General features: G+C 42.8%; 4 protein-coding genes and 3 non-coding genes across 20 annotated transcripts; 1 reads left to right on the top strand and 6 right to left on the bottom strand.

The window, feature by feature from the left end:
- Positions 1-5,757: 5,757 nt before the first annotated feature.
- KANSL2 (KAT8 regulatory NSL complex subunit 2) lies at positions 5,758-24,615 on the bottom strand. Of its 5 annotated transcripts, none has more exons than XM_081796149.1 (10): positions 24,534-24,615; positions 23,724-23,982; positions 22,752-22,930; positions 22,089-22,203; positions 17,565-17,728; positions 17,173-17,339; positions 15,989-16,085; positions 12,173-12,426; positions 7,197-7,316; positions 5,758-6,525 (listed from the first exon to the last, which is right to left on the bottom strand). In XM_081796149.1, exons 2-10 carry the CDS (start codon positions 23,972-23,974, stop codon positions 6,394-6,396), a joined length of 1,479 nt encoding a protein of 492 aa, XP_081652275.1. In that variant the 5' UTR covers positions 23,975-23,982; positions 24,534-24,615; the 3' UTR covers positions 5,758-6,393. The 5 variants fall into 5 exon arrangements, with proteins under 5 accessions (XP_081652275.1, XP_060513773.1, XP_060513770.1 ...); XM_060657790.3 differs by having other exon boundaries at positions 12,275-12,426; positions 17,173-17,335; positions 17,561-17,728; XM_060657787.3 differs by having other exon boundaries at positions 17,173-17,335; positions 17,561-17,728.
- On the bottom strand, positions 6,728-6,862 carry LOC132660488 (small nucleolar RNA SNORA2/SNORA34 family). Its single transcript, XR_009601828.1, has one exon. It is a non-coding gene; the product is annotated as a small nucleolar RNA SNORA2/SNORA34 family (small nucleolar RNA).
- Positions 8,264-8,396, bottom strand: LOC132660487 (small nucleolar RNA SNORA2/SNORA34 family). Its single transcript, XR_009601827.1, has one exon. It is a non-coding gene; the product is annotated as a small nucleolar RNA SNORA2/SNORA34 family (small nucleolar RNA).
- LOC132660486 (small nucleolar RNA SNORA2/SNORA34 family) lies at positions 15,761-15,897 on the bottom strand. The gene has a single exon (XR_009601826.1). It is a non-coding gene; the product is annotated as a small nucleolar RNA SNORA2/SNORA34 family (small nucleolar RNA).
- A 7,597-nt stretch (positions 24,616-32,212) lies between the features above and the next one.
- CCNT1 (cyclin T1) lies at positions 32,213-62,158 on the bottom strand. 2 transcript variants are annotated; one of them, XM_060657786.3, is made up of 9 exons: positions 61,695-62,158; positions 59,831-59,912; positions 53,175-53,303; positions 49,946-50,006; positions 47,428-47,490; positions 45,442-45,487; positions 44,093-44,256; positions 43,864-43,934; positions 32,213-35,058 (listed from the first exon to the last, which is right to left on the bottom strand). In XM_060657786.3, the coding sequence occupies exons 1-9, from the start codon at positions 61,853-61,855 to the stop codon at positions 33,655-33,657; spliced, it is 2,181 nt and encodes a 726-aa protein (XP_060513769.1). In that variant the 5' UTR covers positions 61,856-62,158; the 3' UTR covers positions 32,213-33,654. The 2 variants fall into 2 exon arrangements, 1 of the variants encoding a protein (XP_060513769.1); XR_013556772.2 differs by lacking the exon at positions 44,093-44,256 and having other exon boundaries at positions 34,946-35,058.
- A 7,134-nt stretch (positions 62,159-69,292) lies between these two features.
- SPMIP11 (sperm microtubule inner protein 11) lies at positions 69,293-97,006 on the top strand. Of its 2 annotated transcripts, XM_060657792.3 has the most exons (5): positions 69,293-69,431; positions 86,128-86,205; positions 94,456-94,578; positions 96,238-96,382; positions 96,824-97,006. In XM_060657792.3, exons 1-5 carry the CDS (start codon positions 69,353-69,355, stop codon positions 96,870-96,872), a joined length of 474 nt encoding a protein of 157 aa, XP_060513775.2. In that variant the 5' UTR covers positions 69,293-69,352; the 3' UTR covers positions 96,873-97,006. The 2 variants fall into 2 exon arrangements, with proteins under 2 accessions (XP_060513775.2, XP_060513776.2); XM_060657793.3 differs by lacking the exon at positions 86,128-86,205 and having other exon boundaries at positions 69,300-69,431.
- On the bottom strand, positions 76,806-117,790 carry ADCY6 (adenylate cyclase 6). 8 transcript variants are annotated; one of them, XM_078449899.2, is made up of 22 exons: positions 113,050-113,965; positions 112,079-112,934; positions 108,335-108,484; positions 107,830-107,951; positions 107,624-107,735; positions 107,343-107,470; positions 106,697-106,855; positions 106,478-106,619; positions 106,232-106,360; positions 105,935-105,960; positions 105,556-105,703; positions 105,217-105,314; positions 104,952-105,039; positions 104,659-104,775; positions 104,219-104,377; positions 103,735-103,913; positions 102,815-102,850; positions 102,602-102,731; positions 102,031-102,294; positions 101,024-101,228; positions 100,074-100,198; positions 76,806-76,984 (listed from the first exon to the last, which is right to left on the bottom strand). In XM_078449899.2, the coding sequence occupies exons 1-22, from the start codon at positions 113,355-113,357 to the stop codon at positions 76,970-76,972; spliced, it is 3,696 nt and encodes a 1,231-aa protein (XP_078306025.1). In that variant the 5' UTR covers positions 113,358-113,965; the 3' UTR covers positions 76,806-76,969. The 8 variants fall into 8 exon arrangements, with proteins under 8 accessions (XP_078306025.1, XP_060513763.1, XP_060513762.1 ...); XM_060657780.3 differs by lacking the exons at positions 76,806-76,984; positions 113,050-113,965 and adding exons at positions 97,374-99,873; positions 117,250-117,790 and having other exon boundaries at positions 112,079-112,931; XM_060657779.3 differs by lacking the exons at positions 76,806-76,984; positions 113,050-113,965 and adding exons at positions 97,374-99,873; positions 117,250-117,790.
- Between the last annotated feature and the right edge of the window lie 19,141 nt (positions 117,791-136,931).

Here is a 136,931-nt window from a genome sequence, read left to right on the forward strand (position 1 = left end):
AGAAAGTAGGGTTAGAAGGATCATACCTGGAGATCATAAATGCTATATATGAACGACCCACTGCTAATATCCTCCCCAATGGGGAAAAACAGAACTTTCTCCCTAAGGTCAAGAACAAGACACGAATGTCCACTCTCACCACTGTTATTCAACATAGTATTGGAAGTCTTAGCCTCAGTAATCAGACAGCAAAAAGAAATAAAAGGCATCCAAGTTGGCGAGGAGGAGATCAAATTTTCCCTCTTTGTAGATGACAAGACACTCTGTATAGAAAACCCAAAAGATTCCACCAAAAAACTGCTAGAACTGATCCATGAATTCAGCAAAGTCGCAGGATATAAAATCAATGCACAGAAATTGATTGCATTCTTATATACCAATAATGAAGCAACAGAAAAAGAAATCAAGGAATTGATCCCATTTACAATTGTACCAAAAAACATAAAATACCTAGGAGTAAATCTAACCAAAGAGGTGAAAAATCTATACACTGAAAACTATAGAAAGCTTATGAAAGAAATTGAAGACACAAAAAATGGAAAACTATTCTATGCTCCTGGATAGGAAGAACAAATATTATAAACATGTCAATACTGGGGCGCCTGGGTGGCTCAGTCGGTTGAGCGGCCGACTTCAGCTCAGGTCATGATCTTGCGGTCCGTGAGTTTGAGCCTCACATTGGGCTCTGTGCTGACAGCTCAGAGCCTGGAGCCTGTTTCAGATTCTGTGTCTCCCTCTCTTTGACCCTCCCCTGTTCATGCTCTGTCTCTCCCTGTCTCAAAAATAAATAAAAACGTTAAAAAAAAATTTTTTTTTAAAAATGTCAATGCTACCCAAAGTAATCTACATACTCAATGCAATACCTATCAAAATAACACCAACATTCTTCACAGAGCTAGAACAAACAATCCTAAAATTTATATGGAACCAGAAAAGACCCCGAATAGTCAAAGCAAATCTTGTAAAAGAAAACCCAAGCAGGAGGCATCACAATCCCGGACTTTAAGCTGTATTCCAAAGCTGTAATCATCAAGACTGCATGACACTGGCACAAAAACAGACACTCAGTTCAATGGAACAGAATAGAGAACCCAGAAAAGGACCCACAAATGTATGGCCAACTAATTTTTGACAAAGCAGGAAAGAATATACAATGGAATAAAGATAGTCTCTTCAGCAAATAGTGGTGTTAGGAAAACTGTGGACAGTGACATGCAGAAAAATGAACCTGGACCACTTTCTTACACGTACACAAAAATAAACTCAAAATGGATGAAAGACCTAAATGTAAGACAGGAAGCCATCAAAATCCTTGAGGAGAAAGCAGGCAAAAACCTCTTTGACCTTGGCCACAGCAACTTCTTACTCAACACGTCTCTGGAGGCAAGGGAAACAAAAGCAAAAATGAACAATGGGGACCTCATCAAAATAAAAAGCTTCTGCACAGCAAAGAAAACAATCAGCAAAACTAAAAGGCAACCGACAGAATGGGAGAAGATATTTGCAAACGACATATCAGATAAAGGGTTAGTATCCAAAATCTATAGAGAACTTACCAAACTCAACACCCAAAAAACAAATAATCCAGTGAAGAAATGGGCAAAAGACATGAATAGACACTTCTCCAAAGAAGACATCCAGATGGCCAACCGACACATGAAAACATTCTCAACATCACTCATCATCAGGGAAATACAAATCAAAACCACAATGAGATACCACCTCAAACCTGTCAGAATGACTAACATTAACAACTCAGGCAACAACAGATGTTGACGAGGATGTGGAGAAAGAGGATCTCTTTTGCACAGCTGGTGGGAACGCAGACTGGTGCGGCCACTCTGGAAAACAGTATAGAGGCTCTTCAAAAAATTAAAAATAGAACTACCCTACGACCAAGCAATTGCACTACTAGGTATTTATCCAAGGGATACAGGTGTGCTGTTTCGAAGGGGCACACACACCCCAATGTTTATAGTAGCACTATCAACAATAGCCAAAGTACGGCAAGAGCCCAAAAGTCCATCAATGGATGAATGGATATTACTCGGCAATCAAAAAGAATGAAATGTTGCTATTTGCAACTACATAACTAGATGGAACTAGAGGGTATAATGCTAAGCGAAATTAGTCAAAGACAAATTATCATATGACTTCACTCACATGAGGACTTTAAGATAAAAAACAGGTGAACATAACGGAAGGAAAGCAAAAATAATATAAAAACAGGGAGGGGTACAAAACAGAAGAGACTTAAATATAGAGAACGGAGGATTGCCGGAGGGATTGTGGGAGGGGAGATGGGCTAAATGGGTAAGGGGCTTAAGGAATCTACTCCTGAAATCATTGTTGCACCATGCACTAACTTGGATGTAAAAAATAAGTAAATGATAGAAAAAAAATAAAAAAGAAAAAAAGAAAAAAATTAAAAGGGTAAGATTTCAAGCTGGGAGAGGAGTAGGGGGCTATTGTCTTTCTCAAGAGAGAATGAGGGGTTGCAAATTCCAATGTCTGTAGGAGCCTGACATTAAGTGAATGAAGCAGACAGGGTCTAAGACAAGAGAGAGGTGAGATCTGTGGAAAATGAAAAGCACGTATCCCTAAAAAAACACTATTCGGCTCCAGTCAATTGTTTCATTCAAGAATATTGCTCAGTGGCAGCTTTTTCTACCCACGGGTCCTGTCCTCATGCTTTAATAAAATCACCTTTTTGTACCAAAACAAAACAAAAAAAGAATATTGCTCAGTATCGCTAGAGCTTCCAAATTATCAAGACATTTTTAATGTAACTTTTTTATTTTCACAATTGTGCAAAAAAGTCCTCACATATAGGCCAAACCTGGTAATGAAGGTCATCAGTTTGCAACCTGTGGCCCAAAATAAGGTAATGTCGGTAGAGATGAAGAAAGGAAACAAACTCAAGGGACATTATGAAGGAGGAATTGTGATAGCAATCAATCAGGTGTGGGCAGAAGAGAGAACAATGGAATACTTCTAGATTTCCAGTTTGGTCACTGGGTGGATGGTATGCCATTCACTAAGCCATGAAACACAGGTAGAAGAGGTAAAAGGAACATTTGGGTAGCTGTAACTAATCAGCTGAAGGAATGACTGGGGTTGGAGCTGAAGTCATTTTCCAGCTATATCCGTTCTCTAGGCACCACCACTCCCATCCCTACATCTTTGGTTCAGCTCCATCAGTGATACCTAGTCAACTGATGAAACATGGGACATCAAAGTGACACCTGGTACTAAGCAGACTAAGTTTGAGAAAAGCTGGGTAGATACATCCATCAAATGGAACCATCCATGGAGGCTAGCAGTGAAGCCAGGTGGTATTGTCTAATGTTACGATGGTGACAGTCCTGGTGACCTAAGGTTACAACCAAAGTGGCCAATCATTGCAGGTTGAGAGATCTGGGGAGCTGAGCCAGTTGGGGACCTCAAAGTGTTAGGAAAATGAAACAGGGAACCCAGAAAATATCCTCTCCTCTTAAAGGAAACTTAATTTCAAACATTGAGACTATGATCACCTGCCCATTACACCAACCCTGGTTGCTGGAATCTGAAGGCATTAACCTATCTTTATTTATCCCAGCCACACACTGGTCAAAAGGCTTCCTGAGAGAAAGGAAATCCTGCCATTTGGGACAACATGGATGGACCTTGAAGGCATTATGCTAAGTAAAATAAGCCAGAGAAAGACAAATAGTGTATAATCTCACCTACACATGGAGTCTTAAAAAAAACCAATTCACAGAAACAGGGAACAGACTGGTGGTTGCCAGAGACAGGGGTGGGGATAAGGGAAATTGGTGACCGTGGACAGAGGTACAAACTTCCCATTACACAATGAATACATTCTGGAGAAGTAATTACAGATTGAAAAAAAAAATAAATGGGAAGTAGGAGAGCCAAAGGGGTTTCTTAAAAGGAGGCCTCTTTCACCTGTAGCACAAAAGCACCCAGAACTGAGTAACGGGCTGAGATTTAAGAGGTAAATTCTAAAAAAAAAGCTCCAAAGCTCAACCACAGTACTTATGCTAAGGTCAGGAGCCTGATTGGAAAAACCTGAGATCTTATAGTATTAACACATCTGGGTAGAAGCCCCCAAGAATACTGGCTCTGCAGACTTCCCTGAACTGTATTTGCAGAGGTGGCCCATCACTCCCTAGCAATAGCTAGCACTTCCCTCATGCAGGCGGGCTCTCTTAAAGCCTTCCTCACACAAAGCTGCCTCAACCTCATCTCTCTTCTGCCAGGCTAGTAACCAGGGTTAAATCCCAGCATAATCCAGCTGGAAATGCAGTGGGTCAAATAAAGATACTGTACCACAAACGAACTAAGAACTAGCTAGCATATACTGGTAGGAGGCAGGGGAATACCAAGGGTATGCCTAATCAAGGGCACCAGAACATAAAACTGGGTAAGTCATGGACTTGGGAGCATGTCCTCAGTACTCAGGATTTAACATCTTGGCCAGGAGCCCAGGGAATGGGGTAAACTAGCTTCCAGGGAGCCTTTCAGAAACCTGGGGAAAAAATGATAGCAAGCACTCAGCGAAATGAAAATGCCAGAACTGCCCTGGCAGAAGGCAAAGCAATCAAAAGGTGCAGAGAGGAGGATATGCCAAATTGGGTCCATTTTGAGAGGCCCAGAGGACATCCTCATTCACCAAAGCCATCAGGTAAGCAGGGCACCAATATTACTAAGTTCAGTGCACCTTCTCTGGAGGCCAGGACCGAGCTTGGTAATACCTGTGAAGATCATGGGGCTACTAAATAATGTAAGTCAGGTGGGCAGCACTTTAACTGACAAAAATCAAGGGACAATTACAGGTATACCTCATTTTATTGTGCTTCACTTTATTGCACTTCGCAGATAATTGCGTTTTCTCACAAAATGAAGGTTTGTGGCAACCCTGCATTGAGCAAATGTACTGGCACCATTTTTCCAACACCATTTGCTCACTTTATGTCTCTAGGTCACATGTTTAATTCTTGCAATATTTCAGACTTTTTCATTATTATATATGATCAGTGATTAGACTTGCTGAAAGCTCAGATGATGGTTAGCATTTTTTTAGCAATAAAGTATCTTTTAACTAGGTATGCTCTTTTTTTTGACATAATGCTACTGCATACTTAATAGACTATAGTATAAACATTTTTATATGCATTGGGAAACCCGAAAATTCACCTGGCTCTTTATCTAGATACTTGTTTTACTACAGTGGTCTGGAACCTAACCCACAATACCTCTGAGTTAGGCCTATAATAGATAACTTCTAGCATAGGTAACTCAAACCTAAATGTACTTCTATTTTAACCCTATCTTTAGATTCATCATCAAAATGATCTTGACAACTTATGTCTCTCTCAGTGATCTAGCATCAGGCCTGACTTCAATGGAAGTTTTACATATATATATATTCCAAGCTCTGGAGAATTCTATGATAACCAGACATTAACTGGGAGAAAGAAAGGCAAGTGGAAGTAGGGGACACAGAGAGCAGGATGAAAATAAGGAAGATACTTGGAACTAGTAGGCTTTAATAAGGAAATTCCACCCCTTTCTACCTACTTCTTACAGGTTTTTATGTTATCCTCCAAACCAAACCAATTTACCGAAAATGTATCTACTTCTTGGAAAGGAAGTTTATCTGTCCTGTTTTCCCTTTCCCATCAGAGACAACTCCCTAAGGACTCCAAAATATATATATGTTCACAAATATAAACAAAACATGCATTCAAGTGATTGTTTTACATTTTCATAACATTTTAACATTTAATAGAAACTATATACAATAATTTTTTATTGTATCTTACATAAGATAGCCACTACAGAAATTTACATAGGTTAGAAGCAAGATGGATGGTTAAGGAGGGCCCAGTCCTGTGGGCTATTCTCAGAGGTTATAGGTCAGAGTTCACTGGAGGATTGAGGGGGGGTTCAGATTATCCAATCAGGTGAGAGGTGAAGAAAGGCTAAAACACAAGCCATTAGATAGAGAAAATCAAACACTGGGTTTCATCAATATCCGAAGGGCACACATCTCCTGCCTAAACACCTATGTGGATTTATTCCAAGACTTGGGAATTCCCATTACAAAGATGTCTCTCCCCTCAGGCATGGTCCCAAATACTCTCTCAATCCCAGCAGCTCTGACATGAATCACCGATCTCTCTTCCTTGCACAAAGTGAGAAGGCATCCACAACTTGTAGATACTACTGGTCCCTTCCCCCCAAATTTGGTTTGACTACAGCACTCAATAACCCAGAGGAAAAACAACGTAATCGGAGTTGTCCTTCAGTGAGAGAGAGTCATAAATATTTGTTTAAAGAATGGAAAATTCAAATCCTCCAAAGTCAAATGGTTCCCAAAACAAACTATCAACTGATAGAAGAAGGTTCTGGCTTCCCATTTGCAGTAGCCACTCCACTTTGAGGCAGTGGTGCAGAGACTTTCTCAGAATTTCGAGACCCCTGTGATCTGCACCCATCTCCAGCCATCTGTATCTGGCCCTGTTAAAAGAAAATCACTTTGGTTACAAATCCATTCATTAGGGTCTGAAACATGAATCTGAATTATCAAGATCAAGACAGCAGACATAAAACAACTCTGAGCAGATGCTCTTCCCCATACGTAACAATCTCTGACCCTTGGGAGTAAGCAGTCATTAGCTATAGCATTCCTGAGGCTCTCCCAATGGGAAGGAGAACTGTGGGTTGTTTCTTCCAATGAAACAGCCATTCTTTGCTGAGACTCCAGAACAGCCAGCAAATCACAGGAAGATAGTTCTTTGGGCCTCTGCTTGAAACCAACAGCATAATACAACTGCTAGTCTTCAGTCAGGGCCACTGGTACCCCACCCAAGAATCAAGGAAAGAAGCCATATCCCATTACTTGTCCATACTCTATGAGAAAAACAATTCCAGTGCTGAACCCTCCCTTTAAAAAGAACCATTTATGTAGACTCCTTGTCTTAACCTCTTCTAGTTAACTACATAAACAGTTTCCTGCTGAGATTCTGGGACTAGTGTCCATCAGGTGTTCTCTCTAAGGGCCCATCTGGAGAACTGCCATCTGGGGCACCTTATAGTCCTCTTGTGATAACAACCCCACTCACTGGGAGTACATGCTAGCCATAGCCAGCAGGGAGACCTGTGTCTGGATGGGGTTGTTCTTCACTTGCCAGAATATCCACTGAGCCTTCAGCAATTTCTTTGACTGAATGATCTTCAAGGGTTAGTGAAGGATCAAAAAGCAAGGGTGAAGGAGGGCACTGCATACCATCACCCACAACATCCAAGTCCTAGGAAAAGAAAGAGAAAAGCCTATCAGGAACACCAAGGGAACCAATAAGCTTAAGTTGGCATATTTTTCAACAAACCTCAAAGCAATTCTCCCATAGTTCCCTCACCTCCTTGCCTACTTTTAATCAAAAAAAGATTTTCCCCAAATGTCTAACAAATGGGGTAAGATCCAAAAAGCACTAAAAACTTTTCCTTGCTGCTGAGTATAAAGCACAGACCACTACAGTAACTTAAACCCATATTTTCAAATTGAAAAATTCAGAGACAGAAAGAATAGTAACTGGAGGGAGAGAGGAAGCAGGAGTTCTAGTTCAATGGGCACAGAGTCTCTTGGCTGATGGGAAAGTTCTGGAGATGGTGATGGTTGTGCAATACTGTGAACGTACTTAACACCACTGAATTATACACTTAAAAATGGTTGAAACAGTCAATTTCATGTTACAAATATTTTACAAAGAAACTCTATTAAAAAGAAAGCATATTCCCTCTAAGACTAACTGTAATCAAGATCTACATTCACCGATGTTGAATATAATACAGACAATCAGCATAATCACAAACTAAAATATTGCTTTAACAGATTGGACAATATGAGGGGTGCCTGGCTGGCACAGTCGATGTAACATGCGACTCTTGATCTCAGTGTCATGAGTAGCCCATGCTGGACACAGAGTTTACTACAAAAAAAAAAAAAAAAAAAAAAAAAAAAATTGGACAATAGAAGATTGCTTGATTACAATGCCCTAACAGCCATAGTGAACTACAAAATTCTACTCTGATTAAGTCCCTATCCCCAAACAGCAAATCCCTGATTTTTACACATACTCCAGTTGCTGAGAAAGGAAAAAAGCAAAAAAGGAAAAGGAAAAGGAAAAGGAAAAGGAAAAGGAAAAGGAAAAGGAAAAGGGGAAGGGGAAGGGAGAAAAAGTATGAACAATTCTATAAACTATGTTCTTCCAATTGAACTAGCCATTCCCATTGGGGTGCTGAATGGCTAACAGACCACAGAAACACATTACTCTTGGCTCCTGTTTGAAACCAACAGCTACAGCAAACCACTGGTCTTGATTCAGGGCCTAAGCATTGCAAAGCCATAGACAATGTGTCAAACTGACTTTCATGCCACCAAGAGTCTACTGCTAACCTCCCCTTCACAAGAGTGAATATTACCCAAGGGTTTCTACTCCCCTACACCCAATCCACTTAGCCCCACAAAGCCCCAATAGAGGCTCAAAGTTTCCAGTAATCTAGCTTCACAAGAAGCTTAGTTCTATGCTTTTAAATTAAGTCTAAGAATATGAAACCCTTTCCCTTTCTTTGGTGTGCTAATCACACTTCACAATTAAGGTAAAGAATATAATTAAAGAATGTACTAGACTTAAAGCTGATTAAAGCAGAAATTTGGAAAAGGGTACGGCCGGCTAACATCTATTTCAGATGTGTAAGAAACTTCTGTACTATTCACAGAAACCAGTGTTTGCACATGGTTAAGCCTGTGAACTATTTTCTCCAATTCTTTTAATATGCACATTATACAAATAATTAACATGGAATTTAAAAGAACCCGTTTAGGTGGTACACCACAAAGTTTCCAAATCTCAGGACGACAATGGTAAGGAAATGTCTTCAAAACAAAATAGATACTGAAAAGGCTTTTCTCACATAGTTATGTTGTCTGTTACAAGAATTAAAATTGGGGGAAAGAACCTAAAACAAGAGAGGAAGAAGGGATCAGCAGAAATGCCTATCACAACAGCAATATTCAGAGATATAAATCCATCAGGACACAAAGAATATATATTTTGTTCTGATCTCAAAAATCACACACAAAAAGAGAGGAACCTCAAAGTAATAGAATTAAGGTATTAGGTACTTGCCAAACATCCTTGGATCAAAGCACAGGAAACAGGCAAATATAACACCCAGATGAAAGACTGAATTTTAACCTAGATTAATACCTAATACCAGGTCTTCCCATAGGTAAAGTTCTTAACTTCTGGTAAAGTTACCAGAAATTATTAACAAGTTATAGAAATGGTGTATAAGGCAGAATATAGGTTACAAGCTAAGAATGCTTGGTGAAATTCATACAGTTAAGAAATCATTTTTTTCCCAGCAAATTTTTTATGCTAATAAATATATCCAGAATTATAGGACAAAATTTCTTTTCTAAAACTGGATTTTGTTTCAACATTTTCTGGAGAATTTTTACCTCCAAAGATTAAGAATAAAACTAACTTTTAATGACCAATATGGTTTATCAAAAGTACATTAATATGAACATAATAGATGTTCAAGTACAAAATGGAATGTTTATCATTTTTAAATCTCTAATGTCAAAGGTCCATCTTAAAAACTCACTGGGTTCCCAAAAATAAGGGGTTACTTCTCATACATTCTTTTTAAGTTTATTTATTTTGAGAGCGAGCAAGCACGTGCATGAGCACACTCACAAGTCAGGGAGGGGCAGAGAGGAGACAGAATCCCAATCATGGTCTGCACCATCGGTGCAGAGCCCAGTGCTGGGCTCGAACTCTCGAACTCATGAGATCGTGACGTGAGCAGAGATCAAGAGTCAGATTTTTAACCAACTGCACCACCCAGGCGCCGCTCCCATACGTTCTTTTTAAAAAATCCAAACAACAAATAAGAATTAACAGATTTGATGGTATATTTTAAAATATTTTTTAAGATTCCTTAAATGTCAAGCTTCACCTATGATCACATCTTATAATCTCTAATGTTTTGTGAAAAATTCTCCAAAAAGCAATACTGAGATGACAAAAACAGGTGAAAAGGGAAAAGCAAAAAGGTCAAACAGAAATGGTTCTAAGAAATTAAAATCAGATGATATAGAATTTACTAACCTAATACATCTATATAAAATACATTTGCTACTTTCTACATATGTACATTAGTACCTGAAAGGAATCTGGTGATGTGCTTATTAGGTTAATTTTTAGATCCTATAAAGCTGCTCATGTTACTAAAAGTTAGGAAGAAAAGAAAAGAAAAGAAAAGAAAAGAAAAGAAAAGAAAAGAAAAGAAAAGAAAAAAGAAAAGAAAAAAGAAAAGGGCACCTCTGCATTTTCTTCACATTTAAAATGAAGGAAAGCGGACAAACTCTGTCCTTATCAATCTAGGACTATGTATTCATTTACCCTCTTCAACATAATCTCTTTGGAAAAATTTGGAAAGCACTTAAGTATATAATAAGGTCCCTTTCTAGTTTTCATATTCTATGAAATGTGTGAAAAATTTTTAATAAGAATTAAGATTATAATAAAAATTGTAATTTTATTATAAATGAAGTAATGAAAATCAAAGTCTAATAAGCATGTAAACCATACATAATCAAAACAGGGGGGTTATGGAAAAAAATTAGAATCAGTTTATTCTTTTGTTTTTTAAGTTTTTATTTATTTTGAGAGAGAGAGAGAGAGAGATATCTCGGGGTTGTGGGTTTGAGTCCCACATTTGGTGTAGAGATTACTTTAAAAAAATAAAATTTTAGGGGCGCCTGGGTGGCTCAGTCGGTTAAGCGGCCGACTTTGGCTCAGGTCATGATCTCGCGGTCCGTGAGTCCGAGCCCCGCGTCAGGCTCTGTGCTGACAGCTCAGAGCCTGGAGCCTGTTTCATATTCTGTGTCTCCCTCTCTCTGACCCTCCCCCGTTCATGCTCTGTCTCTCTCTGTCTCAAAAATAAATAAACGTTAAAAAAAGATTAAAAAAATAAAAAAATAAAATAAATAAAATTTTAAAAAACAAGCACACCTGGCTGGCTTAGTTGGGAGAAGCACGCAACTTTTTTGTTTAAGTTTTTTTATTTTGGGGAGGGGCAGAAAGAGAGGGAGACAGAGAATCCTGCCCAAGCAGTCTATGCACTGTCAGAGATCATGACCTAAGCCAAAGTCAGACGCTTAACCGACTCAGCCACCCAGGTGCCCCAGGATCTTTTTCAGATATTACCCTGTCCTGGTATATCCCCTTTTTTAGCAAGCAATACCCTTGAGGCCACTCAAACTTTGCTTCTACCCTTTGCAAAAATCTTAAAACCTATATTCAATCTTCCATTTAGATTTGTCACATTAAATGTGACATGGTTATATATAATACACCTTTTATTATGAAATTCAGAAGAATTATCTTCAGAATAAATAATGAAGACCTTTATCCAGAGGGCTAAATATTAAGCAAAGTGCTAAGCTAGAGATGGTGTGTCAACTGATGCCTGAAGTCAGACAGTAGGGTAGTGCTAATTAGGGAAACGAAATCAGAGATGGGTTTATGGGCTGGGACCAATTGAGGAACAAGCTTCAAAAAGTAGTGTACATACTTAGAAGGCTATAAAAATAAATAAAGAGATCACTGCTGTTCTAGTCCATTCACAATAGAATCTATGATAACGTATCAAAAATAAAGCCAGTAGCCAGAGCTAAGTTTACAGTCATTTTCTGGAGGGCACATTAACCTGAAAATGAAACCTTTACTACAACAGAACAAAAACACAAGCTTACAACTGTCAAGAGTAGATCTCAGAATCCATTTGTATTACTAAGATTCTAGTGAATCACTCACCTTGTGGGTACCAAATTTCCTGGCTACACCAAATCCATCCATAATCTTAACTTTCCAACTTCCCATAGGTTACAGTTTATTTTCCTTATCATTCTTGCAGCAAAACTTGCCAATTTAACTGTCTCTAAATCAATATGCTAACATACAAATACAACCATACATATATCATTTCAAAAACTTTATCAACTCTCCTGGCCACAAAAGACTAACCTAGTCTCACCATTAACAAATAAGGCCTTGCCTCAAGGGCCAACCAGAGCAGAGCTTCTCTAACTTACATCACTGAACTCCAGAGGTAAACTCTCAGTGGGCTGAAGCTCGGCAGCACTCAAGTACAGATCCATGGGGCCGGCTTCCAGATCGTGTGGCACAGACAGTACCTGCTCGGGCTTATACATCTGAGGAGGCAACTGGAAATGCAGTGGGCAGCAGGGATCCTCAGAGAGGCTTACAGGAACTGGTTTGTTGCAGGGTACCTCTTCAGACCCCTGGCAGCATTTGAAGAGAACCTGATTCGTGTCCTGACAAATATCTGTAGAAAAACGGTCAAGGGAAATAAAATGGATCTATCGGAGGCACAAAATAGGAAAGAGTTGTCTGCCATGTAAAATTCAAGGTGTGGACTACGGAGACAACTGGTTACATTTGAAACAGAACCAAACCCAGTTAGCAATTTTTAAAGTTCTTCTCAAAATAAGTGTCATTCACTAGCATCTAATTCTAGCTCAAACAGCAATTTAAATCTAGTCCCCAATCTACACTTCAGGATCCCAGTCATTTAAACCAGAGACATTAATCTTGTTCTCACTGAGGAGAGTCAAACGCAAAACATTTGAAAACAGTGCTAAGCAAATAGCAATAACAATTCTAGGTCTCTACACCTATTCAGAAGAAACATGTTATGGCAAAAGCAGGTGGATAGCTTGCAGAGGCGGTACCACCTCCTTCCAAGAATCAAGACACAAATGTTTCTGCTCTGTTAAGCAGACTGGCAAAAGATTACAAAAACTTTTTGAATTTTATTTCCAAACTGTTCACAGGTTTTATACTTAAAGCAGCAGAGAACTGGGGAAAATAGAACCTCTAGTAACTAGGGATCTTATCTTGACAATAAAAATAAACTTATTTTATTTCCATGCCCCCTTCCCTTTTGAGGGGGTGGGGGTACTAATGCAGAGGAGTTGCATGCTCCCCCAGAAAGAAAGGAAATAGAATTTCCCATGGAAAGGAACTACTCCAGGAACATTTCAGGAGTACTAACAATTACTTCTATTAAGAGTAAAACAGAAAAGGGCCAGTTTCCAAGTTGGCAAAGAAGCTCTGTAAAATGAATCAAAATTAAAATCATGGTTAGGTAAAACAACAAAATTTAGTTCCAGTTACTCTATGAAATAGTTTTTTACTCAAATGATACCACTTCTTGAAATCTTAACTACATGTTTTTTCCCTAGATTAACAGACAACTGTTATTTCAAATGTGGGTTTATTTTTAAACCAGAAAGCTCCATTTCCTATAAACTACATGTACCCAGGATTATAGAATTATGAGTAAACTTTTCTCCCACATTTTGTGATAATTCCTAAAAATTAAAAAAAATCTAACATACAATTTATTTTTAAACCAAGTAAAACTTCTTGAATAAGCCATTTCTCACAATCACTTCTTGGAAATCTAAGGCAGGGTTTCACAACCCTGGCACTATTGACGTTACTGGCTGCCCAGTGCACTGCCAGGTGCTTAGCAACACTCTGGCCTCTACCCACTAGATGTCAGTAGCATCTCACTGTCACTCCTGAATTAGAACAAGCAAAATTGTCTCCACACATTGCCAAATGAGGATAAAATGGCACCCAGTTGAGAACCACTCCTCTAAAAGAACAGTAAATAGTACAAAGTAAACAGTATTTATTGAATGAAAACGAACAATCAAATGAACAAGCACATGAATCTAATAGGAACAATCAGATTTGCATTGCTTAAGAAAATCTAAACAGTCTCCAATGTGCTTAAAAAGCCCAATCTTATTAAATTATTAATACTTAAGATCAATCCATTAAATTAAATGTTTTAATCAGAACTTTTTTCATGGAATTCAAAGAACTTTCGTAAGTCTCTTATTTAATACAATATATATATCTTGGAAAAACCCTCCCCCCCATCCTCCTCCACCCCCTTTCCTTTCAGATGGGGACAAGAGAGACAAAGAGAAGGGAATGGTTGACCTACAACTAGAGTCTGGGTCCTTCACTTTCAGTCCAGTGCTGTCTCCATTAGACCAGAGTAAAGAGTTAACAGGTCCCCAATGGCAGTCGCATCTTTCTCTGGGAGAAGGACTTAAGGAAGGGTAAGTGACTTAAGCAACTATGGAGCGGAAAGGAAAAAAGCATAAAACAAAAAAAATCATACTTCCCTTCTCTTTTCAAATACATTTCATTTTCAACTCTGCTTTTTAAAATATTAATATTCTAATAAGCTATTTGAGAATAATACTGTAAATCTAAAATACTCCTTAATATCTGTAAATTGAGTTTTTTTGACTTATAAATTCAAGCTCACTGAAGAAAACCTGCAAGTACAAGGCAGAGGAATAAAGGGCATTCACAACCCCACCATCCAAAAATAGTCAATTTTTACTTCCCCTCCCAGGATTTGATTATATGGAATTCCATACCCTATTTTTGTCACTATCAAACATTTTTCTATGTCACTCATTAATTTTATTAAATAAAATGTTTAACCCCTGACCTATTCCATATTATATAATAATTTTCTTCTTTGTTCCCCATCTCTGAGAATTTCAAGGCTGTCTCTAGTTGAAAAAGTTTTATGTAAAAATATTGGTCTTTGCATTTGATTATCTCCTTAAAATAAATTCCCAGAGGTGACATTATCATATCAAAGAATATGAATACTGTCAAGCTGCTTTCTAAAAAGTTTGTGCCACTTGATCTTCCCACTGACAGTATTTAGAAGGATCCATTTCACCATAACCTCAACCTGAAATTCACTGAATAAACATCATATATATACAAACATCAAATTCATAGATTAAAATTTTCATTTCCTATTTCACTTATGTACAGTGAAAACACTTTTCCACTATTAGCCATTTCTACTTTTAAATCTGTCCACCTTTGCCCAATTATGTTTTGAGCATTTATCTATAGTTTTTAATTACCTTGCACAAGTATTTTGTGTATTAAGGACAGTAATCCTTCATCAGACATTTATTGCAATAATTAATAAACTAGTAAAACATTCAATAAATAGAATAGAAAAAAGTCTTCTTTTCAAAGACCAAGAAAAGGTTCTCCTTTTTCTATTAAAAAGATATTTTATTTTCCATATACTTTATATCTCCTTCCAGGCAAATGAAATCCATCAAGATTTATGCCTTTAGATAATAGTATTTAACAAGTGCTTTACTGTGAAAGCAACTTACTCGATATCCATAATAAAGATGCACTTTCACAATCGAATAAACAAGTCAAAAAGTCTTGTAACCTGATAGTAAACGTGACCTCGTAGCCGAATCAAGAAATGCTATGATGGTTCAAAGGCAAACTAATTGGGAGGGTAGGGGTGGGAGCATTCCATTTTTGGAAACAGATAAGCTTCCAATTTGAATAAAGTCTAAAATACACAAATTGGCCATACAAAAGATTAATTCTCAAAGGAAGGTCACAGTTCAGAACCTATTGTTTTTTTGGTGGAAAACCCACAGTAAATTTTTTTTTTTTTGATAACTGGACTTAACAGTATTATAATTCCAATGAACAAGTTCTATCAGGGATCTCTATAGTTTGGAATCCCAGTATTAATCAACAACAAATAAATATTAGCCCACACCTATCTCTAATGACTCAGATGTTTCTTTCTAATGAACTGACCATTACATTTCCAAAGTTCTGAAATGGCCAACAGACCATAGAAAGACATTTCTTTAGGCTCCTGCTTGAAACCAACAGCTTCGACAAACTGCTGGCCTTGATTCAGGGCCAAAGGAAAACAAAGACCTTCAATTAAGCAAACTATAAGATATTCCCACCAGCCTTTAGCCTAGCTAGCAAACTGAAAGGAATAAAAAAGATACGGGTAAGGCAGTGTCTGGTCATTGGAAGAGACTGATTGGAACATCGAACATCATCCACAAAGGCCAAGCACCTCTGACTGGAACGAGTCGTATGAGCCTAAAACGGAGAAAATAAATAAACGTTCAAAAGAAAATACAACCAGTTATCTATGACAATACTAACTTATAACATGTAAGGTACACCCTTAAAGGCTAAAGAAAAAAAAAACCCTCAATATTTGACAAATTTACTCACAAGACTATATGAAAGAAAAAAAAAGTTAAAACCTCATGTTCAAATAATGAGTCAACCCTAATCCAAAATACTTCTCCAGATTATAAGAATGTGATCAGCCTAATGGTTTTCAAACTATTTTGTCTTTTAGAAACCCTTCCCCCCTTTTTACGGCTTGAACTCATAACCTCAAGATCAAGAGTGGCATGCTCCAAAGACTGAGCCAGCCAGGCACCCTAGCAAACCACTTTTTAAAACTGTAATTTTATAGGCGCCTGGGTGGCTCAGTCAATTAAGTGTCTGATTTCGGCTCAGGTCATGCTCTTGCAGTCCATGAGTCTGAGCCCCACATTGAGCTGTGCTGACATCTCAGATCCTGGAGCCTGCTTCAGATTCTGTGTCTCCCTCTCTCTGCCCTTCCCCTGCATACACTCACTCTCTCTCTCTCTCTCTCTCTCCCTCACACAAATAAATATTTAAAAAAATTTTTTTTAATTGTAGTTTTATGTGGAGCCTCAACAAATAAAACAGATAAAAATGGAATTATCATTGAGGCAGAGACCAAGGGCTTAAAAAACAAATTAAGAATGATCACTTGGGGCGCCTGGGTGGCTCAGTCGGTTGAGCGTCCGACTTCGGCTCAGGTCATGATCTCACAGTCCGTGAGTTCGAGCCCCGCGTCGGGCTCTGTGCTGACAGCTCAGAGCCTGGAGCCTGCTTCACATTCTGTGTCTCCTTCTCTCTCTGCCCCTTCCCTGCTCATGCTCTGTCTCTGTCTCAAAAATAAATAAACATAAAAAAAAAAAAAAAAAAAAAAGAATGATCACTTAACTGTGCTCTTTTCAATTTACCCCACATCCAATTAAAAATTAAGTCAGATTTCAGAGCCAAGACTATACAATATTTTGACTATTTGTGACTTTGTAAACAACGCAAATATATGCCCCTTAGAGGTATAAACACAAATTACCTGTTGGGCAGCACCATCTGTGGCCAGCATTCTGCGTTCCTTCAGCTGCCTATGTAATAAGGCTTCCACTCCATAGCGCTGACGATACCGCCGAAGACATTTTAGACGCTTTAAGTTCTCTCGTTCTTTGGCCAAAAGTCCCTCTGGGCCAGTCAGGAGACTACTACCTGGTGAGTCACAACAGTCAAGACGCTATGTGCCAAGTAACCAATGAAGGATGGCTTCCCCAAATTAAGAAGAAATAAACTGGGAAATCTTTAGCCGTAAGACAGCCATCTTCAAAAGCAAATTTTTCACTCCAGGTACCAAGACAGAAATACATCTAAGTACTACCAAATGCACATGTTGAACCCACAATACAACAGCTTATTGGAACTTAGCATAAAACTTGCCTAGAGCTTCATGTTCCACTTTGCGATTATGTAAATAACGTCGCTTCTTCTCTTTGAGCAGGTGCTGAAGTCGTTTAAACTGATCGATGTACAAAGACTGCAACCGAATTAGTTTCTCACGCATAATCAGGGCAACTTCTTCTGCTGTATAAACACCAGCATGTCTACAATGAAACAGAATTCAGCAAAGCATAAGAAAACACAATAAACCCCAAGCTTAAAAGGACACAAGGTTAGAGGTGAGACTTAACCTTGTTACTTAACAAGAAGTCACCCAACTGCCCATCAACAGATGAAGGTAATGATGTGGCATATATATAAATAGAATATTTACTCAGCCATCAAAAAGAATGAAATCATGCCACTTGCAACGTGGATGGAGCTAGAGTGTATTATGATGCTACACAAAATAAGTCGGTCAAAGAAAGACAAATACCATATGATTTCACTTATGTGGGATTTAAGAAACAAAACAGATGAACATATGGGATGGCGGGATGGCTGGACGGCTGGATAGATAGATAGATAGATAGATAGATAGATAGATAGATAGATAGCTGGCTGGATAGATAGATAGACAGACAGACAGACAGACAGACAAAAAAGAGGGAAAGAAACCATAAAAGACTCTTTAACTACAGAGAACTGAGGTTGCTGGAGGGGAGGTGGGTGAGGGATGGGCTGGAAGGGTGATATGTATTAATGCGTGCACTTGTGATAAGCACTGGGTGTTATGGACTCTTTTTTTTTTTAAGTTTACTTATTTATTTTTGAGAGAGAAAAAGAGAAAGCACATGCGCACAGAAGGGGGAGAGCCAGAGAGAAAAAAATCCCAAGCAGGCTCCACACCATCAGCACAGAGCCCGATGCAGGGACTGAACTCACGAACTGTAAAATCATGACCTGAGCAGAAGTTAGTCATTTAACCAACTGAGCCATTTAGGCGCCCCAAGCATTGGGTGTTGTATGTAAATGATGAATCACTGAATTCTATTCCTGAAGCCAATATTACACTGTTTGTTAACTAACTAGAATTTAAATAAAAATTAGAAAATAAAAAAGAACTCACCACTGAGACAATCACCTTATTAAATATGAACATTGTCATGCAACATGCAAGTTGTTATTAAAAAACAAAACAACAGGGGCACCTGTGTGGCTCAGTCAGTTAAGTGCCCTACTCTTGATTTTGGCTCTGGTCACATGCTCACCGTTGAGCCCCATGTCAGGCTCTATGCTGACAGAGCAGAGCCTGTTGGAGATTCTCTCTCCCTCTCTCTCAGCCCCTCCCCTGCTCACAATCTCTCTAAATAAACAAATAAATAAATATGGCTGTTCCAGACATTCATGGCTAATTATTAAAATCATGTTATTAAAACCAGGACACACGGGTGGCTCAGTCAGCTAAGCATCTGACTCTTGATTTTGGCTCAGGTCATGATCTCACAGCTGTTGAGATCAAGCCCTACATCAGAATCTATGCCAACAGGGGGGCCTGGGCGGCTCAGTCGGTTCAGCGTCTGACTTCGGCTCAGGTCATGATCTCACCATTCATGAGTCTGAGCCCCATATCAGGCTCTCTGCTGACAGCTCAGAGCCTGGAGCCTGCTGCGGATTCTGTGTCTCCCTCTCTCTTTGCCCCTCCCCCACTCGTACTCTGTGTCTGTCTCAAAAATAAATAAAACATTTAAAAAAGTTAAAAAAAAAAAAAACAAAAAAACAAAACCATGCTGACAGCCAGAGCCTGCTTGGAATATTCTCTCTCAAAATAAACAAACATTAAAAAAAAAATTTTTTTAATAAAAGCATGCACCAACTTCCCTTACTCTGATACTCATAAATTTAAGTCAGAGATTTATTATCTGACTGCATCTTCTTTTTTTTTTTAATTTTTTTTTTTTAACATTTACTTTTGAGACAGAGAGAGACAGAGCATGAATGGGGGAGGGGCAGAGAGAGAGGGAGACACAGAATCGGAAGCAGGCTCCAGGCTCTGGGCCATCAGCCCAGAGCCTGACGCGGGGCTCGAACTCACGGACTGCAAGATCGTGACCTGAGCTGAAGTCAGACGCTCAACCGACTGAGCCACCCAGGCGCCCCTCTGACTGCATCTTCAACAAAGAGGGAATCATCTTACATTCCTTGTATATTAGTGTCTCTTATCTAAGGGCATTCCTCCAAATTTATTTTAATAACAATGAAGACTCAATAACTTGAAATGACCTTTACCAAAACTAACTCTGAATGCCTGTAGAAGTCATATAATAAAAATTACTTTCTAAAAAGGGAACGATTGAACAATTACTCTTTTTTTTTTTTTTTTTTAACTTTTCTTGGCTGGCTATTTCTGTTGTTGTTGTTTATTTTAGAGACAGAGAGGGGGAGAGGGGCAGAGAGAAAGAATCTTAAGCAGGCTCCACACCCAATCTTACCATTGTTGAGATCAGGACCTCAGCTGAAATCAAGAGTCAGATGTTTAACCGACTGAGCCACCCTGGCGCCCCTAACAGTTACTCATAGGCTAAAACTTCACCAGTGCTGGATGTTGTTATAAATGGACTTTTCAGATTCCTTTTTTTTATTTTTTATTTTTTAGCATTTATTTATTTTTTGAGAGGCAGAGAGAGACAGTACGAGCATGGAAAGCACAGAAAGAGGGAGACACAGAATCCGAAGTAGGTTCCAGGCTCTGAGCTGTCAGCACAGGGCCTGATGCAGGACTCGAACTCACCAACAGTGAGATCATGACCTGAGCCACCCAGGTGCCCCTCAGATTACTTTTTACAAAGCAATTAAGTAAATGGTTACTTTGAGGGAAATCACATACACATACCTATAAGGGGGAAAAGAAACTATGCCAATATTAATCCTAGTTAGGATAAAATCTCTAATGACATCATAAACAATACAAAAAGCACCCTCCTGGAACAAGCAAATGAAGACGATATATGCTGTCAATTGCTAACGATTCAAAAAGTGGTCCTAGTGACAATAAGACACTGGCACCAGAGATGAAATTCAAAGAATTTCATTAAATACTTTTATCAAATTTAACAAGACAGTAATATGCAACCACATTAACAAATTTAATACTCTAAGACATTTCACAACTGTATTTACATCCCTAAAAATGCAAATATCTTAGGAGGTCAAAATTTTTTGGATAATCTCATGGGGGAATTAAGGAAAGCCTTATATTTAGTTGCCTAATAGTTGACCATACTTGGGGCTTTACTTTCCCCCTTGGAATGTTCCTTTTAGGAGAAATTGACACCAAATACCTAGTCCTTTTAACATTTATACTTCTCATTAACTGGTATTTTTAAGCTACACTAGCATAAATGTGTCCCCAAGAGACTGATCCACTCTAGATTACTACTGACAAAATCAAGTTTCTGGACCTTCAAAGCTATTTACCATACTAAAGGACAGTCACTTTGTGACCCTACAGAGCATATACCTCTTCAAAGCAGCAAGTCTGGCATTTCCAGAAGCACAATGGGGGGGAAAGAATGTTTGATATTAAGTTACCAAGTAAATAAACCAAATAAACCGAAGTTACTATGAGAGAATTCTGCTAGATAATGACTAGATAACGAACATTCCTTTGCAAACTACTTAGATGGAACTTTCCAATAAGTACTTCCTGAAGAGCTGACTACACTGACATTACTCAAGAAAAATAGACGCAATTATTATACTCAGAAAATGTAAACCTAAATGACTTTTTATGAACAGACTAAAAATTCATTACCCCTCCCACTATTTATAATACTTCTATGCAAATGGTCAGTGGGAAGTATTAGACAGTAATCAAAAAGAATGAAGAAAACAAAAAAAGAAAAAACTCAAGTAAACACAAACCATGAGACTTTTGAGTGGCAATGTTTTTGTTTCTGTAACTCCAAGGTGACCCATGGGTTAAATGAAGAGTAGAACCTTAGTTAAGATATAATTACATACACATATTACTCACTTCTGGTTTCTACCTCAGTTTCTCTTAGCCATGAAACCAAAGGGCACTCTTGAACATCTTTTTATTTTTCCACCAGGGGGAAAAAAAAAAAAAACACTCATAAAATGTAACTCTGAAAAAAATGTATTCAAATACAATCACATTATTGTTCCTGAGATTTAAGCCAGGAATCCACTTACATCAGTTTCCTCTTCTCTAACTGATCTAAGCCATTTCTCAACCAACCTTCCACTCCTATGTCCAAGAAATTTCCTATTTTTTCCCCTATACTTTCTCATGTGTAGAATTTGATATCTAAAAACTTCCCCAAATTCCAAGACTTCCAAACAAGAATCAAATTTTGCCTTGCAGCAAGATGGTGATGAACCAGGACACTTTAACATACGGAAGCTATTAAGCTATTACTGCTCACAAATAACTAAGTTATCTTCAACACGGCTAGGTTATTAACCTATTAATAGTTTACTATAGTTAATTAACAGCATTACTGTAGTCCACACACTGACTGCAAAAAATATTTAAAAGCCTTATGTGGAGTTACAACTTACTTTAGGGGATCTTCTTGATCACTGTCTATGCTATCAGCTTCACTGTCAGGGTCACCTCTCCATGTCTGATCCACAGTAATGGGTTCCTGCTCCCCATCACTCCAGCTGTCTTCATCTGAGGCAAGGAAGGGAGAGCAGCCATTAAGACTTCCCACCTCTGTAACTCCACCACACAAAACTAGATTACTTAACACATCAACCCAAACCTTAAAATTTAAAACAAAACAAACAACTCCCGCCACCTCCCCCCCAAAAAAATTTTTTAGCAGAAAGGCACTGGCAAATAAAGTCAGCTTAAAAAATACAACCCAGGTAAGCGTACTTATAACATAAAGGAGGTAACCATGCCCTCAAAAAGACAGAAAGGTCAACTCAAAATTACTCTTGCTTCCTGAAATTACCTTGCCTAACAAAGACAAGCATAAAAACAGCTATGAAGGAAACAGTCATAAAGTCAAGAAAGTAAACCCAAGCACAGGCTACTTCAAACTGAAAAGAACTGGTGAACATAGCAATGCTGGAATTCTCATCAAATTGTCAATGAATTATATTATTACCGTATTATCACGTGTCCTATATGTTCAAGATACTGTGCTAAATAAACCAAAATAAGTTCTTTAACTTACTTTTTCCTTTTTCATTCTAAGGAGAGAAGATCCTTACCCAGAATTCGGCTGGCTTCGCTGCGGCTACTTTCTGGAGTCTGAGACCCCAGCTCTGTCTTAGCATAGGAGCTCAGCTGGCACAAGAGTGTTTCACCCATAGGCCCTGGATTAGTCTTCTTCATTTGAGCATGAAGTGCCAGGGCATTCCTACGGGCATGTTCAGCACAGAAAGACACCCTAAGAAGACAAAATATTAACATTTTATACTCAGGTCCCTTCTTGAAAGAGTTCTACCATTTTCACTGTCACTAATCTTTAGATCATTTTTAGGAAATTAAAATTACTATTACCTTCATTTATAAATTAAAAAGGCCAGTGAAGCAGAGTAATTTAACTAGCCCAAGGTCAACTCATTTGGTATTACTAAGGGGAAATGCAGGTATCATAATCTGGTGCTTCATTCATCAAACAAAACATTCCAACTATAAAAACGCTGACATCATCTTAGAACAAATCAAAGAGATCCTCTTTCATCTTTCAAAATTGGTTCTGGAAGGCAACTCTACACTTTAATTCAGTATCAATCCACTGAAGGTAAGAAGATGTGGGACACAATTTTAAAACCAAAATATACATGCAGAATTCACTAGCCAAGTTATGTGAATACTTTTGCTTCTTTGATGAAAGCTATAAAGCTTTTCTGGGGAACCAGAATACACATACACGCAGTTTTGCATATTACTTAACAAGGATCAGGGATGACCCACAGGGCCATGGACTCCAGAGTTAAGAATAATCTAGAATATCCCTTTATTTTATAGACAAGAGAAAAGGTCTAAACAGATTAATTGAGTGGACCAAACGGAAGTGGTCTCTCCAGTTTTCAACGTTTTTATTTTTTCTCCCCAAGGATATATCCATAACCCCAATTTTACAAAAATCCCAGATATTCCCAAGCCCACAATATACCACATCTCCCCTCTCGCTTTAAAAGTACAAACGACATAGATTATTATCTACACATATATACCCATCTTTCTTCTCAGGCTTTGGAGCAGCACTGGGACATCTTTTTCCATTCTTCGTCGATATATAACTACACTGCTTGAAGGGTGCATTCTTGTCTTCAAGGATATGCTTAATACAAAACTCCTGCCCCTCCAGACGAGGTTGCGAGCATGGGCGGTGAGTGAATGAACAAGACAGAGGCTCCTGAGACCTGGGCACTGGGGTTATCCTCCCCCGATTGGTCGGCAAGACGTGGATCCGAATCCTGTTCATACCAAAACCTGCAGGGTCACACACACAAAAAGCCCTTACCCTTCCCGAAAATTCCTGCTCTACGACATCCGGGCAGACTGCAGATAGTTTCCAAAGGACAAGCAGAAGTCACGCTCTGTAACTCCCCTCCGCACAGGTCTCCCCAGGCCATTAGACAATTTGTCTCACTTCAACCTCTGCGCCATGCCCGCCCCCACCCTGAACACAAGCACGTCGTATCTCAGACTCGCATGGCCGGCGCACGAGGAAGGAGCGCCCGCCCCACGCGGTGGCGGCAACGCCGCAGCGCCGCGCCCGGCCTCCGCCTCCGCCTCTTTGCACGCCGCCTTTGTCCCAGCCCGCCTCAGAGCTCACGGCTGGGCCCTGCCCGTCCTCGGCCGCCTGTGCAAGCGCCATTTTGTCCTCCGGCTCTGGGCACCAGAGAATCTGGCTTCTGGGAGCCCAGAGCAGGAGAGCGACATCCAGGCTGTTTGAGACAAAGTAACAACTCGGAGAGGGCAGGAGGAGCGAAGCAGCAGCCTAACCGCAGAAGAGAGATCAAGCACCGCGGCCATGTTACCTGTGCCGCCGCGCCGCGCCGCTAAGCCTCTGCCCGCGCCAGCCGCTTCTAACTCGGCCCCTGCTCCTTTCCAGGCTCCCAATTCCTGATTGGCTACTGTGCCCACGGCGGTGTGTCACCATTGGCCGAGGCCAGCTACCTATCATGTCTGGGGGGGCGGGGCGCTGAGAAAAAGCGCGGCTGGGGTGGCTAAGAAGACCTGTCCGTCAGTCAACAGCTCCGCCCCGGGGAGGGTGAGGTTGAGGGTGATCTTGCTGCCGGAGTCTTTGGCGCGGCGGTGCTGTTTTTTTCTACGTCACAGCGTGGCTTCCTTTCGGTATACTTTTGGGACTACTTTTGGCCGCTGTGTGGTTCTAGGGTGCTGTTACCTCACCGTCCCTACACAGCGGGTAAAAAAAATCAGTCATATAGAGGCCAAAGGATCACGGTACAGTTGACTCTTTATACAGGAAAAAGCTGTAGTTTTCTTTTGTGAGCAGTTGGTTTGAGTACGGAGTCTGGGAAATTAAACACTTGATTTTTCAGAGCAACCCTAAGAGGCAGAGGCTATTATTTCCATTTTACAGATAAGATAACCAAGGAATAGAATGGGCCTAAGTCTAGTAAATGGCAGAAGGAGAATTTGAACCCAACCCTCATTCTTTATCCCTTTATAGTACAGAGCATTGGACTGAGAATAAGGAAATATGAGTTCTGGTTTAGGCCTTGGTTATTGAAAATTCTCTACAATTTCATACTAAATAATGGAGGTATATAGAAATGGTAGACACAATCCCAATTTTATCATACGTTAGCAATTTTTAGTTAAAAACATCTTTTTTCATCACCACACCTCTTGTAGAAATGAACCAACAATCTTTCCCTCTAACCCTTCTGGATCTTTTTTGCATCCCAACATTCCCAAAGCTTCTTTATCTAGTGTCAGTTTCATTTAAAACGTTTCTCCAGTACCAATGAGCAGGTATGATTCACAGTGCAGGTGAGTATAGAGAATCTACAATGCTCCAACAACAGCAGTCAGCTTAGTCACAAGGGATTAAAACAAAAATGGGAGGTGGAGTAGGTAGAGGAGATGCCAATTCCAGATTAGGGCATCCCTAGAAGGCCCATTACTGAAATTCATTCAAGAAATATTTACTGAGTGCCTAAGTGCCATGCACTAGACATACAGAGAGAACAGGAAAGATAACCATGCTCTTTTGAAGTAAACATGCTTGAGCAGTTTGAGATTGTGGATGCAATACAAACATAATATTAATAGCAACTGTGATTTATACACATAAGCAAACACTCCGACCTTCAAAAGGGGTACAAAGAAGATATTTGTTATAAACACTCTATAACTCCAAACTAACTGGAGGAAACCACATTACAGAAAATATGGGAATCAATCTACAACCAAGGACACCTGACTGACTCAGTCAGTAGAGCATGCAACTCTTGAACTTGGCATTGTAAATTCAAGCCCCACGTTGGGTAGAGAGATTACTTAAAAATAAAACCTAAAAAAAAAAAAAAAATCTGTAACCAAATGTGGTAATATCATAAAGGGATATTAAAACTCTACTATACTGAACAATGAAAAGAGGCTTTAGGAACTAGATAGGGATACAGCAGACTTTAACTAGGTCTACCATAGGTCTTAGTTGAAATAAAACCCTCCTGCTAAATCCAAGAAAGGCAAAAAAGTTGCTATGTAGAGCCACTTCCTTCTAAGTGAGTAAGAGGGCAGATATTATTGAAGGGTCAAGATGTTAGCAAACTTTTTGTGCTGTTTAACAAAGTAGATGGCTGTTTGTAATCCACTGAACACTCTGCTAGGCATTAAATAGGTTAAAGTGGACCTGAGGATCTTTGTAAAGAAAAATTGGCAAAGATGAATTTTTTTAATCTTTTTTATTTAAGTAACCTCATTTGGGGCTCAAACTCATGAACCCAAGATCAAGAGTCGCATGCTTTCCTGACTGAACCAGGAGGCCCCACAAAATCAGGTGCCCCACAAAAATGAATTCTTGAGAGTTTTTCAGAATTTGGAGTTTTGGGGACCAGTCCTAGAGAAAGGTATGCATGTGAGACAGAGACAGAATGAATATGAATGAATGCCAAACTCCTCCTCTTTCTATAGTCATTCTCATCTCAGTATGACAACTCCATCCTTCCAGTTGGTCAGGCCAAGCACTGGGAATCATCCTTGACTTCTCTTCCAACCTTACAGCAGATCCTATGGCTCCATCTTCAAGATACGTAATTTCTCACTACCTAGTCCGAGCCACTCTCATCTGTTACCTTAATTATTGTGAAAGCCCCTTTAGCTTTGACTCATGCAATCCATCTTAAATACAGCAGTCCAAATGAACACTTTAAAACCTAAGCCAGATCTTGTCACTTGTCAGCTCAAAGCGTTTCGATGGTGCATTTCACTGTCTACAGAATGGCTTACAAGGCCTTATAGTATCTAGCTTTCCATTGCCTCTCTAACCACATATCCTGCTACTCTCTGTTCCTCACTTATGTCCATATTAGCTACACTGGCCTCCTTGCTATTTCTCAAACCTGCCAGTGTATTCTCACTTCAGAACCTTTGCACTTATTTCCTGGAATGATCCTGTAAAGTTCTTACCCCAACTATTCTCACGGCTTGCTCTCACCTCTTCCAGATCTTTGCTGAACTGTAATTTCACGAGGCCTTCCTTCCTAGCCATCTTATTTCTGATTTCGAGAGCCTTACCTACACACACACAAAACATCTCTATCCCTCCTTCTCCCCTTTACATTCTCCAAAGTCCTTGTCATCTAACATACTAAGTTCTACTTATTTATTTGTTTCCCCTACAACTACAATGTGTAAGTTCTGTGAGGGAAGGATGTTTGTGGCTTACCGCCATATCCCCATCAGTAAGCGGTACACAGCACTTGATAGGTACTATTTTCTTTTTTTTTTTTTTTAATGTTTTTATTTATTTTTGAAGGAGAGAGAGAGAGAGACAGCATGAGCAGGGGAGGAGCAGAGAGAGAGACACAGAATTGGAAGCAGGCTCCAGGCTCTAAGCTGTCAGCACAGAGCCCGATGCGGGGCTCGAACCCACAAACTGTGAGATCATGACCCGAGCCGAAGTCGGACGCTTAACCGACTGAGCCAGCCAGGCACCCCTGATAGGTACTATTTTCTAATGAAGGAATAAATGTAAGGTAGAAAAGTGCCTGAAACTACTCTTCAGAAAAGGTTGATCTAGTATTCAATTTTAACTTGCTTTTATCGCTGTGGCTTTTTGGTTACCTGTTGGTTTTGTGTTATGTGAAATGAAGAAAAGGTGCAAAAAGGTAGCACACATAGGACAGGTGACATAAACCACATGAGTTCAGAAATAGGCCCCAGAGCTACAGATTGCAGTGAACACATGCCTCTTATACAGTAAATGCAGTCCACAGAAGGGGCTTCAAACTTTCCTCAGAACAATGAATGAGATCAAGCCATTCTTATTCAGCTATCAAGTGTCATGGAAACCATCATCACATAAACATTAGAAGATGAAGCCTAATTCTATCAATTAGTTTAACAAGCCCTATTAATGGGGATCCAGTTGCACACCACCTTTATATTGATTTATACCTCATCTATTCCCAAGGATGACAGTTGATAGTAACTCTAACAAAGAGAAATCACTAAACTTATGACTTTGTAGTATCATCCATCTTTACATTATTTCTCTTCTCTGCCATTCAAACCAGACCAGAATTCTTAAAATGTCAGCAATTCCCACAAAAGTTTTAGGAGAGGTACAGCAAACAAAAATCCTAAGTTGTCATATTTTAGAAAATGGAAGGATGACCAGAACTCAAGTGATTTTTTTTTCAGAAGTGTACATCATTCTGTTAAATTGATCTTTTTTCCTTGTAGAGTTTACTTATTTTTTAGGGGGGGGGGGGGGGGAGGGGCAGAGAGAGGGTCCCAAACAGGCTCTCCACTGTCAGTGTGGAGCCCAAGTCAGGGCTTGAACTCCCAAACCGTGAGATCATGACCTGAGCCAAAATCAAGAGTCCGATGTTTAACAGCCTGAGCCACCCAGGAGGCCCCGCCTTTTAGTTTTTAAACTATAGCTTCCTCTAACTTTGTTATAATTTGGGAGTATTTTAGCATAAAATCCTTTCCCTTTAAATGTGTAATTTACATATGTGTGGTTTTACATGTCCCAGAAAGAATATTCACTATCAATTTTTCCAAGCACCACCAAAAATACTTTATTGAGTGAGGGTTTTTTCCCCCTCTGACTACACCATACTACCATACTACCGGGTTCACTGTGACCACCAGATCTTAGGTCCTTCCAATGAACTCAATTCACACAGGATCCTGTGTAGTCAGAAAGTACATACTACTACCAAAACTAAAAACTGTAATCATAACAATAAGGTGACAGTTAAAGACTAATTTGAAGACTTAGGACACATAAACAACAATCAGATAAGTGTTTTATCATTAACATTTATTGATGGGATGGATAAATACATATTGAGAAACATACTTGACAGCAAGATATCAAACTGATAGCCAGACTATAAAATGTATACAACATCCTTTTTTAAATTTTTTAAAAATGTTTTGAATTTTTTTACAAAGAGCCCTTACTGTAATGGTCACTTACATACTATCAATCACATAACAACAGTAGAGATCCCAGGGGTAGCATCCAGAACTGAGGTGCCCCAAGGAGGACAGAGGCAACAGCAGAATAGTATGCTGAGAAAGGACTCTTAAGAGCAATACAAAGAAAACAGACAAAAATATTACCACAAAATTGTACCTGAGTGACATAGATTGGTAAAGTATTTTACTTTTTTTTTTTCTTCTTTGCTCTTTGGTCTGATAAGAAAACGGACAGTTTCAGGTGTGTGGAACAGGATAAGGAAAGGTCAGTTTCAAATCCAGAAACCTAGGTTAACACTAAGTTAGGCTGCCACATTCTTTTCTTTGGGTGCTTAACCCAGACAGCACTTCCATCTTACAACAATTTCCAATGTGATCAACCACTAATCAGTTAGTTCCTCAGCATTCGACTGAAGAGTTCCTGATAACCTGATGGAGACATACTTGCTCTGGCTTCAATTAGCATGCTGTCAAGCATCCCTCTCCACGCTTAACGTGGCAACGGAAAACCCGAGTCTTTCTCTTCTTTTGATTCAACCATAAATATGCACTCACAAAGGGGAAGAGCAGACACTGCTTTTTAGTAAACATTCATTTTCTTTCCCTCCCTTTTCCAATGCCAAGTTCATATTAAAAACTTTAGAAACATTAAAATGGAAGGGTCTCCCACTTAGAAAATAATTCTCACTCCAGGCCACTCTATCAGGTAGGATTGCAGTACCATGCTTGTTTCAAACTCACACCCACAGAGGGATAAAACGACAAAATAAAACTTGATATTCTGATAGAACATGAACATTTCTTAAACCATCAGGAGCAAACCTCAGTTAAAAGCTGGGTGTTAAAAAGCAGCAACATGGGAAATCTGGGGAGGTATTGAAGTCACTGAAAGCTTAGTGGGACTGCGGAGGGCTTATTTCTCACCATGTGAGGGGTTGCATAGACTGCTTAAATTCTCCTAAACCCAAGAGAATAACATTTGTATTCCAACTTCAAGATGTTCTAGAATATCCCTTTTCCTACCATTAGTATCAAAAGAACTTATCAACAAAAGAATAATCCTTTAAAGAAGTGATTTGTTCCCAAGTTCCCACAGTCCCTGTGTATCTGTGGGAAACACAAAATCCTACCATACTGGGATAAGATCCCTCTAATTGCCTTTGTCCAGAAGCATAGTATGAGGGGTATACATTTTCAATACGGGGAATTAGGTAGCAAAAGTTTAAGGAAATCAAGCACTGATGTTACCATGATTTTATTTCTATACCCTAATCCATTGCTGTTTCCAACTGGAGATTTAAATTTTTTTTTTCTATCAACCCTGGTGAAGCCAATAATACGTAACTATGACAAAGGATATATTGAATCAAAATACTAAAATCTTTAAAAAAAAAAAAAAAAGAAGAAACTGAGAGTCTCAGATATTGCAACACATTGATTCATGAGTGAGAAACTTAGACTAAGTCCTACGTATTTTCTAAACCCAAAAAGCATAACTGATATTGCAGAAGACCAATTTAGCTTTAAATTAATGCTTCACTAGAGGTCAGTCAACAGCAACACAGGTATCTGATTAAAAGCGCTAAGGACATTCCACAGGTGTTTGTTTTTGCCAACATGAGAGTCAAGCAAGGTTTTAGTAATGAGATTTATAGAACTTGAAGCTCCGGGCCTGCTTACCACCACTTATCCTTTTGATAGTCTAGGTTAAAAGGAGAAAAAAAACCCATGTTTAACTAGACTAACTTTGGATGTATAAATCCCATTCTCACCCTTTGAAGGTGTGAGCATAGAGAAAACACAGAGTTTAGAAACCACACTACCCTTTGAAGCCTAAATCTATGTTAATTTGAACAATATGCATGCTAGCTGACAGGCACATCTGCTAACCCAAATCCAGCAGCTTCATGCAAAGCACATAGGACATTCATGACATATGAACAGATCTAAAAGCAAACACTGTAGGTATCTTAAAACAGTATCAGGAGGCAGTAATATAGAAGTCTTTAAACTGACCTATATCAGCAATGATCTACTAGTGCAAACGCCAGACTACACAGCAGAAAGCAGCCCTCAGGCTCTAAAAAGCACTTTTTCTAGTTTACTCCTGACAAAAGGTCTAAGGAACTAACTACAGACTGCCATGGAGAACGGCTCGGAGGCCAAATGGATATGTATGCCTCTGTGGTGAAGGGAGTGCATATGATTAGAAAATATGTGGCATTTGATGAGAAAAACTGAACACTGTAAAAGGTATTTTCATAATCAAATCAGTGATCAATTCCACCAAGACACAAATCCAAACTAAATAAACTTTTGGGAAGGTCAGGAAGGAGAGCAGACTCCACCAAACAAAATCTAAACAAATAGCCTAAATTTAGTAAGCACATCATAAATCTACCAATTACATAGCACAACACAGAAAATATCAAGGAGAAAGAGGAAAATGCCATCTGTAAAAACGAAGTAACATTCCAAGTCAAAAGTATTACTGGTTTATAGATCAGCAGAGAGCTCATTTTACACAGCAATGGCAGGCACTCTAGACAGTTCAAATATGCAGAGATACAGGACACTAATTCACCTTAAAGTTTACTGTACAAATTCCTTCCTACATTAGGCCAGTGCATCAACAATTCCAATTGCCTTGGTTTTCTCCCCAATCTGTTCCTGGCAAGCAGCAGCACATGTACAACTCCTGTCTCCCTATGACTTCCAATGAAAAATATTCAATTTCTCTATAAAGAATATTTGGTAAAGGAAGCTGCATTAAAAACAAGAAGACAAATTCAAATTGCATCATCTTTTCCATAGCAAGAAATACCATGAAGACCAAAGACTATCACATCAAATGATCTGTAGCTTGGTGGCATTTTCAGTTACACAACTTGGCTTAGAATGCTTTCTAGCCCCTTGAAAAATTTTTTTCCTCAGCAAAAGTGTTGAGTGCTAGGATCCTGAATACCACTTATCCTGAAATCTGGGATAGTCAAACACCCATAAGAATAGGACTCCTAATCCATTTTTTTAAAAAAAATTCTTAGAAACCTGAAAAACCTCTGCCTAGAAGCTAAAGCCACCAAAGATGAACAATCTGTACCTGTGGGCTAGGCTTGCTCACCCTCATGACACCAGTACTGTTAAATTCACAAGCTCTAATCTCTGAAGTCATATAGGTTTGCAAAAATTAAGGATGCAGCTGTTTCCCTTTAGATATACAGATAAAAAGCAAGTCTTACATTCATAATGTAATTTAAAACACAATATCCTAAAAATACCCAATCACAATTTCATTGTTTTCAGTATCCTCTAGCTCCATGGCTTCTCCCAGAACTACTCTCATATATGGTCTGGGCTTTCATAGGCAGGATATACAGCACATCCCCCTTCCCTTCAGAGACCCTGAGACTGCTCTCACTTGAACACTTTCCCAAAGCCCAACTTGAAAAAAAGACACACCCAATTCTGTAGGGCAGAAGCCAGACTTGCTCTCCAATCCTTCTTCCGCAACCCCACCTTTGTTCTGCATCAAAAGGAAAAGGGGGGTAAAAGTTTTTATAATGGAGTCCAGAGTCAGGGCACTGGCTACACTTGCCCAAACTAGAATTTAGAAGGCTACCAGTCAATTACAACATAAAGAAATGGGAAAATACCATGTTAAACACATGCCTCTTCCTTCCTTTATGTTCTAAAGGCCACACCGTGTTCTCTCTAGTAGACTGTTGGGAAATGAAAATGGTGAGGGACAGGGAAGGAAAGATAAAACATGATTTTTAAACACACATACTTAAAAACGCACATACCCACACTTACATACACACTTAAAGGTCTCAACACTTCAAGTGGCCGGAGCCTATCAGAACTCAAGGCCAAAGCCTACCCTCCCATCCCCCCTACACACCCCCCACCCTCCAATCCCACCCCCCAGGAGTCATTGCTATGTATCTCATACACACAGCAAAATCCCTATCCCCTCCCCAATGATATAAAAAAAACTAAACAGATAACTTACTTTCTTTAAATTATTTTTAAAAGTCTCTTAAAAGATTTTGACGTTTAAATACTTCCTCTCTTCTGATAATATTAAACACCAAAAGGATCCACAACTGTTTGATAAAACCAACCCTCCATATTTCAGTCCTGGCAAGAAGAGGGAAGACATCAACTCTAATCGATCTAATTAGGAGGTGGAGAGGCCAAGAACAGAGAAAGTACTCTTAATCCTTCACAGCTTAACACATTCTCACCTCTCTAATACCAGTAAAAACTATAATAAAATAGTTAAATTTCTGAGGCAGTAAATATAACCAAGCCCCTCTACCACCCTCCCACCTGCATGTCAATATTCATTTATTCCCTAGTCCAAGAAGGGTGACGTATTTCATGAGGGAAGTAATTTCCTTAGTCCAGAATCAGTAGTTAAAAAAAAAAAAAAAGTTGTTTTTATGGAAGTTTTTTTTCTCCTCTTCTTTTTCTTTACTTAGGAAGGGGTGGAAGTGGTGGAGGAGGTTCTGATGGTAGAGGTGGGAGCCGGGGTTTGTCTGTATTGCCAGACCTGGAGGACATTCCACCACCCCGTGGATTCAGATATTCACCATAAGAATGAACAAATTCAAATGCAGGGGGCTGAGTGGGCTGCACACCTTGGGCACTGAGAAGGGAGTGAAGCATATTCACAGTATCTTGATAGTCTATTGTCTGGGTTGTGTTGTGACCATTGGCCCCAGTGGGCCCTTTGTCCAGTTTCATATGAGGAACTCGAGTTTTACAGCTAGGCTGTGTAAAGGGAAGGCCACTTGTGTCTGAGCTATGCCCAGGCAACTGGGCCATTGTAGGAAGAGGAGGGAAGGGGAAATTTATGGAAGAGGATTTAGTACTCTTGGCAATCTTGGCTGGATGATCAAACACTGCCCCTCCAGTCTCTTCAGAGGGGCCCCTTTTACGAGTAGAACTGGAAGAGGAGAAAGAACTAGACAAGCTATAGGGTTTGTGTGCTAAGGTGCTTGTCTGGCTACTATGTTTTGGATCACCTGGACGTTTGTTCCCAGTACCAGCTGGAAGCTGTGAGTGAGAGTGCTTGTGTGAGTGGTGATTATGATGATGATGATGATTAGATGGGTGGGTCTTGTGCTTTTCTTTGTGCTCTCGGCTCTTTGTGACACTGTCCTCTACAGAATTGTGCTTGTCAGCTGCAGCATGGACTTTAATGCGCATTTTTACCTCCTCTGGTTTTGAAGAGGCAGCTTTATCTCCACTTGCCACTGGGATTCTCATTTTGAGAGCTGCTTTGTCAGGTTTTTCCAGAAAAGGCCGCTCAGGGTTTTCTGAGCCCTCTACGGGCATTTTCAGAATGACTGAAGAATGGCTATCATGGTGTGACAGAAGATTCTGGGCAGCATATGCATATTGTGACTTCACATTGGCCTCCATGTTCTCTAATTGCCTCTTTTGGGCAGCCAACTCTTCTGCATGCTTTGCACGGTATTCTTTCAGAGACACTTTAGCTGATGGCACACTCTTACTATTTTGCTTCTGGGAAATAAATGTATTCGAACCATCCTGTTGCAAAGAATGATCAACTCCTATAAGTGCTAAATTCTCACTAGTCCGATGACCCTGAGCAGGTTCCAGTTTAAAAGGGGGTTGGGAGGACAGCCAACGTTCGCCCTGCAACATCTCCACATTGCTTAAGTTGCTGGATGACTCTTCAGTGGCTGGAAGGGAAGGCACTGCACTTGTGGTAGAAGTTGACATGCTCATTAAACCTGCGATAGTTGTGTCTGAAGAGCTCTGGGAAATCATACTGAGAATTGTCTGCTCCGAAGTGTTTTCATCTGTTCCTCGATCATCTGCTTTTGTTTTCTTGGGAGCCTGGCATGCCTAGAATGAAGCAGATGACATCTCTTTACTTCAGGAAATTTATAAAATGGAAAACAAAAACAAATAAGCACAACCTAAAATAAGAAGACTGCTTGCTGAAACACTGGAAGTTTCAGATACTGCACAGGCAGTTGGCTACTCTGAGATCAATAATTATAACCACTAGAAGTCAGATTTTAAAAACCTTCAATCAAGAGTCATACAAACAGATCTCAAAGAGATCTCTTTACTCCCATGTTCACTGCAGCACTATTCACAACTGCCAAGATAGGGAAGCAGCCCAAGTGTCCATCCATCGATGGGTGAATGGATAAGCAAAATGTGGTACTTACATACAATGAAATTGTGCTTAGCCATAAAAAAAAAAAAAAAAAAAAAAAAAAAGAGGAGGATTCTGGGAAAATGTCAAGAGTAGAAAGCACCAGGAATCTGTCTCCCCACCTAGAAAACAATTGGACTGGCAGAATCTGTCTGATGTAACTATTCTGGAGTCCGTTGAAGGCTTGCAACTTTTGGGGCAAGCCTTGGACAGTAAATTGAGGTTAATTTATATCAGTTTCATCTCTCAGCACATCAGCAACTACCCATCTCCTACCCCAGCCACAATGAAGGCAGTTGTGCACCTGCTCCTGGAATAGCCTGCACACACTTTGGGGAAGCCAGTACCAGCAAAAGACTATCCTACAAATATCAAGCTCTGTGCTTTGACCCCTGATTGCAGCTTCTGATCACAGAGGTACAGACCAAGAGGCAAGCAGCCACTGTTGTTGTGCCTCCCTCCACTGTTGCAAGCTCTTCCCCTTCTGGCTAAAGTAACTTCCAGGGGATCTGAAGCACCTGCATCCTTTCTCTTCATTTTTTGCTTTTTTCCCCTTTGGGGAGCCAGACATTAAAGATCAGGACATTAGAAAACTTGGACCACACATTCCCAGGGAAAGGATCAGAAAAGAAGTGAGAATACCTTAAGTTTACACCTCAGGCTGATCCTCATCAGCGACACCATACAAAATCAAATCCACTCCACATCCAAAAACAATAACAAAAACAGAAAACCCTGGGAATCTGATTTCTAGAGTTACCACATTATTAGATTCAAATGGCCAGCATTCAACAAAAAAATCACAAAGCATTTAAAGAAACAGGAAAGTATGGCCCATAAGGAAAAAAAATAAATCAACAAAAAAATGCCCCTGGGAAAGACCTGATGGCAGATCTACTACACAAAGACTTTAAAATAACTCCCTTAGGGGAGTCTGCGTGGCTCAGTTGGGTGAGCTCCCGACTCTTAATTTCAGCTCAGGTCATGATCTCACGGTTCATGAGTTTGAGCCCCATGAAGGGGGCTCACTCTCTCTCTCTCTCTCTCTCAAAATAACATTGTAAAAAATTCAAAAAAAATAGTCTATAACTGTGCCTTTGTTTCCTACATGATTTAAGAGACTTAATACATTTTAAGGGAAAAAACACAATTATTAGTGTAAAAGCTAGTTATTACTGTAACTTTGGTTTGTAATTCAAATCTTAGTTTCTATATAATTTAAGAGCCTAATGCATCTAAAAGGATTATTAGTTTATGTTCTGGGGGCATGCAATGTTTAAAGATACAACTTTGTGACAGCCAACAATCAAAAGATGTGGGGACACAGCTAAAAGGAGGAGTTTTGTATGTATGTTACTGAAGTTAAACCAATATAAATTCAAATTAGTATAACTTTATGATGTTAAATGTAATCCTCATGAGAACCACAAAGAAAATAGCCATAAAATACACACAAAAGGAAATGAGAAAAGAATTTAAAATTTTCACTATGGAAAAATCACCTAAAAGAAGACAGTAATGCAAGAAATGAGGGACAAAAAACTATAAGGCATATAGAAAACAAATAGCATAAGCATAATGATATCATTTATAATTACTTTTAAGTGTAAATAGATTAAATTGTCAAAATGCATAAAAACATATGTCCAACTATATATACGCTCTCTACAAGCAACTGAGATCCTAAGACCCAAACTTGAAAATAGGAGGAGGGAAAAAAATACACCATGCAAACAGTACCCAAGAGACAGCAAGGGTGGCTAGTGGTATACTTTTTTTTTTTTTTAAGGTTCTAACTTTTTTTAAGTTTATTTATTTATTTAGAGAAAGAGAGAGAGAGACTGCATGGGTGTGTGAGTGGGGGAAGAGCAAACAGAGAATCCCAACCAGGCTCCATACTACCAGCTTGGAGCCCAACACAGAGCTCGAACTCACAAACTGTGATATCATGACCTGAGCCAGAACTGAGAGTAGGACATTTAACTAACTGAGCTACCCAGGCACCCCCCAAGGGTGGCTACACTAATATAAAACAAATACACTTTAAAACCAAAAAAGTTTTCAAAAAAAAAATAAAAAAGGTTTCAAGAGAAAAGAGCATTATATATTAATACTAGGCTCAATACAACAACTATAACTATTATAAACATTTACACACCCAATAAAAGACCATCAAAATACAGGAAGCAAAACCCACAGAATTGAAGGAAGAAATAAGACAGTTTTACACTAATAGGTGCAGACTTCAATACCTACCCACAACAATGGACAGAACAAACCAACAAAAGATAAACAGAGAATTTAAAAAATAAACCAACTAGCTCTAACAGACATATATGAACAAACACTCTACCCAACAACACTATAAACATTCTTCTCAAGTACACATAGGGCAATTACCAGGATAGACCATATGTGAGGCCACAAATTAAGTCTCAATAGATTTTTAAAAGACAGATACCATACAAATTAGCTTTTTTGACCACAACAGGATAAAGTTAGAAATCAGTAACAAAAGGAAAACTGGAAAATTCACAAAATTGTGGAAATTAAACAGCACTTTTTAAAAATATTTATTTATTTAAGAGAGAAAAAGAAAGCTCAAGCAGGGGAGGGGCAAAGAGAGAGGGAAACAGAATCCCAAGCAGGCTCCGCCCTGCCAGCACGTAGCCCAATGGGGGGCTCAAACCCACAAACCGTGAGATCATGACCTGAGCCAAAACCAAGAGTCAGATGCTTAACTGCCTGTGCCACCCAGGCGCCTCTGAACAGCACTTTTAAACAACCAATGGATCAAAGAAGAAATCAAAGGGGAAACTGGAAAATACTTAGGGATGAATGAAAACAAAAACACAACTATCAAAATTTATGGGATGGGGGCGCCTGGGTGGCTCAGTTGGTTAAGCGTCCGACTTAAGATCATGATCTCATGGCTCGTGAATTCGGGCCCCACACTGGGCTCCATGCCGACCGCTCGGAGCCTGGAGCCTACTTTCGATTCTGTGTCTCCCTCTCTCTCTGCCCCTCCCCTGCTCGCACTCTGTCTCTCCCTCTCAAAAATAAAACAAAACATTAAAAAAAAAATTTTTAAATTTATGGGATGTAGCGAAAGCAGTGCTAAAGGAGAAATTTATAGCTATGAGCACTGACATTTAAAAAACAATAAAGATCTCAAATTAACAAACTAACCTTATAACTTGAGAAACTAGAAAAAAGAACAAACTAAAGCCAAAGCAAGAAGAAAGGAAATACCAAAGATTAGAGCAGAGATAAACAAAACAGAAAACATAATAGAGAAAAATTAATAAAACTAGAAGTTGGCTCTTTGAGAAGATCAAAAAAGTTAAACCTTTATTTAGCTAAATGGTCTGAGAAAAAAACAGAAGACTCAAACCACTAAAATCAGAAATAAAAGTGGAGACATTGCTACCAATTCTACAGAAATAAAAAGGATTATAAGAGTACTTTGAACAATCATATGCCAACAAATTAGATAATCTAGATGAAATGGACAAATTTCTAGAAACACAAAACCTACCAAGAATAAACCATAAAGTGTAGAAAATCTGAACAAATCTGTCTAGTCAGGAGACTGAATCAATTAAAAAAAAAAAAAAAAACTCCCAACAAAGAACAGCCCTGGACCTGATGGCTTCACTAGTGAATCTCAACAAAACGTTTAGAGTAACACCAATCTTTTTTAAATTTTCCCAAAAATTTGAAGAGGAAGGAACACCTCTCAACTCATTCTATAAGGCCAGCATTACCCTGATATCAAAGCCAGACAAAGACACCACAAGAAAACTAGAGCGCCTAGGTGGCTCAGTCAGTTAAGCGTCTGACTTTGGCTCAGATCATGACCTCACGGTTCATGAGTTTGAGCCCCGTGTTGGGCTCTGTGCTGACAGCTCAGAACCTGGAGCCTGCTTCAGATTCTGTATCTCTGTCTCTCTCTGACCCTTCCCTACTCTCTCTCTCTCTCACAAAAGTAAATAAACATTAAAAGGAAAGAAAGAAAATTATAGACTAATATCCCTTATGACCATTGATGTAATAATTCTCAACAAAATACAACAAACTCAGAGCGCCTGAGTGGCTCAGTCGGTTAAGCGTCCGACTTCAGCTCAGGTCATGATCTCACGGCTTGTGAGTTTGAGCCCCGCATCGGGCTCTGTGCTGACAGCTCAGAGCCTGGAGCCTCTTCAGATTCTGTGTCTTTCTCTCTCTCTCTGCCCCTCCCCCACTCACACTCTGTCTCTCTCTGTCTCGGTCTCTCAAAAATAAACATTAAAAAAAAACCCTAACAAACAGAATTTATTAGCAGCATATTAAAAGGATTATACACACTATGACCAAAGGGATTCATTTCTGAAATGCATGAATGGTTCAACATACAAAAATCAACCATGCAATACATCAAACACAATAAAGGAAAAAACCACATGATCGTCTAGATACAGAAAAAGCATCTGACAAAATTCAATACCCTTCCATGATAAAAACACCTAACAAACTAGGACTAGAAGGAAACTACCTCAAAAAAAAAGCCATATACAAAAAACCCACAGCAAATATCACATTCAACAGTGAAAAACTGAAAGCCTTTCTGCTAAGATACAGAAAAAGTCAAGGATGCCCACTCTTATTCAACAAAGTACTAGAAGTTCTCATCACAACAACTAGGCAAGAAGTGCATGGGTGGCTCAGTGAGTTGAGCATGTGACTCTTGATTTCAGTTCAGGTCATGATTCCAGTGTCATGGGATCCACACCTGCATCAGTCTCAGCACTGAGTGTGGAGCCTGCTTAAGATTCTCTCTCTCCCTCTGCCCCTCTCCCCTGCTCGCATACACTCACACTTTCTCTCTCACACTCAAATTAAAAAAAATAAAAATAAAAGAACTAGGCAAGAAAAAGGAGTAAGTATTCAAATTGGCAAAAAAGTAAAATTATCTGTTTGCAGATGATATAATCTTGCATAGAAAACACACACACACACAAAAAAAATGAATTCAGCAAAATAGCAGGATACAAAGTCAACACATAAAATTCAGTTGCATTTCTATACATGAAGAATCTGTAAAGGAAATAATGAAATAATTCTATTTACAATAGCATCAAAAACAAAAACAAAAACGAATGACTAACATAACAACTTGTACAATTAAAACTGCAAAACACTGTTGAAAGAAATTAAGACATAAATGAAAACTCGTCCCATGTTCTAGATTCAAAGATTTAATATTGTTAAAATGTGAGTATTATTACCCTAAGTAATTCACAAATTCAATGCAATCCCCACCAAAATCCCAATGATGTTTTTTGGCAAAATAGAAAAGGCTACCCTAAAATTCATATGGGATCTCTAAAGACCCCAAATAGCTAAAACAATTTGAAAATGAGTAACAAAACTGGAGAATTCACACTTCCTGATTTCAAAACTTACTACAAAGCTACAGTAATCACTGTACAGTAATACAGTGTGGTACTGGCATAAAGAGACATACAGACAAATGAACAGAATAGAAAGCCCAGAAATAAATCCATGCAATATATAGCCAAATGATTTCTGCCAAAGGTGCCAAGACCATTTAACGGCAAAAGGATACTTTTTTTTTTTTTTTTTTTTAATGTTTATTTTGAGAGACAGACAGAGCATGAGCAGGGGAGGGACAGAGAGGGACAGAATCCAAAGCAGGCTCCAGGCTCTGAGCTGTCAGCAGAGCCCAATGCAGGGCTCAAACCCACAAGCCACGAGATCATGACCTGAGCCAAAGTCAGACTCTTAACCAACTGAGCCATCCAGGTGCTACAGGATAGTCATTTCAATAAACAGTGCTAGGAATACTAGATATCCACATGCAAAAAAATGAAATTATACCCTTGCCTAATACTACATACAAAATTAACTCAAAAATGGATACAGAACTTAAAACTCTTAGAAGAAAACACAGAACAAAAGCTTCACAACAGTGGATTTGGCAACTTCTTGGATATAATATCAATGGCACAGATAACAACAAAAAGAACAATCTGAACTTCAAAAATTTTTTTTATTTTTCTAATTAAAAAAATTTAAGAATCACTTCAAAAAATTAAAATTAAAAACAGCAATTCCACTTCTGGGTACATAACCAAAAGAATCAAAAGCAAGGTCTTGAAGAAATAAATACTTGTACACCCATGTTCACAGCAGCATTATTTACAATAGCTAAAATATGGAAGCCACCCAAGTGTCCATCAACAGATGAATAGTTAAGGAAAATGTGGTACATACACACAATGGAATATAATTCAGCCTTTAAAAGAAACAAAATTCAGTAAGCTACAACATGGATGAGCCTTGAGAACATTATTGTAAATGAAATAAGCCACAAAAAGATAAAGACTGTGGGTGCCTGGGTGGCTCAGTCAGTTGAGCGACTGACTTCAGCTCAGGTCATGGTCTCACAGTTTGTGAGTTCGAGCCCCGCGTCGGGGCCTGTACTGACAGCTTGAAACCTGGAGCCTGCTTCAGATTCTGTGTCTCCCTCTTTCTGCCCCTCCCCCACTCATTCTCTCTCTCTCTCTCTGTCTCAGAAATAAACATTAAAAAAAAAAGATAAATACTGTATGATTCCACTTCTATGAGGTACTTACAGTAGTCAAATCATAAAGACAGAGAGCATAATTGTAGTTATCAATGGCTGGAGTTGGGGGAGGGGGAATAGGTAGTTATTTAATGGGTATAAAGTTCCAGTTTTACAAGATGAAAAGAATTATGGAGGTGAACGGTAATGATGGGTGCACAACGATATGAATATATTTAACACTACCGAGCTATACACTTAAAAATAGTTAAGATGGGGTCCCCTGGGGGCTCAGTCAGTTAAGCGTCTGACTTTGGCTCAGGTCATGATTTCATGGTTCGTGAGTTCAAGCCCCACATCGGCCTCTGTGCTGACAGCTAGCTCAGAGTCTGGAGCCTGTCTTCAGATTCTGGGTCTCCCTCTCTCTGTCCCTCCCCTGCTCCTGCTGTCTCTGTCTCTCTCTCTTTCTCCCTCAAAAATAAATGAAACATTAAAATAATTAAAAAAAATAGTTAAGATGGTAACTTTAATGTTATATGTATTTTACCATAATTAAAAAGAAAAAAAGATGGAAATCCAGCCATCTGCCATAATATGAACAAACCTGGAAGGCCTTTTGCTGTGAAATATGCTAGACACAGAAAGACAAAAACACTGCATGATCTCACTTATATGAGAAATCTAAAATAGTTAAACTCATATAGACAAAACAGATAGTGGCCTGGGGGGAGGAGGAAAACAAGGACATGTTAGTCAAAGGGTACAAAGTGCCAGTTATACAAGGTAAGTCCTAGAGACCCACTATACAACATAATGTCTGTAGTTTAACAATATAGTACTGTATATGCGAAAATTTGCTAAAGGGGTCAATCTCGTTAGGTGTTCTATCACCTGCCAAAAAAGTTACATTAATCTATACCAATGCTACAGGCAATTAAAAAAGTGAATCTGTGCATATCTAAAATCCATTTGTGAACGTCTATGCCTTATGACTGCATAGGACAGCAGTTAGTCCAAAAGCAAATTCCAGAAATATTGGTGAGGTGTGATGTGATTACCATGGTGACCTATGTACTCATAAGCCTCCTTTGAATCCTAGGCAAACTCATTTTCTACAATTCACTGAGCTCAGAAGAATGAAATTAAGTTTATCAATCTGGATTTCTGAGAATGCAGGGAACATCTTAAAACAAACTTTCTATCTGACACTAGGGGGAAAAAAGATTCCATTATGCATAAGTAAAACTTTGAAAAATATTTGAAATACAACTTTAGCCTACAATCTAAATAAAAACAAAGTTCTAAAATCCATTTAAAAAGCAAATAATGTCAGGGTGCCTGGGTGGCTCAGTTGGTTAAGTGTCCACCTTTGGCTCAGGTCATGATCTCACAGTTCGTGAATTCGAGCCCCACATCCATCGGGCTCTGTGCTGACAGCTCAGAGCCTGGAGCCTGCCTCATCCTCTGTGTCTCCCTCTCTCCTTACCCCTCCCTGTTCATGCTCTGTCTCTCTCTCAAAAATAAATAAACATTAAAAAAAACAAACTTAAAAAGCAAATAATGTCAAAGACAGCATGATACCAGCTCTAACCCTGCAACTCCATCTTTCCTGTACCAGAAGTCAACACTTTTATGACTCAGAGAAGCCATACTTTTCCCAAAAGTCTCCACACAGAAAACACTCAACCAATGTTGCTAACTGACTATATCACAGGAGTTGCACAACACAAAACAAATCCTGCTATTACCTACCACCATGGACTTCTGGGCCAGTATCCAAGCTATAAAGCTATCAGTATATAACTAAGAAAAGGAAAATTCCAAACATGGGGTACGTATCCAATTCTGCTATATTCACTGTGCAGTCAAAAGAAAAAAAAATAGTTTTGTACCGCAAGCTGACAGCAAAAATTCTTACCCTCCAATTCCGAATTCGTTTGAGCCTGTTGGGAGTTTTCTCCAGAATCTGTAGAAATTCATGTGTCAGTTCTACAAATGAAATAGAACATTTGAGAAAAACTTAAAGCACAAGTAAAAACCAAGAATAACCTCAACTAACTATTTTCTTCTGAATCAAGTCACTTTGGGCCAGATATGTGACAGATCAAGAGCAAGTGCTTTCAAAGGTCCCTTACTCTAAAACTTACCATCTAAAAGTTCCAAGGTCACAGTGGCGTCAACATACTCCCACCAGTGCTTCCCATCAGTTGAGACTGGGATCTCCCAGTTGGACCACTTGCAAGCCAGATGAATGCAGACACAGGCCACCACAGGAGGTGTGTACTGCAGGCTAAATGTGGTCAAATGCAGGCTGACATCAGAGGGAAGGAAACAAGAGAGTGTCATGAGCTCTTAATTCTGAACCCAAAGTTAAAACTCTCCATTATTTAAAAAGAAAAAAAAAAGTTAAAAAAAAAAAAAAAAAAAAAAAAAAAAAAAAAAAACCACTGGGGAGTAAAAAGGGCAAGAAATATCCAGTGCTCTGATCCAGCACTCAACATGACTTTCCATTAACCCACCTGCCCACTCAGGTAACATTTCTAAACATTTTGGCTACACATCACTCAATCCACATACTGACGAAGGACAAGGACCAGGACCAGGACCAAAACCAAACAGACAAGGAACTCTGTTATTTAAAATAAGGATCTATTAAAATAAGCTTCTTCTGAGAAGAAGCTTAGAACTTAAGGAAAATTATAAGATTTTGGCTATGTGTAACCCCTAAACCAAATACTTAAAACCCCCTTAAAATTATCTGGTCTCTTGCCAATCACAGGTCTGGTCCACTTAAAATAACGAATAGACAATCACTCTCTTAATTGTGAATGTGGCTGATTGATGGTTTACTTCAAAAATGTCTCCTATCAGGCTATAAAAGTGAACTTCTTAGTCCCGGCAGTCAACAGAAGTTATCTTTGGTTTCCATGAACAATCAATTAGAGATGAGAATGAGCAAATAATTTGGTAATACAAGTTATATATTAATTATTTTAAAGCAAGAAAAAAGAAAATTATTATAACTCTTTACACATATATATATATATGCCCATTTATCTGGAATGGAGGAAGAAAAAGGAAGTCTTTTCATTATCATAATTATTGCAGAATCCTCCAAATTAGATTCTCAGTCACTGTCAATGAACCCCAAGTTTACCTAAACTTACAGAACTATGCTCTTGGATATTTTAAAGAAAGGTAAGACATGCAGAATTGAGTAGGCTACCAAACAATCAGTACTGCATAATTATATTACCTTAGCAAGTTAAACAGCATGGAAATTTAAGGTACAGTATGAAAACTGTATAGAAAAATCAACATTTACCAGAGAATTGTCTGTTAACACATTGTTATCAAAGATCCATCCTGGGTCCTTGGGTTCTAGTTTACTAAGTGCCAGACCTGATATCTTTCCACATACCCCTCAAAAGGTGACAATTCCAACCCAAGTAAAGTCCTATCCCAAAATATAAGGGAAAAATGTTAAAATATAAACCTGTTGGTTGCCATGAAGTAAGAAGTCTGTGCTAAGTCCTTGCTTGCTAAAAAAAAAAGGGGGGGGAGGGGAAAAATTATTAGTTCCTTTCATTCTCAACAATCATTTAGTGAACATTTAATATTTCCACGTAGAGAATATCATAACGAATAAGGCAGACAGGGTCCTTGATCACCTGCTCTTTAACATTATACCAAAAGTGACAAATTAGTTTTTGTAATTACAGTAACTATGCTGCTTCCAGACCTAGGAACGCAAGCTTTCTACACACCAAATATTTGGGGTACTTGTTTAAAATGCAATTCCTGGACATCCTCCCTACAGTGTGACTCAGTATGTCTGGAGAAGGATACAAGCATTTTTAACAGGTAACCCAGAAATTCTGATGCAAGAGTTCACTGAGAAATACTGAACTGGAAGATGAACTAATTTAGAGGCAAGATCAGAACCCAGAAGACCTTGATATATTTGGTAAAAGTGATTTGTGCTTTAAAAAAAAAAAAAAAAAAAAAAAAAAGGTTTTTAATGGAGTATCCTGTGATTCATACCCCAAATCATCAAATAACATGAATTACTGACATATCATAATCAAGGGGAAAAAAAAAAAAAAACAATGACACATCCCTCTTTCCCCAAAAAACTTCTCTGGGTAAAATAAAGCCAATTTTAATCTTTCTTAAAACTTAGTCTTTTCAATATTAGCATGTATCTACCTCTCTTTAACCTTATCCTTGTTCAAAATAAACCTTCTTATGCTTTCAAAATATAAAGAACTTGGGGAAACTTTGGAAGGCAGCTATGCTCACCACTATACCACCAATGCTGCACAAAAAGTTGGGAAAACTTTGGGAATTTACAGATGAAGCACACATTAGCAAAATATAAAATAAAGCCAAATGTTAGTTTCATCTACAAAATGAAAAGGCAATCCAATGCACAAGTGTCTAGATATTGCTACTACTATTAAACTAAGTAAAAGGAACAAGGTTTCATGCAATTATAGCTACTAGGTTAAATTAGAAAAAAAAAGGAAGTCCTGCCAAGGGTTTGTCAATCATGGAAATAAGTCAAATAAATTCTACATGATCCTCTGAGTGGCCTAGGACAATCAACCCTAAAATCAAATTAAGATCACCACTCCCAAGATAACCTTAAACTGCTATTAGATACTCATGATTTGACTTTATAAAATCTGCTCCAGGCTCTGAGAAACATCCTCAAGAGGCTAATTCTCTTTAACCGGAGAATTTTTCTTAAAAAATTTAAGAACCAAGAACCCAGGGCACCTAGGTAACTCAGTGGGTTAAGCGTCCAACTTGGGTTCATCATAATCTTATGGTTCGTGAGTTCAAGCCCCAAATCAGGCTCTGCACTGACAGCACAGAGCCTGCTTCAGATTCTCTGTCTCCCTCTCTCTCTGCCCCTCTCCCACACGCATGTTCTTTCTCATTCTCTCTCAAAAATAAACATTAAAAAAAAAAAAATCCTCGGGGCACCTGGGTGACTCAGTCAGTTAAGCGTCTGACTTCAGCTCAGGTCATGATCCCACCATTGGTGGGTTTGAGTCCCACCAACTCAACTTTAAAATGCCAAGTTAGAGGGGTGCCTGGGTGGCTCAGTCAGTTAAGTGTCTGACTTCAACTCAGGTCATGATCTCATGGTTCATGAGTTTGAGCCCTGCGTTGGGCTCTGTGCTGACAGCTCAGAGCCTGGAGCCTGCTTCAGATTCTTTGTCTCCCTCTCTCTCTGGCCCTCCCCGACTTGTGCTCGCTCGCGCTCTTTCTCTCCCAAATATAAACATTAAAAAAATTTTTTTAATAAAATAAAATCCCAAGTTAGAAACACTCATTTTGATTTAAACCAGGTAGTCCTTTCAATTTAACTTCTAGCTAAATTAGCTGTTATATATCTGTCCACCATAAATAAATCATAGCCATTAAATGGTAAAACAATTTAAGACAACCGTTTCAAGTTGGGATTCCTTACCTCGAACCAGTTGAGTGCACTTTACCACATGTGTATGTGGATGATCAATTGTTAGTTCAAATCCTTTTAAAAAAATAAAATAACTAGTTAAAAAGCTAAAGATACTAGAGTCATTTTATACTTCTATCTGAGTCATCATTAAAGGCCTCTCTCATTTTCCTCTCCCAAAAGTGCTGTTCAGAGGCTAAGAGGGTCACACAACATACACAGCATGCTCTTCTCTAAGACATATGATCTTCAATGACACTTATATCTTGAGCTAGATAATAAAGCTAATGCACTTTTAAGACTCCTGAGGAACCAATAATCTCTAAATAGAAAACACTTTTTCTAGGGACAATAGAATATAAGGTTAGAATAAACAGTCATTCAAGTATAACTTCTAAAGCTTAACCTTGAGAAAACATTTTAAAACCTATTCCTCTTGGGGCACCTGGGTGGCTCAGTCAGTTAAGCGTCTTGGTTCGGGTCATGGTCTCACAGTTGGAGCCCCACGTTGGGCTCTGCGCTGACAGTGTGGGGCCTGCTTAAGATCCTCTCTCTCCCTCCGTCTCTGACCCTCCCCTGCTCATGCTCTCTTTCTCTCAAAATAAACAAACAAACCAAAAAAAATACTCCTTAAAAAAATTTTTAATAAAATAAGAATTAAAAAAAAACTACTACTTTTATCTCAGTTTTGTTTCTTTTCAACATTCTAACTTATAATAGTAAGTAGTAAACATTTATTTAACCCCAAATGGTGTTTACCAAAAATACTTAAGGAGAAATTGGTCTATAAAAAATTTTTAGTAAGTTTCTTTTCTTTTGCATATGTAAATAAAATTTTCTAGATACAATTAAAAAATTCTACTGAGAAATTTACATGATGTAAATTATTCTAAATGGATGACTCAGGCAAATTAAATCTTAGTGGCTTCCACATTAAAATATTAATAAAAATTTATTCCACCAGAAAAATATCATTGTCCCCTAAAATATGTTACTTTGAAGATAATTTAAAGTAAAAAGCTAATTAACATAAACTTCAGAGATAAGCTTTGCAGAACTGTGTGTACAGACATGCAATAAAATACAGCTATACCAGTAACTTTCCAACACGACTCAGGAAATCTTCCCTTACCCAGAGAAGAGAAAAATAGCCCAATAGAACTAAGAAAAAAATCTTTGTTTTCCATATTTGGTAAGCTTTTAAAAGCAGTGTCTCTGATAAAAATAATAATAGATAATAGCATCATCAGCATTGCCCATCAACCATGATAGCTTGAATTTCTCCACCTCCACTTTGCTAAACACTGACCACCAATTTTAAAAATAAATGCTATATCTAAATATAATGACAAACATGGGAATGCAAGGTGGTGCAGCCACTCTGGAAAATAGTATGGAGGTTCCTCAAAAAACTAAAAATAGAACTACCCTATAACCCAGCAATTGCACTACTAGGCATTTATCCAAGGGATACAGGTGTGCTGTTTCGAAGGGACACATGCACCCCCATGTTTACAGCAGCACTATCAACAATAGCCAAAGTGTGGAAAGAGCCCAAATGTCCACTGATGGATGAATGGATAAAGAAAATGTGGTATATATATACAATGGAGTATTATTCGGCAATCAAAAAGAATGAAATCTTGCCATTTGCAACTACATGGATGGAACTGGAGGGTATTATGCTAAGTGAAATTAGTCAGAGAAAGACAAAAATCATAGGACTTCACTCATATGAGGACTTTAAGAGACAAAACAGATGAACCTAAGGGAAGGGAAACAAAATTAATATAAAAACAGGGAGGGGGACAAAACAGAAAAGACTCATAAATATGGAGAACAAACTGAGGGTTACTGGAGGGCTTGCAGGAGGGGGGATGGGCTAAATGGGTAAGGGCCATTAAAGAATCTAGTCCTGAAATCATTGTTTCACTATATGCTAATTTGGATGTAAATTTTTAAAAATAAAAAATAAAATTAAAAATATATTATAATAATAATAATAGTAATAAAATAAATATAATGACAAACATCATAAAAATCCATAAAGGAAAAAAGTTCTTTAGTTTCTGCCATTATTTATCAGAGAGTTAAAAACGGGGGTGCCTGGGTGGCTCATTTGGTTAAGCATCGGACTTCAGCTCAGGTCATGACCTCACAGTTCATGAGGTCCGAGCCCTGCTGACAGCTCAGAGCCTGGAGCCTGCTTCAGAATCTGTGTCTCCCTCTCTCTCTGCCCCTCCCCCGCTCACACTCAGTGTATGTGTGAGTCTCTCTCAAAAATAAACAAACACTTAAAAAAACTTTTTTAAAAATTGACCAACCTTAAAAAGCAAATCATGAACCCAAAATTTAAACACCCTGCTAACTGCTACTCTATAGGTTGGCTATACCTGCACTCTCCACACTCTACAACCTCTATAATTTGCAAAAACCTTCAGTAGAAATTTTCTTCCTGTTTCCTATTTTGCAAATTTTAAAATATTATATTACATTCATTTTTTAATGTTTTAAAGAAAAATAAACTTACCTAAAGTCTGCAGAATTATGCTTTCTAATATCACCAGATCTTGAACTTGTTGCAGGTAAGCCTGCAGGTGAGAAGATAGATAAATTATTCCCCAAAAAGGCACACTATATGAAGTGTAAACAATTCTAACACCCCTTCCAGGGAAACCAAAGCAACAAAAGGCAGGAATGGAGTTAGGAGGTAGAGTAGGAACTAAAATAGAATCCTTGTATCTATTCAGCACAAATTCTCCTCTTAAAAGAAGAAAAAAAGTAGTATACTGAGATCTAACACTTTATTGATAACTGGCTACAGAAAAGGCACCAGAGATTTGGCTCACTTTCAAGAATAATATTTGTGATGTAGACACAGATAATTAAAAATACATCTTTTTCAACATCACCAAAATACATCTGTAGATCCTTCCTATAGTACTATAGGCAATATCAAACATTTGACTACTGATAAACCTTTGAGGTAGATTTCTAAAAATTATAAGAAGAGTTCAAAGGAAAAGGGAATAAACTAACAGAAAAAAACTCTCTCAGATTTGTACCAGCCAATACTATAGCCACTCTCCACACATGGCTACTGAGCACTTAAAATGTAGCTAAATTTAAATGTGTAATAGAATATACATCAAATTTTGAAGACTTAATTTAAAAAAATGATGCAAATTACCTCAATAATGTTTTAATATTGATTTTATGCTGATATTATATTTGGTGTTAAATTATATAAAATCATTAAAATTTCTTCTTTTAAATGAACATTCCATTTTTTAAATGAAGATTTTAAATCAAATTCAATGAAATGTCAAAAATTTTTAATTACACATGACTCCCATTATATTTCTATTGGAAAGGAATAGTCTAGACCTCTAGGAAAATGAGACTGAGGGAGGAGTTAGATCTATATACTGTAGTGAAGTTTCCACTTTATGATCCTGAGGAAGTCCAGTAAGGACTTAAACTATGCCAGTTCTCCTCTCCATATAGTGAAGAAAATATCTTCTAAGATTCATCATCTCATGTGAGCACTGGGTGTTGTATGGAAACCAATTTGACAATAAATTATACTTACAAAAAAAAAAAAAAAAAAAGAAAAAAAAAGATTCATCATCTCATGAGGAATAGAAACTCAAGTGAGGGGCACCTGGATGGTTCAGTCAGTTACGCATCTGATTTTGGCTCAGGTCATGATGTCACGGTTCCTGAGTTTGAGCCCCACATTGGGCTCTGTGCTGACAGCTCAGAGCCTGGAAACGGCTTTGGATTCTGTGCCTCCCTCTCCCTCTCTGCCCCTCCGCCCCTCCTCTGCTCATATGCAGTCTCTCTCTGTCTCTCAAAAATAAATAAACATTAAAAAAATTTAAAAAAAAAAAAAGAAACTCAGGTGAGAAGTTATATAAATACACTTTAAAGGGAAAAAAGTGAGAATTATTTTTTGTTTTACTTTGTTAAAATAAAATTTTGTTTTATTTGGTCAGTTCTATGGACCAGTGTTATTTACTAGTCTAAAGCCAAAAAAAAAAAAAAAAAAAAAAAAAAAAAATGTCCAGGGCAATATAAGTCTTTCAAGAAGAGCTACTGCTGTACCCAGAGAAAATGATGTCAAGACACTGCAAAACAATTCACATAATTAGGGGCTATTATCAAAATACAAAGAACCCTCTCAAAAATTACTTTCTCCAATATGAGCAAAACACGCAAATTTATTTGATAAAGGATGACTCATGCATCCATTGTAAGAGACGGAAGTAATCTAGTAACAGAAACCCATAGTTTAAATACTTACAAATGGTCAGACCTCAAAATTTCTCACAACTCATCACTCTCCAACAAGACTTTAAGTTTATTTATTTTGAGAAAGCGAGAGAACACACTCTAGAGAGAGCACACAAGAAGGGGAGGGGCAGGGAAAGAAGAAGAGAGAAGTTTCTAGATAGGTTCCGTGCTGCCAGTGCAGAGCCCAACATGGGGCTTGAACTCACAAACTGTGAGATCATAACCTAAGCCAAAACCAAGAGCTGGACACTCAACCATCTGGCCACCCAGGCACCCCCCGCACCCCAAACAGACTACTAAAGCCAGGACAGAGTTTCCCCTCTTTAAAAAATGGAGGGTAAAAAAAAGCTATGTGCACATGCATAGGACAAAGGTTTGATGAATATATACTGGAATTATAATCAGTAATATCTTGCTAAGAGGAAGGAAGATGAGCTTTAACTTTTACTTCAAATGATTCTTAAATGTTTGGATTCTTTTTTTTTTTTTCCATGTTTATTTTTGAGAAAGTTCACCATCAGGGGAGGGACAAAGAGAGAGGGAGCCGGAAGATCCGAAGCAGGCTCTGCAGTGACAGCAGAGAGCCTGATGCAAGGGCTTGAATTAAGAACTGCAAGGTCATGACCTGAGCGGAAGCCAGTCGCTTAACCAACTGAGCCACACGGGCGCCCCAAATGTTTGGGTTCTTTCATAACAAGCATATAAATCTTTTGTAATTTCTTTAAAAGTTGAAAAAAAAAAGTAACAGGACTCATTTTTTTAAGAATTCACAACAAAAATATACTTGTAAGAGTACTATTCACAATATTATACTGGTAAAAAGTTGGAAATTATGTTAGCAGAGAATGAATGATTATGTATGTACATAAGGAAATAAATTATCTCAACATTTAAAGAAAATGGAGAATAAGATGGGAAAATATTTGGGGGGCACCTGGGTGGGTCAGTCGGTTAAGTGACCACCTCTTGTTTCGGTTTAGGTCATGATCTCATGGTTTGGAAATTTGAGCGTCGTGCCAGTCCTTATGCTGACAGTGCAGAACCTGCTTGGGATTCTCTTTCTCCCTCTCCCTCTGCCCCAATCTCTCACTCTCTCAAAATAAATAAATAAACTTAAAAAATATATATTAAAAAAAGAAAATATCTGGGATAATAATAAGTGAAAAAGACATACAAAATATGTACGTGTGTGGCTATTCATAGAAAAGCAGCTGGAAATAATGATTCACCTACATATCCGTGGTTCAAATTATATCTAAATAATATATTTTCTTTCTGTTTTCCTGTGTTTTCCAATTTTACTATAATGTATACAATTAACTTTTGCCATAACGTTTCTGATTTTTTGTAAAGGAAAACACTGAAAGTTTAACAGCCCCCATTTAGACTTCAGCAAATCAAAGTTACAAAATTAAATCATCATCAAAATAAAGAAAAACAGATATGTGTAATTAATCCCTTACCTCACTCCTAGTATCAGGAAGTGATTCCTGTGGATGGAGACAAGCATGTGCTACCTTGATGACGTGTTCCAATTTTTTTGGTTGCTCCTCTACTTTAGCTGCTAGAAATAAGGCCGCTGGAGCCACAGACTGGATGGAGAGAAAATAAATCGTATTTATTCCTAGATCGAAGGAGATCTAAAAAAGAACTAAGTCTCAAACCAAGTTCTTGGCCTGCCTCAACTTCATCACTTCTTGTTAATGCCTTTTCTTCTACTTAAAATATCCTCCCCTCTCCTACCCATTAATTCACATCCACTCCTGAAAACCAATCCTTCAACAAACTAAATACCTAATGCAAGAAACTACTAGGTGTAAATAGTTGGCTTTTCATTTAAAATGAAATTCTTTCTTTAAGTTTATATCACAGCCCTCTGTATACTTTTTTTTAAAGGAGTACACTGAAAGTAATTAGTGGTCGCCAGGAGCTAGAAGAGAAGAATGGGAGCGACCACTAATGCTTAAGAAGTTTCTTTCTGGGGTAATATAAATGTTGTGGAATTAGATCATGGTGAAGTTGCACACCTTTGTGTGTTAACTGTACACTTTAAAACCAGCTAATCATACACTTTAAAGGATAAATTTTATTTTATGTGAATTATCTCAAGTACACTTACATATGAGGGAGCACAAATCTCAAGGGAATTCAAAGAATATTATTACATTCAAGAGGCTATACAAAGAAAGCACTTAGGGAGGGAAAGAATCTCAAGCCAACACACAAGTAGACAACAAATTCAGTCACTAAACAATATAAGAGATTAGAGCAATAGGACATAAGTGTAGCTTGGTAGTGATCTAGAAAACCTCAGGAAGAATTCTTTTGAATCTTAACAAGAATACTTCAATGAATCAAAGATGGAAATGGCAAGAGGCAGGAGTCAAAGAAATACAATAAATAATTTTTTATACAACTTAAATATCCACTTTACTGAGTAGAACTGACAAGCATTCTAATACTTATTTGTATCCCTGCTATCTGCTACTTTGCTAGAAGAGATTTTTATCCACAAATTCAATTCACAGTAACAATTCTCTTCCTTCATATTGGCTGCATATTTCCTTCATATTTGTATGGAGCCCTATTTGTATGCAGCAAGCTCCATATACATACATTCCTAGACCTTAGGATAAGCACAGCAGAACCAGAGGAAAATTGTCATGAACAAGATGTGGGGAATCAGAGCAGGAAGCACACTAAACTGAGTAGGTGACACAGATAACAGGATATGGAACACAAAAGATCTTTAACAAGAGAGTGACACTAGGGGCGCCTGGATGGTTCAGTTGGTTAAGGTCCAATTTCGGGCTCAGGTCATGATCTCATGGTTTGTGGCATCAAGTCCAGTGTCGGGATCTGCGCTGGCAGTGGGGAGCCTGCTTGGAATTCTCGGTCTCTCTCTCTCTCTCTCTGCCCCGCCCCCTTCACATGCATGTGCGCACGCTTTCTCTCTCTCTCTCAAAAATAAATAAAATGAACATTAAAAAAACAACACACAAAAGAGTGACGCTAAAGATTTTAGGGAAAAAAATGTATAGTTTAAGAAACATTTAGAAAGATATCTTTGGTCCCAGGAGGGACCGAAAGGAAGAAAGAATGAAATGCATTAAAAGGTAATTTAAAAAAAAAATTAATAATCCAGGTATTAAAAAATAAAGTTTAGAGTAGGAACTAGCAATACAAATAAGGAGGGGAAAAAAAACACAGACATGATTTTAGAAAATTAATAGGGTTTCACTAAATGTATGTATTTGCACGCAGAAAAAAAAAATCCTAAAATGGTAACAGGGTTATCTCCAAACAGTGTAAGAATATCATCATTTCCTCCTTTACTCTCTGTCTTCTTTTAATTTTATGATGATGACTGCGCACCAATAGAGACATAAAAACAGTTAACACTATAAAAATTAACAGGACTTTATAACGGATTTGAAAAAATGGAAAAGAACTACTTAATGACAATACTAAGATTCTAAGCCTACAACTTTGCCTTCAAAGAGCTAAAAATATATTTGAAAGGCAGAAACTAAAACATAGTATACTAACAATAACTAAGAATGCAAGATAATAATGAAGTGACTACAAGAGATAAACTTTAATCTAACTTTTGTGCGGTCAACCATGTAAATACTCATTGTTCCTCATGGAATCACTTACCAAGCCAGTTTAGCAAAACATTTTCCCATTAAAGGCAGTTTCTAAGAGGAATTCTTATGCCAGGTAAGAGTTTAAGATTTTCTCCATTTTGTTTTACTTAAGTTTATTTATTTGAAAGAGACAAAGAGTGAGTGGGAGAAGGGCTGAGCAAGAGGAGAGAGTGAGAATCCCAAGCAGGCTCCGCACTGCCAGCGCAGAGCCGGATGCGGGGCTCGAACCCATGAACCGTGAGATCATGACCTGAGCCGAAGTCAGACGCTTAACTGACTGAGCCACCCAGGCGCTCCTACATTTTAAAAGAATAAAAACGCTGGGGCGCCTGGGTGGCTCAGTCAGTTAAGCGTCCGACTTCGGCTCAGGTCAAGATCTCGCAGTCAGTGAGTTCCAGCCCCACCTCAGGCTCCATGCTGACAGCTCAGAGCCTGGAGCCTGCTTCCGATTCTGTGTCTCCCCCTCTCTCTGCTCCTCCTCCTGCTCGTACTCTGTCTCTGTCTCTCAAAAATGAATAAACATTAAAAAACATTAAAAAAAATAAAAATTAAAAAAATAAAAGAATAAAAATGCCACTTAATATTTGTTTGCTATGTACAGGCATTTTGTAAATTAATTCATTTAAATCTTATTAATACTCTATGAGACAGGCACTGTTACTGACTCCAAAGAGATGAAAAAACTGAGGCCTATGTAACTTACCCAAAGCCATAGAACTAGTAAGCAGTGCAACAAAAATCCAAATCTAGACAGGTCTCACTCCAGAGCCCATCCTCTTAACCACTAAGTTTGACCCCTTACGGATTAGCTAATCAGAAGAAAATACACATAATCAAATCAGTTAGGTATCAAAATACAACACCCACATTTTACAATATATGAAATACAACATAAACACACATACCAAGTTGCTCACCACTAATTTTATATTCCCCCATTTGAAAATATTTAAAATAATACATATAGAAATTCAATTCATGAGGTTAAATTTCTTCTCAAAACGAGAGTAATGCAATGCCAGTATTTAAGTAAAAATAAATCTATTTAAGTAAAAATAAATCATTCAATCATGTTCACTAAAGAAATAAAACTTACTTCCATTGAAAGGCAACCTCTCTATCTTCCAGGGTGTTTGAAATATATTTTATCTTGATATAAGTGATGCAAAATACAATAATGCAAAAATTAATCAAGTTGCACACTTCAGATTTTTATGCTCTACTGTTCAACTTCAATAAATTTTTTTAAAAAACAAATGTTTAAAAAGCAAGAGCTCTAGTCTCCAAAACACTGAAAAATGAGGAAAGTACCCACAACATGTGAAATACAGCTGTAATACATAAGAGCTCATATAAATTAGGAAATCAGGATAAAAGCGGGACAAAGGGAATCAACAATTTTTAGTCAATTCTTCAATTTCATAAGAACAATGACCAATAGGTGTAAGAAACTCAACTTCACTAACTGAAGAAATGTAAATTAAGAAAATAATTTAGGACTACCTCTATCTTGTTCACCACTGTATCCCAAGTGCTCAACAAGTAGTTAAAACTTGGCATTTCCTGATGTAATGAATAGAAGTTCTGATGTAATGAATACAAGTTATTTGTGATAAAGCAGAGAAAAGGATCCTCTCTTACAGTGCTATAAACAATGCATACTGATATAATCTTTCAGTAGGGCAAACTGGCACAATGAAACAATGTATACTGATATTATCTCAGTAGGGCAAACTGACATAAAAATTTTTCAAATGCAGTCTCCTGGACACAGCAATTCACCTATAGGAATTTATATTAGAACAAGCACATAAGTCACATACTATGTATGTACCAATTTTATGTAACACTATTTGTAATTAATAAACTAGAAACAACCCAAATATCTACCAATAGGGAGCTGACATAAATTATAGTAACTACACAAATAAATACTATGTGACCATTTAAAGTATAGTGACCCTCAAAAACACATTGGGGGCACATTTGGGGTTTGGGGCACCTGGGTGGCCCAATGGGTTAAGCATCTGACTTCGGCTCAAGTCATGATCTCCCAGTTTGTGAGTTCGAGCCCTGTGTCAGGCTCTGTGCTCAGAGCCTGGAGCCTGTTTCAGATTCTATGTCTCTGCCTCTCTCTGCCCCTCCCCCATTCACACTCTGTCTCTCTCAAAAATAAACAAACATTAAAAAAAAACTAAAAAAAAAAACAAACAAACAAAAAAACAAACAAAAAAAACCCACGGGTTTGAACTGTGTGGGTCCACTTATATGTGGGTTTTTTTCTATAAATATAGTCCAGTACTATAAATGTATTTTCTCTTCCTCATGATATTAGTATTTTCTTTTCTCCAGCATATTTTATTGTAAGGATATGGTATATATAACACACACAAAAAACGATGTGTTGACTGTGTTATTGGTAAGGCTTCTGGTCAACAGCAGGCTATTAGTTAAGTGTTTGGGCAATCAAAAGTTATATGTGGATTTTTGACTATGTGGGGGTCAGTGCCCCATCCCCACCCTGTTCAAAAGTCAACTGTAATGAAAAACCAATACAAAAAGATAGAATATACAGTTAACTGATAAAAGCAACTCGCATAAGAGTATAGTAAGAAATCATTTTTTTACTAGAAATAAATACTAGTATATTTATAAAAAAATGTCCAAGACCCAAAATGACAAAACATTTATCAGTGGTTACCTCCGGAGGGTGGGATTACAAAGGAGCTTTCACTTTCCACATTATACATGTCTTTCTTTCCTACTTTTTTTTTTTTTAAGTTTATTCATTTATTTTGAGAGAGAGGGAGAGTGTGCGAGTGAGGAAGAGGCAGGGACAGAGAATCCCAACAGACTCTACACTGCCAGCAGTGAGCCCAATGTGGGGCTTGATCTCATGAACTGTGAGACCATGACCTGAAATCAAGAGTCAGACCCTTAACCGACTGAGTCACCTAGGCACCCCTACATTATACATTTCTATATTAATTTTTACCATAAGTATTTATTACCTTTGTAATGGTAAAAAAAAATAATAACGTGAAAAATGCATGGCAGCTTGACTGGACAAATATCAATGCTACAATAATGTATGATGTGCTTTATAATTTGAATTTCAACTTATCACAAGTAAACTCTTAAAAATTAAGATATTAAAAGGTGATATTTTTGATCTGTTAATTTTCAAATGTGCCTAAAATCAATTCTCTAGAGAGAAACAACAATCCCAAATTTAAAGTCACTGGATTTTGGGAAAGGTCGTGTCATCCACTAGAGTCTCTCTATATTGAATAATTATCAAGTCATATTCATTCAAATTTACTGAAGGTGCTTTGGAGGATATACAGAAAAGTGAGTCTCTGTCCTTGCTAAGCGTATAATACATAGGAAATAAGGAAAAAATATACTTTACCATAATAAAAGAGAAGACATTTAGAAAACTTTTAGAATTGGCAAGACAGCTATGGACTTTGTCTTCAAATTTCATTCTTTATCCACACTGCCTTCTATTCTAGAACTATCAGATACCCTCAATAAATGCTTTTCTCTGTCTTAGTTTGCTCCTTGCAATCAGAGGTAGGGCATGGTTGCAGGTAAAAGGTCTACTGATAGGACAAAGCCAAGCTGACTGGATAATTGGCAAAAATTCGGAACACTTAATCCACAGATCCAAAGGGTTTCCTGTGAGTATGCCAATATCTTACAGGAGCAATAGCTAGCTTCACAGATTCTCTTTCTATGGCATTAAAAAAAAAAAAAAAGAGGTCAAAGCTATCATCCTAAGGACAAGTCTTGAAAACTTTTCCACAAAACATAACCTTTCTTTAAAAAAAAGATGAAATATTTGACTCACAAATCCATACGAAGTATTCATCAGGTTTAACCCTATTACCTTGTGATTTTATTAAACAAATATAGTCTTACCTGCAACTGGGAAATCACTATGCACTCGCTTCCAAGTCACTTATAATAATGTTAAATAGGACCATTTCAGGTATCAAAACTGAAAATAGCATTATTTACAATTCTGTCCAGAAAAAAAAAATCCCTTTATTACTATTATTTTCTTTTTCCTGTCTTAAAAGTCACCCCCCAGTCATCACATAATGTGCCTTCCCTTCCCAACTGGTCACTGAATCATTTACGTTCACCTGTTTTCCTGTGACTATATTATTATTTAGTATTTCAAAAATTACACTGAAATTAAGCATTGTTTCCCCTTTAATGCTCCTCTCCCATCCCCAAAATGCTAAGTTTAAGTGTTCAATAATCTTTTTATAGAGAATCCACCTATTCTAAGGATACACTAAGCCTACCAAATAACTACCTAAGCAGGAAAATTGGAAGAACTGGATTCAGTGTGGCACATAATGATCCCATTGAAATCCCAGTTCACCAACAAAGATCACAAACACACACACATGTTGGAATCGATCACGAAAGGATTACACATACAAAAAAAGACTTACATTTCGATGGAACTGTGTAAAGGACTGAATCATGTAGAATCGATGCATGTATACTATAGCAGTGTTGATAGTCAATTGTGAGCTAAAATGTTCGTTAAGGCCCCAAAACAGACTGGCAGCACGATTCCCGAAAATACAACCTGTATATCCTCCCAAAAGGACCATGCAGCCATGCACAATACATGCTTCTAAAGGAAAATCATACATAATTTTCCAAATTAAAGAGCAAATCTGTTTTCTTTCACCAAGTTATTAACCACCAATTGACACCTAACATAATGCCTTACATACATACAACAGATATTCAATATAACAATATGCTAAATTGATACACAAGCAAGCTTCTTAGCACGTGGGGATCAAGAAGGATATAAAAAATTTACGTAAGACCTAAACCAGTCACTTGCCTCCTGAAAATCTTGCAGTGGTGATCCATTAGCTCAGGGTATCTCTTCACATGACTTACAACATTACACCTTCCGTGATCCGGCCCCTAGGTATGGCTCCACTATCTCCTCACCTTCTGACCTCTAGAAATTAACTTTCCACTCCCACTTGTCTCTGGCAACTAATAAGCCTTTTCATATGGTGATCCCTTGGACCAGAAACACTACGGAATGATTTTATATTCATTCACTGACAAGAAAAAAACTTAAATGCCTTTACTTCTAAAGCCCTCAGAAGACAATGTGGGTTGTTATTCAGAGAAAAGGTCGTCATCCCATGACGTCAACAACCTTAACAACAACACACATATAAAAAAGGATTAGATGTATGGAAACAGAATTTAAAACAAAAAAAAAGCTTAACTCAGTACTGAACTGATGCTTAGGAAACAAAATGGATATCTGCAACAAAGAGGACACTTCTTTTGAGAGGAGCACAACTTTAAGACACAAACATTACAGCCAGCAACACACTTAATCCACTCAGAAACACACTTAACCCAACACACTTAATCCACCCAGAAATAATTTTCCACTCTCAGACTTTAAAACTATATACACTTTGTCTGTTACAAAATGAGTATATTTTCTAACAAAAATACTTCAAGTGAAATAAGTCATTAAGTTACCTGATCTTTGAAATGCAAAGAAAATACACATTAGAACTCTGAGTAATTTAAAAACCCAACATTTGTAAGTGCTTATTTATTTAAATGCTTTTTTAAAACATTAGATCCTTGGGTCTGTATCCTTACGAACAGAAACTGACATCCTTCTTTCCTCTGGAATTCTATAGTTTTAACAGTAGCTACCATTTGAAAATCTAAATACCACGCATTGTGTTGGGCACAGAAACTACATGCAAGGGGTAACACTCCATTTTACAGACGAGAAAACCAAGAATTTGACAAGTTTCCTAAACAGCTAATAATTGGGAGGAACGGATTTTGAACCTAAGCTGGGGCATTAATTCTAGGTCACCCTTTCTTTATAAGCCCTTCAGGTCTTGAATTTCTCAAAACTCTCTTTAAACACTAAGTTCAAGAGGCAGCCATCAACAGTGAAACCTCTACCAAACCCTTAGGGCATAGCGGAAAAGTACAATCTGAAAGTCACCAGACCAAGAGACCACAACACAACGAAAAGGGACTAGGAAAGGCTGGTTAAAACACAAAACTGCGAAGGATACGAATTCCCAGCAAGGCTGATGGCACTGGTGAGCGAGCGGGAAATTAACTCCGCTTCGCTTCCCTCGCGCAAACACTGAATTTGAGGCTGCCCCAACGCAGGTTCTACCACCTCGACATTCAGCCCCTGCCTACCCTGTTCCCTCTTCCGTCCCTGACATAGCCTGAGGCCTGGACGCCCGAGCTAGGCGGGTCTGACTCCAAGGCCGGAGGCCTAGGCCGCAAGGATACACGTTAAGACGTTGTCCCATGTCCTGGAGCAGATTGGCCGCCTGCTGGCGAGAAGAAAGTTCTTTATCTGGGTCCAGGCCAAAACGACGGGACGGGCTGTTTTCCAGCTGTTCTCGAGTAAAATACCACCGTTTGTTGTTGTTCTTCCTCTCTCCCTCCATAGTGCTTCAACCAGAAGGCAGCGGCGGAGGCTGCAAGCACTTCCCAGCGTCACCTAAGCGGCGACACACATCCGCTGTGCGGGGGCAACCGCGACGTGACGAACTTCCGCTGGAGGATGGACGGCTAGGTTGTGACAGGCTTCCGCAAAGAAGGACTAGATCAGGGGTCTACTTCCGGAATGGACCTCACGACAGCCTGTAGCCGAATTAACAGCCAGTAGGCAACCAGGAAAGACCTTGAGTCTAGGACGCAGGCGCCAGTCATGTGACCCCTGGGGGTAGGGTCGGGTTAGAAGTTCTCGTTTGAAACCCCATCTCCTCCCGCGAGATCTGGGTTTAGCTTTGGCGTGGTGGAAGAAGTGGCGGGGTAACTGTTGTGGCGGGCGTAGGCGCCCGCCCACGCGCCCCTCGGTGGTTCTTCAGAGAATTTCGTTTGTGGTGGAGGTGGAGGTATAAAAATGGTGCCGATTCTGAACTTGACAGAAAACAGGTGAGACTGTCGAAAACTGAAGAAAGTAATCAAAAAGAGTGACCCTATCATATATCGTAATATAAAGCAACAAGAAAGCTGTTACGTTGTTGGTAACAGTGTAAACTACCCGTTTACAAAGCCGCTTTACAACATTTATCCAAAGCCTTGAAAAAATTCCTATCCCTTGCTACAGTGATTCAGCATAAGGGAATGAAATGAAATTAATAGTGTTAATGAATTTAGCGATTATGGGGCGCCTGGGTGGCTCAGTTAGTTAAGCTTCGGACTTCAGCTCAGGTCATGCATGATCTCACAGTTCGGGAGTTCAAGCCTTGGGCGGGGCTCTCAGCACAGAGCCGACTTCCATCCTCTGTTCCTCTCTCTGCCCTTCCTCCCTCTCAAAAAAAAATTTTTTTTTTAATTTAGTGATTGCTATGTTCCAGGCGCACTATTGACTCTTCATTTAAAAGGCCCAATATCACTACCAAGAGATAGTAGTACTTCAGTCCTCGTTTGGCGGACGAATGAACTAAAACTCCTTCATTGTGGAAAGCTTCCACCTCCACATAACACACGCACAAGTTTGTAAGTCCTTGTCCTCCGTCGAGATACACTCCAGCTGAACGCACGGGCAAGATACTTAGCCTCTTTGTGCCTCTCGTATAAATGGAAATGGTAATAATAGTACCTACAGGTTGTGAGAAGGATTAAATGAAGCTACAATTAGTTAAAAGCCTTTGTAATACTACCTGGATCATAGGAACATAGAAAACATTGATTAGATGTTATCATAGTGTTTATTATATTAAAATTGAGGGCAAGGACAATGCCTTCTTCATCTTTGTGTCCATAGCACTTACCTAGTGCAGTCCTGGCCCTAGTAGTCAATAAATATTTGTCAAATATTTGCTCATAACACCCTACAATAAAGAAACGGGCTCGGGGAGATTAAGTAGTTTGCCCTACACTACACTGCTTACAAGTGTAGGTTTTTAAATCAAATCTAATGCCATAATTCTTTCCATTCTAGTAAACTGTATTCTTGCTTTTCTAAAACACTCAATTTGCCTTAATTAAATTGGTATAGATTTAGAATCTTTGTCTTTTACAATATTTTGAGTTTCACCATTTTAGACGTGGCTGTTCTCACTCAGTTGGATTCTAATTCATTCTCAGAAGTATTTCCTTCCATTTCAGGCCCTTCTCTGCCATCTACTACCTACAGTTAGCATTAGCGACATTTTACTACAGAAAAACTGAGGTTCAGGAAGATTTAAGTGACTTATTTCAGGTTATAACATTTAAAAAAATGTATGATTTCAAACTTCTGATATCACAGACTTGTTTCTTTTAGTAGAATAAGCATTTTTTCAATTATGTAGTCATTATATAATCTTTTAAACAGCCAAAATTATTTCTCCCAGAACCCTCTTGCCTGTTTCTCTGACCTGTGTTTGGTTCTCTATTTGATCCCTTGGACTAATGACTCCATTTTGAATTTGCTATCCTGGCTGAGTATACCAGTCTTCCAAGAAAAAGTTCTAAGAAAAAGTTAGCAGTATCTGCTAAGCTCTAGGCAATGCAGGTGGTAATCAATGCCTTGCTACCCAGGCATACAGGAAATATGAGAAAGGAAATATTCTTTGACTGAAGATAAATATTTGAAAGTAGGCAGCAATAATAATAGTTGCTAAACATGAGTTTTGCATCAGGCCTGGATTCAAATCCCAGCTCTTTTTTGTTGTTGTTGTTGTTAACCTTCAGCCATTTTTAAGTGTACTTAAAAATGTACATTCCATAGGGTCAACTGTAATCACATTGTTATGCAACTGGTCTCTACAACTTTTTCATTTAGCAGAACTGAAACTCCATACCTATTGAACAACTCCTCATTTCCCTCTCTTCACACCTCTGACAACCCCCATTCAATATTGTGCTTCTATGAGTTTGACTGCTTTAGCTATCTCATATAAGTGGAATCATACAGTGTTTGTCTTTCTGTGACTGGCTTGTTTCACTTAGTGTAATGTCCTTAAAATTCCCAGCTGTTCTTTTAACTAGCTGTGTGATCTTAAATGTTATCTCTGGATCCTGACGGGACACCATCTGGCACATAGTAGGTATTCACTGCATGTTTATTGTCAAAATAATGTTAACCTTCAGGGCGTCTGGGTGGTTCAGTCAGTTAAGCATCCAACCTCAGCTAGGACGTCATCTCACGGTCCATGAGTTCAAGCCCCACCTTGGACTCTGAGCTGACAGATCAGAGCCTGGAGCCTGCTTCAGAGTTGGTGTGTGTGTGTGTGTGTGTCTGTCTCTCTTTGCCCCTCCCCCACTCATGCTCTGTCTCTCTCTCTCAAAAATAAGTAAAAACATTTAAAATTAAATAAAAATAAATAAAAAATAATGTTAACCTTCAGATAAGTTGCTCTGAAAGAACAATTGACAAAATCTTAAACCAGAGGAATTTTCCTTTTTTTCTCTTCTTTTTTTAATTTAAATAGGACCCTATTTCCTATAAATGAAACCCATCAAGCTACTCTTCCTCATAACCAGATTAATCTTGTTCTGAATGTAGGATTATACCGTATCGCATGGTTTGATCTTATTTTTCATTGTGCTTACAAATGTCGTATTTCATCCACGTTGAACATTACCATCTACTACTGTTAAAACAGTTTCTTTCCAGGACCCCTGGGTGGCTCAGTCAGTTAGGTGACTCTTGATTTCGGCTCAGGTCAGTATCTCACAGTTCATGAGATTGAGCCCTGCATCAGACTCTGCACAGACAGCTCAGAGCCTGCTTGGGATTCTCTCTTTCTCTCTCTCTCTCTCTCTCTGCCTCTCCCTGCCCCCCACTCTCTCTCTCTCTCTCTCTCTCTCTCTCCCTCTCTTAAACATTTAAAAAAGAAATTTCCCCCCAAAAATTTCTTTCTAACATTTGTATAGTCTCCAAATTAAAACATGAAAAGATGGTGTGCCATTTGTAACTGTTCTTAATTCCACATTCAGTTGATGTCACTCTGATAGCTTGAAATTGGCCATGGTGTGTGGGTGTTCTGGTAAATTATTAACAACTAGCTATCCAGAAAATAATTATATGTGTACATATATGTACATAAGTTTATACATAAACTTACCAACATAAAAGATGTGTAGCACACAATTTCTAAAAAATAGAATATACAATCTTTATCATAAATTTCTTTTTTTTTTAATGTTTATTTAAACATTAAATCAATGTTTATTGAGACAGAGAGACAGAGAGAAACAGAGCACAAGTTGGGGAAGGGCAGAAAGAGAGGGAGACACAGAACCCAAAGCAGGCTCCAGGCTCTGAGTTGTCAGCACAGTGCCCGACGCAGGGCTCAAACTCAGGAACCATGACATCAAGACCTGAGTTTAACCGACCAAGTCACCCAGGCACGCCTACAATCTTTATCATAAATTTCTTATAGCCAGTTGATTCTCACACAATACTTTAACCCACTTTTGCTGAATTCTTTTTTTTTTTTAATGTTTATTTATATTTGAAGGAGAGAAAGACAGAGCATGAGCGGGAAGGGGCAGAGAGAGACACAGAATCTGAAACAGGCTCCAAGCTCTGAGCTATCAGCACAGAGCCTGATGTGGGGCTCCAACTCACGAGCCATGAGATTATGACCTGAGCCAAAGTTGGCCACCCAACCAACTGAGCCACCCAGGCGCCTCCAGTTTTGCCAAATTCTTGTTTTAAGAACTAACCTGTGATTTCATTTGACAAATGAGAATAGTTTTGACTATTGGTTGACATTTTCGTTTATGTTAATCAATAAAATAAAAGTGAAACAATGAGACTTAATGTTGGAACTCCACTTATTTTCAGTGACTTGAGCAACATTTTTGCTGACTTGGATAATAGTTTTTGAAAACTTGAAGAATCTTTCAATTTTTTGAGCTATTGACAATTTAATGGCTATAGACATGATATACTTTTTTTATGTTTATTTTTTTAATATGTTTATTTTAGAGAGAGAAAGAGAGAGTGGGGCAGGGGCAGAGAGAGGGAAAGACAGAGGATCTGAAGTATGGTCTATGCCAACAGGAGAGAACCTGATGTAGGGCTCCAACTCATAAACCGTGAGATCATGACCTGAGCCAAAGTCAGAGGCTTAACCAACTGGGCCACCAAAGTGCCCCAACATGATACACTTTTAAACTTAATCTACATTAATTTATTCTCTTATCGCTTTCTTAAGTCTAGTCAACAAAATAAATAAATCAAGCTTTTGTTTGTAGTATTTGCCAATTCTGTATTGTAAATTCTCCCATTATGGCCAATTTCAGGCTACAAATATGACATCACTGAGCATGAAATTGGGAAGAGATGAACACACCATCACATAGTATTTCCTCCGTATAGATAACAATAGACAGGGACTTCTGGTTTCCAATCTGATATGTAAAGAGCTTGGAAGTCATTGCCCCTGTTCTCATAACAACAAGAAAACATGAACAAACTGAAAATCAACAACCCTTGTTAGATCCAGCAGAGAACTGACATGACAGGGCAAACCTCCACTATAAAAACTAGAAAGACAGAATCCGAAGAGGCAGAACAGAAACTCATGACTTACTGGGAGCAAAAACTACTTTTGAAACCAGAAACTGATAGGAATACTTGGGCAGTTGACTAACTGCTGGAGATTGCACATAGGCTAGATTGAGAGATTGAAACAAAAACAACAACTCCTGAGGGCCCCCACATTTTCATGAGTTTTACCTCCAGGAGCCCCATAGGTCTTACTATGAAGATTGGAGAAAAATCCCCTCATCCTTCTGGCAGGGAGAGAGAAAAAATACTTGGAAATAGACCCAGAGCATTCAGTTCTCCTTAACAAAGGCCTGTCCTCAATGGTAGCTACTTAACAGAGCCTAACCAACATAGGAGAAGGAAAATAACCAACTCCAGCCTCCTCTAGCCTTCTGGTTTCACCTAAGATGGGGGTGGGGGAGGGGAATAAGTTAATAAGCATTTGTGAAGGTCAGTCCAGGGAGGACACAAACTCACTAAAATACTGAGACCTGATAGGATTATAAAACGCTCCCCCCCCCCCCCCCCGGGGCACCTGGGTGGCTCAGTCGGGTTAAGCGGATGACTCTTGTTTTCGGCTCAGGTCATGATTTCACAGTTCATGAGTTCCAGCCCTGCATCAGGCTCACCACTGACAGTGTGGAGCCTGCTTTGGATTCTCTTTCTCTCCCTCTCTCTTTGCCCTTCCCCTGCTCATGCTCTCTCTCTCAAAATAAATAAACTTAAAAAAAAAAAAAAAAACACTTCCCCAGCTTCCCCCTCTTATCAACACATCAGTAGATCTGTATAATAACAGGATTACAATGGAAGGAACTACAAATTCAGACCCTATTTAAGGAGTCTGTAGGTAAACCCAAAGATAACATGGGAGACAGAGACATCAGAGGAAATTTTAGCCTCTGACAGGTATAGCCATAGCAAACAGGAAATACCAGCCTAATTCCCAAACAGATAAATATAAAACCCCCATTCCTTTTACCCAATATGTCACATCTAACTTTCTACAAAAAGATTATAAGGCATACCAAAAGGCAAAAAGTACTGTTCAAGAGACAAAGCAAGCATCAGAACCAGACTTTTGATAATTTTGGAATTATCAAACTGGGAATTTAACTGACTAATATGCTAAGGACTCTAAAGGAAGAAGTGGACAACATGCAAGAAAGATGAGTAATGCAAGCAGGGAGATGAAAGCTAAGAATCAAAAGGGAATGTTAGAGGGGCGCCTGGGTGATTTAGTTGGTTGAGTGTCGGCTCTTGATGTCGGCTCAGGTCATGATCCCAGGGTCATGAATTCAAGTGCCACATCAGGCTCCATGCTCAGCATGGAGCATAGGATTCTCTATCTCCCTCTTTCCCTCTCTCCCACTCCTACTCTCTTTCTCTAAAAAAAAAAAAAAAAAAAAAAAATTACAAAAGGAAATATCACATAAAAAACACTGTAATAGGGGTGCCTGGCTGGCTCACAGTCAGTAGACTTTTGATCTTAGAGTCATGAGTTAAAGCCCCATGTTAGGCCTAGAGCTTACTTCAGGGAAAAAAAAAAAAAAAAAAACCTGAAGAACACTGTAAAGGAAATGAATGCCTTTGATGGGCTTATCAATACACTGGACACAACCAAGTAAAGAATCAGTGAGTTTAAAGATATGTCAATAGAAACTTCGCAAACTGAAAAGCAAAGAGAAAAAAGAATAAAAACAACAATATCTAGATACAATACATATAAATAACTTCATAAGCCTATATATAATAGTACAATGTAGTATAGGAAGAGATGAGTTTTTAGTATCTATTTTATTTTTAATATCGTTTATTCAATTGTATGTTTAGATACTTTTTAATAGTGGCTTGTTTAACAACGAGCTTGCAAAATTCCTGAAAATTTAACAGGCAGCTAAAAACTAGTGTGAACTGATTGAGCGCTCTGCTTGAAATAGCTTAAAGACTCATCAGGAGTACCATATTTACATTAAACTACTGTCGTTTCCATCATATGCTACACACTATACTGAGGAAATTGGCATGCATTATCTCATTTAATTCTCAATCTATGAAGTAGAATCTAATCTCAATTTAATTCTAAATCTATGAAGTAGATACCATTGCCATTTTTAAAAATAAAACAGAGGCTTAACCTATTCAAAGATCCCAAGAATATGGCAAAACTAATATTTGACCCCAGGTCTGTGCTCTTTCAACTCGCTGCCTTCTGAAACTTACAGTACACATAAGACTGGGACAAGAAAAAGAGTAACTGGCACTTGATTCCTCCATTTTTCTGAAGTTATTTAGCCCACTCCCACTCCAGCTCTACATTGAACCCATAAATCCTGTCTCCTTAGATAAAGGGAGTGTCAGTCATAGTAATTCTTCAGGGCATTACCATGGTTACCAAACACAGAGACCAGTGCTCCAGCCTGGACATTCCAGAAGAGGACAGGGAGGAGCTAAGATGGCCTTCTTCAACTTATATCTATTGGGATATCAAAATTCCTTTTGGAACAAGAAAAGGGACGCAACTAAAGAAACAAGTAAGGGGAATACAGGGTAGAGGAGAAGAGCTGGTGGTAGATATAGAAGAGCTTCTTCTAAGCCGTTTCTTTTTCTACCTTGAGTTAGAGCTTTATCCCCCACAATTAACAATTACTCTATAGTTAAAATTATGGAGTAGGGAGATTATCCATTCAGCTTCCCTCTTCTGTCATTTAATATCCATGTTGAGACATTCAGTTTGTTCAACAGAATAAATGTATTCTCACTCATTTGTTCATTTAGTTAACATTTACTAAGTACAGTTTTGTGCCAGGCTTTATATTGGTGCCTGGGGTAACAAAGATGGATAGGAGGTCTCTGCCATAAAGTGGCTGCTGGATAAAGATAAATATGCAAACAAAAAATTTGCAATATAGTGTATGAATAAATTAAATATAGAATGCTTTGGAACTACAAAAGAGGAAGTACCTGATACTATTGGATTTGAATGAGCACAAGAGAATCCTTTAGAGAATACTTCACACAGGAAATGCTCCCAGAACTAAGAGTTAAGAGATGATTGGAGGTCACCAAGTAGACAAGAAGGGAATATTGCACAAAGGAACAGAGACTTGAGAGAGAGCCATACTAAGTGAACTCCTTGGGTATAGATAAAGTGTAAAGAAGACAAGTGCTGAGAAGTAAGCCTTCAAAACTTGTCAGGGGCCAGAAAATGGAGGATGCTGTTAGCCATGCTAAGAATTTTAACTTTATAGGGAACCATTGAAGGATTTTTAATAGGCAGTGAGTAAATACCCAATTGTATTATCTTCACAATGCCTAGTAATGCCTAATACATAATACACTATGTATTATGCAAGAATACATAATACAATTAATAAATACTTGTAGGTAAATAAATTAATAAATGATATTTGATCATCTCTAAAACAAGAAGTTAGAGGAGGCTTTGGAGGAAATGTGATAATTGGTTAAGGTCTTAAAAGATGAATTGTTTAAAAGCACAGAAATGGATGGGACAGGGCATTTCAGGAAAAATGGAGAGCATATGTGAAGGAAATTAAGTGTAGGCAGGTAGTAAAGCAAAGTTTTATTGGGGTGAAGGGAGGGGGTGGGGTAAGTATAAAGCACAAAGTTAAGGTTGAGAGAGACTAATCCTGTATAGGCCTCTATTGGCACTCTCTTTCCTCTTTCTAATGATATCAGAAAAGCTCTGTTTTTACATACCCACCTTTCAGGTATGGTTTGTACAAAGGGTCCCACTGGTGAACTCTAGAAATTCCTTAATACCCCTACACCACCCCTCCCCCACTGGCCTCCACCCAGCTGTGTCCCAGCATTATGCCATGGGGCCGCCATTGTCTCCAAATAAGGAGCTCCTCACCCTCTCTCAGAGAAACACATTTGGCTTAAGCCATAAATTTTCTTTGTTCCAGGCCAAAAATAGGCCTCTCCTGGCTGCTTCAACCCTGCCTGCCCCTACTAGATGGGACTTCTCACCATTAAGGGAACTAAGCCCCAAGCCTAGGGTTTTTCTACCCAGTTCACTACCTAAACTCCAGTAAATAAGACCTGGTATCAATCCAAAGAGGCCTGAGTCTCATTTCTGATTAATTTCATCGTAGGCTAGGCAGAAAAAAAAGACTTCACTTTATAAAACTGAAGTCCCCTATGGGGTAATAGAGATGTATTCTGATATCATCTGCTTACCCAATATTTTTCATTCCAGTGGCAGACTATCAGAGGCTGTAGGCTTAGCCAAATTGTTGGCTTAAAATGTAAGGTTAGAAGGAAGACTGGACAGGAGTGCCTGGGTGGCTCAGTTAGTTGAGTATCCAGCTTCATCTCAGGTCATGATCTCATAGTTATGAGTTCGAGCCCCACATCAGGCTTGCTGCTGTCAGCTTAGAGCCTTCTTTGGATCCTCTGTCCCCATCTCTCTGCCCCTCCCCCAATCTCTCTCTCTCTCTCTCTCTCTCTCTCAAAAATAAATATTAAAAAATTTTTTAAAAAAAGTAAGACTGTACATCAGCTTTGTCACCCCTACAAGTTGTTTCCCCCTCCCCCCTCAATTTTACACCCTCATGCATGATTCCATTTAATTCTCTCAACATGCCTGCGAGGTAGGTATTACTATTCTCTTCTTATCAATAAGGAAACAGGCCCAAAGAGGTTATTAACTTATTTACCCAAGATCAGTGATAGAGCCGAAATTTGATTCCAAATTGTCAAACACATATTGCTCATATGTGAATTTTTTTTTACAAATATGCTACAACAAAAGAAAATTACAGAAAATTATACAGGTCTTTTGCTGTGAGCAGGCAACTGTACAAATGATTGATGATCAGCCTTTCTAGGAAAATCTGTTAACTCCTAAACCCTGAGTTTGAATGGCAGGTGGGCTCACTGTTCTCTAACAGGTGGTTCTCAAGATTGCCAGAAGCCGGGGCGCCTGGGTGGCGCAGTCGGTTAAGCTTCCGACTTCAGCCAGGTCACGATCTCGCGGTCTGTGAGTTCGAGCCCCGCGTCAGGCTCTGGGCTGATGGCTCAGAGCCTGGAGCCTGTTTCCCATTCTGTGTCTCCCTCTCTCTCTGCCCCTCCCCCGTTCATGCTCTGTCTCTCTCTGTCCCAAAAATAAATAAAAAAAAATTTAAAAAAAAAAAAAAAAAAAAAGATTGCCAGAAGCCTACCATTCACTGGAGCTGAATGTAACTTTTTGCTCAGCTAATGTCCAGAATTGTTGATTTGGGAACTCTTCAATGGAGTCAATGCCTTATAACCTTCTCTCATAGCCCCTGGGCAACTTCCCAAAAAGTTACAGTTCTCCACCCTCAAAGTGGTGTTCTGCAAGCATGGGGAAAAGTAACTGGGTGGGTTCTTTCTCTCTTTTTGTCTCTCTCTCATACGCACAGAGTCATTATTATGTGGTCTCTTATATGCAGATATCAAAACAATAGTTTGATGTTTCCTGTGCTTAAAACTCAAACTTTGCTGGAGTTATTGATGAAACCCAGTGATATAAGTCTATCCACATCCTATTACTCCATAGAAAACTAGGATGTTTCAGTTCTGTGACAAGAATTTAGTGAAATCACCATTTGGCAAGGTAACTAGTTACCACTGATTCCATCCTTCCAGGAGGCACGTTAAACTAATTGTGGTCCATATAACCCTGGAGTGTGGCTAACCTAATCCATAAACTCCTGACCACCAACTACAGATCCCTGGTATAAACCTGCCAATATATGTCAAGCTAGCAAGCTTAGATCAATTAATAAATACTATATAATACAAGTTGAATATAATTACAGTTGATCTTTGAACAATGTAGGGGTTAGGGCCACTGATCCCCCACATAGTAAAAAATCTGCATGTAACTTTGGACTCCCCCAAAACTTAACTACTAACAGCCTATTGTTGACCAGAAGCTTTACCAAGAACATAAACTGTCCAGTTAACACATATTTTGTAAATTTATTATATACTGTGTTCTTATAGTCAATGTAGGAAAGAGGAAATGTTAAGAAAATCATAAGAGAAAATATATTTGTATATATTTTGTTGTAGTATATTTATGACAAAAAAAATCCACATATAAGTGGACCTATGCAGTTTAAGCCTGTGTTGTTCAAGGGTCAGTTGTACAGTAGACTCTTCTGGACAAATAGTTGGTCAAAGATTACATTGTAGATTGGGAAATCAAGAAAAGATACATACCTTATACATTTTAGTTTCACTTAATATGTGTAACTGTAGATTCACCAATTTTTTTGACATGGTGCCAATTCCATTTCTTTGAAATTGTGTCCATTGATGACTGTCATGCCTTTCTTTGCCCCTGCAATGCATCATCTATAATTTTCTTTTTTTTTTTTAACCTTTATTTCTATTTGAGAAAAGAGAGAGATAGAGCATGAGCAGGGGAGGAACAGAGAAAGGGGGAGCCACAGAATCTGAATCTGAAGCAGGCTCTAGGCTCCGAGCTGTCAGCAGAGAGTCTGATGCAGGGCTTGAACCCACGAACGGTGAGATCATGCATGACCTGAGCCGAAGTTGGACGCTTAACCAACTGAGCCACTCAGGTGCCCCTCATTTGGGTCTTTTTAAAGTGGAGTCAGGCATTTGCAAATTTTATGATTTTTATGATATTCTTCAAACCTTTTAGTTATCTTCCTCATGTGTAATCAGAAATACTTAAAAGTTATCTTTGTAATTCTTTTTCAGAGTAATATTATGGGGCACCTGGGTGGCTCAGTCAGTTGAGCGTCCAGCTCTTGATTTTAGCTCAGGTCATGATCCCAGGGTCGTGGATCAAGCCCTGCATCGGATTCCGCACTGAGTGTAAACCTGATTAAGATTCTTTCTCTCTCCCTCTGCCCCTCTCCCCTGCTTGTGCACGCTCTCTCTCTAAAAATTAAAAACTAAAACAAAAAAGTAATGGTGCTAAAAGTTTACAATGAAAAATAAGAATCCCCTACTCTACCCTCTCACCTCCAGTCTCCAGAGACAAATTTTGAACTCTTCCAGTTGTTTCTTTGGTACTTAACCTTCCTATTTTTAAAGAATATGCTTTTATGGTATGTATTGATTTATCCATTTTTGGCTATGATATATTGCTTTCCTGTTATGATAGTTGAGAATTTAGCTTTCTTATACCATATACCCCGTGCTTCTCTTCTCCCATCCTGGTTTTTCCGGTATAGTTATGTCACAGTTTTAGGTTTGCCGTAGGCAAAATTCTCAGAATGACCCTCAATGAATCTTACCTTTGTATAATCCCCTCCCCTTTGAGTGTGGGTGGAACCTCTGAATATGATGGATAACACTCCATGATTGTTACTTTATATGGAGAAAGGGAGATTATCTGAGTGGGCCTAACCTAATTATACAAGCCCTTTCAAAGCAGAGTGTTTCCTCCAGTTACCAGCAAAAGAGGAATTCAGAGATTAGAAGCACGAGCGGAATTTGACACATCATTGCTGGTTTTGAAAATGGAGGGGGCCACATGCCAAAGAATGTGGGTGGCATTTAGGAGCTGAGAGTGGTCTGGCTGACAGTCAGCAAGGCTGAGCCCTATAACCACAAGAAACTGAGTTCTGCCAACAACCTGAATGAGCCTGAAAGTGTATTCTTTTTTGGAGCCTCACATAAGACCCCAGCCCAGCCAACACCTTAATTTTGGCCTGGTGAAACTAAGCAGAGGACCCAGTCAAGCCTGCCCAGACTTCTGACTTCTAGGACTGCAAAGTAATAAATTTCATAATGATGCAATTTGCTGTAGGTCTTTTTTCATTCATTGCAGTAGATACTTCATGAACCTTTTCAATCCGGAAATTTGTGCCCTTCATTTCTTTTAATTTTTTTATTAAAAAATTTTTCTAATGTTTCTTTATAATTGAGAAACAGAGAGAGACAGAGCACAAGTAGGGGAGGGGCAGAGAGAAGGGGAGACACAGAATCTGAAGCAGGCTCCAGGCTCTGAGGTGTCAGCACAGAGCCCAACGTGGGGCTCGAACCCACAAACCGCGAGATCATGACCTGAGCCCAAGTCGGATGCTTAACCGACTGAGCCACCCAGGTGCTCCTGTGCCCTTCATTTCTAGGAAACTGTCTTTTATTAATTTATTCTCTGTTTTCTCTCTTCCCTCTTTTTGGAACTTCCATTTGTCAACTATAAATTCTTCTGAGCTGAGGGGCACCTGGGTGCCCCAGTTGGTTGAGTATCTAACTCATGATTTTGGCTCAGGTCATGATCCCAGGGTCATGGGATTGAGCCCCACTTCGGGCTCTGTGCTGAGCCTGGAGCCTGCTTAAGATTCTGCCCCCCCCCCCCAAAAAGTAAATTTAAAAAATTAAAACAAAAAACCTTCTGAGCTGATTCTCTAACTCACTAATCATTCTCTTTATTTTCTTTGGGTTTTTAAAAATGCATTCCTTGGGAGATTCCCCAACTTTATCTTCCAACTTTCTGTGTTAATTATCTATTCTATGTAACAAAGTATCCTAAAACAGAGGCTTAACAAACATTTATTACCTCACTGTTTCTGTGACTCAGGGATCCAAGGAGCAACTTAGCTAGGTAGTTCTAGCTCAGGGTTTCTCATGTGGTTGAAAACAGGATGTCAGCAGGGGCTGCAGTCATCTGATGGCTATAGGCCTCAGTTCCTCTCTGGCTGTTGACAAGACACCTCAGTTTCTCACCACATGGGCCTCTCCATAAGCTGCTGCAGTGTTCTCACGTGGGAGGTAACTGCAGAGCAGGTGATCCAAGAGAGTAAGGAAGCCACAATGCCTTTTTATGACCTAGTCTCAGAAGTGACTATCACTTCCACCTTATTCTTTTTGTTAGAAGAAAGTCACTAAATGCAGCCCATGCTTAAGGGGAGGGGAAATAAGCTCTACTTCTTGAAGAAATAGTGAAGAAGTTGTGGACATATGTGGAAAACACCACACCTTTGTATCAGAACATTTTATCTTGGTTACTGTATTTAAGTTCCAAGGGCCATTTTTGGTTATCTGGCTTTCCTTGTGCATATCTTTTCTCTTTTCTTCATGGATATTATACTTTATTTGAAATTCTGTTCCCTGCATTAGCTCCATCTCCTCTGAGTTATTTTTCCTATGACCTTTTTTTTCTCATTGATGACTCTTGTCAAACAATTCATGATCCTTGGCTCTCCATTATAATTTAAGAGTGAGGAACTAAAAGCTGACTAAAAGCCTAGGGCGGGAATTGTCTATTGTGGCCTTCACTGTGAGCTTTCTTCTGGATAGCTACAATTTTTCCAGGAAGAATCGTATAATTGTTTCTCTGGGGCTTGGGTATAATGCTAGGACCAGGACAGGAGAAGGGAGTATTGAGAATCACACTTATGAGGATCTGAATTTTCACTTAATCATCAGATTTTTGGTCTTCCACCATATGCCATCCCTCACAGTGAATCCTGGCTAGGAGTGCAGTGCCTCTTAGATTCACTTTCCCCAAAGAAGTCTTTTTTTCCCAATTTATTGAGATGTAATTGACATATAACATTGTGTAAATTTAAGGTGTACAACATGTTGATTTGATTATATATACTGCAAAGTGATTACTACAATAATATTAGCTAACACCTCCATCTCATTACATAATTACCTTTCTTTTTTGTGGTAAGAACGTTTAAGAGCTGCTCTCTTAGCACCTTTCAAGCATATAAAACAGTATTATTAACTATAATCACTATGCTGTACATTAGATCCCCAGAACTTATTCATCTTAAAACTGGAAGTTTGTATCTTTCAACCAACATTTCTTTCCCCCACCCCACAGCCCTTGGTAACCACTATTTTACTCTGTTTCTATGAGTTCAGCTTTTTTAGATTCCATGTATGAGATCATAATAGTATTTTTCTTTCTCTGTCCAACTTACCTTAGCATCATGCCCTCAGGATCTATCCGTGTTGTTGTTGCAAATGGCAGGATTTCCTTCTTTCTCATGGCTAACTAATATTCTACCATACACATATATACACACACACCACATCTTCCTTATTCATTCATCCACTGACAGACACTTAGGTATCCACATCTTGGCTACTGTGAATAATGCTGTAATGAAACTGTGAATAATGCTGTAATGAAAATGAGAGTGAAGATAACTCTTTGAGATCCTTTTTTCATTTCCTTTGGATATATACCCAGAAGTGAGATTGCTGGGCAGAGAAATCTTCTATCTCCTTGTTGGGCTAAGTGGTTTTTCTGCTTGTGGTGCATGCTCTGTAGACAAAGTTTCAGTTACCACCTTCCTGTTCTCAGACCTATTCTTTACTCCTGCCTTCTGTGGTAGCTGTTACATTATAAAGTTTGAACCTCTCAGATGAAATGACCCAATTCTAGTTCTTTTTTTTTTTTTTTTTAATTTTTAAATGTTTATTTCGAGAGAGAGAACAAGCATGAGCAGGGAAGGGACAGAGAGAGAGAGGGAGAGAGAATCTCAAACAGGCTCCTCACTGCCAGCTCAGAGCTCTATGCAGGGCTCAAACTCACAAACTGAGATCATGACCTGAGCCAAAACCAAGTCAGATGTCCAACCAACTAAGCAACCCAGGCACCCCGGCCCAATTCTAGTTCTATCCTCCACTGTAGAAACTTAAGTTAGAACTGTTCCCATTCTGAAAGGTTAGTTACTACCCCTCTGTCCACTTGCCATTTTCCAAAAGATATTTCCACTGAAATGTATCATCTGCTGTTTTATCCTTACTCTCTCTTTGCCCTTGAAGGTTAATGCCGTTGTTGTTATTTTGATGTCATTTTAGCAAATTTGAGAGAGAAAGGAAATAAACTTATATGGTCAATTAATTATTTTTTAAAAACTTTCTTTGGTGATATAATTTCAAAATGATATAAAAGTTGTAAGTTTAGTACAAATTCCCTATACTGTTTATCCAAGTTAGCCAATTTTATTTGGCCACATTTTCTTTCCCTCTCCCTCTCTTTCTCTGTCTTAGCTAGTTGAGAATAAGTTGCTCATATTATATTCCTTTATCCACAGACATCTCAGTTTGTATTTTTTTAAATCTTTTTTAATGTTTATTTATTTTTGAGAGAGACAGAGCACAAGTGGGGAAGGGGCAGAGAGAGAGGGAGACACAGAATATGAAGCAGGCTCCAGGCTTCGAGCTGTCAGCACAGAGCCTGATGTGGGCCTTGAACTCACATACAGTGAGATCATGACCTGAACTGAAGTCAGATGCTTAACCGACTGAGCCACCCAGGCGCCCCTCAGTTTGTATTTTATTGTCTTAGATAACAACCCACAATATAGGTTTTAAACTCAGCAAATTTTAACATTGATGCAATACTATTATCTAATCTATAGTCTATATTTCAGTTTTTCCAGTTGTCCCATTAATGTCCTTTAGAGAAAAATTTTTCCTTCAGAGATCTGATTAAGGATCAGCATTGCATTTAGTTGGCATACCTCTTTAGTCCCCTTTAATCTGGAACAATTGCTCAGTTCCTTTGTGTGTCATGACATTGATACTTATTTTTTTTAATAGTACAGATAAGATATTTTGTAGAATTGTCCTTAATGTGAGTTTGCTGATGTTTCTCATGATTAGATTGGGTATAAATATTTTTGGCAGGAATAAGCAACAGTATGTCTTCAGTAGGTCACATCAGGAGGTCCCTAATGTCATTTTGCCCTTTATAGGTGATGTTAACTGACCTTTTGATTAAGGTGGTGTTTGCCAGTTTTCTCCACTGTCAAGTTATTATTTTTGTGTTGTAATTTGTCATTATTATTTTTGTTTTATAATTTGTAGTACTTTCCAGGAAGATACTCAAAAAAATGTAAATACCTTATTCTTTTTTTCTTAAGTTTTTTTTTTTTAAACTTTATCTATTTTGAGAGACAGAGAGTGTGAACAGGGGAGGGGTAGAGAGAGAGGGAGAGAAGGAAAATCCCAAGCAGGCTGCATCCACACTGTCAGCACGGAGCCTGACACAAGCCTTGAACCCACAAACCATGAAATCATGACCTGAGCCAAAATAAAGAGTGAGACACTTAATGGACTGAGCCACCCAAACTCCGCATAATACCGTATTCTTCATCAAACTTCCATCCACTAGTTTTAGTATCTATTGGCAGTTCTGAGTGATACTATTTCGTGATAGCTACAAAATGGTAATTTTCTAACTCAAATCTATTTTAACTCAAGGCTTACAGTAATTTGTTAAGTTTTGAGTTTTTCTAAAACATTCAACTTACTTTTTGTATAATTCACTACTCTTTTTTAACACATAATCTATTAGTTTAATATTTTTTAAAACTGTAAAATTGCAGTTACAAAATAACCCAGCATAAATTGTTTGGCGGGGGGGTGGGGGGGGGTGGACCACACTACTGCCTCATGGTAACCAGTAACCATACAGTTTAATTTGTGGGAGCAGAAGTATGCAGGTATGCTGAAGAGTAGCTCTCAGCTGCAACTGAAATGTTGCAGGCATCTTTTAATGTTTTTCAGAGGAAATGAAGAACATTAATTTACCTAGCAGTCCTATTCAGTGGATCTTCTACTATTTATAATATTGAGTTATTCACATTTTATGTTCTAAAATACCTCAAGAAAAAAAAATCAAGACATTCAAGGATCTTATGGGATACCTGGATGGCTCAGTCCATTAAGCGTCCAATTCTTGATTTTGGTTCAGGTCAATGATCTCATGGTTGGTGAAATTAAGCCCCACATCAGTCTCTGAGCTGACAGTATGGAGCCTGCTTGGGACTCTCTTCCCCTCTCTTTCTGCCCCTTCCCTTCTCACCCTCCCTCACTCGTGCACTCTCTCTCAAAATAAATAAACATTAAAAAAAAAAGAAGAAAATGTTTATTTATTTTTAAGAGAGAGAGAGCCTGAGTGGGGGAGAGGCAGAGAGGGAGGGAGACAGGATCCAAAGTGGGCTCTGTGCTGAGAGCAGAGAGCCTGTTGAGGGGCTCGAACTCACAAACCATGAGCTCATGACCTGGGCTGAAGTTGGACGCTTAACCAGCTGAGTCACTCAGGTGCCCCAGAAATTAAGGAATCTTAAAGAATTAATTACTAATAGACACTTAGATAACTTTGTCTTGGACCAAGTTGGAGATTCCTGAATGTTTGCCAAATTCACTATGTGAGCTGAGCTAGCATGTAGGAGAGGGATAGATTAGAGCTCCCTTTCCAGGTGTAGCTTAGCTTCTTAGAATTCCTTGTGCCAAAGATGGTGGTTCCTAGCAAAAACTGACGAAGTACCCTGAAATTCACATAGAAATTCATAGGACTCGGAATAATCAAAGCAACGTTGAAAAATAACATTGTTGGAGAACATACTTCCCAATTTCAAATCTTCTACAAAGCCACACTAATCAAGACAATGTGATACTGCCATAAGGATTGACATATAGATAGATCAATAGAATAGAATTGAGATCTAGAAATAAACCCTTACACTTGTGATCAATAGACTTTCAACAAGAATGCCAAGACAATTTAATAGGAAAAGAATTATTTTTTCAACAAATGATGCAGCAAAAACTGGAAATTCACTTGCAAGAGAATGAAATTGGACTCCACATCACACCATATACAAAAGTTAACTCAAAATGGATCATAGACATAAATATAAGAGGTAAAACTTCAAACTGTTGAAAGAAAAATCTTCATGACCTTAGATTAGGCAGTGGTTTCTAAGATATGATACCAAAAGCATAAGTGACAGAAAGATAGATAAATTGGATTTCATCAAAATGAAAAAAAAATGTTGTACTTCAAAGGATGCCATCAAGAAAGTGAAAAGTTTTGTGAGTTTTTTTGGTAAATGTTTGGATTACAAGACAAATATAAAATAAATAAGTATAAACCTATATTAAGTCAATGATCACAAGAGAAAAACTTGCTAAACAGTTGCATGAAAAAAAGTCTGTGAGTGCAATTTTGATAGGAAGTTTTTTCAAAAGTTTAAGTTATAATTCCATTTTTTAAAACACGAAAAGCAATGAAAACTATTCTATCACACTAACACAAAACTGATAAAATAATATAAAGCATACTATAGAATATAGTACAAAAGAGGAACCCATGGACCAATGTAAGTATAAATGGACAAATCCCACTGACAGATCAAATTCAAGAATGTATTAAAGATAGTCATCTACCACCAAGTAGGGCTTATTCCAGTAATACAATGATGACTTAATATTGGAAAAGATTGATATATCATACATATGTCAAATTAAAAAGATATGTACAACTATCTCACTAGGAACTAAAAAGGCATTTGATATTTTTTTAAGTTTATTTATTTTGAGAGAGAGAGAGTACTGTGTGTGCATAAGCAGGGGAAAGGCAGAGAGAGGGAGAGAGAGAATCCCAAGCAGGCTCCACACAGTCAGTGCAGAGCCAGACACAGACCTGATCTCACACAGCATGAGATCATGACCTAAGCCAAAATCAAGAGTGGGCCACTTAGCCAACTGAGCCACCCAGGCATGCCAAAGCATTTGATATATTTTTTTAAGATTTTTTTTTAATGTCTATTTATTTTTGAGAGAGAGGGAGAGAAAGCACAAGCAGGGGAGGGACAGAGGGAGACACAGAATCTGAAGGAAGCTCCAGGGTCTGCACTGTCAGTGCAGAGACTGACACAGGGTCAAACCCGCAAACTGTAAGATCATGACCTGAGCCACCCAGGTGCCCCAGGCATTTGACATTTTTAAATTTTTGCTTAATGTTTATTTTTGAGAGAGAGAGAGAGAGCATGAGCAGGGATGGGCAAAGAGAGAGGGAGACACAGAATCCAAAGCAGGCTCCAGACTCTGAGCTGTCAACACAGGCCCAATGCAGGGCTTGAATTCACGAGCTATGAGATCATGACCTGAGCTGAAGTCAGACACTCAACAGACTGAACCACCCAAGTGCCCCTTGATATTTTTTAAAAAACTTTTTGTAGGGATGCCTGGGTGGCTCAGTTGGTTAAATGTCCGACTTTGGCTCAGGTCATATGTCACGGTTCCTGAGTTTGAGCCCCACATTGGGCTCTCAACACAGAGCCTGCTTTGGATCCTCTGTCCCCCTTTTCTCTGCACCTTCTCTCTCTCTCTCTTTCTCAAAAATAAACATTGAAAAAACACACTTTGTAAATTAAGAATGAAAGCATAATAAAGACCTCCCACATCACATCGTACATAAAAATAAATTCCAGATGGATTAAAGAGCTAAATCTATAAAACAAAAGTATAGAAACATTAGAGGAAATAATATTTTTACAGTCTTAGGATGGTCTTGGAAAACTTTTTTCATAGGACATAAAGCCTAGAAGCCTAAGAAGATTGACAAAAATTTGTACTAAACAAAAAATTGTAAATTGTGTAACAAAAGACATTAAAGTTAAAAAGAAAGAGATTGAGAGAAAATATTGGCCATACAAAGATGTGTGTATATATGAATATATACATATATACATACATATCCTCATGTGTATAACTCATATACATAATAATATTCAGAATATATAAAAAGCTCCCAAGTAAAGCACCAATCCAGACTCCCCTTCTCATCTAACATCAGATATTTATTTATTGGGAACTGATTGTGCCAAGTACTGTGTTAAACACTGGAAATACAACAGTGACTAATAGACAATAAGTAAATAAACAAGATGTTCACAGATTATAACAAGTGCTAGGGAGGAAATAAGGGGAGGATAATGCAATAGATCAGAAGTTATAAACTGCTGACTAGAGGCCAGGCTCAGCTTGCATTGTTCTTTTCTTCAAAAATTTTGGACCAACATTTAAAAGTTAGGAGATTAAGGGGTGCCTGGGTGGCTCCCACTTCAGTTCAGGTTATGATTTCACAGTTTGTGAGTTCAAACTCCATATTGGTTCTCTGTATTTAGTGCAGAGCCCACTTTGGATCCTCTGTCTCCCTCTCTCTCTGCCCCTCCCCAACTCGAGTGTGCATTCTCTCTCTCTCTCAAAAATAAATAAACATTTAAAAAAATAAATGAAAATAAAATAAAAGATTTTATGTAAAATCCACATTCTTGCCTGTTAAAAAATTAGAACTGGCCACACTGGCCTTAAATTCCCATGTAACCACAAACAGCCAGAGCAAATAGCAGCTGCCTTGTTAGATGGGACAGGTTTCTTATTCAATTTGCTTTACTCATAAACATCTGTCTGGCTCTTACAGGCAACTGAGTTTGCAGATCTCAAAATGGAGAATAAGTTTATTTATTTTGAGAGAGAGAAAAAGCATGAGAAGGGGGCAGAGAAGGGGGGCAGAGAGAGAAAATCCCAAGCAGGTTCTGCACTGTCAACGTGGAGCCCAATGTGGGGCTCGACCTCACATACTGTGAGATCATGACCTGAGCTGAAGTAGGATGCTCAGCCGACTGAGCCACCCAGGTGCCCCTTTTATTTTTAAAGTTTATTTATTGGAGAGGCCCACTTTATTAAACAAAGTAATCCAGGAGGTAATGTCTGAGCAACACCCTGAAGAATCAGAACAACCCAGCCTTGCTTTATCTTCATAGAAAATTTTAAAATCTAGAAGCAATTCAAGGCCAAAACTATAGCAAAGCACCTGCACCCACTTTGATCACAGACTGCTCTCACTGCATCCCAGCCATAAGCCTGTAACCCATCTCCCACTTCTGACAAGCCATTTTAATAAATCATGCACATCCTGAAATATCTATGCACTCTGCCCATCATTCATGACCTCATAATAAAAGGAAACTTAGAACAATATTTCTGGCACTACTACCCTTTCCACAATGACATTCAGGCAACGTGGTTGAAGCCATGGCTTCAACCATGTCATTCAGATTTCTACCTAAAATTCCATTTAGTAGAAAATATGTTCTATTTCTAGTATTTCCTTGAAGCCTTTTGAGCTGTCTCAGAGCTGAAGTGTGGGCCCATGTGGCCAAGGTCTGGGGCACACTAGGCTGACTAGGAGCTTAGTATAAGGCTGTGAAACTCCAGGAAGTTGGAGTGTTGAGCTCCAGGGAAACCTATCAGGACAAAGGTTCATGTATTTGGCTCTCCTCCGAGGACATTTAGTCTTTCTAGAATGATTAGTACTGTAACCGCAAACCTCAGATGGGCACTCAGGACTGCCTGACAATCCTATTATATTTCTCTAGTCACTCCCCTACTCCTCAAGGCAATTATTTCACATCTCTTCCTCCTCAAGTCTTTAAAACCCCTCTCCCATCCTCATTCTGAGCTGATAACGTCTTTGCTCCTTGTTTCACTAAGAAAACAGAAGCAATCAGAAGAGACTTTCCATCATCACATCTAACATTCCACTGCATCTGTAACTTCCCTCTAGCACAGTGAGTGAAATGACTCCATTTGTGCACTGGATCTCATCCCCTCTCACCTACTCAAGGATTTTGCTCCTGAAATTATCTCCCTCTCCTTCAGTTTTCCTCCTCCTAAATAAATCATTTCCATAAGTATCCAAATATTCTGCAACCTTTTGCAGGGGGGTGGGGGGGAAGGAAGGAAAGACCCTCCCTTGACCCCGAAAATATTATTCCCATTTCTTTCTCCACCATTCTCTCCTCCTTCCCACCCCTGATTATACCACAACTCCTAGAAAGAGTAGTTTGTACTCATCAGCTAGAGAAAAACAACCATGCTGATAGGCCTCACTTTAAATTCATAATCACTAAACTCAAGTGGGCCTTTATGGCTGCCCAGAAGTCAGACTACATTTCCTTGTTCCATGTACTGTCTCCTGGAGGCCTCTTCATACCTTCTCTTTCCTCAGACTTCCAACACTTCCTCCTCTAGCTTCACTTTCAGATAATGACTTGTTTTCTATTTCACAGTTTTCATTGCGAAAACAGAAGCAAGTAGATTATTTCTTACAACCTCACACAAACCACATCTATCCATCTACATGCTTCTGTGTCCATATTTGTCTTGTAATGAATGAACGGTCCACACACCTATTAAGACCAACCCCTCCACTTGTGCATCAGAGCCCATCTTTTTGCCTGTTCAAGGACACTACTCCAATACTATATTTGCACTCGATTGCATCAATTTTTCTGTCCCTGGTCATTCCTATCTGCATACATACATGCTACAATTTCTTCCATCTTAAAGCCCTATATTTCCTATTTCCCTGCTCCCTATACAGAAAAATTCCTCAAGAGAGTTGTCTGGTCTTGCTGACTCCATTTCTTCTCCTTCCATTCTCTTTTTTATTTTTTCTAATTTTTTTAATGTTTGTTTATTTTTGAGAAAGAGAAAGAGAGCTCAAGCAGAGGAGGGGCAGAGAGAGAGGGGGGAGACACAGAATCTGAAGCATGCGCAATTTCCAAGCTATCAGCACAGAGCCCGATGCGGGGCTCAACCCCCGAACCATGAGATCATGACCTGAGCTGAAGTCCAATGCTTAACCTACTGAGCCACTCAGACGCCCCTCCATTCTCTTGAACTCATGCCAGTCAGGCTCTTGCCCCAATCATTCCACTGAAACTGCTTGTATCTAGTCACCAATGTTCATATCCACTTACCATGTTGCTGTTCTCTTAGCTCTCATCTTGTTTAACACATCAACAGAAGAGTGCAAGAGGGCTCAGATCATTCTGACTCCTGGTACTACTGAGGCTGCTTGCAGTATATGGTCCGCTGGGAGAGGTTTGAGCCTGTAGACCACCATAATGGGGAACTTGCCCCATTTGTTTCTATTATTTAAAAACTGGTTTGGGGAATTAACAAGGAAGGGGCAGGAAGAGTATGGATAAGACACAACATTGTATTTGGCTGTTAGCAAGCCTACATCTACCTTGCTTGCCCCAGTCTTCCTAATCCCGACTGATATGTCCATTAATTCAAGAACCCACAGTTCCTGACTCTGCTCCCCCTTAGTTCCACAATCCAAACAATCTTGCAGGACTGATTTGTAATCCTCACTTGTCTTTAGAATGATTATCTAGCTGATTTCACCATGTCAACACATTCACTCAAGTGGCTTGACCCTTTTCTGTTCACCTGCACTAGCACTTGAGCCTGTTCTCCATGCTCAAATTAACCACACTCTTAACCTTGCCTATCACCTAGGGCTTTAACAGCAACCATAAAAATGAACCTATTAATATTAAAACTTCTAATACTCTTATTATAAGGATATTTTTAAGTCATTCACAATTTTTCTTTAAAGAAAGATAGGTTTTTTTTTTTCTCCTGTAGGTGTGACTGTATTAACATTCTACTCAAAAGGGCCCACTCAAGCTTTCCTTATTATAGTCATAATGGAAAGTCATAGAGGTGAGTCAACACATGTAACCAAATATTCTGTGAGTCTCTGCCTCCTTCCTTTCTTTTCCTCTTGATAAAGAACTAAAATAGAAAAACCAAAGGGATGTGGGGAGCATACTTAGGTCTATCCTTGACTTCATAACTCAGTTTTATCAGGTATCCAGGGTTGTTCATGTTCAGGGGGCTAACTCACACTAAGCAAATTCAGAGTGCCTCAGTTTCCTTGCCTGTAAATGGAGATAATAATGCCTTATAGATCTGTTGTGCAGATTAAATGAAATGAAATAATGTATGTAATACACATAAGACCTAGCACACAAAACTGTACAATAGGTGACTGGAGGAAAAGTTACAAACCGTAATATATGTTAGTATATACATGTGGAATACATACTTTTCCTATGACCGAAATATCTTTGTTTACTTCTTGAGACATACTTGCCAGGATAGGGTATCTGGAAAGCAATATTTTTAACTATTAAGTTTCCTTGAGAAGCAAAAACTACTGGCTGGCTTCAAAGGATTTTTCCTCCAGTTACAGCTATCCGCACAAGAGCACCCCTCACCAGTGACCAGAACTCACATGTCCACCAATCAGTAGATTCCTGCCCTCCCAGATTCATTCTTCCTGATCCTAATACTGGTGGCCCCTGCAGTTTCGGTCCAGCTTCCAGAATTTGTTCACCTTATGTGCTGGTCTCTTGGAATGCCTAAGTTTTCCCTTCTCTGTTCTCCCCTCCCTGGGGAGCATGACCCTATATCTGCCCTTTGCTTTGCAGACTCTGTCTCACCACCTGCTTTGAACTCTGCTCTCCTGTCTAAGCTTCATACCTGAGGAGTCCTCTTAGTCCAGAGTTTCATTGTCTTGAATTCAGACGAATTAACTTTTATTTGGCCCTTTGATGAGGCAACTCCGTTGTCCTGTTGCATGAAAACCCAATGTCAGTCTAAACCTCATCATAACACAAATCTACACTCAGGACATTTCCCACTGATAGGAGTCTCAGAGGCAAGTTGATGGGAGTGGTGGTAGGAAGAGATTATTGTTGTTTTTGTCTTGAGACAAATGACAGTTCCCTGCCAGACTTTAGCAACTGCCCTCTAGCCAGACACAGTGACGTACAAGCTCCACACATCTTCCTCCACTGCTGCTTTTATCATTCCTCTTCCCAGAGGAATTCACTGAGTACTCAGAGCTGCTCTCCCAATTCTTTTTTTTTTTTTTTTAATGTTTATTTTTGGGAGACAGAGAAAGAACTTGAGTGGGGGAGGGGCGGAGAGAGAGGGAGACAATTCGAAGCAGGCTCCGTGCTGTCAGTACAAAGCCCAATGTGGGGCTCGAACCCATGAACTGAGAGATCATGACCTGAGCCAAAATCAAGAGACACTTAACCAACTGAGCCACCTGGGCTCCCGTCTAAATAATCTCTTCAAAGAAAGAGTAAGCCTCAAATGCATGGTAAAAGCTGAGCACTTCTCACTTGCATTCTCATTTTCTGGATCCTGTCAGAGGATATTAGATGATTTTCCCCACCCTGGCTGGAATGTTCTTGATCACTTGATCAGTCTTCTAGGTCTTCTGATCTTTCCCAACTGCCTGTTTGGTGACCCACCTGTTAGGAGACAGCTGGGGATGCCATTCTTAGATTCCAGCAGAGGGCACTGTAGTTCTGGCTTTTCAAATGGGTGTTTGGCACAATTCAACCAAGAATGAATTGCCCAAAGCCTCTATAAACCCCTCTGCCTTTTGAAATGTATAAATTTACTGAAGTTAGAGAAATGTTGCTTGGAGGCACATGGGTGGCTCAGTCAGTTAAGTGTCTGACTCTTGACTTCACCTCAGGTCATCATCTCACAGTTGTGAGAGCGAGCCCCGTGTCAGGCTCCGCACGGGGCCTGGGTGTGGAGCCTGCTTAAGATTTTCTTTCCCTCTCCCTCTGCTCCTCCCCTGCCCCCAACCTCCCCACCATGTGTGCACTGTCTCTGAAAAAGATTTTTAAAAATAATAAAAAGGAAATGTATCTTGGAAACAACCCATACATCTTGTAGCTGCTATAGACCATCATCCCCTATCTACCTGAAACTAGAGAAGATACTCAGGCTACTCATAACTACAATCTGCCAAAGCCTAAGAAGGAGGCACCTCCAAGGTGGGTGACTATGTCTGTATAGCAGCAGATAGGCCACTTTTTCTATGGGACCGCAGCCTTTCCCCACTGGTTTTCTGCACTGGCACTGGTCCAGTCTACTGCAGAGTGGCCAACCAGGTTCAATCCTCTGCTTCCCCAATGCCGGTCATAGGAAATGATACTCCACATTTCAGTGGAGCTCAAGGAGGCAGGGATCTGCCTTTATTTTATTTTTTTTTAATTTTTTTTAATGTTTTTATTTATTTTTGAGACAGAGAGAGACAGAGCATGAACGGGGAGGGTCAGAGAGAGAGGGAGACACAGAATCTGAAACAGGCTCCAGGCTCTGAGCTGTCAGCCCAGAGCCCGATGCGGGGCTCAAACTCACGGACCGCGAGATCATGACCTGAGCCGAACTCGAACTCGGACGCTCAACCGACTGAGCCACCACCCAGGCGCCCCTGGGGATCTGCCTTTAGAATGAAATAATGAGATCATGTGCCACACCCAACTCAACACTGGTGAGCAGATACCTTTGACAGGACCCCCACTGAGCTGTACACAAGGGATCCCAACAAGAGGCCAGTTTTATCAGTTTGTGTTTTCCCTTAGTCCTTTGTTTTGCCTGGAAGCCCTGAATAGATGATTTCAAGAACAGGTTAGTGTGGTGGTTAACAGCCTGGGCTCTGGATCCAAAATACTGAGTTATATTCATGTCTCTGCCATATGCTAATTTAGTGAACTTGGGCAAATTAGTAAACTTCTCCGGGACTCTTTTCCCCCATTTGTAAAATAAGATAATAATAGTACCTACCTCTTATAGTTGTGCCGAGCACATTTGTTATTCATTTGGTTTATTGTTATCATCTCTAGAAGATCCATGTAGTCCCTTTTATATCAGCAGTCTGCAGCCAGCAGTAGGTCTGTTATCCCATACCCCATCTACTTCCCCTGTGTTCAGAATCCTGAACAAATGCACGACTTTGAGGAAGATATTTTTGGACATGGAGGCAAAGGAACTGCCCCCATATGTAAAATGTGCCCGGTTCCCTGGTCTTATGCTCCTGTCTACTTCCTCCCAATGCACTGACGATGTTCTTGTGTCAATGAAGACAATAAATCAAGATGGTCTTCCAAACACTTCAAACTGCCTTCAGCCAATTTCAGTCTATGTTATTGCTCCAGCCAACTTCAAGGTATTAATGCCCAGAATCTGATAGGAAATCCTAGATAGGAGTCATTTTTTATGTAAAATACCACAACATTTTCTCTCAAACTGATCTGTGAATTTCTAGTCAGGGTGCTGTTACTGTGCTTACAGCAATACCAACTTGCAAGTAATGTGTGTTAGATATTATCACCACTATGTACTAAGCATCTGGAATGGTCAAGCAAGTATCCTAATCTACAAGTCAGAATTCTAGCAGCCATTGAGGTAGACCCATTCTAAAAATTCTTCAACCTGAAAACATTGTGACCAGTCACTCCTAGTTCCAACTAACCGGGGGCAATAGGCAAAGTAGTGGATAACAGTGGCCCTATGCAGCCTGTAGTATTGAGAAACCTGCAACAATAATTTGGGTAAGTAGAGGATCCATCCAAGTACCTTTGCACCACCCCAATGTCCTTCATGATACATTCAAAGTATAAGATGTGGTCTTATGGAAACTCCCAATTTATGGCCCAGTTCTAGAAGAAACCATCAGGGCCTTTTGTACCACCAAAAACTATATGGAGCGTAGTATTAACTGGGGGGATGAAGAACCTCTGTTACACTACCAACAAAATGATGGGTTCATCTACTCTGCCATAGTATAGTTTGCTTATAAGAACTCATTGCCTCCCTCTACCTCAACATGCCCATTCACAGTAGCTGTGGCATGATTTTTACCTACAGCTCACCACCCTTCACCCCAGGTGGCTTCCAAAAGTTGGCAGCTGGGGGAAATTATGGGTTACCAAAAATATCTTCCAGTTTGCCAAAAACCCCATCCAAAGAGTATGCCAGCTGGTGCTTGATTCAGGAGGAAGGCATCCAAATGAGAGATACTGTCCAGCACACCTCCAAACACACAGTAACCACTTATATGGAAAGCTGGGAGCCTGCTACTTGAAAACTGAGATTAAATAGAGAACATGACCTGGCTGTACCCTTAAGGACAATCAGTAAGAGACCTCAGGACCAGATAAAGAGCTCCTACCATTACCTGCACCCAGACCAATAATTACTCTCAGTCAAGGTCCCTTTGCCCACTAGGAATATGGTCTTGCTCTTTCTCCTCAGTCCACATGTACTTGGCCACAGACATTCTGCCACCCCCACCTTGCCCAAAGTCAAATGACACTATTTCCAGGAACTGGCCCCTTATTGTGGTAATCTGTGATGAAGTACAAATCAGCCCCCAGGCTCAATTCAGGCTTGGAATTCAGAACTCAATATTCTGTCACCTGTCCAAATCCTCAATTGGCAAAGAGGGGATTCAAACAGTGCATCACTCTGGTGGTATGAGAGAGAATGTGAAAGAAGATTTCCACCAGAGAGCAAAAGTTGAGGAGGAAGGACAGAAACGAATGAATGGGGTCAAGCCAGAATGAAGGGGAAAGCAGGAGCCAGGGAAAAACTCCAGAAGACAGGTAGCATCCCCACTCTGTACCAGAGGTGAGTCAGCGATCACAACAATTTCTGGAGAGAATGGCTTCCAGTTCCTGACAAGCTCAGGAGTCTGAGATGCAAGCCAAATCTAGCCTATTTAAGCAGAACATGAATTTATTAAAAAAAATATTGGTGGGATAATATCAAAAAGCTTCTGCACAGCAAAGGAAACAATCAACAAAACGAAAAGGCAGCCCACAGAATGAGAGGAGACCATTGTAAACTGTATATTTGATAAAGGATTAATATTCAAAGTAAATTCCTGTAACTCAATAGAAAAAAAAATCTGATTAAAAAACTGACATAAGATTGGAGTAGACATTTATCCAAAGAAGACATATGTATAGCCAACAGGTATATGAAAAGATACTCAACATCACTAATCTTTAGAGAATTGCAAATTAAAATTACAATGAGGGGTGCATAGTGGCTCAGTCGGTTTAAGTGTCTGACTTTGGCTCAGGTCATGATCTCGTGGTTTGTGGGTTTAAACCCCACATCAGGCTCTGTGCTGACAGCTCAGAGCCTGGAGCCTGCTTTGGATTTTGTGTCTCCTCTCTCTGCCCCTCCCTGTTCTCTCTCCTCTCTCTCTCAAAAATAAATAAACATTTTAAAAAATTACAATGATATATCACCTCACACCTGTAAAAGTGGCTGTTATTTCAAAAGGGGGGCGGGTGGTGCCTGGGTGGCTCAGTTGGTTAAGCATCTGACTCTTGATTTTGATTTGTGAGTTCTAGCCCCACACCAGGCTCCATGCTGACAATGTGGATCCTGCTTGGGATTCTCTCTCCCCCTCTCTCTGCGCCTTCCCTGCTCTCTCTCTCTCTAAATAAGTAAACTTTTAAAAAGAAATAACATGTTGGTGAGGATGTGGAGAAAAGGGGGGGAACCTTTGTATACTGTTCATGGGAATGTAAATTGGTGCAGTGCGTGGAAAACAGTACAGAGGTTCCTTAAAAAAGTAAAAGTAAATCCTATTTCTGGGTATATACCCAAAGGAATTGAAATTATGGTCTCAAAGAGATATCTGCACTTTGATGTTCATTACAGCATCATTCACAATAACCAAGACATGGAAGCAACATAAATGTCCATCAATACACAAATGGATAAAGAAAATATGATCACACACACACACACACACACACACACACACACGGGCGCACGAATATTATTCAGCCTTTAAAAAGAAGGAAGTCCTGCCATTTGCAACAACATGGGTGAACCTGGAAGACATGCTAGGTGAAATAAGCCAACAAGGGACAAATACTATATGATATCACTTACGTGAAAAATCCAAAATAATCAAACTTACAGATGCAGAGACTAGAATGGTGGTTGCCAGAGGCTGGGGGTAGGGATAAGTGGAGGGGTAGTAGTCAAAGGGTGCAAAGTCTCAGTTATATAAGTCCTAAGGGCACCTGGGTGGCTCAGTCAGTTGAGTATCCAACTCATGATTTCGGCTCAGGTCATGATCTCGATGGTGAGATCGGGCTCAGCACTGAGTGTAGAACCTGCTTGGGATGTTTTCTCTCTCACACATACACAAAATAAATAAACATTAAAAAAAAGATGTTATTTAAAAAAGGTAAGTCCTAGAGATCTGTACAGATAGAACCTACAGTTAATACTGTATTATATACTAAAATTTTCCTAAAAGCATAGATCTCCTGTTAAATGTTCTTATCACAAAATAAATTACAATAAAGAGGGCAGGAGGGAATTTTTGGAGGGGATGGATAAGGTTTACGGCATAGATTGCAGCGATGGTTTCACAGGTGTCTACTTACCTCCAAGCTCATTCAGTTATACATATTAAATATATACAACTACTTTTACATCAATTTTACAATAAAGTAATTTCTTTAAAAAGAATATCGGTAAGTGCATAGAGCTGTAAAAGGAACAGAGAACCAGGTTTGGTGGCTAATAACCAGAAAGAATGTTCAGAATCATGCTGCAGACCTGGCTGGCATAGACACTGCTGCATTCAGTACTGTAGCAGACACCGCAGACACCAAGGACACTGGGCTCTGGATGCTGCTGCTAGAAAGAAGAGGTAGCTTCGCTGCTGCAACTTCCCATTAGTAGAAAAAGACTTTACACAGCCCCTGCTTCTTTGCAGCCTCATCTTTGATTCCGAATCTGAGGCAGATGTGTTTGGCCTAGCTAAAACTCTTTGCCTATGCCCTAGCTGCAAGAGAGGCTGCACCTTAGTCCATCTGGGCTGCTATCACAGAACGCCATAGACTGGGTAGCTTATCAACAACAGAAATGTATTTCTCACAGTTTTGGAGGCTGGAAGTGCAAGAGCACTGTGCCAGCCTGGTCAGGAAGAGGGCCTTCTTTCAGGTTGCAGCCTTCTCATTGTGCCCTCATGTGGTGGAAGGGGAGACCTCTCTGAGGCCTTTTTTAGAAGGGCACCAATTCCATTCTTAAGGGCTCTACCCTTATGACCTAATCACCTCCTAAAGACCCCACTTACAAATACTATCACCTTGGGAATTAGGTTTTTGATATAGGAGTTTAGGGGAGACACAAACATTTAGACCTGGGTAAGGAAGTTCTGGTCTTTTCAGCCTCCATAGTGCGATTCCAGTTTTGCCTCAGAGAGGATTCCTAACCCCCCATAAGAATGCTAGGTCTATACTGCCCTACTCTAGGGGCGTCTCGGTGGCTCAGTCACTTGGGTGTCTAACTTCGGCTCAGGTCATGATCTTGCAGTCCGTCTGTTCAAGCCCTGCGTCTGTCTCTGTGCTGACAGCTCAGAGCCTGGAGCCTGCTTCAGATTCTGTCTCCTGCTCTCTGTCCCTCCCCGCTCGCACGGTCTCTCTCAAAAATAAAATAAAAACATAAAATATATACTGCCCTACTCTACTATACCTTACCTTACCCTACCCTACTCTCTACCACTTTTCTAGCCCCTTCCCTGCCCCTCTCCATTTTGCCAAGCACAAATCAGGCTCTAAATCAATAGCAAGCTGAAACCTCTCTCATACTTCTATCTTCTACACACTTGCTATCCTGCTGCCTGGAATGCTCTTCTTGATACCACTATGTCCCATGGACTCCTTCTTATCCTCCAAGACTTAGCTCAAACATAACTTTCCCTATTAGACCAGTTAAAGCTCTTCAAATATGCCAATCCCAGGAAATAGGTGTCCATCCAGATAAGGGGCCTTTTTCACCTGCACTAACCCTAAGGGTCTGTCAATATCCTGATTCCAGCAGGAAGCCATTCAAAACCCAGGAGTTGAAGAGAAGCAAGAGAAGGGTGAGGGATGTCTTGTGATCGGTTCCCTCTCCCTCCCTTCTGACACAGGCATTGTGAATTGACTTCTGAGATCTGAGATCAGATTTGAGTGGCTAGGAGAGACCCCTGCCATGTGCCTGGTTGGTATGGAGACCAGAGACTCAGAAAACCAAAGAGCCCCACTTTGTAAGTATTTATAACAAGTCTGCTTCTTGTTTCAGACCAGAAGGAACCAGTGCCCACTAGGCTTCCCCGTATTATCTCAGAAGATGGGAATTATTCCGTACACCAGAATAGCCACACAAGGTATCATGAAGCTATAAAGAAGGTGTTGTTAAAGACATGTAAGTATCTTGGAGTGGGCACTATGCTAGGGGCAGAACAGATATGCCTGAGTTCATAAAGAATGGCTGGGCTGTGGTGGGGCATGATTTTAGGGCAAGGGGAAAAAAAAATAGCCAAGAAGGGGGGCTGAGAAAAGGAGGGAGAAAGTAGACTTGAATGGGGTAAGCAAGATAAAACAAAAATTGAATCAGACTGGAAGCTGAAGCCCCATATTTGAGTCCTAGTTTTAAGTGTCTCACCTTGGGTAGTCACTTACGCTTGCTCATTTGTTAAGGAAAAAAAGGGGGGAAAAAATGCCTGCTCTACCGAACTTATGGAACTGTGAGGATCACAACAAAATGAGATAAGACAGTACTTTTTATATTATATGCTATGCCTGTGAGTAGTGGTAGACCAAGCACTAGCTTTGGAATTTGAATGGAGTTTAAACTCCAAACAGGTTGTGTGACCTTGGGCAAGTTCCTTTAACCACTTAACCTCACTGAACCATGTGAAAATGGGAATCATACTCTAGCATTGTTATAAAAGTTAGAGAAAATGTACATTTAAAAAAGATTCTAGGACAAACTACTGATACATGTGAGAACTAGGAATCTTCAAAGAGTTATGCCATGTAAAGAAAGCCAGTCCCCCCAATGTCATTTATATAACATTCTTCACATGGCAAAATTATAGAAATGAAGAACACATTATTGATTGCCAATGAAGGGGTGGGAGAACATGACTATAAAAGGCCAATTACCTTTCCCATTGGGAGAAACTGAGTAAAGGGTACACAGGATCTTATGTTATCATTTCTTACAACTATATATGAATCCATAGTTATCTAAAAATTAAAGTTTAACTCAGAAAACTAAGATACTTTCAGAAATTTAAAGAGACATATGTGTGAAGAGGAGTATCTAAGAGTTATTCCTAATAGCAAATTCTTTTTAAGAGCTTACTATTAATCAAGAGGAAAACAACTAAGTAAAACATGTAACATCTACTCAAATGGTATATTAGGGATTTTTTTTTAAAATAATGATTATAAAGACTATATAGCCAGGATATTAGGCTATAATTAAGCTTAAAGAATATACAAATTTTATACAGTGGTATAATTAGATTTATCCAAGTAAAGAATAAAAATACAAAAAAACCTAGGAAAGTCTGATACACTATTCAAAATCTTAAGAACACCTAATACATTTAGAACATAATAGACACTTGATAAGTGACTCTATTAGCAGTACCTAAGTATGAGGTACTCATGGCTGAGTTTCAGAGAATTACCTGGAATGAGAAAAGGAAGCAATTTTTTTCAGAGAGGAGGGAAGGGAATGAGAATGATTAAGCCTGAGAGCAAGGGGGAAGAGCCAGTAGACCCATCTTGCACATTTCCCTAAGGGGTTGGCCACTTGTTTTTCCACCATCTTAGCACTTGGGAAAGCTCTCTTGGAGATGGGCTTAGTAACAGCAGGAAGAACCAAGACTGATTCAACTGACCATGAAGGGTATTAGATGCTGGAATCCGGAAATGAAGATGGGTGTGGTGACCAGATTCCCAGGACTTCTTCAGCACCTGGTCAGGCCCAGTTGCTAGGCTGGGCTTATACTGCCATGGGGGAGCAAAGAAGTTGAAAAAATTGGATAACTTGCCCTTCCCCAACATTCAGTCCCCAATCAGGTCTTCAGAGTCCCCTTGACTGATGCTCAGAACTTCAGCTTCTGGCGGTCCCATGATCCAGGAGTGCGCCCAGAAGAAACCATGCCACGGATCCGGAGCCCCCGCCACTGCCTCATTAAAAGCCCAATGACCAGGTTGGGCTGGGATGGGTAAGGGTGGGGAGGCAAAGGGAAGTACTCCATCCTTAGAGACTGCTTCACTCTACTAAGAGTTAGGGAATAGAAGACAAAGTTTGGATCTTACCAGGAAAAGCTGGCCCCAGAATCTGGGCAGTGGTGGCATTCAAAGAAGTTAAAGATCTGTTTATGTCTGTGTATTTCATCTTGTGGATAGGACTTCTGGAGCAAGCACAAGACAAGTATCTATAGCTCTCCTGTGAGGTCCAGGGATGTTTCCACTCCCTTCATTGCTGTCTCCCACCCTCCAACCACCATTCATAGGCAGCAGCCCTACTTCCTCATTACTGCCCCTGCCCTTTCTGCCCTGAGGCAGTCTTGGGAGCTATGTTTAAGGACACCACCACACACACACCAGCCTGGCCTGGCTGAATCTGAGACCCTCTCTTTCTTTTCCAGGTTTATGGATCACTCTGTTCTGAGTGACAGAAACTTCAGTCTGTATTGAACAGGATATATTTGCACGATGGACTGTGGAAGCAGGGCAAAGAAGGAGAAAACGGAGAAGGTGTCCTGGTTCCACTGAGGGATTAATGGGAGGAGGGGACCTCAAGAACAGAGTAAACATTGGATTAGAAATCATTTGTGTGCACTGGCAGTGAGGGGGAGGGAAATTATTCCAATGCCCAAATTCCTATGAGATCAGATGTGTGGGAGCCAGAACTTGGTGTTTGGTTTGGGAGGGGCCAAGGTACAGGAAAGACTACTGAGGGTGTCCTTGACCTCAGGAATGGCAGGTGTCCGAGTAACAAGTCTGGGAAGACACACAATGGTCTTCATGATGCTGAAGGGCCTAGAGTAGTCATGCTCTCTGAAGACACTGCAGCTTCAGCTTGGCAGGGAAAAAACCAGAGGAAACCCTCTAGCCACAGAGGAAAGGCTGCCTCCTATACCTGGCTCTGACACTTCTGACCCAACCCAGGGCCCAGAACATCTTCAGAGAGCTGGGAATTTTACAAAGAGTTTGATTTTATTGATATTTAAATATATTAAATATTTCACTGAAATACATGGTATACCACCCTCCCCCACCCCCACAGTGGTTACATTATAAAACCAAAGTCCATGGGCCTCCCATCCACTGACTCCCCCACCAACTGGTGAGAAAGGGGGCAATGGTAGCCCAGGAAAAGGGCATGGCTGGCACTGTGGTATGGGGAGTCAGGGTGTTGGACAGTCCCTCCCACTTGACAAGAAGCAAAGACAAATCACCCAAGACTGAGGTCTTCCCACTCTGGTCTCCTTACACCCCTATCCCCACCCCAGGGCTCCAAGCAGTCCCTTTCCCATCCAGGGATATGTCTGGGGAGAGAGAGTTGATCTTCTCTCTGGACCAACTAGTCTTTTCCCCTCCTCCTGCCATAGCTAATGAAGTGCCTGATGACCCACTTGACCGATGCATCAAGATCCCCCAAGGCAGGCAGTGCAAGCCAGAAACCAGGCCTCTGCAAGGAGCTCGAGTCAGAAAAGGCATGAGGAAGGGCAAGGGTGCCACCCACCCCTTTCATTCCCCAAACATAGCAACTCTGGAACCCTCTTCTCTGTCTCTCTAATCATCTTTAACACAAAATGATCTTCAAGCAAAATTCAGGCTAATGCCTCTGCTTAAATAGGTACAGACAGACAGAGAAACCAAGGCACCAACTAAGTTAGGTGGCAAGGAGGTTGCAGGGAAAGGAGTAAAAGGAAGGCAGAGATAGGAAGGGAACCTAGAGTCCAACCTCCTGACCCTCCTTCCAGCCCTTGAAGGCTTCATGGAGACTGGGGAGCCAGGAACATGCTAGACTGAGACTGAAGGCTGGGGAAAGCCAAGTTTCAGGTTCCCTTGCCCCATCCCCTAGTACCAGTATCTGGGTCCTCAGAGGGATCCCATGCTACCCCAGTCCCAAAGTATACCACCATCTGGGGAACCCAGGAAAGTCCTGAGGCTCTGCCCGCCAAACCCAGACAGTTCAAGTGCATGAGCACTGAGGCTCAAGCAGGCGCTTGGGTCCCTGCCCCAGGCAGGGAGACAGTCATGCTGCACACACGGCCCCCAAATGGCACTTAGGGATTTGGCACAAAAAGGACTCCTCTCCCCAGGGCCACCTTCCTCTTGCTGCCACACCCCATGCTACTCCTGTACAACCTAGGCGTCTCTCTCCATCCCTTGAAATCAGAAACCCTGCCTTATTCCCCGAAGACAGAGGCCCACAGGAGAGAGGCAACCCAGGGTGGAGAGCTGAGGAGAACCATAAGGACACACACAGACCTGGAAACAGATACACACACAAAAAGGCTGACAGGCACACACATTACACAGACATACAGGCCCTCCCCAGTGCCAAGACTTGGGAGGACAGGTTTGAGATCAGGGTCACCCTCCTCCATGCCCTGACCCTTTTCTATTTGGCAACAGAAGGGGTAGAGATGCTCTGTGCCCCCTTGCCAGCAGACAGCAAGAGAGCATGGGGGCAGAGTGACCTGATCCTGACCCCAATGGGGCCCTCAGATCAAGAGTCTGGTACCACCCCACTCCCTGGCCAGCCTGCTCTCTTGGGCATCTACAGGTGAACTTCCAGCTCCTGACCTTTTGACATCCCCACATATGTGCTTGCTTTCTGGCTGGGTGTTTTCACAGTACCAAAGGAGGCTAGATGCCCCTTTTCCTGGAGCTGTGCAGGAACTAGGGCTAAATCTGAGCTGTCAGAAGTCCCTTTGTTCCCCTTTGGGGACAGATCATGGGACTGGGATTTGGCAAATGGAAACATTCCCCTGAAATATGGACAGAGTAGGGTCCCCAGAGCATCTCCCTCGTCTGCCCTGTGCCTAGGAGGAAGACCCGACTGGGGTGGGGTATCCAAGGCCAGTGCTGGGGATGCAGGCATAGCAGAGGCAAGCATGGAATAGGCACTCCTCATGCCTGCCCCAGTCTTTGTACAAAATATTCCCAGGAAAAAGAGGGAAAGGAAGGGCCCAGCCCTGAGTCTGTTACCCAGACAGACAGGGAAAGGGTAGGCATGGCAAGCTGCCATTTTAATCCCTGCTGCCTCTGCCGCTGCCCTGCCCCCTCCCCTGCTCCCAAAAGCTGGAAGAGAGGAGAGGGAACAGCCCTATCCCAATTAGAAAAGTAAAAGTCACTTGCATAATCCTCTTGGTATCCCCCTGTTCACCAGCCTGAGGGCAGACGAGCATGGTCCAAGCACAGCCTGCTGGGAGGTTCCCTTTTGTGGTCAGCAGGGTCTGGAGGCTCGGTGCCCCCTGCCACAGCTCCACCCAGCGAGCACAGAGTCCACTCAAATGCCCACCTTGGTCCTGTCAGCTGAATGTGTAGTTGGGTCCTGCTAACTGGGGGGGCCCCCATTGAGGAAGTAGGTGGTCATCTCCCCCTTGCCCTTCACCTTGACCACCCCTCGACACTCCAGCTGGTAGCCCTTGGCAGCTAGAACCTGGTACAAGTCCGTGGTCACCTGGGGGATGGGAGGGGAACCCACTTAGCCTGGGATCCTTCCTGCTGCATTTGCAGGGGTCCAGGGGTTTCTAGTCATGCTAGCCCCCCATCCCACACACCCCCAACCACAGAACACTGCCACCCTACCCCTGTCCTAGCTGACCTGCAGAAGCCCTCCGGACCCATACCCTTCCCAGCCTCTGCTCACATCCCCCTCACCTGGATTCGGTCAGGGACCCCCGTGCTGTCCATACGGCTAGAGACATTCACTGTGTTCCCCCAGATGTCATACTGTGGTTTCCGAGCCCCAATGACGCCTGCCACGACTGGGCCCATGTTCAGCCCTGCGATGGGGACAGCAGCAAGAAACAGACTAGTGGATGTTCCAGAGTCAGCCCAGGGAGTCATCCCCCCTCCTGGAACCTTTAGAAGGACCCAGAGAAGAAAAGTGGCAAAGGGATAAGTGTCCTGGTTGTAAAGAATGGAAGATCTGGGTATGTCAGCTGAGCAGCTCCCCTGAGTTAAAACAGCTATTGCTATAACAGTAGTTAATCAACTGAGTGCTTGCTCTGTGCCAACCACTCTGGTAAGCTTTATGCATTCCATTATTTCATCCCTTCAACAACCCTAAAAGGTAGGTATCATCCCATTTTATAGATAACCTTGTGAAACGTAGAGGAGTTGGGCAACTTGCTAAACAAGCCAGTAGGTGGAACAACCGGAATTTAAACCAGTTATGAGTCCAGAACCCAGTCTGTTAACCATTACTCCCGCCCATCAGCTCCTAGGACATCTGAGAGGAAGTACCTCTTATTGGACTGGCCATAGGTGAGGGTACAGGTACTAGAGCTTAAATAAACCTGGTTCTGAATCCTACTTCAGCCACCTACTAGTTGTTTGACCTTGGCCAAGTTATTTAATATGAGAGTCAGTCTCTATCTGTAAAAGGGGATAACAATGTGAGGATTACGATGTCTCAGTGCCTAGCACACAGTAGGCCCTCAATCAATGATCTCTGTTCTTAATATGAGACGAGCTAGGAGGTGAGAGAAAAGGATATCCCAAAGGATTCCTGATGGGAAATCTGTGATGCCATCCCCAGCCTGATTCCTTGGCCTCACCCAGAAACAGCCCTGGGAAAAAGCTGCCAGGCAAGCGGGCCATCTCACCAATCTTCATCTGGAAATTGTTGAAGGAGTGCTCGTTGATGTGCTTCATCTGTTCCATGAGCCGCATGGCATAGTCAGCCAGGGCAGTGATATGGGAGCGGCCCGCTTGATCATAGGTGCTGGCATTCAGCCCTGAGGCAGCCATGTAGGTGCTACCAATCGTCTTGATCTTCTCCAGCTGCCGGAACCGCTCCTCGCTGATGATCTGGACAGCACAGGGAGACCTGGCTGTCAAGGCAGAGAGGCCAAACCCACCCTGCCCAATGCTCACTCATGCCATGCCTTGGCCTCATCCCCCCCTTCCCTGTTTCAACAGCTCCCATCCTTTTAGTGAGTGAGTCCCGTCTTCCAGTTAGTGCAGGACTGAGGGAGGAACTTGGAAAATAGGCCTCCTTTACAAGGCAGCCATCAGAACCTCAGGCCAGGACTCAAGCATACAGCTTTAGGCCAACTTCCAAAGCTCGCTCACAGAATCCAGAACTATAGAAGGGATATTAGCCGTCAATTATTCTAACCCTCACTTTTTGGGAAACTGAGTGCCAGAGGGAAGTGACTTTCCTCCAGAACACTAATGACCCATTCCTGACCTGGATACTCAGGATACTTCCTCACATTTGCTTCCATTTTCTCTATTGAGGGGCCCATCTTGCTTACTTGGGCTCATGAGGTTCTGTCCAGTTTACTGCCTTCTTATTCAGTAACATCCACCCGGTACCTATCATGTCCTCTCCGCAGGTCGTCATGTCCTTTGCTCCCAGCAGTGATGACCCTGCCCCACTGGGGCTGACCTCGCTGCCTCGGACACCAAGGGTGCTTGTCCTTGTTTCTGCCGTACCTACCCTTACTCCTACCCTAACATCTCTGGGTCCCATCAAACCTCCCTTCCTCCTCCCAATCCAGCCACGCCTCCTCCAATGCTGGCCCTCCTATCCAAAGTTCTCTCCACTGCCCTGGTCCGGCTAGTCTCCCTTAGGCGCTCTGCCAGCACCAACCAACCAGATAAGTACCTCATCAAAGTCAGCGATGATTTCGTTGAGCAGCCGCAGGCACTCGACGCCCTCATTGTTTGCCTCCAGCTCCACATAGAACTCAGAAAAGTTGGCAATGGAGGCAAACATGACGGCCACACACTCACACGACTGATAGTAGAGCTCATCGTTCCGGCGCTCCCGGGCCAGGAAGTGGGCAGCCACGTCCTTGGGCAGAATGTTATGGAGCAGCCTTCGGTTGTATGCCTGCAGCTCCTCCATCTCCTCCTTCTCCCCTGTTGCCTGTGGACACCACACCCATCACCCACTGCCCAACATTCACAAGAGATAGGTGCAGTGGCCAGTGCCTGGAGACGGGCATCAGAAGGAATCACGGGGAAGAAGAAAGGCATGGACAGATGAGGCCTGAAGAACAGGCAAAGGGGTGATAGGGGCAGGGACAGAATGAGGCAGGGATAGGGGATGGGCACACAGAAGGCTTGGGGCCAGGGTGGGCCTGAGCCTTGGCCAGCTAACAAGATGCATTTCTGGCTTGACCCAGATTCTGTCCCCAGGATCCTCCCCCTGCCCCAGAGGCCCACTCAGTCACCTGCAGTTTCCAGAGGAAGTCCAGACGAGCAGTTGATTCCACCTGCTGGGCATGCAGATACAGCGCCAGAGCAAACACCAGCAGAATCACGGGGGTCATGTATTTGAGTGCCACCCTCCCTGCAGCTGGGCTGAGGGTAAGCAGAGTCAAGCTCAGTGTCTGCAAGAGACATGTGGCAGTCCTGCCCTTCCCTGCCCCAGAGCCCTCACTTACCAGTCCAGCCCGTCGAAAGTCTCATTGGAAGAAGCCCTGGCAGGAAGATACAAGAGACAAAGTCATCAGTTCTTGGGTTGCTGGGTGGGGGCAGGGAAGGGGAGACAGAAACTGCATTTACTGAGCACATAGCACAAAATAAGGCACAGGGCCAGGGCTTGTGCTTATATTAACTCATTAAGAGCAGAGGTTATGAGAAGGTTCCACTCCTAGCTCCTCCACTTACCAGTTCTGACCTGGAACAAGATGTTTAACTCTAGGCCTGTTTCCTCATCAGTAAAAGAGGGACAAGATCTAAATAGTGCACACAAAAGGCCTAGCGTGGCACCTGGCTTGGAGTAGGGCTTCAACAAATATCACTATAATCTCTACAGCCATCTACAATCTAGGTGCCACTGCTATTTTACAGATGAGGAAACTGAAGCTCAGAGAAGTTAACTTACCTGTCTAAGGTCACATAGCTAACAAGAGGCAGAGTGGGGTTCAAACCCAGTGGACTCCAGAGGCTTTTCCTACTACACAGAGCTATGGGATGGGGTTTGCAGAGGAAAAGCCAGTGTGGTGTCCCAGGCAAAGCCCTTAATCAGGAGTCGAAAGTTTTTGTTCCTAGCCAGGGCTCTGCCACCAAGCAGCTGTGTGGCCTAAGAGAATGGGTATGAAAGTACCATGCAAATGAGAGAAGGAATTCTTTAAATGTCTAGCCTAAAGACACAGGGACTTCCCAAGACTGGGGTTTCCTTGGGGTGACGGTCAGGGGTCATATGCTGGGAGCTCCTCTACTGCCTCTTTTCCCCCTAAAGGTGAAGAGTATGAGTAGTGACATTGCGAGGGCACAAGAGGCCTGGGGACCAGAAAAATCACAGTGACCCAGAAGGGTCAGGAAGCTCGCAGGGGATTAAAGGGATTGAGGATAAACTCACAAGCCATGGACACCAAGCAGCAGGTCATAGTTGTCAAAGATGGTGGCTGGGGGGCCCAGCAGAAGCAGCACCAAATAGATGAGCCCGAGGACAAAGATCATTGCCAACTTCCCGATGCTACTGATGTGTAGGAAGACAGAGCTGGCCAAGAGACTCAGCAGCATGTTCCCAACGAAGTACTGGGGAGCAATGGCAGAGGTGGTGTTGGAACAAGACAGAAGTCATGCCCTCCCCCACCCATTCAGGAAGAGCACCGCACTTCCCTGCCTGACCTAAGCTCCCCTCCACAACCTCAAACCCAAACCTCCTTCACCTTCCACAGTCAGCCCCACACCACTCCAGGACCCCTAGATGTTCCTCCAGTAGGAACTCTGGTGAGATCCTGGGTCCCCATTGCCCATCAGCAGGTCTGGCACAGAGGAATCAATAACTAGTACTGATTAGGAACCCCCCACCCCATCCCGCCTGAACACGGCTTGGACACCTCAGGGAAGCTGCAAGTGGGTGCGGTGCCCTCACACAGGGGAGCATCCAGGCCCAGAGAGTAATTGAGCTGCTGCAGGTGGCAGGCAGTGATGTCAGCAGGTGTTACATTCAGCATCCGGGCTGCACAAGTCCGTATGGGGGTGTGGTTACAGGTGAACTGCAAAAGTTGAGGGAGGCATATCAGGGTACGCATGGAGGAGAGGGGCTCAAGGGCCATGCCTCAATGCCTTATACCCTGAAGGTCAAAGTTCTCACTAAAGGATGACAGGAGATGGGGAGAGCAAGGAGAATGGGGGACTAGAGTTAACCCCACCCCCTCCTTTGGGATAACAACCTCTTGGAGGGCAGGAAATGGGTCTTATTCCTTTCTGTAGCCCCAAAGCCCAGAGCAGTGCTTGGCATAGAGGAGGGGTAGAAGAATCCCCACTTGACCTTTACCATGTTGGCGATGGCAGAGGTGAACACAAGCAAGACTGAAAAGATGCCAACCGCAGTGCTGTGTGCCCGAGAACGGACAATGCTGCGGGAAAGGCGTTGCAGGGCCTTGGGGAAGAGCTGCAGACAGGCAAGAGACCGAGAGTTAGAGACTGTGTCAGCCAAGGGGTAAGGCCAACCAGGGATGGGGCCCAGTAAGGGAGGCCTGGCCTTCTCTTCCCTCTCCCTGCATGATTCCTCACCGCCCCAGCCCAGCTTGCCCTCCCCAACCAGCCCTGGAAGAACCCCCAACATACAGAGCCACAGGAGTACACGGCACAGGTCAGCACAGTGATCAGCAACAGCAGGAAGATACTGGCATAGATCCCAAGCAGCAGAGTTGAACTAGGGCAGAAGAGGGCCAGGGAAAATGTTACTCTGGAAGTTCTGGGTATCCTTGTCCCACTCCCCAGATTGGCAGGGTGCAGGCTCCCAGGACTGTGAGCTTGTATGGGTGTTTAAGAAGGTTCTGGGAACTGGTGGAGGGAAGAGAAACAGAGCAAGGAAGGGCGGGGCTCTCACTGTGGGAAGACGAGGAGTTGGATAAAGCAGATGAAGCAGAAGACCAACAGCGCACAGGCTACGTAGGTTCCGAAGCGGGGGTCCACCTTCCGCGAGTACTGAGGGAGAAGAGGCTGAGCTGGGGGCTGGGCTCTGCCCTGGGGGAGGCAGGCCACTGCCAGGGGCCTCAAGTAGGGGGAAGCAGTGGCTCAATTAATAGGAATCCCCACTGTGCCCTGTGGTCACCCCCCAATCCTCAAAAAACCTGCTGATCCCTCAGTTGTGCTCAGCCTCCCCCCCTGAACCTCCCCTCCTACCCCAGCCCTCATCCCCCTTTGCCCTTAGCCTTTGGGGGCAAACCTTCTTTTCAAGATCCTCTCTCTGGAAGGTGAGCAGGAAGCGGCGCACATGGTCCTTCCGTAGTTGATCGATGCTGCGGGCATCGATGGCACGGCCCAGGAACTCATCTACCTCATCCTCAGGGTTCAGGGCATCTTGGGCACCCCGGCTGAGGGCAGGGGACATGGCTTCACCAGGGGCATGAGCATTACCACGTGAGAGGCAATGAGAAAGGAAGGGCATGGGCAGCACCCAAAGAATGGAGTAGCTGTGTGGCACCTACTCCCACAGGACACACCTACAGTCCAGGAAAGAGGGGGATCTCGGCTCCCCCACAGCCCTGTCCCAGGGTGTAAGTGCCTTCTCCCTCCCTTCCTCCCTCCTCAATAACCTGACTTACTTGTCTTTGCTGGAATCATCAATGCCCTGGAGAAAGGGACAAAGTGTGCAATGGGGTGAAGGGCAGATACATCTCCGCCTCCACAATCCCTTCCCCATTCCCAACACTGTGCTGAGTGTTCCCCCCATGTACTTTGGAGCGGCTTAGGACCCCGTTATGAAGTCACCCCTCCTGCCCCCAGTACCAGAAGTCATACACGGAGATGTATGAGCCAGAACAAGGAAGGCCAAAGAGGGAAGAGGGGCACAGCGTGTTAGGAAGGTGAGGCCTCAGGTCCTAGTGCTGTGGACCCCTCACCATCTGGCGGAAAGCCTTGGAGTCCTTGGTCCGGGAAAAGGCGCGCTCAGGCACCCAGCGTGGCATCAGTCCTTCCATGGAGTTGGCCCGTGTACGCTGCAGCTTGGCCAGCATGGCCTTCTCCTCTTTCTGTGCAGGAAGCATGGGCACAGGATCAAAAGAGGGTCCCAGACAAGATGTCTGTTTGCTCCCTGCATTTGCCCTTCTCCCTGCCTGCCCCCACCCCCACCCCCACCCTGGACTGACCCGTTTCTGGCTGGCTCCCAGGATGAGGAAGGTCTCAATATGCTGCTCCTTAAGGTATGCATTACGCTCACCACCACGGCCTGGCTCCACCTCATAATCCCCATTCAGGTACTGCAGTGTGGCCCGAGTGATATGGATGCGGCTGTGAGGGAACAGGAGGGTGAGACCTGGGCTAGCCCACCTCACTCCCATCCCTGGCCACCCGGACCCGACACTCACCCGGCCCGGCCCCCCGCCTCCATGTGGTTGGCCAGAGTCACGTCATTGGACCACACATCGAATTGCCATTTCCGCAGACCAAGGACGCCACAGTGCACACGCCCGCTGTGGATGCCCACGCGCATGTTCACGTTCACACCTGTCACCTCACGCACCAGCCTGGGAGGAGGCGGCTCCGGCTCAGCTTCTGGCACAGACATCCCCACCCCCAGCCCAGAACTCAGGCCCTTCACTCCCCTCAGAGCCAAGCAGGCAGGGACAGACCCAGATGCCAGACATGAGAACACAGCCTTGGCTGGACATGGGCAAAAGGCTGCGTGGGTCTCAAGGACAAAGGTTTGAGAACTGTGTTCACCAGCATCCTGTGGAATTGAGCTACAAAGGGAGGAGTCACTGCTCTCCCCTTAGGCTTGCTCAGCTAGCATTCTCACCAGCCCAAATCCCCTCACCATGGCTCCCCTACCCTGCCTGGCTGGCTGGAGTCTAAAGTGCACAAGCTGAAGAAAGATCCATTCCCCTCCCAGGCGATGGATCTCCAAGACAGAGAAACAGCCAAAACTGAGAAAAAACCCCAAGGACACATCAAAGGGTAAGAGCTGGTGGGGGCACCCTCAGTTCCAGGGAGCCTGGGAGGGACACTGCTTACGAGATGGCCTCGATCATGTCCACCCCCATCTCCACACAGCAGTGGGCATGGTCTGCTCGGGCTTCCGGCAGCCCCGACACACAGTAGTAACAGTCCCCTAAGATCTTGATCCTCAGGCAATGATTTTCCTAAAGGGGAGAGAGTTAGAGACAGTCACTCCCACTCTCTTGCCCACCCAGCACCCTCACTGAGTCACCATCTAGCCCACTGCCCCAGGCCGCTCCAATGAGGCTATGTTCTCACCACATGCAGCCCTGCCCCCCCAGCCCCAGCACCCTCACCGCAGCCAGTTTGTCAAACCGGGCAAAGAGCTCATTCAGGGTCATGACCAGCTCCTGCGCAGTGCACTGGGATGCCAGGCTGGTGAAGCCTTCAATGTCTGCAAACAGGATGCTGTGGACGATAGGAGAAGATGGAAGGGCCACGTGGCCCTCAAAGACTCCCAGGTCCCCCATCCCTCCTGGGATCCTCCCACCCCCAACCCTACCTGACATTGTCATGCTTCTGGATGTAGATCTTGTGGAACATCATGTCTTCTTTCTTTGTGTTGATATCTTCTTTCATCTCCATGGCAACGTGCTGGGGCAATACTGATAGCAGCAGCCGTTCCTAGACCAGTAGTTTCAACAGGGCACCACTATCTTCTTAGCCTCACACTGTAATTCCTCCTGCTGCCTCCACAACCCCAGAGGCTTCCCAGACCCCCCTGGAGACCTGAGTTTCCCTTCTGGGCCTCCCCTATTACAGTCTACAGCAGATATACCTCCCAGCCCTCTCTGACCACCCCCACGCAACCCCTCACTCATGCTCCCATCTACGCCCTCCCACCTTCAGACAGGACAGGAACCCCAGTGTCACAGGGCCTATGCTGTGCATAATCAGGGGGAACCATTCAGACTTATTCCATGGAGTGGTACAAGGCAGCAGATCCAGCATACAGGTTATCTGGGGGCGAGGTGGGGGAAGGCCTTGGACAGGGAGAACAGCCCCACCTGCTGCCGATTCTCATGCTGCAGGTGCAGCCGGGCCTGGATGTAACCACGGGTCTCCTGAAAGGCCTGGCGCTGAGACACCTCAGCTGGATAGTGTGTGCAGATGCCAATGACGTTGGTGCAGAGGAACAGCAGCATGTTGGCACCAAGCTGCAAGAGGGTGGCAGAGGCAGAATGGTGACCACCCCCCACCTACGCACAGGTGCAACTTGCTATCCTCTCTGTGGATGCATTGCTTCGGGAAGGAAGCCCGGATCCTGTGCCCTGTCTGTCCCCAAGCTCTCCCCACCCCTGTAATACACTTCCTTCTTCTCCCACAGGACTCTGGACCCCTGCCTGGATCACTCCACAGCTAGAAATGAGAGCTTCTCACAACTCCTGGGAGCAGAAGCACCAACCAGGGCAAGGTGGGTCATGAGGCCGGGGCCTGGAACACTATGACTTCCTGCCCCACAATCAGCCCAAACAAAAGACAAATGCTGCTCCTTCTGCATGTGGTTCTCCTCACACGACAACACCCAGGAGACTCGAGCTCTATATCCTCCTGTGAATGCCCAGGACAAGTCATCTCATCTCTCTGGGCCTCTGTTTGCTTATCTAGAACCTGGAGCGGGACAATAAGAAGATTTCTAAGGTTCCTCCCTGCTCCGACATAACTTGATAGAATAATAATTATTATTATAATCACTGGAACTAATTTGTTGGCTGTCTCCAATATGGCTGGCTTCTATAGCTGCCTCCTATACAGTAACTAATGGATTTCCTACAACTCTATGAAGTAAAACTATCTCATTTTAAAGGTGAGGTACTCAAGCACAGAGAAACTAAGTAATTTGCCCAAGATCACACAGCTAATAGTGGCTGGTGTGGGACGTGAATCCAGGACAGTCAGACTCCAAAGCCTCTGTCCAAACCCTACTGCTGGTACATTCCAGATTTCCAAGATTCCTACTCACTCCACTCACCCAAGCTCTTGAGGTCCAGCCCCATAGCCCAGGCTTGAGAGTCATCAATTCAACTATCATGAAAAACTCTTCCTAACTAGGAAGTGTTGCCACCATGCCCAGCACCCCCAATACTTGGCACAGCCAGCCCCCATGCCCTAGGACCCTGATCTCAGGACGATCACCTCTCAATCAGCATCAGTAGCACTGACTGGAGAGCATGTCTAAGAAAAGCTGGCCTCAGTGTTTCTGGAAATTCAGGGGTTAGCCTGGCACTTGTGGCTCCGCCCGAGTTGGCTGGGGCAGGGCTCTGGTTTGGGGAGAAGGGAGGGAAAGAGCACCAACTGGAAGAAAGGAATTCTGGGCTCTGCCCAGAACCAGAACCAGTCTTGCAAACTTGGGAAGGTCAGTTCATCTCTGGGACCTCAGCTTCAATTTTCTTAGGTAAAATGGAGGGGGAGATTCAGCAAACCCCCAGCTATTTCTGGCTCTGACCCTCTAGGACTGGCCTCCCAGCTTTCCTTCCCGGTCCAGCTCACAAGGGCCCCCCTCCCAGCAGCAGGGGTGAAGAGGGGGGCACATTATCTCCCTCAGGAGTTTCTAAGAATAGCCCCCAGTCGGGGAGAAGGGAAGGGGGGGGTAAACCAGGCAACTTCCCTTCCTGGCCCCAGGAGCCCAAGAGGAAAAAGTGAGTCATGGTGGAGGGAAGGGGAAGGGGGACGAGAGACTGAAATAGATCTGTACACAGACCCCTATCCCACTGTGAGAAAAAATGGATGCCAGGGCACTAGAGGAGATTCCAGGCTGCGCCAGGGTCACTGGGTGAAACTGCTCAATGTGTCTGAATGAGTGGGTCAGAGGAGAACGAAGCCTCCTTCCCATGAGCAGGGCTGGATCTGGAAAGGGGCTGTCCAAGGAGCCTAGAAAGGAGGCCACAGACCCACACCATCCAGACACCCATAGGCCAACTGAACACAGGGAATCCTTCTTAGTTCAGAGAAGGGGTATGGGCAACCCTGGCTCTAAGGACTGGCACAGGGGCAGGGGTGACTTTCTCCCCTCGCCCCAAGAATGTGCATGCTGAGACCTACTGGGTAAGGCTGCAGCTGGGTGCCCCTGGGGAGGCAGGAAGCTGGCAGAGTCCTGGCCTCCATGGGGCTGCACCTCCCCAATCAAGCCTTGGGCCTGGCTCTGGGTACCATGCCAGCTGAAAGCAGGGAAGAGACACCCTCCTACCCCTGGCCAGCCAGAGAGCTGGCTTCCTCCAAGCTCTTCCTTCCCCAGGAGGGTAGTCCAACTCCAAAGCCCAGCACAATAGCTACCTGGTGAGAAGTGGGGGGCCCGCAAGGACAGAAAGACCCTGGCCCTTTAAGAGGTCTGGCTGTCTTGTGGGTGCGTGCTCCACAAACAAATGGGCTATAAAGTTACTTTTAAAAAGGTACGTTCTGTTCCGGAGCACAAGCTGGGCGGAGAAGGGCATCATGCCAGAGCACCCAGCTTCTCACCCTGGGAGCCCCAGGCAACTTCCTCTTTGTGGGTGGGGCTAGGGTGGGCTACAGGCCACAAACCCTAGACAAGGCAGAGGCCAATTCCCTCAAAACTTAGGCAAGACAGACACCCTCAATATCAGGGTACCAGCACAGGGATCATGAGGTGTGTTGGTTAGGGGCCGTGTCTAGAGCAGCCCCTGAAGATCAGCTGGGCAAGATGTCCTGGTCTCTACTCCCTGGTCAAGCGGATGACCTGAGATGGGCAACTCCACATGCTCCTGTCTCTCTGAAAGGGACTTCTGGGAGGGCCCTTCCCTGAGTACCATCCCCTACAGCACTCCCACACCTCCCTGCCCCCAGGTGAGAACCCTGCCCTGTAGGGTTCTACTCCACTCTGGGAGAGGGTGGAGACCTAACAGCAACATCATGAGGTAGATACTATTTTTATCCCACGTTTACAGACTGGGAAGAAGGCTGGGAGAAGTAAGGTTAGTTGTCGTAAGAGCTCACAGAAAAGAACGTAGCCCATTGGACAACCAGGTCTGCCAGGAGCCAAGCCTTGATTTCTCACTCAAATACCATGCTGTCAAGCCCCACCCCACGCACCACTCAGAACCCAGATGCAATAGCTGGCATGGGCAGAGAACCTCGAGGCAGGGCTGCCAGACCCCTGGTGCTCAGTGGGAGGAGGGTAGGAGGAGATCAGACCCTGATGCCCCTCTTCCAACCCCACTCAAACCACTCCCAGCCCAGGAGAAAATGAATCCTACTTATCACCCTCCGCGTCCTTTTAGAGACTGCCTTGGGCCAGGAGAGAAGCAACTCCTCTCTTGCTAACTGCATCCAAACCCCGCTTGCTCCCTCCAGGTCACCACCTGGAGCTGCTTTTCAGGAATGGCACCAAGGCCTGCGTCTCATGTATTGACTTGGGGCCAGAGATGTCGCCAACACTGCTCTCTCAACCCCGCTCCTGCCCTGGGGCTAAACATCACATTCCCACTTCCAGCCCTACGTCAGGTCTATGGGCTACACGATTTCAGGTGCCTCAGGCCAAAGAGCTGTAAACCATGACCCTTGGTGAGAGTACAAGCTGGGTCCTGGGGCCCTCCCTCTCCTCAGCAGTGCCCTCTGCTCCAGATCCCAGATGGAGCCGACCCCTGAAACCTCGCCTCCCATCATCTGCCCTTCCTCTTGGACACAACCAGACATCCCTACACCCAGTCCCCACCCACCCTCGAGTACCAGACCCCTTCTCATTCCCGGCCTGGTGCCCCCAAGCACTACCCTGTGCCTGCTTCCTGACTACGCACCTGCTTCCAGAGGAAGGCATCACCATGGTTGAGCTGCCAGGCCAAGATCAGATGCAGGGTGGAGAGGCCCAGGCCACTGAAGACAGCCGCCCGCATGCGGATGGGTAGGAGCGTGTAGGTGATGTAGACAAAAAACACGGGGCACCAGAGGCCCACAGAGGGGCTGCGGGGGTTGGCTGCCAGGGCACCCCCAACCTGCACGGCTGCCAGGATGCCCAGCACCACATAGCTCACCACCCACATGGAGTCCTGGCGGAAGCTGTGCCGGTTACACACCACCATGAGCGCTACGAAGAGGGCGGCGGCACAGGCCAGTAGGGCCACATAGGCAGGCTGAGGGCGGGCAGGTGCGGCATGAAAGGCTAGCAGCACGGCCGTCAGCAGCACCAGCACGGCCATCAGCAGCGTAAGGCTGCTCTGGTTCATCTGAAAGAAGTACCGCTGGTACAGGCGCTCCAACTTGGCCGAGCGGAACTGCTTGGACTGGAACACCTGGGCCAGACGGCGCCAGCAAGACCGCCTACCCCGGGCTGCCACGTCGGGTGCCACCTCGGCTGCCCCGACCGCCGCCATCGCCTCAGTGTCCTCAAAGCCGAGGGCCACCGCCCGCAGCCCCGGCTCCTTGCCTGGGCCACCTCTCCGCATGAAAGTCTCATCCTGCCAGGGGCACCGAGGAGGAGCTGCAGGGGTGGGGCTGGGGGGCTGTGCATCCCGGAGGCAGCTCATATAGCGCGGTGTGCAGAAGCCGCTGGTCCGAGTCCCACGGCGTGGACGCTTCTGCCCATTGCGTTCACCCCAGGCTGTTTTCCGTTCATCCACCTTGGGGACCAGGAGGCCACTAAACCAGGACATGCTGCTGAGAGAAAGGAACGAGTTGGTATTAACACCACCGTCACGGCCTACCGCCACCAGTAGCTACATAAACCAAGTACTTCCACAGCCAAGCTAAACGCTTCCGACACACCACTCACATAAAAGTATGGAGAAGGACGACGGGATCCCCATTCAGCAGGTGAGGAAACCGAGACAGAAGCAGGCGGGTAATTCGCCCTACATCAAGCAGCCACGGAGGTGTGGGCACCAAGATTCTAACCCAGATCTGCCAGACTCCAAAGCAGTACACTTCAACATTCACCTCTTCCCTAAAAAGCACTGATTTCTTGGTGGTTACAAGCTCGAGTGCCTGTGTCAGTAAGCAAAGGAGGTCTGGGAGGAACTGAAAAGTCCACTCCCGAGCACCGGGGCAGGCACCACACCAGCTCATAGCCGGCACGGGCATCCCAGTGGAGCCTGATCTTCTGACTTTCAACAGAAGCTGAAAAAAATGTACATTTTAACATGACATCTCCTGAGTTTTAAATGCTGGCAAGTAACTCACATTTTTCAACACTGCAAGCCAAATAAATCACGTCTATGGAATGAATTCAGCCTGTGAGCTGCCAATCGGTGACCTCTATACAAAAGGGAATCTCTTTCTACATTGTTCCTCATCGTACTCACACCATGCACACTTCACCAAGCCAAATTCAACTTCTCCCTCGGGTCACAGCTTAGATGGAACTTCCTCAGGGAAGATGTCCCAGCTCCCCCACCCACACTAAATTTGGCCCCCTGTTTACCCTCTGTACATTTCCTCCATAGTACTTATCACAATTAAATTGCCCCTTGTTCATGTGTCCCCACCCCTCTCACTATAAACTTTTGTGAGGGTAGGGATTGTCCTGTTTTGCTCAGCACCTTAGCCCCAGCACCGAGTACTGAGCCTGGCTCATGGTAAGGACTTGAGAAATGTTATGTTGAAAAGACAGAGAGAAAGCTCAAGGGCACTGGCATAGAGCAGCTACTGTGTAATAATAATAAAGAGTGATAATCCTATGATTCTTCATCTTTCTCACCGCACTCCAGTTCTATTAGCCTCCTTGCTGGTCCCCAACACACCATGCACGGGGCGGCCTGGGACTGTGGTGCCCGCTGCCTGGACTAAGAGCTCCTCCAGGTCACAGCTCAAGTGTTCCCTTATCAGTGAGTCTTTCCCTGACCGTTCTATTAAAATAGCAACCCCCTTTCCTGGAGCTCCCTATCTTTCTTCCCAGCTTCATGCTTTATTTTTCTCCACAGCTCTTATCAGCAACTGCCATTCTATATATTTTCCTTATTTGTTCATTGTCTCTCCTCACTGGAATGTCAGCCTCATGAAGGCAGGGATTTGGGCCCATTTCGCTCCCTGATGTATCTGCAAACACCTAATAGGGTCTAAATAAGTGTTCCTAGAGTGGATGGGTAGATAATATTTTCTCTGTGCTTTAAACTCTTCGAGGTCCCTTTCACATACCTAATTCCATCTGATCTTCACCAAAGCCCTGCGAAACTGCTCCTGTGGCCACCTTGCACACAGATTTGACGGGGGGGGGGGGGGGGGGGGGGAAGGAAGGAAGGGAGGGAGGGAGGGAGGGAGGGAGGGGGAAAGAAAGAAAGAAAGAAAGAAAGAAAGAAAGAAAGAAAGGAAGAAAACACGGTGCACAGCAGTTCTATACAGCTGGCCCAAGTTACAGAGATCCTAGGTCACCAAATCAGCCCCAGATCTCAGGTCTCCTGGAGGGTAGTGCCTTCAACTGGGGTGGGGAGGACTCCATGACAATACCCTCAATGTGTCTCCTAGCTGAGAGCAGCTCAAGAGAAAGTGTGGATGAGAGCATTCTCGTCCACAGATGCCTGTGTTTCTAACAGGGCCACACTCCTCCATGCCCACAGGGCACCCTGGGGCTCTTTGTATTTAAACCTTCAGAGCTAGCAGCCTTGACATTTGTCCTCACTGGAGGGGGGGAGGGGGGGGGAGTAATGCCCACAGGATCAGCAGCTCAAGGCAGACAAGTGGCACTTCGAGCAGACACCCAGAGGCCCACTAAACAGAAGGCAGACTGGGGACCTCTCTGCATGCTAGAGACCCACATCCCTGGATCACTCTCAGCCAACTTCTCTCAGCATCCCTTCTCCCGTATCCCACAGAGCACCGTGCCCTCCTAACATCACCAACAGCACCCTCTGGAGGGACAGATCAGAAATCCCAGACTTTGGGTCAGGTTGGCATTTGGAAAAAGTCACCAAAGGAAGCCTGGCTCATCAAAATACTTCATTAGAAGCACGATTTTTGGAGCAAGACCAGGCTTCAAACCTTAGGGTAATTACATGCTGGCTGCACAGCCTTGAACAAGTTACTATCTCCCTGTATCAGTTTCTTCATCTGTAAAATGGGAAAAGTAATAGTCATGAAAAAAATCCAACAGTATCTTTCACATAACACACACCCGATAAATGAGTTCTTCTCCCCCACCCTTTACCACTTTGAACCCAAAACTCTGCCAGCGTCCAAGAAATGGAAAGACAGAAGAGCCACAAGCAAGAACACACATCTCCCCAGCCAGTCAGACACCTGGTTCTATCAGTCCCCACGTCCTTGGCTGTAGTCCCCAGAGCTGCTGGAGACAAAGCCCAGAGTGAGCAGGTTTCCCACCACCCCTACCAGGACATTTTGCTTCAGCCTCCTCCTACTTGCCAGTCCCCTGCCCTGTATTAACCATTCCTCCCCCCGCTTGAAATGGCCCAGACCTCTGTTCCCAAGGGACCTGTTTCTGGCCATGTTCCCAGCCTCCTGGAAGCACATCCTAGCATCTGGCTCATACCCACAGAGGAAGGGGCAGACACTGTCCAGGAGAACGCATGACCATCCCCAGAACACTCTGACTCCCCAAGAGGTTAGCTTCCGAGTTATGTAACTGTCCAACTAACTGCAACCACCCCACCTGGCACTCCACCCCAAGCACCACTGCCCACCTTGGAGAACTCACGAGGCTCCTAGCACTCCTGGCACCCCAGACTAGCCTGGTATGACAAGGAACAAGGGAGGGCACTGCTCAAAGCCACAAAACTTCCCTACATGCTCCCCCAACCTTCGTTGTCCAGAAATAATCCATCACTCTGAACCACAGACCACCTCCCTCTTCCCCTGCCTCCAACCCTTTCCGCCCCTGGGTCCTGGTCCCTTGCTCTCTCTCACAGATGTGCTGCTCCAGACACCAGCTCCCACAGCCAGAGCCACATCCATTCAGCTTGGCAGTTGGAGGCCCAGTGCCTCCCAGACCTCAAGTCCCTCCCAACACTGATCCTCCGGCTTGAGACCCAGAGTCTGAAGCAGGCCAAGGCCCAGCCCCAAGGATAGCTCTGCCCACTGCTTTGCCCAAACCCTCTTCCTGGCCACCTCTGTCTGTCCCTGCCCCTGCCCTCCTTGGCAGAAGGAGGCTCCAGGGGATTTAAAGTGACTTCAGAAAGTTCATGGTAGAAGGCGCTGCCCAGGCAGGGCCCTTCAGTGCCAGCACCGCCCACCATGCTGGGAAGTGGGCCTCAATTCCAGGCCTTTCCAGATGTAGAGGAGCCTCCCCCAAGGCCTGTATCTGGAGGTCCAGGATTGCCTTGGCCTGGCTTCCCCAGCCTTCAGTCTCCCTGAAGACCACAGAAGGCTCCTACTTCCACACCCAAGCACACAACCCCCACTAGGATTTTCCACCCACAGGGGTGTTCTAGTAAGGGGAGGGTATGGGGAAAGAGTCTCCATCTCGGGATTCCACCTCTAGGTTTTCGGTCAGACCACGTTCAGAATAAAGTCTGCTCCCCACCCTGACCCCCTGCAGCGGGCAGTGACACCACCCTTTTCATCGCCAAGCTCTGGGGTTAGGGGAGTTGGGGGGAACTCCTGCAGGCTGAGGGCATTCCCTCCTGCCGCCCAGACTGCCCTCCTCCCTTAAACACAATCACAGTCTACCCCAAACTCGGAGGCTCACCCCACAGCCCCTCTGCGAAAACCTCACCCAGTCCCTCCCCCAATACGTGCCTTTCCCCGGGTCCCAGCAAGCCTGGCACTCGCTTCGGGTGGAGGAAGGCGGTGAGGGTGGGAGCCTTGAGCCCCTCATCTCCTCCCCGATTTCTCAGTCCAGCCCCAATGGCCTCAGGCTCGCCTCCAAACACTATCGAGCCTCCCCATCTCGCGCTTCTGTGCCCCCAACAAAAAACCCTCACTCTCGGGAGCCGCGCGGAGTCTTCACTCTCCCCCCCCCACCCCCGAGACCCGAGCGCCCAGCGCCGCCGCTCCCCCCCACCGCTCCTCCGCGCGGGCTCACCTGCCTGCCGGGCTCCGCGCCTCCCCCGGGCCCCCGCCCCGCCACCGCCGCGGGCTCCGGCCGGGCGGCCGGCCGTCCCGCGGTCCTGCTCCGTGCCCGCGCGTCCCGGCCGTCCCTCCCGCTGTCCGCAGTCCGCCCGGCCCGCGCCCCCTCCTAGCTGGCCAGCGCAGCCGCCCTCTACCCCGGATCCAGAAGTCCCCTCCCCGCCGGCTCCCGGACTCCCCGCCTTAAAGGCACAAGCTCCTATTGTCTGGGCGCCCCCTCCCCCTCCGCCTCCCGAGACCCGCGCGGGGGCCCACTCCCCTTCCGAGGAGCCGGGTAGGGGTGGGGGAGCCCGAGCAGCGCCCCTCCCTCCGCGCGCCCCCTCCTCTCTCCGGCCGCTCCCTCCCCCAGTCCTGGGAAAACAAGTGGCTTCTGTTCTGGGATCAAGACCCTAGGGGAGGGGGCCGTCCCGCCCGCTGCCCCTTCCCTCCACCCCCTGGATGCCTCCTGCAGCGTCCTCCGCCCACCCTCACCCAGGGGTCCCCGGGAGCGCCAGCAAACCCACTATTTCTCAGCGATTACCCACCGCCCCGCCCCGCCCCGTGCCAGGAGGGTCGGCTTCCTTCCGGCCGGGGTCCCTAGAGGCTGAACCTGCCCCCCGCGCCCACTCCTCAATCCTCCACCCTCCCTCCCCCAGCCCCCACCCTGCCATTCCCGCCCAGCCGCCGCGGCCCCGCTCCCTCCCGGGGGAACTCAGTTTAATAATTAATCAAGATTTCATTCCACCGGGCGCCAGGTGTGTGCGGCCTGCTTCCCCACAAGCCACTTGTTTCCTTCTTCCCCAACCCTCTGGGGCACCGGCCCGACGCGAACCTGCTGCACCCAGAGCCCAAGAGGGAGACTGAAGGCAGGGGCGCTCTCCCCGCGGCCCACTGCCCCACTCTCTCGGCAGCCCCTCCCTCGCACCTGACAACGGGCAGAGGCCCTCCCCCGGGCACCATTTACCCAAAGGGTTGTGCTTCCCTGCAGCGGGTGGGGGCGAAGAGGGGTGCATTGCTAGGTGCACGTACTGAGAAATTATTTGGGATTTTTATTTATTTCCCACGTTTTCTCGCACAAAGCATCAACCCAAGTTACCTGGGTGATGGGAAAATCACGTGGAAGCTGCTTTAACCCTTTAAGGGTTTGAAACATGCTATAGCCAGAAAGGGAAAGAGAGTTAATTCCCAGAATGTGGGTGAGTCTGACTTTGGAACGAGTGCCATTCATTGCTCCAGAGCTGGGAAGAGGGCAGCTTGCCTGGCTTCCCTTGGAAGCCTGGCTAGTGGTTCCCTCAACCACACCCATGGCTCCTTCTCCCGTAGGCAGCTCCTTCCCCACCCAGGGTCCTACCTCAGCTGGCTCTTCAGCGCCTCTACTACGCTGTAGACCTTCAAAGCCCAACTCTAGTCCTGCCAAATCCCCACTGGGGTTCCTGAACCCAGGATAGAACTTGAGGCAAGGAAGAGAGGGGAGGAATTAGGGAAATCTGTTTCCATCGCTCATCGGCCATATGTAATAGCAAACTATGTGCTTTGGTAAATCATCACTTACCCTCTTGGAGCCTCATCTAAAAAATGGGAATTTTTTTCAAGATTTTATTTTTAAGTAAATAAGTCAGAGAAAGAAAGATATATGATTTCATTCATATGTGGAAATTGAGAAAATAGATGAACATAGGGGAAAGGAAGGAAAAATAAGACAAAAACAGAGGGGGAGGCAAACTGTCAGAGACTCTTAAATACAGAGAACAAACAGGGGTGATGGTGGTGTGGGGGTGGGTTAACTGGGCGATGGGCATTAAGGAGGGCATTTGCTGGGATGAGCACTGGGTGTCATACATAAGAGATGAATCACTGGGTTCTATCCCTGAGGCCAAGACCACACTGTATGTTAACTAGAGAACAAAAAAAAAAAAAAAAAGATTTTATTTTTAAGTAATCTCCACACCCAAAGTGGGGCTCAAACTTACAACCCCCGAGATCAAGAGTCACACTCTCTACCCACTGAGCCAGGCAGGCACCCCTAAAATGGGAATTTTAAAAGATTCTACTAAAATAAAATAGAAAACATAAAACAGGGATAAAATGATCTGCCTTGTCTTTCTTACAGGATTTTAAGGCTCACACAGAAAAATGTTTGAAAATGGGAAATGAAAATGAGAAAGGTTACAGATTATTCTGCCGTGGACGATTCTCGGTTATACAGGCCTGGCCTATCATTTGACCTTTGGGGCCTCTTTGCTTGACTTCTCCCTTCAAGTAGCCACTGTTCTCACCACTATCAAAATTTCCTCTCCACCCTTAAGCCAGTATCTGCCATTTACCTCTTAGAATAATACGTTCATGGGCCATACGGGGAAAATCCAAAACACAATTGAGAAAAAAATAAAATTTTGAAATTTACATGCATCTATGTGCATTATAACGTTATTTTTTTGGAACTGAAGGCTTTGTCCTTCATCGTCTTTTGGAATGAAAAAAAAATTTGACACCAACCAAGTCAGCTGGAAAAATGTGCCAAGGGTCCATCTCTGGGTGCTTTCAGTCACACAGGCCTCCCCTACCCTTGTGTATGGCCGGGTGTTAGTCTGGCCTCCTGAGTTCTACTGCCGGTTGCTGGAGGGCAGAGGTACCATCAGCCCTTTTCTTTGCTCCTCCTCACCATCAGCACCTTACACAGAGGACCTCTTCGAGCACTATAGACTGGCCCTGAAAAATGATTCCAGTCTCTTGTTCCATGGATAGGAAACGTGAGCTAGGGCTAGACACATGGGAAACACTCAATTATTGAATTTTTAAATGTAGAGGACATTAGAGCAGGAAGGGGTCATCAAGATGGTCAATTTCAGCTGCTATCCTTTTGGTAATTTTAATAGCAAGCACTTGGTTAGCATTTACTATATGCCAAGTTTTCTTCAAAGCCCTTAACACAAAATAATTAGCCTAATCCTTATAAAACTGCCTGATGCTATTATTGTCATGTTCATCTTAGACATGGGAAAAATTGAGGCACAGAGAGGTCCAACAATGGAGTCTCTGAGACAGTGGTTCTCAGACTTACACTGAGCCCCTACCCTAGAAGAAATGATACTCTTAGCAGAACACGATGAAATAGTAACATATTAAAATAACAGAAAAAATAAATAAAATAACTAAATCACGATTTTGTGCTATTGCCAGATCTGACAGAGTCTAGAATCACAGACACCAAAGACGTAGGGGGGAAAATATTGGAAAAGTCTTAACACAGAGGGAATTCTACCAATTTTTTTTTTCTTTGAACTGGGACAAGATGGCTCTTGCTGAATTTTCATGACAGAATACCTTGCTCCAGTTTACAGAATATCAGCCCCGCCCGCTGAGCCCAGTTTGAGAACCGCTACAAGTAAAATATTCAGAAAGGACCTCCTCGTCACAGGATGGAAAATAAACCTCAAGTCAGGAATTAATTGAAAGGTCTTCACCCTGACAATGAAAAGAAAAAAGGAGCCAAGGCAGCTGGCATGAACTGTTTCTATTTCTCCAAGTCTAGCTTGGTCTCAATGACCTTGGTTTTTCTAATACAGACCACACTCACGGTGATGTAGTCACACCTCTCATTTTCAGGAAGGAGAAATTCCCACAAGGAGAGTGTATCACATGTAAATGCAAGTTTCATATACCCCTAAGTGTATCTGGACAATACTCTATAAATATCCTGTGTTGAAAACATCCTGTAACAAAACTAATGGATGGGCTTGAGTCCCCTGAGTCTTCCCAGAGGCTAAGTGAATCTCTGCCTACTCCCTTTTACAAAGCAAGGATTCCTTTTACAGTGCAAATAACCATTCCCTAACTTCTCTGTCTTAAACATCAGATTTCTGCCCATTACATTTTCTGAAAGTAAGAAAGAAAGATGTGCAAAGAGAACCCACGTTCGTTCAATGCAGCATATATACCCTGCCCACCTCACCACCCCTAATGAGACTGCAGCACCCCAAAGATTTTGGCTTCCTCTAGGTCCCAGGGCTGGAGGAGGCCTTGGCCCCCACCCGTCCCACAACAACTGCCACCCACAGGAATGAAATGATTGACCATAAGCTCCCAAGGGATACAAACTTCCCTTGCCTATTCCTTAGCTCCCCACCATTCATTCATTCATCCATCCTTTGCAAAAATCTGTACTGAGAGACTTCTATGGCCAGATAGGGCTCTGTTAATAGGCACTAAGGATATAGTAGTTGAACTCGGCAGACTGGCTCTCTGTTCTTATGGAGTTGACCTCTAGTGGGAAGGGACAAGAAACCGGTGAACAGATGAAAAGGTAGTTGATGGTGATAAGTTGCCATGATCACAATTAGAAGTGGGGATGGATAGGAAGTGACCAGAGGAGAAACCCAGGCTGGATTGTCCAGGGGCCTCCCTGAGGAAGTGACGTTCACGGAGACCTGAATGGCAAGGAATCAGCCATGCAAAGAATCTGGGTGAAGAGCGTTCCAAGCAGAGGGAACAACTCGTGCAAAAGTCCTAAGGCAATAGCAAGTTCACTGTGTTCAAGAAACAGAAAGAAAGTCAGCGAGGCCGAAGCCCAGTGTGTTGGAAGAGAGTACAGAGTGAGGTCAGAGAAGGAGACATGCCTTAGCTAGTACAGAAGCTCACAGGCCGGGGTAAGGAGTTTGGATTATATTCAAAGTGTAATGAGAAGCCTTTGGAAGATGTTAGGCTCGGAAGCGGCATGATCTGATTTATGGTTTTAAAAGATCGTTGGCTGCTAGGTACAGAATAAATCAAGGGATCAAGAGATGCAAGGGAAACCACTTAAGAAGCTATCATAGTGGCACAGGGAGAAACGGCAGTGGCTTGGACAAGGATGGCAATAGAGGGCTGTTGAGAAATGCTTTGGAGTTGGAGTACCGAAGCCAGCCTTGGTTCCCTGTGTGTGGTTTATTCATATCAACAACCGAAAAATATCTATTGAGCACCTACCATATGCCAGGCACAGTGCCAGGAACTGGACATTACAGTCCAGAGGAGAAGACAAACCTACCTCCGCCTGCCCTATTGCCATAGAAAGCTCTAGGCTGGGAAGCTACTGCCCATCCCCAACCCTGCCCCATTTTCAGGGCCAGAGGCACCCCACCCCTGCACTCTACTCCAGTGCTGAGCTGGGGTTGATGGGGTGGGGGGAGTGTTTACAGTTGGAGAATTGATGCCATAAAAAAGAGTCCAAAGTTCTCCCAAGATCTCAGAACAAAGACCAGGGGAGCCCAAAGCCCTAACAGTGGGGAGAGGGTGCAGCCAGGGCCACAAAGACAAGAGAAACCTGTTGGTACCCACACTACTGCTCCTTCTTTTCTGGGTCCCCAGAGCCCAGCCTGGGGAGCCCTAACCAAGCCTGACTGCCTCAGCCTTCTCCACCATTCCTAGTAATTCTGCTGCCCCAATAACCTCTTGCTCCCTTCATAGATTTCTGAGTCTCATGTGCCCTCTGGTGGCAGATTTCTGACACTGCATTCCCATAGTTAATCGCCCCAGGTTTTCACTACTTAATCTACGGTCTTCTCCTCTGGCTCCCTGCTCCCTGCGGGGCAGTATGGGAAATCCTGGGAAGGGCTGGGAATGTCACTGCATTAAAGCAAAGGGTCATATCAGTTTCTGAGGCACGAGCCAGCTCTCCATCTGCGACCAGATTTGTCTTTTGTTTGTAAACTGAATAAACTATTTTTGAGCATCTACTTGCTGTGAGCTGATCCCAGGCACCAGCCTGTGTGAAGCTGACCCAAGCTCAGATGATCAGGCACTCCAACCAAGGGCTTTGAGTCTAGAGCTGGTGAAGTGAAGAAGCTAGAGCAGTTTAGAATTTATTCTGCTGTCGGCGATGGTGTGCCCAGTGACAGTGGCAAGAACCTCCAAAACCAAACCCTTCCATGGTTCCTGCTGCCTAATTTCCCTTTGTTCCTGCATGTTTTTAAAGACTGGTTAGTACTCTGGCCTTGCCATCAATTCCATGGAAAAGTTATTCCTTACCCCTCCAATGAATGTCTCTTCCCACATTAACTGGAGTTGGTTTCTGGTTTTGTAACCAAGAAGACACCTGGTACATTGGACAATTGATCAAGCCTCCCTGAGCCTTGGTTTCCTCCTCAGTAAAAAAGGATGATAACAATGGCTTCCATATGCAAGGCTGTTTTGTTACGTGTGTTAGTTACCTAGTGCTACATAACAAATTGCCACACACTTGCCATCTTAAAACAACGCACATTTATTATCTCATAGGTTCTGTAGATCAGGAGGCTGGGCATGTCTAAGCTGGATGTTCTAGGCTTCAAGACCTCACAAAGATGCCAGGGCTGCACTCTCATCTGAGGCTTGAATGAGAAAGAACTCAACTCCAAATTCAGGTGGCTGTTGGCAGGATCGAGTTCCTTCAGGTTGCTGAACGGGCCACATGGGCCTCTCCAACATGGCAGCTTGCTTCATCAAAGCCAGGAAAGGATAGAGTCTGCTAGCAAGATGGAAGTCATATACATCTCCAAAGGCAAGGGAATTAAAAACAAAAATGAACTATTGGGACCTCAAGATAAAAAGCTTCTGCACTGCAAAGGAAACAATCAACAAAACTAAAAGGCAACCGATGGAATGGGAAAAGATATTTGCAAATGACATATCGGACAAAGGGCTAGTATCCAAAATCTATAAAGAACTCACCAAACTCCACACCCGAAAAACAAACAATCCAGTGAAGAAATGGGCAGAAGACATGAATAGTCACTTTTCCCAAGAAACATCCAGATGGCCAACAGACACATGAAATGATGCTCAACGTCACTCATCATCAGGGAAATACAAATCAAAGCCACACTGAGATACCAACTCACACCAGCCAGAGTGGCTGAAATGAACAAATCAGGAAACTATAGATGCTGGCGAGGATGTGAAGAAACGGGAACCCTCTTGCATTGTTGGTGGCAATCCAAACTGGTGCAGCTGCTCTGGAAAACAGTGTGGAGGTTCCTCAAAAAATTAAAAATAGACCTACCCTATGACCCAGCAATGGCACTGCTAGGAATTTACCCAAGGGATACGGGAGTGCTGATGCATAGGGGCACATGTTTATAGCATTGCTTTCAACAATAGCCAAATTATGGAAAGAGCCTAAATGTCCATCAACGGATGAATGGATAAAGAAGATGTGGTATATATATACAATGGAATACTACTTGGCACTAAGAAAGAATAAAATCATGGCATTTGCAGCAACATGGATGGAACCAGAGGGTATTATGCTACGTGAATAAGTCAGAGAAAGATATCTCATGTCTTCACTCACATGTGGATCTTGAGAAACTGAACAGAAGACCATGGGGGAAGGGACGGGGGGAAAAAAGTTACAGAGAGGGAGGGAGGCAAACCATAAGAGACTCTTAATACAGAGAACAAACTGAGGGTTGATGGGGGATGGGGGAGAGGAAAAAGTGGATGGTGGGCATTGAGGAGGGCACTTATTAGGATGAATACTGGGTGTTGTATGTAAGCTAACGTGATAATAAATTATATTTAAAAAATAAATTTTTAAAAAGATGGAAGTTATAATCTCTGGCAGCTAATTACAAAAGCCATCCCATCACTTTTGCTGTGTTCTACAAACTGAAGCAAATCACTAAGCCAGCCCATACACAAGAGAAGGGGATTATCCAAGGTCATGAATACCAGAAGATGGGGATCATATAGGGGCCATCTTGGAATCGTCCTGCCACAATGATGTAGCTATTAGTCACCATTCAAGCCTTGTTCAAAATCCCACTTCCTTCTCGAGGGCTTTTCAAGTCCCTCCTCAGCCCAAACCCATCAACAATTAATTTAAGTTCCCTTCTTACAAGTGGAGAAACTTGAAGATGTACTGGGTATTTGATGGAATTATTTTTAATTGTGTTAGGAAGCATAATGTTATTTTGGCGCTATAAGAAAATGTTATTTTGGGGGCACCTGGCTGGCTCAGTGAGTGGAGCATATGACTCTTAATCTCAGGGTCATGAGTTCAAGCCCCACGTTGGGCATGGAGCCTACTTTAAAAAAAATGCTCGGGGTGCCTGGGTGGCTCAGTCGATTAAGCACCTGGCCCTTGATTTCCACTCAGGTCATGATCTCACAGTGTGTGGGATTAAGTCCTACACCAGGGTCCTCACTGACAGCATGGAGCTTGCTTAGTATTCTTTCTCTCCCTCTCTCTTTCTGCCTATCCCCCACTCAAGCTCGTGCTGTCTCTCTCTCTCTCAAAATAAATAAACATTTTTTAAATGTTATTTTTAAAAAATACTACTGAAGTATTTGGAGGTGGAATATCATGATGCCCACACTTTTCCTTAAAACTTTTTAGAGTATTGGGGCGCCTGGGTGGCTCAGTCGGTTGAGCATCCGACTTCGGCTCAGGTCATGATCTTCCAGTTTGTGAGTTTGAGCCCCGCGTCGGGCTCTGTGCTGACAGCTCAGAGCCTGGAGCCTGCTTCAGATTCTGTGTCCCCCTCTCTCTCCGCCCCACCCCTGCTTGTGCTCTGTCTCTTTCTGTCTTTCAGAAATGAATAAACATTAAAAAAAAATTAAAAAAAACTTTTTAGAGTATTAAGGAGAGTCAGAAGGTCATTTTCCCTTTGTTTCCCAATCTCTCTGACTAAGTAATTACTGGAAGGAAAAAAAAAAAAAAAGCTGGAAAGAGTTGCTTCGGCCCTTGCCAAAAATGGTCCAGAAATCCAGCTTTCTATATGTGTATAAAAGGTGAGAATATATTTAATGATATAATATTTTAATGGAATAATATTTAGCAAATATCAAACTTCCTCATCTCATATATACTCACAGATATATACAAATTCACTAAAATTCTTCCATCGCTCCCTGGGGCACCTGGGTGGCTCAGTTAGGCGTCTGACCCCTCTTTTGGGCTCAGGTCATGATCTCATGGTTCATGAGTTCAAGCCCCACATCGGGCTCTTCTCTGACAGCATAGAGCCTACTTGGGATTCTCTCTCTCCCTCTCTCTGTGCCCCTCCCCTTGCTTGTACTCACTCTCTCTCTCTTTCTCTCAAAATTTATTCAAAATGAATAAACATTAAGGTAATATCTTCTATGATTAAGAAAAATGCCACAAACACCACCCTAACCAAATGACCAAATTTAACACCACCAAACATGAGACGAACTGACATCATATACCCCCAATGGATGCACTGAGAAGGACACAATGTCACCCAAGGTAGTATTGCTACCAAAAATGTTGAGGGGCACCTGGGTGACTTAGTCGGCTGAGCATCCGACTCTTGATTTCGACTCAGGTCATGATCCCAAGGTCGTGGGACCAAGCCCCACATTGGGCACCACACTGTGCATGGAGCCTACTTAAGATTCTCTGTCTGTCTGTCTGTCTGTCTCTGTCTTCCCCTCTCCCATGTGCACATTTTCTCTCTCTCTTTCTCAAAAAAACAAAACAAAACAAAACAAAGTTTAAACTGGATCTGACCACAAGGAAACAAATGGTGGTATATTTCTAAAACAATTGGCCTGTTCTATTCAAAAATATCAATGTTATAGAAGGAAAAAAAACAGCTAGGAAACTGTCACAGTTTTAAGGAAACTAAAGAGACATAACTAATCTGGATCCCAGATTTTTTTTTTTAAGTCCTCAGGATATTGTTGGGACAATTGGGAAATTTTGAAATGGACTATATATTAGATAGTATCGTAACAATGTTAAATTTCCTGAGTTTGATAATGTTTTGAGGTTATGGAGAAATGTCTGCTCTTGGTAAGTACGTGATGAAGTATTTAGGAATGAAGTTGACGTCTGCAAGCAGCTCTCAGGATGGTTTAGCAAAAACACATAACCAGTGTGGGGAAGTGTTAACTAGCGAGTATAGATGAAATTGGATTATTCTCGCAACTTTAAACCTGCAGAAAGTTTAAAAATCTTCCAAGATAAACATTTGGGGAAACACTACTTCAGAGTTTTCATGCCCAGCGGGAAAATACTCCAAATGAGAAAAGTGACAATTCCCTGTGTTTCCTCTAGGGGCGCCTGGGTGGCTCGGTCGGTGAAGCATCTGACTTCAACTCAGGTCAGGATCTTGTGGTTCACAAGTGTGAGCCCTGCGTGGAGCTCTGGGCTGACAGCTCAGAGCCTGGAGCGTCCTTCAGATTCTGTGTCTCCCTCTCTCTCCCTCTCTGCCCCTCCCCCGCTCACGCTCTGTCTCTCTGTCAAAAATAAACAAACATTTAAAAAAATGTAAAGGTTTCCCCCCAGAGGTAGGGTTGGGGGGTGTGCAACGGGGAATATTTACACAATAGGCGTGCTGGGTGCTGGCAGAGCAGGGGCACTGAAAAATATTTATTTAGAGATAAAGTTGGTATTTGTCATTTTCCTCTAAACACGAGATCTGTCATGGAAATTTTCAGAACTTTGTTAGACTTATTTATTTATTTCTTTTTTTTACAGTTGAATTGTTTGTTGACTTGCTTTTCACTGCACAAGGATCGTCACCATCTTTTTCATGCTTAGAGCATCTTAATGTGCCCACACACCCACCAAGGCAAACAGCCTGTGAGCTGGGAGGCAGGGAAACCAGGAAGGCATTCAAGGGGACTGAAAAACTGCAGAGAAGTCCTTTGGAATTGGAGAGCAAGATACGCAGAGAGCCCAAGTCTGGGAGTCCAGGGATAAAGCTAGCTGCAATGAGAATGGCAACTTTATACCCCAGTCTCTCCTGGACTGTTTCACAGTTCATGCATTGTCATTGTTTATTTTCTTTTTGTTCCTCCTTAAATAATATTAGGTAAAGTTTTTTGTTTGCTTAAAACAAATGTGAGCCTCTCTCAGTTATGTTGAGAAGAACCAGGGGATTATGTTCCCACTGGCCCCCTTGGCCAATGTGTTCTGTGGAAAATTGATTTGCCCTTCCCCTCCTTCTTTCTTCCCTTCACTCTCCCTGCCCTTTCCCTTCTCTGTCTTACCGCGCCCCACACCCCCCCACCCCAAGGTGGTGATGAATGAACTCATCAGTTTGGGCTATGTTAAGGAGACCTGGATTCCAATCAATTAGGACGTGACATGGACAAATCTCAAGATGTATTCTTCCTCTCAACAAATATTCATTAATGCCTACTAGGTGGCAGGCACAATTATACGTACTGGGGATACAGTGTAAGTCAAGAAGACGCACAAGGTTTCTGCCCTCCGGCAACCTGCGTTCTAATTCAGGGGAGCAGATAGTAAGAGAAATGAATAAGAAAATTATATATCACGAAAAGGGTATTGCAGAATCTAGCTGTGTAGTGTATGAACCCAACTATGTGACATTCTGGAAAAAGTCCAGAACCCAACTATGTGACATTCTGGAAAACTATGGAGACTGTAAAAAAACTCAGTGACTGCCAAGGGTTTGGGGGGAGAGAAGGACTGATAGGCAGAGCACCGAGGATTTTTAAGGCAATGAAACTATTCTGTATGATATTATATGAGTGCACACAAGTCATCATACACACGTCAAAACCCATAGAACGTGCAACACCAAAAGTGAATCCTAGTGGAGACTACAGACTTGGGGTGATAATGATGCATCAAAATCAGACTCCATCAATTTTAATAAATGTACCACTCTGATGGAGGATTTTTTTTAACATTTTATTTTCATGTAATCTCTACACCCAACGTGGGGCCTGAACCCACAACCCCGACCTCGAGAGTCACACGCTCCACCGACTGAGCCAGCCAGGGCCCTGTATATATACATATATGTGCGTACATATACACAGATATGTGTACATATACACACATATGTGTACATATGTACACACATATATACACACACACACATATACACACACATATAGGCAAATACCCATACCTCCATCGTATAGATGAGAAAACTGAGTCTCAGAGAGAGCTTCCTTTTTCACCCTGTCTAAAGTAGTTGCCTCCGGGTGCTTTTTATCACAGGTTCATTTCCCACAACGTACTTTTTAAAAAACAGACTTTATTTTTTAGAGCAGTTTGAGGTCTACGGCAAATCAAGCAAATCAAATGGGAAGTACAGAGAGTCCTCGTATACCCCTGTCCCTACAAATCTTAAAAAATATATCCTCCACCAGAGTGGTATGTGTGTGTGCGTGTACCTTTTAAATTACTGTGTATCTTCCCGTTCGATAAGGTATGGAACATCATCTATAATTTATGGGTAAGGCAGCTCTGAAATGGCTCCCAATGATCCCTGCCTTCTGGGATTCAACTCTTGTGTAATCCCCACCCTCCGAGCATGGGCTGGATCTAGTGACTTGCTTCTAAGGAATAAAACGCAACAAGAGTGTTGGAAAGCCGCTTCCAAAATTAGGTTACAGGGGCGCCTGGGTGGCTCGGTTGGTTAAACCACCAACTCTTGATTTTGGCTCAGGTCATAATCTGGCGGCTGGTGGGTTTGGGCCGGGTCCGCATGGGGCTCTGTGCTGACAGTGCGGAGCCTGCTTGGCATTCCCTCTCTGCCCCTCCCCTGCTTGTGCTCTCTTTTGCTCTCTCTCTCTCTCTCTCTCTCGCTCTCTCAAATAAACAGATAAACTTTTTAAAAAGTTAGGTTACAAAAGACTACGATCTCTCTCTCCCTCAGCAGTAAGCTGCCATGATGTGTGTAAGCCCTATGTAGAGGTGTGCATGACATCCAGTTAACAGCAAGGACCTGAGATGAGATCTTACAGGATGCAACCACCAGATACAAGGATGTGTGATCCTTGACTGGATGCTGATTAGGAGATATCAGCTACAAAAGACATTTGGGGAGATTTGAATATTGACTGGAATTAGATAAAATGAAAATTAATGAAATGGAAAGGGAAACTGTTGATTGAAAAAATAGCAGGTTCTGGGGCGCCCGGGTGGCTCAGTCAGTTAAGAGTCTGACTTTGGCTCACGGTTCACGGGTTCCAGCCCCGCATTGGGCTCTGTGCTGACAGCTCAGAACCTGGAGCCTGCTTTGGATTCTGTGTCTCCCTCTCTCTCTGCCCCACCCCTGTTTGCTCTCTGTCCTCTCTCTCTGTCTCTCAAAAAGGAATAAACGTTAAAAAAAATTTTTTTTAATAAAAAGAAAAAAAGCAGGCTCAAAACGGCATGTTCATGAGCACTAGATGGCTCAGTCGGTTAAGCATTGAACTCTTGATTTGGGCTCAGGTCGTGATCCCAGGGTTGTGGGACTGAGCCCCGAGTCGGGCTCTGCACTGATGAGCATGGAGCCTCCTTAAGATTCTCTCTCTCTCTCTCTCTCTCTCTCTCTCTCTGCCCCTCTCCCTAGCTAGCATTCTCACTCTCAATTTCTAAAATAAACTTAAAAAAAGATTCTCTCTCTCTTCCTCTCCCCCTCTCCCCCCATTCTCTTCTCTAAAAAAAGTTAAAAATTTAACATTTTAAAAAAATAGCATGTTCATTATGATCTCATTTTGCTAAACACACAGACATACTACACTTATTTGTGTGTGTGTATGTGTGTGTGTGTTGCATAAAAAAAGATACAGTCTACCCTGGAATCCAGTAATTCCATTTTTAGGTATATATATCCAAGAGCAATGAATTAATTCACAGTTTGTGAGATTGAGCCCTACATCGGGCTCTGTGCTGATAATGCAGAGCCTGCTTGGAATTCTCTGTCTCTCTCTCTCTCTCTACCTCCCTCTCTCTCTCTCAAAAATAAACAAACATTTCTTTTTTAAAAAAAAAGAAGAAAAAAACCAGAAAGATTACACCAACCAAAAGTATTAATGGTGGTAATTTCGGGGTGCTGGGAATGCCGTTTGGATTTATTTTGTTTTGTTGTTTCTCTGTATTTTTTTTTTATCTTCTACAATACATAAGTCCTGCTTCTGTAATGATAAAAGGCTATTTTTTAACTGCATTCCAAATACACGATAATATTATTCATGCTGCCTCAGGGGAAAGTCAGGAGGCATACTTGCTGCATTATTCCTAAAAGAGAGAGGGGTGTGACCGCACAAATCACAAAGGAATGAAGTACTAATCACTGTGGCATCAGGGTGTGGGGGACTTTTCTGGGGAAGTCCCCAGTGCTGAGCACGTGGGAGGTCGGAGTAGATCCCAGTATCCAGCCCACACGGTGTCATGGAAAGAACCCAGGAGGTAGAGTCTGAAAGATCTGGGTCCCACTCTGGATCAACCATTGACTGATGGTGGCCTACGGAAAGTCATTTAACCTCAGAAGTGGAAAGGCTAAGAGTTAGTCACAGGACATGAACTAAAACCCCGGCCATGACTCTGTGCAGGTCCTATCTCCTTCATGCTGCTTCCCTGCGCATGATATAGTCTTGCCCAAAAATAACAACTAACTTTTATGTAGCAATTCACGTGTTATGAAATACAGTCGTTCCTGTTGAATTCTCACAGAACCTCCTGTTAAGCAAGCACTGTTCTTTCCCCTTCGTAAGGATAAGAAAACTCCATTTCTGAGATAGTAACACTTGCCCACAACTAGTAAGAGACAGAGCTAGCTAGGACTTGCCCTCTGATTTTCAGACTCCAAGCCCTGTGTTCTTTGCACCATGCCAGACAGCCTATCCAGGACTCTGACACCCAGCCGCACCTGTCCTCAGCCAGCACATGCGCCCCGCGGGCGGTGGCTCTGCATTCTCCGTTCTCAGCAGGATGTCATTTCCCAGGGAGGGAGAGAGGGCTCTGCACATAGCATCCCTGAATGACCTAATACCCTTACTGGCGCTGACTCCAGGTCAAAGAAGGACCCAGACTCTTTCTGGCTCTGCGTTACCCCGAGGCATATAATGCTCCGATGCTGGGCAGCCACTGGGGTCAAGGGTCTTCCAGTCTCACTTCCCAATCTGGCTCCAGGGTGGCTGCCGGCTTCCTCTGCCCTCCTGATTCATGATGAAGGGCCACAAGTCTTTGCCAGCCATCTTCCCTCCTCCCCAGGAGGCTTCTCCCCAAGGTCTGAGTCTATACTTCCTCATCTCTACCCCGTTCCTCGCCTCTCCATAACACCCCCTTCCCTCGTGTCCCTTGGAGCTGGTGAAGAAGCAGTGAGAAGCAGAGAGAGGCAATGGTGGGCCCAAGGGGCAGAGGCTGTGAGCAGCTCACATTATGCTCTCTTCAATAATTCATTCCCAGGGAGGCTGCAGGCACCATGCTCTCATTCTGGGCCGGAGAGGGCTAACCACGCTCAGATCCTTAAACTGAAAGTAATGGGAGTCTGGGGTGGGGCAGAGGGCTGGTGAGAGCCAGTGGACGGGTACTCCAGCCCACAACTGGCACCTCTCCCCCAACTCTTTGTCAGAGAGGGGGAGAGGGGCTCCGGCAGAGTGGGGAGGCGCCTGGGTGGCTCGGTCAGTTGAGTGTCCTGCTCTTGATTTCCACTCGGGTCATGATCTAACAGTTTGTGAGTTAGAGTCCCGTGACGGGCAACAGTGCAGAGCCTGCTTGGGATTCTCTCTCTTCTTCTCTCTCCCTCAAAATAAATAACTAAACTTAAAAAGAAAGAAAGAAAGAAAGAAAGAAAGAAAGAAAGAAAGAAAGAAAGAAAGAAAGAAAGAAAAAGAGGAGCATAAGGAGCAACTGACTGGGTTGCTCAGTCAGTTAAGCATCCCACTCCAGCTTAGGTCATGATCTCACAGTTTATGAGTTCGAGCCCCGAATCGGGCTCTCCGCTGTCAGCACAGAGCCTGCTTTGGATCCTCTGTCCCCCTCTCTCTCTGCCTCTCCCCTGCTCATGCCCTCTCTCTCTAAAATAAAGAAACATTTAAAGAGAGAGAGAGAGAGAGAGAGAGAGAGAGAGAGAGAGGCTCTGATCTGGGCTGAGATCAAGGGTCTGGCAAGAGATAAAGGAACCCAGAAGCTTCAGTGGGCCAGGGGGACAAAGAGAAAGGATCCAAATTCAGTGCTTCATCCCCACTCATTCCAACTCTACGTCCAGGATTAGCCTGTCCTCCCTTCACTCTGAGCCTTCTTCTTAAGGCCACTTTCAGCCTCTTGTCAATAGCCCCACCTCCTAAAGCCCAAGTCCCCTCTGTCCCAGACTTTTGGAAGCCCTGGGATGTTTCTGCTGCCCCTGCTTGGGGAACTCTTTCCCCAAAGAGCTCTGGCCACTTAGGCCGGGAATCTGAGTCAAACATCTCAGAACAGCCTCCCAGGGATTCCCACCCCCACTCATCTCTTTCCAACCCCAGCTTCCCTGGCTAACCTCTGATGTTTACAAAGCTCGCAAGCACGTGGGAGTGAGGGAAGGATTTGAACTGGCCCCTTGGGCAGTGCTGTGATTCAGAGTCCTAAAGCATTTAGGACTTGGCAAGAGGAGGAGAGAAAGCCAGTGGAGTCTAGACCAGCCCCCTTTCCCCAGGCCACCCTAGGGATCCTGCTGCTAATACCCCTTCCTCCCCCTGGGGCAGCCCTACAGTTCTGCTCATGGCCCAGCCTCCTTCCGCCCTCCAGTTCACCCTGGGGAACTGGAATCACCAATCCATGCAATGCACTCAGGGGGAAACTGAGATCTAAGACTAAAATAAACACCTATCAAGCACCATATGCCCGGCCGAGCCAGACTCTGGGCAGCAAGAGAATGAGAGCCAAGCTTCCCAGCCCTGTCACCTTCCCTCCTTCCCAAGTAGCAAAAGGAACCCCCAAATCCACAGCGCAGTCACACTGCCTGCACCAGGGCTGGCAAGAGTCGGGTCTTTATGCCGCAGCTGAGAGCTCAGTCCCTCCAGAGAGGCTTGGTGTGGGAAGGAAGACACACTCTTGCTGGGCACTATCAGCAAGAAACTCTTCAGACATATTTATAGCAAATGCTGCGTCAGGGGATGGAGAGTAAAAGTGCCTAGACGCATCAAATATCACCATGGGTTCAGAGGCGGAGCCCAGAAAAAGAAGTCAGAGGTTGCAGCAAAAGGGATTGAGGTTTGATGTTGGAGGAACTTCCCCAGAGGAGTAGGCAGAATTGGCAGTGGGGATTCCCTGTGGCAGCTGCTTCCACAGAGCTTTCTCAGAAAAGAGGGGGAGACCCTTTTAGGTCTCAATAGAACAGATACAAAGGGTGGACGTGGTGGTTTTTGTTCTCTGTCCCCATGATACACAGGTTTTCAAATGTCCGGGCCACGTTATGCCTTGCTGAGAGGAGGCAAGCGGTGATGGAAAGCCAGCTCGAGATCCGTAGGGCAAGCCCCTGGTGCAGAACGCGTCTGCACAAACACTAGCCAAAAGGGTTAGCAGAGGCCCTGCCAAATATCCTGAGGTCCTAAGGACCTGGGGGTCTGGGAGGTCACAGAATACTAAGCCAACCCCGGAGAGAAGAGATCAAGGCTGCCTGCAGAGCCCTGAGCGCCTGTGTGCTGGAGCTGAGGACCTGAAGGGCCCCTAAGGCATGGCTCCCAGGAGCGCATGCAGTCTAGAGTTCCCCTCTAGCAAGGTGCCAGATACAGTGAGGTCAGAGCCAGAGATGGGGGACCCAAGGAAGGCAGAGTGGGGAGCAAGAGGGTGTGCATCCTGGACAGGGCCCAAAGAGTGATAAGCCTGCTAGTCATCTCACACAGAGGGGGTGGGTGGGAGAGGACAGTTCTCAGAGCCTGACGCCTGGGCTCCCAGCTCTAATTCTGAGGTTCCTACCTTCTCTCTGTGACAGAAGGGAGAGGGGTGTGGTCCAGCAGCTTGAGTGAAAGTGAGAAAAAGTGCAGAGTGTGGAGCTGTCCCGCTGCACCTCAGATTCCTCCTGATAGGTTCAGAGAGAAGTCATTGGTATTTCTGTTTTAAAATAAGGGGAGGAGAGAGAGGTGGTGTTCTAGGCAGTAGGTTCTGGGAGAGTGGAGGGAGGGGGGGAGGAATGGGGAAGCCAGGGACAATTGCTTGCCTTGGCCAGCACCTCCACCCCCCTTCTATGGAAACTTAAGCTGCCCCAAGGCCCAGAGGAGCTAGTCCATTAGCTGTGGTCTGGGGGGGAGTGGCGGGGGGGGGGGGGGGGGGGACACGACTTTCTCCCTTCAGGTCTTATTGCCAAATGGAAAGCAAAGCTCTGCTCATCTATTAAAGCCAAAAAACAAAACCTATAAAAACCTCCATGCACATTTTAATAACACACACACAATCTCTTTATCTCCTCTGAATAGTTGAAGCTGAGTGACTTGGGGGTAGGTGGGTGGTAGGAGATCCTTGGACCCATTGGACTAGACCACAGAGGGAGGGGAGAAGATGCCCTCCCAAAGCACTTTCCAGGTTAAGTCCAGCCTGAGGAGGAGCTAGGGGTGGAAAGAGGAGAATTGGTTCTCCCCAATTTAGCTCCCTCTGAAATGGGGACAAGTAGAGGGTCAGCTGAACAGAGAGAGAGAGAGAGAGAGAGAGAGAGAGAGAGAGAGAGAGAGAGAGAGAGAGAAGTCTTCCAAGATCCCCAGGGGATGGGAGGATTGGGGGAGGGGCTCCAGGACCCCCCCCCCCCAGGGGAAGGGATGTAAAAGAAGGGCTGAGAAGGACGGTGGAGCCCCCTTGATCTTAAGGGTTTTGCTGAGGGGAAGTTAGGGACTCCTGTCACTCAGCATCAGCGTGGGTCTGTCTCGGAGAAGGGGGTCGGCCTCCCCCTCCCCTTTAGCTGCAGTCTTTGGTGTGGAGAAGAGTCCAGCCTGGGGGTGTTGGGGGTGTGGAGGGACCAATGAGAGACCGATCCGCTTACAAGGGTGCAAGAAGAGAGCTGGCTGGGGCTACACCCCTGCTCCCCCCTACCCCGCCAGAACTTGGGCTTGTCCTGTTTGACGTGCCCGCCGAAGGGGGTGGAGGGGGTACTGACCCGAGCAGCAGTCCCGCGACTCTGTACTCCCAGCTGCCCAGGCCTGGCCGGATAGCTGCTGGGCTCAGCGGGGGCGCCCCTGGAGACCAACATGGAGGTAGGAGCTGGGTAGGGCCCCAGAGAAGCCAAGTGTCTCAAAGGAATCCTACGGGGTGAAGATAGAGTGCAGCCTGGAGTCCCATGGTGGGGGGTGGGGGGCGGAGGTGGGACAGCAGTTCTTGGAAAGAGGAGAAGGAGAGGGATTCGTCCTAGGCTTCGGGGGTGGGGGGTCTGGCTCTGAGCTGCGCCCCCCCCCCCCCCCCGGGCTCGGACCTGGACAGCGCCTCCTGCTGGGAGGGCCGGAAGGCAGCCGGTCGACAGACAGGACCCCTGGCGGGTGCCGCCACCTGGAGGGCGTGTGCGGCCACCCCGCGAGCGAGCCTAGGGGGCGCTGCAGCCGGGCGGGGAGGAGCCGCCTCGCCTAGCCCTGCGCCTTCGCGGGCTGAGTTCCGCGGCGCCGGAACCCAGGAGAGAGGAGAGACCTTAGAGACTCCCGGGCGCGCTGGAGACCTAGGGTCTGGGCCGGGGACGGGTGGCTGGATGTGGCTTTCCCGGACCCCGGGGTAGGGGGGCGCCTTGCCGCGGGGGCTAGCGAGTCGCACACGAGCATTTCTCCCTTGGATCCTGTCCCCTGCTCAGGTCGGGGTGGACGACGCCGCCGGGAGCGCCGGCGCCTGGTTTCCTACGGCGCACGGAGCAGGGGCCGGGAGGGACTAGAACCTTCCGCCTAGAGCTCCAGGGTCCGGGCAGCCCCTTCTGCCTACGGCGGTGGGGGCTCCAGAGTCCCTACCTTTTCTGGGGGGCCGGGTTGAGGAGGAAGGAG

The sequence above is a fragment of the Panthera onca genome, chromosome B4 (genome assembly GCF_046562875.1).
Source record: "Panthera onca isolate mPanOnc1 chromosome B4, mPanOnc1 haplotype 2, whole genome shotgun sequence".
Lineage (NCBI taxonomy): Eukaryota > Metazoa > Chordata > Mammalia > Carnivora > Felidae > Panthera > Panthera onca.

Bases quoted from the DNA above. Each gene is read 5' to 3' on its own strand.
- KANSL2 (XM_081796149.1), bottom strand. From the start codon at position 23,974: ATGAACAGGATTCGGATCCACGTCTTGCCGACCAATCGGGGGAGGATA. The intron at 17,729-22,088 runs GTAAGTTGTAAC...GTTTCATTGTAG, and splicing joins GATCAAGAAGATCCCCTAAA to ACATGCTGGTGTTTATACAG. The intron at 12,427-15,988 runs GTATCTTTTTTA...GTTTTTCTACAG, and splicing joins GACCAGACACTGCCTTACCC to ATATTTGTCAGGACACGAAT.
- CCNT1 (XM_060657786.3), bottom strand. From the start codon at position 61,855: ATGGAGGGAGAGAGGAAGAACAACAACAAACGGTGGTATTTTACTCGA. The intron at 59,913-61,694 runs GTATCCTTGCGG...CGAACATTTTAG, and splicing joins ATGGGACAACGTCTTAACGT to CTCACAATTGACTATCAACA. The intron at 45,488-47,427 runs GTAAGGAATCCC...TTTTTTTTTTAG, and splicing joins GTGCACTCAACTGGTTCGAG to CAAGCAAGGACTTAGCACAG.
- SPMIP11 (XM_060657792.3), top strand. From the start codon at position 69,353: ATGGCCTTCTTCAACTTATATCTATTGGGATATCAAAATTCCTTTTGG. The intron at 69,432-86,127 runs GTAAGGGGAATA...TTTCTCCTGTAG, and splicing joins GGACGCAACTAAAGAAACAA to GTGTGACTGTATTAACATTC. The intron at 86,206-94,455 runs GTGAGTCAACAC...TTCTTGTTTCAG, and splicing joins CATAATGGAAAGTCATAGAG to ACCAGAAGGAACCAGTGCCC.
- ADCY6 (XM_078449897.2), bottom strand. From the start codon at position 113,357: ATGCCCGTGCCGGCTATGAGCTGGTGTGGTGCCTGCCCCGGTGCTCGG. The intron at 102,851-103,734 runs GTGAGTTTATCC...TCTTCCTGCCAG, and splicing joins CTGCTTGGTGTCCATGGCTT to GGCTTCTTCCAATGAGACTT. The intron at 99,874-100,073 runs GTGAGGGGGATG...CCCATCCCCCAG, and splicing joins GGGTCCCTGACCGAATCCAG to GTGACCACGGACTTGTACCA.